Below are 142,191 nucleotides of genomic sequence, written 5' to 3' on the forward strand. Positions count from 1 at the left end.
CTGTGGTTTGAATAGCATGTTCAGCATCGTAGATTCACTAGTAGAAAAAGGGTCATCTGTCCCGGTTGGTAAGGGCATTTTGTCCCGGTTGTTGAACCGGGACTAAAGGGTCGTTACTAATGCCCTAGCCCTTTAGTCCCGGTTCTTACACGAACCGGGACAGATGGGCCTCCACGTGGCCGCTGCGGCCAGCCCAGGCAGGAGGGCCTTTGGTCCCGGTTGGTGACACCAACCGGGACCAAAAGGCATCCACGCGTCAGCATTTCAGTGGCTGGGGTTTTTGTTTTTTTGAAAGGGGGGAGGGTTTAGGGGGTAATTTAGGGTGTGTAAGCTAGCTAACAAAGAGAACTGTCCTCTCTTATTTCCGTGCTTGATTTATCAACGCTACTACTATGCCTAAACATGGCTTAGATTAAAGTGAAGGCAACCTGTGGTGCATGTCGAAAGTAATATTAATCCTAACTTGATCAAGTTTGGATTAGTACTACTTTCGACATGCACCACATGCTTGTTGCCTTCACTTCATTCCAATCCATGTTCATTTCACCCACTGATATATAATAACTCTTCATGCCCGCATCATGCATCATCATAATAACAAGTCCTACTAATCATCATCATACAACTTCTACTCGTTATTAATAACAAGTCATACGATCATCATCCTCATAGTCATCGAACCAACCCTACTTAATTGTTCTTAGCACATGATCATCAGTATTAGGTAGGACCTAAATACCCTCTTTAAGGTAAAATAGCATAAAACAATATAGACCCCGACTCTCCATTATGGAGAATGGAGATCATCCTGTCTCCAATTTTTGCGCTTCGCTTCCTTTTGCTTCCAAGAACCTCCTTGCGACTGTCCATACATTTTTTCCATTCTTTGATTTTCATGTCTCCACTTCTTTTAGAAATCCGGTATGGACAGTTGAGATTCGTAGGATGACCTGGTTGTATGTTCAAAACATCAAGGCTACCATTCTGATACATCAAATGAGGCACACAATCCTCTGGGATTATCTGTTGAAAAACATAGTAATAACTTCATAGTTAGCAATGATGTACTAGTTTTAGAAGTATGCAAAAGATGCACGGATGTCGTAATAGTAAGAAATCTTACCAGGGTATCTCCATAGTAGTTACCGTAGTTCAACACGTGCACTAGTGGCACGTATTGACCATAATGTGGAGGAGTTTTACAATAGATATTGTAATTCTCAAGATCAGTACAAAATCCGACCAGATGAGTTTTCTCCTTATAAGTTAACTCAGAGCCATCGGTGTAGTAGGTTCTGTCTACCATGTTCCGCACATTGTTTGAACAATCAAAATAAGCTGTCAATGAAAATAAGCTGTCAACTATTTTGAAATGAACAATATAAATTAGCTAATAACTATGTTTGAGAAACTCACATAGCGGTAGAATTGGAGGCGTATCAACAAGGACCCAAATGTCCATATTGTCTTGCTCGATGTCAGGATCACCAAGATCCATGGTGACAAGCATACCCTCATCAAAACCATACATCTTGCAAAATGCTTCCCAATTTTTGCAACCAAAATGGGTTACGCTCTCAGAATTATACAGATTTACTTCAAAATCTATATCATGATGGGTCCTTAGGTGAATTTTCTTTGTTTCCATACTTTCATGGTCTTCAAAACCCATCCTCTCCAAGACGTAGCGTCTTGCATGGCATGGGATAAGCTAGTCGAATTGTAAAAGATGAAAAGTACACGTTGAAATAGTTGAAGTCGTGCTTAATTACGAAAAAATAACACTTGTCGTCGTTGCGTACCGTTTCAACATCGAAGGTCTCCTCCAGCTTAATACTGAAGCGCCGATCTTCGTCCAGGTGAGGCCTGTCGCACAGACCTCGGTCGTCGTGGCACCAGTCGCACTCCCCCGGGAGACTTTCGTCGTCCGAGTACGACATTTCCTATGTTCATAATTCAAATATTAAACGTCTACAATTAAATATATGTACTAAAAACCTAAGTTAGATCATTATTATTCATCACGGGTTGACTATCGGTTTGTCGAGTCTTTTCTTGAAAACTCTCAGCTCACGTGGTGTATACATTCGACCGTTGGTGATGGTCGCTCCTCCTTTCATCCCCGAGTGCATTACACCAAAATGTCTAGCACACGGGAATGAAGGAGAAGCGACCCCCACGACAACAGTCGGGATTCTTCGTCCTCTCATATATATATGGTGGAACTCTCCCTCACTGATTCCTCTCAGACATTTGCGACCGTCGGTGATGGTAGCTCCTTCCTTTCGTTCCCGAGTGCATTACACCAAATTGTCTAGCACACGGGAACGAAGGAGAAGCTACCCCCACGACAACAGTCGGGATTCTTCGTCCTCTCATATATGGTGGAGACTCAATAGACTTAAAGTCAACCCGAAATATCGTTTAATTATCTTTCTAAAACCGGTTCGTGGCTGGTCTCACCTCGAGGTCGGAGGGGGTCGGTGACGGGGACGACGGCGGGGATGATGGAGGGGGGCTCCTAGATTTCTGCGAAAACAAAAACCCTATAAGCTATCAACTAATCATATGCATACGCCTTGCATAGTGCTCTCCAATTTTAGCATTCAAAGTAGGAGTAGTTTTCCAATTTGAGCATTCAATAAGCAAAATCAAATCACAAAATAAAGTAGTATTCAAATTAGGATGCATTCAATTATAAGCAAAACTACATCATCTCCATGCGTCCGTACATCGTCGAATATTATCACTAATACACCTCGAATACTATCATACATATAGCATCGCTAGTACAGCTAGAACCGTAGCGCCCGACGGGTATCGGCGCGGGCGGTGGATACCCAAAGAGAAGGAACCATCACAGGATCATAGCTCCAGTGAGATCCCTGAAGAACCTGCCAGGTATTGTCGAACCTGCACTCCAACGCAACCATGTAGCGACGGACGTGCTCGTCCTCCTCGCTGACACGGTGACGTACCACCTCCGCGGTGTCCGGAAGCCTCGGCACCATCACTGGCCCACGCGACCGCCACCAAACAAGGATCGGGTCAATGACGGGCTGGCTCCTCACCAACCTACGCCCCCCGGAAGGTAGCACCTCCCAAAACAAGCACGGCGGAGCCCAGTCCCGGACATGGCCCCTCTGATCAAGCCGGCCTCCTCCGCCGAGTCGACGACGAGGATGCGGGATTGGCATCGTCGACGTCGATGCGGGAATAATTGCTTTAACTAAAAAAATAAACTAGTTCTATTAATTTTCTTGCTAAAAATAAACTACTTCTATAGTAAAATAAACTAGTTTTATTAAATCAACTAGTTCAAGTACTAAGCACTTACTATAAATAGAATAAAGTAGTACTTACTAAAAATAAACTAGTTTAACTAGTTCTATTATTTTTCTAACTAATTCTATTAAACAATTTCTCTTCTTATTCTATGAACAAAATTACAACAGAAAAAAAATCATAAAAAATTCTATGAACAAAATTACAACAGAAAAAAATTATAAAAATTCTATGAAGAAAATTGACATATTCTTTGCATATATATGAACACACAAACATTTGCATATTCAACAATAATATCACAAAAAATTCTATGAACAGAAAAAATTCTAACTTTTGAATATTCATTTATGAACAAATTACAACAACTCAATTAACTACACATTTAAACTACACATCTAAATTAGGAAAATTCATATGAGCTCAGTAAGGGGGCAGCGATCGATGCGGAGGCAGGGCACGGGGGCGACGGTGAGGGGCGCGGCCACGGGCGATGAGGGGGCAGGGGGCGGCGACGGCGACGGTGAGGGGCGCGGCGACGGGCGACGAGGAGGCAGGGGGCGGAGGTGAGGGGCGCGGCGACGGGCGACGAGGAGGCAGGGGGGCGCGGGGCGGCGACGGCGTCTGGGCGGCGCGGGACGGCGTCGGAGGCAGGGGCTATGACGGCGACGGCGAGGCGCAGAGGGGCAGCCTGGCGGCGTCGTCGGGGCGGGGAAGACGAACTGAATGAAAAATTTCATAAGTGCTAGTTATATAGACGAAGCATTGGTCCCGGTTCGTGACAGCAACCGGGACGAATGCGACCTTCAGTCCCGGTTGGTGCCACCAACCGGGACCAAAGGCCTCTTTTCAGCAGGACAAAGGGCGGGAGGCGGCGGCCTTTGGTCCCGGTTGGTGTCAGCAACCGAGACTAAAGGGGGAGGGCATTGGTACCAGTTAGTGCCACGAACCGGTACCAATGCACACCTTTAGTCTCGGTTGGTGCCACCAATCGGGACCAAAGGCCTTGTGCTGCTGCGCCCGCGTCGAAAGGTTAGTCCCATCTCGCTAGTTGAGAGGGGCGCGCAGTGGTTTATAAGCCCCACTCCCGCACCCCTCTCGAGCTCCTCTCCATTGCAGGCTTACGGTCCTAATTGTCACTGCTATGCCTGATGGGCTTACTGGGCCTTCTGCGGGCCTGAATCCTGGCCCATCGATGGGTTTCTAGTCGTATTCAGGCCGTGGTGGCCCAGTAGGTGGCATATTTTTTATTTTTTGCCTGTTTTTTTGTTTTCGTTTTTGCTTTATTTATTTTGTTTTGTTTCTACTTACAACAAAAAACTTATTTATTTTATTTAATTTTGTTTCTAATTACTTATTTATTTTACTTTATGATAATTCTTTTTGCTATTAAAGTTTCTAACAAAAAAAAGTTCTTTATGAAAATTCTTTTTGCTTTTAATGATTTTGAACAGAAAATACTTCGATAATTTTAGTTGCATCAATTTTATATAATTTTAGTTTCAATAATACTAGAGGTTTCTTATAATGTTTTGAACATAAAATACTTTGTTAATTTTAGTTTCATAAATTTTATTAAAGTTTATTTTATTTTGTTTCTACTTATATATTTTAATAAAGTTTATATTATTTTGTTTCTAATTACTTATTTATTTTATTTCTTATTTTTCATGCACCATTTTTCATGCATTTACTGATTATTTTGAGCTATATGACCCTAAAATTGAAAAACATTTCAAATGAATTCTGAAAAGGTTGAAAGTTGGCATGGTATCATCATTTCATCCACATAGCATGTGCAAGAAAGTTGAGAGGGTTACGGCAAAAACTGGATGCACTTCGTGTACAAAACGGACAATCTCTTTCAAAGTATCAGGATTTCATTTGTTATTTTTCATGCATTTACTAATTATTTTGAGCTATAAGACCCTAAAATTGAAAAGCATTTCAAATGAACCTGAAATTGAAAAACCCTACGAATGAACTCTGAAAAGGTTGAAAGTTGGCATGGTATCATCATTTCACCCACATAGCATGTGCTAAAAAGTTGAGAGGGTCCCGGCAAAAGCTGGATGCACTTCATGAACAAAATGGACAATCTCTTTCGAAGTATCAGGTTTTCGGAGGAAAAATCATCTGTTACAAAGGGATTTCATTTTCTTGAACTTATTTGAACTCCAGACTATTTGTGTGTTCAAAATGCACCATTCAAAGCCACATCATCAATTTTCAACCCTTTCTAACTTCATTTGTTATTTTTCATGCAGTGACGGATTGTTTTGAGCTAAATGACCCTGAAATTGAAAAGCCCTACAAATGAGCTCTGAAAAAGTTGAAAGTTGGCATGGTATCATCATTTCACCCACATAGCATGTGCTAAAAAGTTGAGAGGGTTACGGCAAAAGCTGGATGCACTTCGTGAACAAAATGGACAATCTCTTTCAAAGTATCAGGGTTTCGGACGAAAACTCATCTGTTACAAAGGGATTTCATTTTCTTGAACTTATTTGAACTCCAGACTTTTTGTGTGTTCAAAATGAACCATTCAAAGCAGAGACTGATTTTGAATGGTGCATATTCAACACACAAAAAGTCTGTAAAGATCGCCAACCCCAACACAAAAAATGAGCATAGATGCGCCTATAGAGAGAATTCAACCTAAATTCATAATAAATTTCTATGAATTTCAAAGAAATTTACTCTGAATTTAGGTCAAATTCCCTGTATAAGGGCATCTATTTTCACTTTGAGAGGAGCTCAACAAGGCAGAGAGGGACGGGCTTATAAACCGGTGTGAGCGCCCTTCGGTTGGCGAGGTGGGACTGAACTCTGACCGCAACGAGGACCAACCCTTTAGTCCCGGTTTGTGGCACAAACCGGGACTAATGGTCATGGGCCAGGGGCGAGGCGCATTGGTCTCGGTTCGTGCGTGGAACCGGGACCAAAAGGTCCAGACGAACCGGGACCAATGGCCCACGTGGCCCGGCCACCCCCCTGGGCTCACGAACCGGGACAGTTGCCTCCTTTGGTCCCGGTTCATGAGCGAACCGGGATTAATGGTATTACGAGGGCCGACCAATCTCTTTTCTACTAGTGATTGAATGTGATCATGATCCACCCATGCTCTTTTTTTTTGTTGCCCTGAGATTAATGGCAGAATTGTAGGGCCGAAGGAAGTAACTTACTGCAGGATACCAGACTAGGGAAGGATAAGTGTTACAATATTTGAAAAAGAAATATAAGCTATGCAATCTTTTCTATCCAAACGAAATTCTTCATGTTTCGGTCTACAAATCATTGACGCCTTCATCGCATGGTAGAAGTTTGGTCGATGGTGATATGACTTCTCGCTGCATTTGCCCAGTAATTCTTATGGTTTATATGAGCCAGAGGATTCATCCTTCTTTGTTGGGATAGAGTGAGTTTGAACCTTAGCTACTCATTCTCTGCTGGACTTCCAAGTTAGTTCAAAGTGTTTTATACAACTTCAGTTAACGCAGATTAAAAACGTAGTGCACACAGTCTAGGCTAGGGGTGCCACCAATTTAGAATAGGAACTAGTTCATATCTACTAGTGGTTTTTAGCATAGCAACAACTAAAACATCAGCAGCAGCTGAAGCAAAAGATTACAGACCAAATACTCTTTTTTGTCTACTAGTACAGTGGTTCTTACATCGTGCAGTCTTTTTTGTCTCCACGGTCCACTAGTTCATTCTAACAATGTTTCCGCAGAAGTACAAATATAACTCCAACTTTTGCAAGCTAATAAATACACTTGCCGGGTGTCCTGCTCACTATTTGCCGTCTGTAGTACCTTTGGGATGCTTGGCAAAGGAGTAGCGTGGCATAGATAGCTCTTGGCAAAGACCCTAGTAGCCGAGTTCCTGATGGAAGAAACTCGGCAAACACAAAAACACTCGGCGTATAATATTTTTTCCAGAAAAATACTCAACACGATTTCTCCTAGACTTCAATCCTATGGAGTTTCAACTGGGTTTAAAATTAAATATACGAGCATAGGATATACGCATAGATGCATGCACGTAGAGATAGAGTTTCTAAGTTCAAAACTACGAGAGCTGCTTCTACGCTAGTCTTTGAGCTCAACAACTCGAGTTTTTCCTTAAGAATTCTCCACCAGATAAGATAATAAACGTATATATATTCACCTAATAAAAATAATAATAAACGTATATACCCCCGCAGAGGCAGCCGTCGCCGCCAGCAGGACCTTCAAGTCAAGCAGAAACAAACCCCGTGTACGTGTTCCTTCGTCTATCTAGGTCTTGGCGGCGGCGACATGAAACGACTCCAAGTCCAACCCAGTGAGGAGGGCGCCGTGATGCCCCGCCGCCGTAGCCCGCGCCTCCATCCACAAACATACGCCGGTCCTCAGATCCACGCCAGCGAGGAGGGAGCACCAATGGTCCGGCGACGCCGCACCTCGTCGGAGGCGCCTGCCTCCCTGCTGGATAACGAAGATATACTCTGGGAGATCCTCCTCCGTCTCCCTGCTGCCCGCATCCGCAGTCTGCAAGAGGTGGAGACGCCTCGTAACCGACCTTCAGTTCCTCGGCCACTTCCGCGCCCACCACCGGACGCCGCCCCTCCTCGGCGCCTTCGTGTGCCGCCGCCGCGGCATGGCCACCGAGTTCGCCCCTATTCTAGGTCCTCCTGACCGCATCCCTCCTGAGCACTTTGACATCGGAAGCTGCAGCAAGTGGCCTGCTGATCGCCATGTGCTTGATTGCCGCCACGGCCGTGTCCTCGTGAAAGACGACCTGAAGCATGAGGTTGACTGGTACAAAAAAGGCCTTTAGTCCCGGCTGTGCAACCGGGACTAAATATGCGCGACTAAAGACCCCCTTTAGTCGCGCCTCTTACGAACCGCGACTAAAGGCTTTAGTCCCGGTTCTCGTGGCTAACCAGGACTAAAGGCCTCCTCCGCAGGTTTAAACCTGGTTTTTTTGCGAATTTTTTTTATTTTTTTTATTTTCAAATTTCTGAATTATTTTAACCTCTAATCTCTAATCACCACCCCTCATCACTGCTCAATTTATCCTCTAATCTCTAATCACCCCTCATCATTCCAAATCATCTAACTTCCCGGACGGTCACCCATCCTCTCACTACTCCAGCCTGAGCACGCTTAACTTCCGGGTTCTATTCTCCCTCGTTTCCAAGTCTGCACTTGTTGTTTTCCTGACAACAGTAGGATGTCAATTCTATTAACCCTCAGGAATTTAGCTTGAGCATGAAGTGACACATTTCACTGTTTGATTTTGAAACTATTGTTTTAAAAAACAATAATTATTTAGTAACACTAATATTTCTGGAATAATTAGTTTGACCACTGTTTGACCACAGTTTGACCAGATTTGACCAAAATTTAAAAAAAACTGAAATAATTATTTAGTAACACTAATATTCTAGAATAATTAGTTTGACCATTGTTTGACCACAGTTTGAATTTTTTTAAATTTTTTTGCCTCTCCAGATCTTAAAAGCCCCGTATCTTTTTTCGGTTAGGTTCCCCCTTTAAATTCGGATGTAACTTTTCGAGTAGATGATTTTTCCCAACAACTAGACCACATATCACATTTTAACAACTAGACCACATTTCCCGAGTTCGTATGCAAAAGTTATGCCCATTTTAAGAAATTCCAGAGAGATTTTGCAAATAAAGTCGAAATTCATATTTGTTAATTTTCCCAACAACTAGACCACATATCACATGAGAAACTTATTTTATTTTATTTTTTTGACATTTCCATCATTTTCTTTTGGTTTTTCTAAAACTGAAAAGGCGGTCCAAGGGGGGGGGGGGAGTTTGATGGGCCCTTTAGTACCGGTTGGTCTGGCCAACCGCGACTATCCTTTAGTCCCGGTTGGTCTGGCCAACCGCGACTAAAGGACTAACCTTTAGTCCCGGTTGGTCTGGCCAACCGCGACTAAAGGCCTTCGGGCCAGCCTGAGGACCTTTAGTCCCGGTTGGCCAGGCCAACCGGGACTAAAGCCCCTCCCGTCCGCCAGCTGTCGACCGAGCGCGCTGGGCCCAGATAGTTGGTCGCGGGTCTCCTCCCGAACCGCGACTAAAGACCCCTTTGGTCGCGGTTCGATTATTTTGGGGACTAATGGGGGCGTATGGAAGCCTCTTTTTCTACTAGTGGTTGTTGTGTGTGACCCCGTCACAGGCGAGCAGTGCCGCGTGTCCATTCCGCCGGAGTTCAAGAATACTCGTGCCCACATCCACGGGGCGGTGCTCTGTGCAGCCACCGACCATGACCACGTGCATGGCAGCTGCCACTCTACCTCCTTCAAGGTGGCCTTGTTGTCCATCTACAGGCAGGATAGGCGGCCAGTCGCCTGTGTTTACTCCTCAGAGACTGACACGTGGGGAAATCTCATCACAGTAGCGGAACCATGTGAGCCTCATGGTTTTCTTATTCATGTGGCTCTTATTGGTAATGTCCTTTACTGGAGCATACTTGAGTTTGATTTTGATAGGCAGAATCTAGCTATGATCAAGGGGCCTAGTGGTATAAATAAACTCCACAGATTTCATATCATCATCAAGACAGAGGATGGGGGTGTTGATCTTGCCGTATTATCTGCACCGAGAATTCGCATATGGCAAAGGAAGGTCAATTGTGAGGGTGTTAGCACATGGTTGTTGCAGAAGACCATTGGCATGAATAAAATTCTTAGGATCTCTCCTCGCATTAAGAGAAATATGGGACGGCTGCTGGGGTATGATGAGGATACTGACGAAATATGTTTGTATATATATGTTTGTATATATATGTCAGTGTCTATATGGTCCAACTTAAGTCAATGCAATACAGGAAACTGTATAAAACCAATTATTATACAAACTATTATCCTTTCAAGAGTTTCTATGTGCCAGGTGATCTTTCATCCCTACTCCTTATTGTACATATAGGAGTATAATCTGGATTATGTTTTCATTCTTAACTGTTCAATAACAATTTAAACTCAGTTACTACTTGCCCCTTTGCTAGATAGACAAACTTATAGCAACATCGTTTAGTATATCTTATCATTCAGTATGGTTGTGTTCACTCTTCTTACATATCAAATCAAATGTCAACTGAGTAACTAAGTTGGCGTGGTAGTAGCCTTTCCTACTATCTTCAAGTTCCGAAAAAACTCGGTTGGCATGTTTGGAATCTCAAAGCCATTTGTATTGTTTTATCTAGTATTTTTTCTGTATGTGTTTTCCAGGTTCTAATCTTAGCATCTTATCGACAATTTTGGTGGAATCAATACTTCCTGAATAATAATGTTTTTTTTCACTTGTTCATATGCCCCCACCAAATTTTCACCAGTACAATTCTGGCCCACAAAGCTAATGAATCTTTTGTCTATGGGTCTTCATTTATTTTTGATCTGGTTATAATCTTAGCTCCATGTCAACAACTTCCATTTACTCCCCCCCCCCCCCCGGTTGACTACTATATTGGTGGCGCACAAAACTAAATTGAACTTCTTGTCTGTCATGACCCACTTATTTTAAACTAAATACCTAATCTTATTGTTCTAAATAAAATTTATTAGTTCTGCCTTGTTTTACTTCGCCTGCTTGACTTTCCAAGGAATGAATTAACATGAGGAAATTCTTGGCATGTAATCTTTTGTTTTACTTTTTATCAGTTCAGTTATTCATTATGAGATAAACTATAAGCAAATATACTGCTTTCATGAGCATTCCTTACATTGTACAACATGTATGTTTTTGTTAATCAATTGCTAGTATCAAGACTGAGGTAAACATCTATTGAAGTTTAGTGATAGAAATGAGTTATTTTGTTCAAGTGATATTTCTTTGTTCAACTAGCTAACCGACTTAGTGTTGCCTTATCATTTTCGCTTGTCCTCTAAGCAGCACTCTTGTGAATTGACATTTTACACTTGTTGATGTAGCCCCTGCTGCTGGATGTGGTGGACTGAAGGGCTGCCCTGTTCGTTAGGAACTTGGGATGGTTGGACTTTCTAACGTCGTGAAATGCTTCAGTAGGTAAGAATAGCATCTAGATTTGTCAGTGGTAAATATCCGGCAGCCAACATGGGTAGTGTGAACTGAAAACTACTGTCAATTCAGCTACATGGTTCACTCTTGTGAGTAAGCTGATTTCTGTGAGTAAGAACACCAGTTGAAATGATGGTGATGCCAAGGCAAATGGCTTTCCATTTATTAATCTTGAATGTTATCCAGATGATCCAAATTTTGAATATGGTGCTGGTGTTTATTTTATTAGCATGTTTGGCTGTTTCAATATCAATGAGCTGAAACTAAGATATTATATTGTTTTACCACTATATGACATCGGTCATGGCATTCAACTCCCCCACAATCCACAAATTAAAGTGTCAAATATTTTGTTGTCACTGGTATTGCTAGGAGATATAGACAGCCATATGATATTCATGGGCTAATGATGATTTGGTACAAATAGTTAATGATGATTTTGTGCTCACTAGGTAAAGGAATGGTGTGTTCTGTGCTAATGGAGTTTTCCGCATTACACCTGTGGGGATCGACAATGTTTATATGTTATCTTTAAAACTTAATGAGTGTGTTCTTTAATCTAGCCAGGTTTCATTCGTTTGAATACCCCTAGTATTGTCTCAAGTTGGATTTCCTTGTCTCTTGCTTTTTGTACGTGCCGGTGCTTGGCTGCTCTTTTCTTAAGTTATGACAGTTTCAGCTCCATGGATGACCAAAACATGTGTGTTTGAGTGTCCTTCTCGGCTGTGGTTTCATATGCATGTTATTGTGGTCGATCTAGTGTGATCATGATCATGCATGCTATCTATATATGGTGTTGTTGTTGTTTCCTTGAGATGAAATATAGCAGGAAACTAATAGGAGAAGGGCTTCCAACCTAACGAAGAACTGGCAGCGGCTGGGCAGGAAGTTGAAATGGTAGTTTTTTTTGTCAAACACTCCAATTTTAACCCCACAATGTAAATCCAATCGAACCAACTATACCATGTCATTTGTTTTCTCCCCTTACAAACAAGCTATGAAGACTACATGGTCTCAACAAAGAGCCACAGTTCTCTTTATATCTGAATCGATAAGAAAATTAGTCCTATTTATCCTCTCCTTCTCTTCTAAGGTACTGATCTTCCTTTTCTTAATGTTTGATGATGGTTTAAAATATTAACTCTCAAGCATAGCCATATAAAAAATAAATGGGATATGATGAAATTGGACTTCAAATAATACTCAGGGAAGCTGAAATTTCCTGGATTAAGCAATTCCAAAATATTGTTACATTAGAAACTTAGGTACACTAAGTCGACCACATTGTTGCGACGCTAGAACCTCTGTGAGAACTGCATCAGCTGTTCCTTCACCAGGAGAAAAAGTAAGACCGTTGATCTTTAGTAACATTCTAGGCACTACTAACATACATAGCTTTCAACTTACTGATTTTCATAACTAGAAAATGGACTACCAATATATAGCTGGTGAAAGCAAAACGCTCGTTCCAGATTCTATACATTCAACCTGCAGTAGAAGTTATGGTTGATGTTTATAACAATAAAATGGAGTGTCAATGTATTGCTTTCAACTTATTGATTCTAAAACAGCCAAACAAAAGAGAAGTCTAAGCATGGCCAGATACGAAACATCCACACCATATTCAACATGTGGATATCATTTACAATCCAAAAGGAGACCTCTTATCACAGCATTACAATCATTCAGTTGTTATATGTGGTAATCACACGCATGAACAAGTATTGCTGAACTGACAATAGTTTATGGGTGCACACAGTGTCACTACATATGTTGGCGGCCCAAATTTCAGTTAGATACTCAAACGGCACAAATCTCTTCAAATGTCATATTTACTTGTTATACCATTTCAGCTCATTAGCAAATCAGACCAAACAGTCATCCCAATGCATCGTGCAACACTTCAGCTCCATCACATCCACCAGCAATGGCGCCTAGAAGCATAAGAAGTCAATAATCAATAACAGTGCTGAGGAAAACACAAACGGATAAGATAAGGCAACACTAATTCGATACCTAGTTGAGGTAACACATATACCTTGAGGAAAATAAGTCACTCCTAGGATTGATTTTTTAATGGATGTTTCATAATCCCATCTTGGTAATAGCAATTGGTAAAAAATAACTCATTTCTTATAGAAGGCAATGAATATTAGGAAATGAGTACACTTAATGTTTTTTAGAATGAAGAATTCAGGTGATAAGAACTAAAATTTTCTCATGCAAATTCATCCCTTGACATGTCAAGTAGACAAAACTAAAACATGCCGAAACTAAGAAGTTATAAGAACAAGAGTAATCGTAAGTTTTTGACTTCAAAATAAATAGATACCAAGTGACAAAAATAGTATTATTCAGAAAGAATTGGTTAAACAAAATGGAGTTGAGATCAATAACCAGATCAAAACAAACTAAAATAACTTATAAACGAATTTAACTAGCATTGAGTTTTAAAACATGTCTACTGAGTTACTCATTTGACATTTTATTTGGTATCTTGAAGAGTGAATACAACTATATTGAATAGTAACATATATTAAACAATATACTGATATTTGTCTACCTAGCAAAGGGACAAGCGGTAACTAATTTTACATATATTAAACATTTAAGAATCAAAGCGGAAGTATTCAACCAATCATGTCCTAAAGATTAACCAGAATATACTCATATTATATAATAATGATGAAGGATAAACAATTACCTGGCACACCAAAGCTCTTGAAAGGATGATAATTTGTAAGATAACCGCATTCGTAAAGTTTCTTGTATTGCATTGACTTAAGTTGAACCATATAAACACTACCATGCATATACAAATATATTGCATCGGTATCCTCATCGTACCCTCGCAGCCATTGCCTATTTCTCTTCAGAAGAGGGGAGATCCCAAGAATGATATGCATGTCAACAGTCTTCCATGGCAACCATGTGGCAACACCGTGATGATTAGCCTTCCTCTGCCATATTTGCATGCGAGCTTTAGATAATACGGCGAGACCAACATCACCATAGCCTAACTTGATGATCTGATGGCTGCAACAGGGTTCATTAAAACCGGGAGGGCCCTTGATTACAGCTAGGGTCTGTCTAGCCAAATCAAAGGCAAGTATGTAATTCATCATGTACACCCAGTAAAGGACATTATCAATAAGGGTCACAGAAATATGGGCATAAAAATCGTCAAATGGTTCCGTTGCAGAGATTAGATTGCCCCATGTGCCACTCTCCGAGCAGTAAACACATGCAATGGGTGGAATATCGTGCATGTATGTGGACATCAAGACTACCTTGAAGGGGCTGGAGTCGCAGCTGCCGTGCACGTGGTCATGGGCGACCGTGGCGCATAGCACTGCCCCATTGATCAAGGCATGAGGTCTCTTGAAGTCTACGGGAATGGATAGGTGATGCTGCTCGCTTGTGCTGGGGTCACACACGATGACCTTTTTCCTTGGGTAGTCATGGACGAGGACGCGGCCGTAGCGGCAATCGAGCACGAAGTTATCGAGGTTGCTGCTGCTGGGTCCAAGGTCGAAGCGCTTGGGAGGGATACGGTCGGGACGGTCTAAGATGGACGATCTGAACACGATCTTCCCGTGGCGGCGCAGAAAGAAGCCAAGGACGGGCGGCCCCTCCTCCCGGTGGTGGGCTCGGAAGCGGCGGAGGAACTGGGCATCCGTGGTGAGGCATCGCCACCCCTGGCAGATGGCAGAGGCGCGGGGGAGCGAGGACGGCAGAGGTGGGAGGCGCAGGAGGACCTCGCCGAGCAGCTTGTCGTTGTCTAGCGGGGAGGCCGGCGAGCTTCCGCGGTGGCAGGGGATCATGGCGGCGGGATGTGGATTGGCGATGGAAGAAGAGGACGGCTTGGATGACTGGGAATTGAGTTTCTAGATCGGACTATTTATTATCTCTGCGTCGTACGCTAGCTCAGCAAGGAAACAAACCTGGATTTCGTGGTAGACTCGTAGTCAAACTTCTTTAAGCATTGCTATATACACGTACAAGATTTTCTGGTCGTTTTCAATACTATTTACATTGATCCGATGAACTCAGTTGAGATGTAGATGTTCATACACTCATCTTTAAAAGAAGAGTTCGCTATCACGTTTAGTTTTCACATTTTTTCAAGAGTACGTGAATGTGTACCATATTTCCATAAAAGATATAGAACAAATATAGAAAAACTGCTACTCGCGGTGAACATCAAGCGCAATATAAACTCCACACCAAAGCTAATTCTAAGACTACCCACCCGAGACATTAAAACCACAACTGGAAAGGGTCAACTCTAAACTGAACATCAAGGGGCATCCCTAAACATGGCAGCCTCTTGATTTAGGATGAAACTCTCCCTTGTTTTCCAAATAGTCCATGCTCCAAGAATAATATTCTTTTTCAGCTTTCCTGAATGTAGCTCTGCAATCACACATTCTTCTTTTCCTTACTAAAAAATTGCAGGTATTTTTGACAATCAATACCATGATATATTTATAGTAGTGAAGTGTACATGGTCGAGATACAAGAGCAGACAACAGCGGATACAAAATAAAGTCTAAAAAGAACGAGCAAATCTTCGTGATCTTCAAACTCTTTCTTCTTCCATGACACAATCTTGGACTTTTCTGATGGCAGCCGTAGGAAAATAACAAACGTATCAAACCACAGACCTGTAAATACCAACAAGGATTCTCCTATAGTTTTAGTTTGAGCCGCAATGCCAAGGCTGCGATGCACGCACGCAGCCAGTAAAGTAATCAACCAAGATCCATAGGAGTACCAACACCGTTATTTCAGGACATAAAACCGAACAACCATGTCAACGTCGCTGGGAGCCAATAGTACGAATCACCATTGTCGAGGACATAGCAGCCGGGAACGATATCATGGGGACAATCCTCCTCGCATCAACCATCAGGAAAAAACAAAACCGATCCGACGAAGCAAAATTCGAAGGACCATTCCTAGACAAGTTTAATCTTCCAACACCACCATTGACGTTGGGAAGGAGATCACGTCCTCGAACAAAGGGATGAAGATTACTTATTGTAGACGATGCCATCTCCAAAGAAGAAGATGACTACCCAAACCCCAAACTAATCTAATGGAAACACTATTATTATTCGACACTCCACTCATAGATCGGGTTCCCCACCCCTCCCGACACTGGCGAGGCCGGCCGGAGGACGGGGGACCGATCTATTGTGGAGGCCGAGGTGGTTGGTGGCGGCTAGGTCTTTCCCTAGGTGTCAATTGTGTCACTAAGTTGCAACCAGAAGCAAACCTTATGGAATACTTTATAATAGGAAAAAACTCGTCCTCCCAGAGCCATTTGTTGGCCCATGAGCCTCACGAACAAAGCACCAAAGTGCCTGCGCTGCTACGCAAGAGAACAAAATGTGCGTTTCCATTTCCGGGACATGGCACAAAGGGCAAAGGCCATTGCCCGGACCATGGCGTTTCAACACCTCGGTCCCCGAAGGCAGACGGTCACGGAGGAGCTGCCATACAAAAATCTTAATCTTCAAGGGCAACTGTGCCTTCCACAATGGGGATAGCCACTGTAGAACCGGCATACGACATAATGCCTGATAGGCCGAACTAATGGAGAATTCACCCGAAGGAGAAAGGCTCCAAGAAACAGTGTCAGGGTCCTGGGATAGAGGAAGAGGGACTACTTCCCTCAGGTCTGTCCATTCTCATACCTCATCTGGTCCGAATGAGCGGCGGAACGCAATGTTCCATTCCTTCTCCAAAGCAGCCGAAGATACAAGAATGGCCGGGTCATCACAAATCGCAAAGAGCCTTGGGAACCGCAAGCGGAGAGGCTCGCCCTGAAGCCATGGGTCCAACCAAAATTGGGTCCCAGACCCATTGCCAACCGAGAAACGCAAATCCAGCCTAATCTCTTCCTTGATGGCCAGAATAGATTTCCAGAACTGGGACCCAACCGAGTGTGAGCAAGCCATGAGGGGTTAGCCCTGCAAGTACTTGGACTCAACCAGCTGCAGCCACAGCCCCCCATCTCCCCGCAATATCCGCCAAACCCAACGCAGCATAAGCACAACGTTCATCCGGCAAGATACAGGGATGCCCAACCCACCTCTGTCCTTCGGCAAGCAAATGTCAGCCCACTTCACCATATGGTACTTGGGCCGACCATCCCCTGCCTGCCAGAAGAACCTAGCCACACTAGTAGGAAACAGGGCTTTGGTCACAGGGCAGTATTCACATTAGTCCCGGTTCAGTCACGAACCGGGACTAATGTGAGCATTGGTCCCGGTTCGTGTGGCTACAGCATTAGTCCCGGTTCACCTGGGCCCTTTAGTCCCGGTTGGTGCCACGAACCGGGACTAAAGGGTGCGATGCCCATTAGTACCGGTTGGTGGCACCAACCGGTACTAATGGGCTTTGAGGCATTAGTACCGGTTCATGGCACGAACCGGTACTAAAGGTCCCCTTTTCAAACTCTACCCCCCCCCCCCCCGGGTGGACCGCCTTTTCAGTTTTAGAAAAAACAAAAGAAAATGATGGAAATGTCAAAAAAATAAAATAAAATAAGTTTCCCATGTGATATGTGGTCTAGTTGTTGGGAAAATTTACAAATATGAATTTCGACTTTATTTGCAAAATCTCTCAGGAATTTGTAAAATGGGCATAACTTTTGCATACGAACTCGGATTAAAAAGCTTTTATATGAAAAATCATCTACTCGAAAAGTTACATCCGAATTTAACCGGGGGAACCCCGTTAAACATTTTCAAAATCCTCAAAAACCTAACAGAAAAAAAGTTACGGGGCTTTTAAGATCTAGAGTGGAAAAAAATCGACAAAATTTCAAACTTACTAGTGGCACACCATTTGCTAGGTGCGCCACTAGTAACAGAAAAAAATATAGTTTCAAATTTTTTTTTTGGAAAAAATGTGGTCAAATCTGGTCAAACTGTGGTCAAACTAATTATTCTAGAATATTAGTGTTACTAAATAATTATTTCAGTTTTTTTGAATTTTGGTCAAATCTGGTCAAACTGTGGTCAAACTAATTATTCAAGAAATATTAGTGTTACTAAATAATTATTGTTTTTTAAAACAATAGTTTCAAACTCAAACAGTGAAATGTGTCACTTCATGCTCAAGCTAAATTCCTGAGGGTTAATAGGATTGACAACTTACTATTGTCAGGAAAACAACAAGTGCAGACTTGGAAACGAGGGAGAACAGAACCCGGAAGTTAAGCGTGCTCAGGCTGGAATAGTGAGAGGATGGGTGACCGTTCGGGAAGTTAGATGATGAGGGGTGATTAGAGATTAGAGGATAAATTGAGGGGTGGTGATTAGAGATTAGAGGTTAAAATAATTCAGAAATTTGAAAATCAAAAAAAATTTGCAAAGAATTTTTTTTAAAAAAATACTAAAGGGCCTTACCAACCGGGCCAAAAGCCCCTTTTTCTACTAGTGCCAGCTCCTTGTCAAAGGAGCTATGCACACCTTCGGGTAAGATGTACATCCCCATCATATACATGGGGATCAGGCTGGCAAGGTTAGAGCTAATGAGGACAGTTTTGGTACCTTTAGAAGTGAACCTGCCACACCAGGGCTCCACACGGGACGCTACTCGTCCCACAAGGGGATCATACCCACTCACCAAAATCCTGGACTCAGCCAGGGGCATCCCCAAGTAAGATATGGGGAATGACGCCAACCTATAGTTGAGGATATCCGCGATCCGAAGTTGCCCAGCCTCCGAATAGCCAAGGACCACCACCTCGCTCTTATCAAAGTTAATCTTAAGTCCAGACATTTCCTCAAAGCAGAGCAAAAGAAACTTAAGATTAACAATGTCCGAGTCCGAGCCTTCCACCAAAATCATGGTGTCATCCGCATACTGCAAGTGAGTAACCCTCCCCCCCCCCCATCCGGGATGAGGTGACTAACTACACTCTTAAGGTGGCCGGCCAACTTGGCCTTATCTAAGATGCCCACAAGGGCATCAACTGCGAGGTTGAAAAGCAAGGGGGAGACAGGGTCCCCATGCTTTACCCCTCTGGAAGCCTGGAAAAAGGGTCCCACCTCGCCATTGATGTTGATCGCCGTGTTCCCAGATCTAACCAGTTGCATGATCTAGGAACACCACCTCTCGTCAAATCCTCGACGCTCCATCACCAACCTCAAAAAGGACCAGTCCAGACGGTCATACGCCTTCTGGAAGTCCAATTTGACGAAGACTCCCGTAAGCCCCTTCGACGCCACCTCGTGGACGATCTCGTGAAGGGCAAGAATCCCGTCATGGATCCACTGGCCCTTCAGGAACGCGGATTGAAGGGGGTGAGCAATCCTTTCCCCCACCGGGGATAAGCGAGTTGTGCAAACCTTCGCAAAGATTCGCTCCAACACGTTGATCACCGTGATGGGGCGGATGTGCCGAATGTCCGTCGCCCCAACTACTCTGGGGATCAGAGACATGACACCATAGTTAATCCTAGCCATGTCCAGGGTTCCAATATAGAACTCATGAAACATGGGCATAATGAACGGGCGTAAGATCTCATAGAATTTCTGGAAAAAGACTACCGGGAGGCCATCCGGCCGCGGGGCCAAGCAAGCTTTCATAGACGCAATCGCTCGACCCACCTCCTCAGGGGAGAATGGGAGAGTAAGTTCCGCATTCTCCGCATCGGAGATCTGGTCAGCAAGCGGCCAGAAGTCAGCGCAGAGAGAGATGCCTCTGCGCTACTCAGTCGAGAACAACTCTTTATAAAAGGAGTAAATATGCATGGAGATGTCCTCTGGGCTTTCCAGAAGAACATCTCCATCCCAGAGGAAAGGGATGGCACACTTCCACCTGCGGCCATTAGCAATCACCTGAAAGTAGGCAGTGTTCGCATCCCCCTTAAGAAGCCAGTTCTGGCCCCCTCGACGCTGCCAGAACAGCTCCTCGCTCTTGTAAATGTCCATGAGCGAGGCCTCGAGGGCGTATCTCCTAAGCCAGTCGTCAGGAGACAAGCCCTGCCCGTCAGCAAGGTCATCCAACACCTTAATTTGATCCAGCAGGGCCCCTTTAGGGGCCCGGAGGTCAGCACCAAGGTTCGCCCCCCAGCCCTTCATGGCCTGACGAGACAATTTAGCACAGTGATGTCAGACATCCACAACACAAAACACACGAGGTGGGGACATGACCGCCTCTAGCCAGCGGTCGTGAACCACAGAGAAACCCGGTTGCTCCAGCCAGAATGTCTCAAAGCAGAAGCGACAGGTCCTAGGGGGGCCTCATCCCCCGACGAGAAAAGCAGGGGGTATGATCAGAGCCAGAGTGACCGCCTTGAGGGAGCACAATGGGAACATCACCTCCCACTGAGCCGACACAAAGATCCGATCTAACACACTCCGGATGGGGTCCGCCTGCTTATTCATCAACGTAAACTTAGCCCCTACGCGGGCTATCTCACGGAGCGCAAGGTCCGCAATGCAGTCGTTAAATAGACGCATGCGGACCCGATCAACATTTGGGGAGCTTTTATCAGAAGCCCACCTAATGAGGTTGAAGTCCCTGCCACCACCACCGGAGTGGTGCACCTCTCCACCTTATTTTTAAGCTCGGCGAGGAAGTCGGCAGAGCGAGCATGATCAAGAAGAATTCCCCTAGACGAAAATCACCTCCCAACTGAAGTGGACTCGTCGGTCAGTGATGGACATGCTCAGGAAGAATTCCCCTCGGTCCATATCCTCAACCGAGAAAGCATCCTCCTAGACTCCAAGCAAAATGCCCCCAGATTGCCCCGTAGCAGGCAACCACTGCCAGGCAAACTGATGACGGGAAAGCCCTTGGAGCTCATGCATACTAAAGTCCTAGCGAATCGTCTCCTGCAATCCCACAATGTCAATCTCCTCCTGACGCAAATACTCGATGAGCTGACGCCTCCGGCCAGTGAGGCCGAAGCCCCTAATGTTCCAACATAGGAGCTTCATTTAATAACCTCAGCGGAGATCCTAGGCCCCGCAAGCAGGGCCGAGCTAGCCCACACGTCAATCGCGGGTCGGGGGGATGCCTTCACCGGACGGCCCCGCCGCCCCCGCGTGGGGGGGGGGGGCAGCGGTGGACTCCGGTCCGAGGGAAGCAGACCTGGAGGTAGACCCACACACCTCTAGTCGGTGTTCAACAAACACCGGGCCAAAATACACAGAATCTCACGTGTGCCTGCGTAATCGACCATCGCCGCATTCCTCTCGTCCCTCGCGGCTGGAACCCTAACCGCCGCATGAGAGGCCAATCTTCCAGCACCGTCCTCCGGCGGCTCCCCTCCGCCAGCGACCTCGGTCGTCGGTGGTGAGGGGGGTGGCCGGATTCGTGCGCGTGGATCATTTTTACTCCCTCGTAGTCTAGGATTTTAGGATGTTCATCGTCTTGGCTTCGGCGACGATGATTACAATGCTAAATAAAGATTCTTCAAAGCCTTCCCTGACGGGCCATCGGTCCTATGGTTGGGGATGGATTTGGAAACCAATCTATTCAAGCAAGTATGGCATGGCGGCGGCCACATCCTCGTGGTGGACCTGTGTCCTCAGGCTCCGCCGTTGCGACGACGTTTCCTCCACTGTCGGCGCGAAGCTTGGGCGGTAGTTCAGGAGCGGATGCCGATTGTGGTCTGCATGGATGACATTTGGAAGACGGAACGTGCGCTAGGTTCGTGGTTCGTGGATGGCAGGTATAGTTTCCTCCTTCGGTCTCTTAGTCGCGGCAGGGTGCCAGATCTAGAGTTCAATGGTGTGTCCGGGGTGTTGCCCCTGTCTGATTCATTCAACGACAAGGCCTTCACTTTTGGTGAGCTAACTTGTAGGTCCACAAAGCTGCATATCAGTGATGGAGCTGCGTCACGCTTGGGTGAGGATGTGATCCGTCATTCTTTTCTTTGTCGCTGCTGTCGTGGTGCCGGAGGCATGTGACAGGCATTGGTGTTAAGCTCAGAGGTGTTCTTCTATCTTTTCAGTGCTGTCATGTCGGTCCTTACGTGACTTGTACTTTGATCTTTATTATATGAATGTGTTCACACCTACTCGCATGGATGCTTTCCTTTTCTAATCAACAGAGGGACAAATACTTTTCTTTTTTGGGTGTTGGCTCTAGATTACTAATGAGGCAACGACCACTATCTAGATGCGTCCAATAAACTCAACAGATATCGGATCAGCATCAAGATAGAGGATGAGGATCTATGCCGAAGTTGACATATGGCAAGAGAATGTCAATTCTGAGGGTGTGACAACATGGTTGTCGCAGAAGACCATTGCCATGAATAAAATTCTTAGGATCTCTATCAGACTAAGAGAAATAGGGGACGATTGCTGGGGTATGATGAGGATACTGACGAAATACTTTTACATATATAGGGCAGTGTCTATATGGTCCAACTTAAGACAATGCAATATAGGAAACTTTATAAAACCAATTGCGATACAAACTATCATCCTTTCAAGAGTTTCTATGTGCCAGGTGATTGTTCATTCACAATCCTTATTTGATAGGTGTATAATTTGGTTGATGTAGTGGACATGATTACTTGAATAGGTCCATTCTTAATATTAAATGTTCGATAACAACTCGAACCTAGTTACCACTTTTCCCTTTGCGGGAAAGACAAACTTATACCAGCATTGTTTAGTACTCCCTCTCTTCCTTTATATAAGGTGTATTTGGTTTCAATTAAAATTTCAAATTCTGGTGCATAGCTTCATTGAGCATAGATTGAAGAAGATCAGCTGCAAGCACAAAAAGCAAAGGAGAAACAGGGTCCCCTTGCCTGACTCCTTGTCTGCAGTGCAAAATTTTCCCAGGCACTCCATTGAGCATAACAGATGAGGTACCTCAGGATAGCAACATTGTGATCCAATTAATCCATCTACTTCCAAAACCTCTGGCTTTCAGAATAGCAAGTATGGCTTTATGATTAAGCAGATCAAAGTTCTCAACGCGATTGTTGACGTACCAGCTCAATCTGCGCCTGAACGTAACTGGGCTGGCCCACCAGACGCAAAGCGTGTTTTTCTTTTTCATAATGCAACACTTAAAAATACCAAAAAATGTGATACTCACGTTGCGACCTAGCGCTCCTGAATTACTCCTGCTATCCACCCTAACTAATGACTGTTGGTTACAAATGAGAAGGGCAAAAATATTTAACCATACAAGCAGCGTTGGGTTTTGAAAACATTCTTTACATTTTTCAGAATATTTTATTCGAAAATTATCAATAATTTCAAAATCATAATAATCTAACGCAAAAAACAATTTTCAAAATCCAATTTTTTTGGCTAAAAAATTTGAACAATTTTTGGAATTACGAACATGTTTGTAAAACACAAAGAAATTTTGAAAACATGAACCATTATCGAAATCCGCAAACCATTTTAAAGCGCAATTGTTTTGAGAAAATGAACAAATTTTCGAATCATGAACAGTTTTTGCAATCTGAAAAAAATATGAAAGTGCGAACCATTTTTTCAAAACACGAACTTTTGTGAAACATAAATATTTTGCGTAACGGTTTGATGTGCACTCCACGTATGGTGGGCCGGCCCAGTCTAGTCCGGCTGCAATCAGCAGGCTTGATGTGCCCTGTTTGGAAACAAGATCAACGTTTAATATAGGGAAAAGTCTTCAAAACAACCGGCTGATTTTACGCGCGAGTCAGCCCCGTGGTGCGCCGTCCGACGGAGCATCATGCATAGCGTCGACGATGTTTGTGAGCCATATTTTGTGAGTAGCGACCACATGGTTGTGCAATCGAGCGGCTTGCCATACTGCAAGGGGTGGGCATCCCTGCTGCAAGCCATGACGCGCGATGTTGTTTCGACCGACCACCTGCTGCAACAAAGCTCACCGTCGCTGCTGCAATCTGGGGAAGGGTCGCACTACAAGGGCTAAGCCGTTCTTGCAGTGCAAAACTTGCCAAATTGTCAACAGGTGTGCATGTACATTCCAGGAGGTATAGCAACAGACTAATGTAGTATTGGTAAAGATAAACCTAGTTCTAATAAATGAACAATCTGTCTGTCCTGAATAATACAAGAATTATTGAGTTCAAATGGAAAGTTGAATTGCTGACAAGTGTCCATATAACTGGAGTATTACGTAGGAACTGTGAAGCAACTAAGACCTTGTACAATGGGAGATGCTTAGGGGAGGTGCTTAGAGAAATAAACCAGGCTTTCCTCAAGCACCGGTGCCTATTTGTAAAGGAGAGACGCTTAACTAAGCATCTCTCCTGTAGAAATAGGCACCGGTGCTTCAGAAAAACTCGGTTTATTTTTCTAAGCACCTCCCTAAGCATCTCCCATTGTACAAGGCCTAAAGGAGCTTAGAGGCCAATGAAGGAACTTCCTGCCTTTCCAAACTTAGTGGACTATTGGTAGTAGAAATTGCACTTGTTGATACTAAACGTTCGGTGTTTATTAGTCTCTCGAAATCCCATTTTTCTTTCGTGCGGTGCATTTAGCTGCTTTCTTCTCACCGGCATTGTTTTTAGGCATCCTATTAGTTGCAACTCCAATAACTAGAAACAGATTGGCGATGAAGGGAGAAACTGGGCAAAACAATCAAATTGAGTCATTCACCTGTTGTAGATCGAGAACCAATTATTTCGTGTGGTTAGCTTGCATTGCTGACACTGAATAATGTATGGGCTGCAATAGGACTTTTCTGTGCTTTGTTATGATTGCGACAGTCAGGATTGGAGTCTGGAGATTTAACATTGGAAGTCAGTTTGGAATAAGTGTTGGCGCCGCCTCCTTGTAGCGCCGCTTCTTCTTCCTCCCTCGAGCTGCCTCACACAACTCTCCTGAAGTTTCTCTCTATCTTCTTCTCCCAAGAACACAAGAACACACAAACACACACATGAAACTCTACACACACACGCAACCGTGGAGAAGACCAGCTGGTGCTTTGCCAAGAGGCTCTCCTCCTTGGTGGAACAAGAAACTACGTTGTGTATTTCTTAGCCCTCACGGCCTCTAATCATTCTTACTAAATCAAAGGTATTTATACACGGCCAGGAGCCAACGGCCTGGTCCACAACCTATGCACACGCACCCACTACCGTTAGCACTCGTCCATCATCTCCTAGAATCACTCCAGGTCCAGATGGCTCGTCCACTAACTTTGACCGTGCACCATGCACTAAATAATCCTATCTATATGCAACCTCCACGAGCTAATGACGTGCATGTCCTAATCATGACCGAATCACTCGGCAACATGCCAACAACCTCACGCATGCATGGCTGCTTCAAACCCATCTGAATGACTCACCGGTTCACCCGGTTCAACCTGTTCGTATAGCTCGTCACGCTCCAACCTCCGCCGCACCTTGCCGCATCACACGGCCACGCTGCCTCGCGCAGTATTGCAGCCTCACGCTGCAATCCGCGTCTCGCCATCATCGCCGTATCACATGACGTCTTGGCATCTCGCCTTCTCCGTACGCCTCTGCTAAAGCTTCACCGGACTAGCTACTCTCTAACCTATCTAACATGCATAACGAAAGCAAGCTAAATATGCAGATACATGAATCAAGATTAAACCTAACAATAAGATGTTGGAAGGAAGATAACCGCACAGGGCTTTTTTTCTTTTCGAAAAGGGGTGCTTTATTACTTAAAAGATTTAAGTATTACACTCGGCCTCTGCATTGCTAAGATGCACACACCCAAATAAGGTCTTCTCACACAAATGAAAAATAAAAAAGGCAAAATACAAAAACATGAAGTCGGAGGGGGGCCAATCCTAAGATCATGCTGCCACCCATGTTGGGTAAAAGTATCCCTCGCCGTAGCCTCCAATCGTGTACACACCTCCGTAAACAGGTCTCGATTCTTCATGCGTTGTAGAGAGGACCATAAACGAAGAGTCCCGGTACATTTGTAGATAACCTGCATCAGGGAAGTACTTTTATCGCTAAAAACCTTATCATTTCTACATAGCCAAAGCGATCAAATAACGGCAAGCGATCCCACCCTGAGAAAAGTTATAAACCTGTGATCAATCCCATGTAACCAGTTGCCAAATACATTAGCAACACTACAAGGAGAATACAAGCCAGAAGCTATTTGGATGACTGACCATATAGAACGAGCTAATTTGCATTGGAAGAATAAAGGTTTTATTGTCTCATCATGGTGACAAAAGACACATTGCGGACTTCCATGCCAATTCCTCTTAATAAGGTTAAGTTTAATAAAAATGACTCCGCAACGAAGATACCATGCAAATATTTTATTCTTAAGAGGTATCTTCATCTTCCAGATCTTCTTATTATTATCAACTCGCACATCAGACTGGATTAACGCTCTATACATAGAATCCACTGAGAATTTTCCATTCCCATGAAGGTTCCATCGAAATACATCAGACCCATGTGACAGGTGCACCGTGGACAACCGCCGGAGTAGGATGTTCCACGCTTGGAGTCTGGGTCCAATTAAATCTCTTCTGAACGTCACATTTGGCGGAAATGATTCCATTAATGTGGCGATAGTATCACCCTTGTGGCGCACAATGTTGTATAGAGCCGGATATTGTTCCCGGAGTGTGGCATTTCCTAGCCATCTGTCCTCCCAGAATCTAATTTCCGAGCCGTCCTCAATCGAGAAGGATCCATAGCAGAAGAAATATTTCTTCGTAGCCATTAGACCCGCCCAAAAGTGGGAATCCCTAGGCTTCCAGTATACTTGGCATATCGCCTTGGAGACCACATATTTCCTCCTTAGGAGGGTTTGCCATATGCCTTCTTCCGTCGGAAATTTAAACAAACATTTGCCGAGGAGGACCCTATTCTTAACCTCAAGGTCATGAATACCCATTCCGCCTTGGTCTTTGGGACGGCAAACCACACTTCATTTGGCCAGTCGATATTTCTTTCTCTCGCTATCTCCTTGCCAAAAGAATCTTGATCGGAAATAATCCAATCTATGTAAAACTCCTTTCGGCAACTGGAAGTAGGAAATCATATTTAGTACCAAATTACTAAGTACTGAATTTATGAGGACCAATCTTCCACCCAGAGACAACAGTTTACCTTTCCAACTACTAAGTCTTTTTTGCAGTCTCTCCTCGATGTGTTTCCATTCAGCATTTGTGAGTCTCCGATAATGTATTGGTATCCCCAAATATGTGATCGGAAACTGGCCCTACCCGCATCCAAACAGTTCAGTGTATAGGTGGGCCTCATCTTGAGCCTCGCCAAAGCAAAACAATTCACTTTTATGAAAATTGATCTTAAGACCCGAGAGTTGCTCGAACGCTGATAGAATTAGTTTCGGATTTCTCGCTTTCTCGAGGTCATGATCCATGAATAGAATTGTATCATCGGCATATTGAAGTATAGAGAGACCACCATCAACTAGATAATTTACTATCCCTTCGATTTGGCCATCAACCTTGGCACGCTCAATCATGATCGCAAGCATATCCGCCACTATATTGAATAGCATGGGCGATACCGAGTCACCTTGTCGCAAACCCTTCTTCGTTTGGAAATAGTGTCCAATGTCATCATTGACCTTAATGGCAACACTACCTCTAGAAACGAAGCTATAAATCATAGCGCGCCACTCTACAGAATATCCTTTCATTCTGAGAGTCTGTTGAAGAAAGGGCCACTTGACTTTGTCATAAGCCTTGTCAAAGTCTATTTTGAGAACCACCCCATTCAACCTTTTTCGGTGTAATTCATGGACTGTTTCATGAAGGATAACAACACCATCAAGGATGTGTCTGCCTTGCATAAAAGTTGTCTGTGAAGGACGAACCACATGTTGAGCAACCGAATTTAGCCTAATAGTCGCAACCTTCGTGAATATTTTAATACTAACATGAAGGAGGCAAATAGGTCTATATTGTTATATCCTTTCAGCCTCATTAACCTTAGGTAATAAAATAATCTCACCGAAGTTTAAGTGAAACAATTCTTGTTGACCAGCGTGTAAGTCGTTAAACAAAAGTAGGAGATCCGGTTTGATGAGTTCCCAAAAGTGCTGATAGAACTCAGCGGGAAAACCATCCGGACCCGGGGCTTTGTTGTGCTCCATTAGAAAAACCGCCTTTCTAACTTCCTCCTCAGAGTATGGGGTTGTTAGAAGGTTGTTTTCCTCATCAGAGACCTGGGAGATGTCATTTGTTCGGAACTCATCCATCGAGAAGTTTCCTTCCTCTGGGGCTCTGAACAAATTTTTGTAATAATTAGTGATATAAGATTTAAGTTGCTCATGCCCCTCAATCGTGCCCTCATCCTGTTGTAGGGAATGAATAAGTTTCTTCCGGTGTCTACCATTGGTGACTCCATGGAAATATATAGTATTCGCATCACCTTTCAAGATAAACTGAGAGTTAGAATGTTGATACCATTTGAGTTCCTCTTCGCGCAGCATGCTAGCTATCTGTGCATTCGAATGACTCTTGATCTCGAGTTCATGGTCAGGTAGAGGTCTAACCTCGGCCAAAGCTTCTAATTCATCAATGATAGATGAAAGGCGAAGCTTCTCCTTTCTGAGGATACCCACCGTATGCCTAGCCCAACCACCAAGGAATTTACGTAATGCACGCATTTTGTTATTCCATTTGTGAATTGGGGTATGCCCGGCCACCGGTTTCTCTCGCAGATCTAGTCTGTCGATGACAGCGTTGAAAAGGAAAGACCAATGATCATCAAACCTGCCACGGTTTTTCTCATTTGGAAATCGAAGCAAATTGAAATCACCACCATATGAGTCTGCTCAAGTCCTGGACGTCTTCACTGACCAAAATGTCTTATTCACCATGGTTCTGTGGTTCCTGTGCAACGGAGAAGGATGCCCAGAGCCTCGTCATCTTGGGTTGTCTGGCCAATATGTAAAGAACTTAATCTAATCGGCTTAATATCTCTGGAGTACTGAAGCAGCAACATGACTCCACAACTGACTCCGGACATCGACATGCACTGAATTAGCGACATTGACTTCACCATTGACTCCAGTTGGCAGTTCATGGGCCAGTGAGAGTAGTAAAAGACCAGTTCATGGCCAGGGACAAAGAAAGACTATCATGCCTTGAACTACGTACGGGGCGCCAATGTCTCATTCACGGTAACCTGACTTAATTAGCTTGTGATCTACGTGCAGCCACAGCCCTCGTTGTCTCGGTTCCCTGGCCAACATGGAAATAATGTAATCCACCCATCTCGAGCACTTGTAGAGGCAGCAACTTGTATATAGGTCTTGATCTAGACCTGTAGAACCGAGATAACTTTGGAACAAAAACTTGGCTGGCAATCAGCGGCAGCTGCGTGGAAGGCTGGGAGACGCCTTGACTGGACTATTATGCCACATGGAATGGAACTGGTGTGACTAGACTGGCGTGCTATATATGTCGACTCTGCTTATTCTACTCTGCGTATTGGTGGTAATCTCACAATCTAAAATATCAATGCTCTTATAGATAACGTGGTATTTTTGCTTCTCTCAAAATAGAACCATCATTTCGATCGTTTGCTTTGCAGGAAGAATGGTAATTGGAAGTTGGTGTGGAAGGCAATAATTGTGTTTTGCTTTTTTTGTCAGGTCACTGTACCGGAGACAAGTCTATGCATGGCCCCATTAAGGAGGATCGTCACTGGACAGTAGGACTCGTTCAAACTGAAATCGGCATGTATTGGAACTAGTGGTGAAGACTACACCATTGACTCCGGTTGGCAGTTCATGGCCGATGATATATATAAGCCGGCCCTTACCCACAAAACTGAAGGGACAAAGAAGAAACTCCATTTGAGTGTCCAGCAAAGCACCATGCCAACAACTCTGGTCTGGTTGTGCCTCCTCTTGATCGTCTCTTTCCATGATGGCGTTGCTTTTTTTTTTGAAAAGGAGGACTCCCCGACCTCTGCATCAAAACGATGCATACGGCCATAATTATTGATAAACAAATAAGTTCAACAATCATGATGGCGTTGCTGGGGTCGGGGAGTTCATATGCAATGGATTTTCGGGCAGCGACCTCCTCCTAGACGGTGCGGCTTCGGTCATACATGGCGGCGTCCTTACTCTAACGACGAGCAGCTCCAACATCCAGGGTCACGGCTTCCATCCCAAAGCTGTTACCCTGGCCATCTTCTCGACCACTTTCGTGTTCGCCATCACGCCGGCCTGACCATTCTGGTCGTTCCAGCGATGGGATGGCATTCGTTATCTCTGTCACCTCATACTTGTACAATACATTCCCAGGGCCATACTTGGGCCTCGCCAATCCATACTGTTGACTGTAACTTCTCTAGTCTAGCACTCATGCACGTACTCGTGCATGCCCACGTTGTAGCTCCACCTCGCGCACCTCGCGTCTCTTGTAACTGCGCTCGGCGCCCCCTGTAACCTGGCTATATTAGCCTCAGTAATACACTCGAGAGCACCGAAGGTGCCTTCTCTCATTCCTCCCTCTGTCTACATGGTATCAGACGCCCAGTCTAACCAGCGTCGCTAACTGCCTTCCGCTGCCCCATCGCCGGCGCCATGGTTGCTCCATCGCCGCCGCCTTCCCCTCCACCTCCACCTCCACCCAACCGTGGTCTCCAGGGCGCCTTTGCCGCCGCCGCCGCTGCCACACCGAGCCGTGATGCTCTCCTCACCCCCTCAGCCCTTGCAGCGGCTTCGCGCAACGGCACCATCATCCCCGGCGCCGGCGCCCCCGACTTGCACCTTGCGCCACCGCCCTCCCACCTAGCTGCCATCTACATCAACCAGCATGTCCCCATCGTCCTTTCCCTGCAGCCACCCAACTTCTCCCAGTGGCGCACCCTGTTTGAGGTCACTTTCCAGAAGAGCGGCGCCGTCGCCCACATCAATGGGGCGCCGCGACCCGCCGATTCCCTCTGGCTGCAGGACGACGCCCACATTGTCGGTGCCGTGGCGTCCGCATGCCCCTGGCGCGGGTGTGCTCGGGCCTCGCCCTGGTGGACACGCACCGTTCGCTGGTGTGGCCTCGCACTACTCCGCCCCGCCACCGGCTCCGTACGGCGCGCTCCCAGCACACTGGACCCCCGGCGTCGTCCCAACCCACCCTCTCTACGGCGCGCCTCCGGCAGGGGCATCCTCGTCCTCCGCCCCGGCTGGCTGGGACCAGTCCGCGCTGGTGCACGCCCTCAACAACATGCACGTCCAGCAGCCGCAGCCGCCGCAGCCCAGCGGGGACTGGTACCTGAACACAGGAGCATCCTCGCACATGGCCTTGTCGTCAGGTTTGCTCACCTCCTCCAGCCCTTGTCATTCTTCTCGTATAGTTGTTGGCGATGGATCATCGTTCGCGGTTACGCACTCTGGCACTGCCCACATTCCCACGTCCACTGCTCCTCTTACATTGCGCCATGTTCTAGTCTCTCCCAACCTCATCAAAAACCTTGTCTCTGTCAAGAAACTAGCTCGTGACAATCCCGTTAATGTTGAATTTGACGATGTGGGTTTCTTTGTCAAGGATCGAAGGACGAAGCGGGTGATCCTCCGGTGTAAATCTGACGATGAAATCTACCCAGTCACGCAGCCCGATCGCCACCTCGCCCTCGCCGCCACTGTCGCCACGCCGGACCTGTGGCATCAGCGACTGGGTCACCCCGGCCACGACGTCCTTCACTGCACCGTGCCTGCTCGTCCATCTCCCCGGCTCGCCGTCGAAAATCTTCCATGCATGTCAGTTAGGCAAGAGCGTTAGGCTCCCGTTTTCTTCTTCAGAACATGTGTCGTATTTTCCCTTTCAGTTAGTGCATTGTGATGTTTGGACCTCACCCGTGCCTAGTGTATCTGGCAAGCAGTACTATCTTGTTCTTCTCGATGATTATAGTCATTTTGTGTGGACGTATCCCCTTCATCGCAAATCAGAAGTTTTTCCACTCATACGCTCGTTTGCCCGTTTCACTCGCCGTCAGTTCAACCTGAACCTGCTCGCACTCCAGTGCGACAACGGACGAGAGTTCGACAACCATGTCGCTCGAGCCTTCCTCTCCGACGAGGGCATCTCTCTCCGTTTGTCTTGCCCATACACGTCGCCACAAAACGGGCGAGCTGAACGAGTGCTTCGCACCCTGAACGACACCGTTCGCTCGCTTCTCACACACGCATCCATGCCGTTCACGTATTGGGCCGAAGCTCTTAACACGGCAACATTCCTCCTCAACCGTCGCTCATGTCGTGCTCGCCATGATCACACTCCCTTCTTCCTCCTCCACGGCACTCACCCTGACTACGCGTCACTGCACGTGTTTGGCTGCCTCTGCTATCCCAACATCACAGCCACTACCACGCACAAACTTGCTCCGCGCTCTGCAGCTTGTGTCCTCCTCGGCTACTCCTCCGAGCACAAGGGATACCGCTGTCTCGATCGCACAAACAACCGTGTTCTCGTCTCACGCCATGTCGTCTTCGACGAGACCCACTTCCCCTTCTCCCACGCTACCACTGCACCCACACCCACTGACGAAGAAACTGATCAACTACCCGCACCACTCGTCCCTCCCTGGCCTCGCTCCCAGAGATCCCGCCCACAACCTCCCTCCCCCCAACCACTGTCACGGTCGCACACCCGCCCAGCTCCCCACCCGCCTCCATGACACACCAAACACCCAGCTCTCCGGCAGCTACTGTCTCTCCCACGACCACTGCGTCGCCGGATTCTGAGCCTGCCGTGGACTCCAGCCCTGACAGCGCTCTAGCAGCTCCCTCCAGCGCACCATCGCCTGCTCGCCCCTCTCACGTGCCCACGCACTCCATGATCACCCGAGGGCGCGCCGGCAAGTTTCCTTCCCAACCCCAAATATGCTGAAACACACACTGCTTCTGCCGTCTCCACCATCTCACCCGTGCCCAAGTCCGTGTCCGCCGCGCTTCGTGATGTCCATTGGCTAACCGCTATGCAGGATGAATACACCGCGCTCATGACGAACAGGACCTGGACGCTCGTGCCACGGCCCCGAGGTGCCAACATTGTCACGGGAAAGTGGTTGTTCAGGCACAAACTCAAAGCAGATGGGAGCCTCGATTGCTACAAGGCGAGATGGGTCGTGCGCGGGTTCTCACAACGACCTGGTGTGGACTTTGATGAAACATTCTCGCCCGTGGTTAAAGCAACCACCATCTGTGCCGTCCTCACCGTCGCCGCCGCGCGCGACTGGCCCGTGCACCAAATGGACGTGAACAACGCGTTCTTGCATGGCCAGCTTGCCGAGCGCGTGTACTGCCAGCAGCCGGCGGAGTTCGTCGACAAGCTTCACCCTGACCATGTCTGCCTCCTCGACAAGTCACTTCCATTTGGTGCATGTTCGCTGAGTTCCCGATGAAGGATCTCGGCCCGCTCCACTACTTCCTCGGCATCAGTGTGACGCGGAGCCGCGACGGCTTCTTCCTCTCACAACAGAAGTATGCTGACGAGCTGTTGGATCGCGCCAACATGGCTGCTTGCAAGCCCGTGTCAACGCCAGTGGACACACACTCAAAGATGTCACTCAAAGCTGTCCGCCGCCGCGGGCGCGCCCGTCCGCGACGCCTCGGAGTACCGGAGCCTGGTGGGCGCGCTCCAGTACATCACCCTCACACGCCCTGATCTCGCCTACGCGGTCCAGCAAGCCTGCCTCTTCATGCACGATCCGCGCGAGCAGCACCTCTCCCTCGTCAAACAGATCCTGTGTTACCTGCACGGCACGTCGACACACGGGCTCCACCTGCACCGATCTGCTTCGCTTGACCTGGTGGCCTACTCCGACGCCGACTGGGCCGGGTGCCCAGATACGCGCCGCTCGACGTCTGGTTACGCCATCTTCCTCGGCAACTCGCTTGTCTCCTGGTCGTCGAAGCGCCAGCCGACCGTCTCCCGCTCCAGTGCAGAGGCGGAGTACCGCGCCGTCGCAAACGCCGTCGCCGAATGCTGCTGGCTGCGTCAGCTCCTCGGTGAACTGCGCGTGCCCCTGCCGTCGGCCACGGTGACCTACTACGACAACATCTCCTCTGTGTACATGGCTGCCAACCCGGTGCATCACCGCCGCACCAAACACATCGAGCTCGACATCCATTTCGTCCGCGAGAAGGTTGCTGTGGGCCAACTGCGCGTTCTCCATGTCCCGACCGCGCAGCAGTTCGCCGACGTCATGACGAAGGGCCTCCCGACCCCCGCGTTCCAGGAATTCCGGTCCAGCCTGTGCATCCGGCCACCTGATGCTCAGACTGCGGCGGGGTGTTGACTGTAACTTCAGTCTAGCACTCATGCACGTACTCGTGCATGCCCACGTTGTAGCTCCACCTCGCGCACCTCGCGCCTCTTGTAGCTGCGCTCGGCGCCCCCCTTAACCTGGCTATATTAGCCTCAGTAATACACTCGAGAGCACCGAAGGTGCATTCTCTCATTCCTCCCCCTGTCTACATACGAGTACAAACCTACAAACCGTTTCCTCGCCGTAGAGCTCGACTGCGTCAAAGACTTTGAGCTCAAAGATATAGAAGGTAACCATCTCGGTATTGATCTCAATCTGCCAGCTCTTCAACCGCGGGCTACTACATCAATGACACGGACGCTTATGCTGAGCCAAGCTTCAAGGCGTGGAGGCTTTCTAGTGGTGCTCAAGCTTGGGTTGTTGTGCTCGCACCCTTTACCTGTGGCGAGGCCCTTCATACGCCTTGTTATGCGGTACCTCGATGGAGAGTTACCCTTGCCCGAGTTCTCTCCTGAATATCTCAACATTACAGATGTCGATGAGGTTCTTGATGAAGTGCCTCCGTCAGTGGCAAACACCATTACAGGTCTGTCTGGAGGTAGATGATAGAACATGCATCCAGGAGGGTTTATCTATTGTTGTTTAATTAAAGGCTGGGGTGGTGTTAGGTTTAGAAGAACCTCATGGGGAGAAAATGAGAAATGATAGATATGTATGTGTTTGTGTGTGTGGCTACTGGCTACTGAACAAATCTGGGTACTTCACAATAAAAAATACCTTTCTGAAATTCTCTCAGGTTACTCTCTCACAAGTCTCTTTCTCAGGACTGGGAAGTATCCTCCAAAAGGATAGCCTTGGGAAGAGTTTGTGGCTGCCAGTGTCACAGGATAGGAACGGCAGCTACCTCCTGTCCTGTACACCTTCCAACTACTACTTTGCAGGTCTGTTCCTTCCATTCATCCATTGTTCTTGTAGCTCCAGACAGAGCACACAGCTTGGCAAGCTCAAAAAGTCTTAAATCTTTGGATTGAAAATGCACCAATATCCTCAAACGGCCACTGAGAAAACAAATCATTTGCCCCGCCAACTGCCAACATTGTTAGTTACCTGTAGTGGTGAAAAGGAGCAAAAGAATCCCATATATGTAGCATTTTACAGTTTTTTTTCTTGTGATGATTCAAGATATAGGTCCGAGCCGTATTTTCCGCTTCCGAGGAAATCGAGCAATATTGTCAGCTGAGGTGTTTTTTTCTATCTCATTAGTGCTGGACAAGCTAACCTAACCAGTTCTTGTCTCTGAAAATTATTGTCAGCGTATGTCTGCAAGACGCTCTGCAGTTCCATAATCCAGATAATAATATGCAGTCTCTGGCCTTGCAAAGCTCTGCACAAGCATGCATGAGGAACAACGGGAGAGATGGCAGCACGTTGGTGTTACAAATTTAATCCCTGGCTTGGACCATACGACCATTAATAATACTATGAGTCTTTCAAATATATTGCCATGTCAACACATCAAAACATGGCAGTTTGAACCTGATTGATACCAGTTCAGTTCAGACTTCAGAGAGAGAGCAAGCCGCGCCACTTCCCTCAAAAAGAAAACAAAAAAGATATCCCTCCCCTTCCTTCCCCGCCCCATCACACTTCTTGGCGGCGCTCCGGCGGTGGCTTCTGGTCTTGCCCGTGCGCTTATTGTGGCAGGCCGCCACTCTGCCCTAGCTGCGCATCTCTTCCCGTCAGCCGCTGCCGCTGCTGTCTACCTCCTCCGCCACCCCGCCGCATCAGGAAAGGTGAACCTTCTTCCTATCTGTACTGGATGTTCGCTATGGTTCACCACAGATTTAGGAATCATCTGCGCCTAGTACAGATTTGGGAATCCTGCTGTCAATCGATCACTTGTGCAACGATTCAGCACCCAGCGACGGCTGAGGACTAATTCAGATAATCGACTGCACCGTGAAGTCATAGTCATCGTGCACCTCTTCAGTCTTGACTAGTGCTATTACTTTTCAGATTGTCGTCAAATCTGATGTCCGGTAACAGGTAGAGTTAGTTGATCTCAAAATAGACATGCATTACACACATTCTAATCATAGTTTTAAATAGCCGGCTGTAGCTCTGCTATAGCCTTTTCAGCAGGATACTGCTAAATGATCGTCTTTACAAATAGCCCGCTATAGCTGATTTGAAGGCCCGTCACTACTTTTCATAGCCCGCAATTTAAAGCATTGATTCTAATGCACAAATTCAGCCCAGCCGCTGTAGAACAACAAGGTTTGCAATGTCGAACTATTTTTCAGGTAAAGTTGGGCCTCATATTATAATAATTCGAGAAGATACAACAGACATGTCAGTTGCTTTACATAAGAAATTCTCATGTCCTGCTCATAATCTAATTGGCTTCTATGTCAGGATTGTCTCATTTCACCTTGGGCCTAATATATGTGAGGCCAGAGGTGGAACTGAGGAGATCCACTGGAGATTGACGAACAGCTTGCCGAGGGAATTCAGCTAATCCACTGCACCGTTGAGTCACATGAGTGGTATGCAGCAACTTCCGACTAGTTCTATTAATAGTCAAATTCTCGTGAAATTGATGCCATATAGCCTGGTAAATAGGGGGATTCTCATGGTCATAGTAGTAGAGATCGATGAGCAGCATACCCTGATTGACTTCCATCTACAAACTTTGAGACATGGCCAACTATCCAAACGTATGATGATGCAATACACTTTACTAGTATCAAAATGCTAACTGATTCAAAAATCAAATGCCTTATACGATACACATTACTAAGCATATATAGCAGAACCTATTATGAAAGGAAAACACATTGGAAATTGGGAGAAATTTAAAGCACTTGTAATTTTTCCACTTCCAAATACCATTCATTATGTCAATTTCTCTGTTTTGTTGGATCCTGGGAGCATTTTGGAACATGCTGTTTGTTAGAATAAATCCGAGGCACTCCGTCAATCATCCGAGGATCAAGCAATCACACGAGCACGACACCGAGATTTGTTAACGATGTTCACCGATATGGCTACATCCCCGGGGCCTGACTATGGGCGCTCCTCTCCGTGACACCGCTACAATACCGCACCCGGTCGCCCTGGACACCGGCACATGCCGCCGGCTTCCCCTGCGTTCCGGTGCTATTATGTTGGCATAGGTTACATCGTGTGTCTACCCCCGCTATATATGAGAGGTCTAGGATACAAGTGTCCTAATTGGACACGACTCCATATCCTATCTAAACACAATACAACTACAAGCCCAACTGTAACCTACCTTGTACACAATATTCGACACAACTCCAACACTGTTAATTTCAACTACAATGACTAGAAAAATACCTGCATTAATTGATCTGAAAACAGACTTGCATTACATGAAAAAATTGAACATTCTAATGACTAAATTCAGTCCAGCTGCTGTAGAACAAGAAGGTTTGCAATATTGAAATACTTTGCGGGTAAAATTAACTCAAGACAAGGGGCTTCAGATTATAATAATTTAAGGAGATACAACAGACTTGTCATTTGCTTTACATAAGAACATCGCATGTCCTGCTTGTAATCTAATTGTCTATCTTGTCAAGATTTTCTCATTTCACCTGGGACCTGATACATGTGAAGCTAGAGGTGGAACCGATGAGACCACATTTCCAGCAGCGCCGAAATACACTTGATTTGTTGCAACAAAGTTATGATCAATGTTGCTCTCTGCATTCATGGCACCCTCCAAGACCTTGACTACCTCGGACATTTTAGGCCTTCTTTTGCAATCAATCTGCAAACACCACATTGCGAGCTTCATCATCTCAATTACATCCTGCTTATGTGCTAGCATATCGTTACTCTTATTGTCAATCAATTCTACCAACCGATTATTCTTCACCTTTTCCTCCAATTGGGTGATGAGATGGATGCTCTCTTCGGATCTAGAATTGTCGAGGTTCTTTCTTCCGCTGATGACTTCCATGACCACAACACCAAAGCTATAGACATCGGCCTTTTCCGTGATCTGTGATGTCAACCATTCGGGAGCTAAATATCCAGGTGTGCCCCTCATTCTGGTAAACACTTGACTCATATCCCTGTCAATGAGCTTGCATAGTCCAAAATCAGAAAGTTTAGCATTGAAGTTATCATCTAAGAGGATGTTTTGTGGTTTGACATCCAAATGGGCAATCTTTTTCATGCACTCCTCATGAAGATAAGCAAGACCCTTTGCTATGTGAGTGATAATCTTGTACCGCGTGCTCCAATTCAGGGGGGGTGAATCATTGTCATGTCGATGATAGATCCATCTATCCAAGGATCCTTTTGGCATGTACTCATATACCAAGAGCCTATGCGATTTCTCTGCACAGAAACCAATTAATCTCACCAGATTAATATGATGAATGCTGCCAATTGTCTGAACCTCTGCAGAAAATTCCCTTTTGCCCTGACCCGCTCGATCTAAACGTTTTACTGCAATCCTTTCATCAGCTATCTGTCCCTTGAAAACAGATCCAAATCCTCCTTCCCCGAGCTTGTTTGCGAATTGCTCGGTTGCTGCTTTTAACTGTTGAAATGTGAACCTCATTGGTGTTGCTTGTAGCTCCCCAAACTCTTCCTCCTCCATCTCATGATGTCGTTGTGTTCTTCGTTTACGTATAAAGTAAGTGATGAGGAACAAGATGGAAAGAAAAGTGAAGCCGCCTACAGGAGCTAAAATTGCAACAACTCTTCTTATAGAAGAGGATTTCACTTTCATGCTTGTTGGGCCAATAGTTGCAGGCAGAGCACTTGGGGCCGTAGGTGTTACATTGGCTGTTGGTGCAGGCACAATACTTTGGGTCGTAGGTGTTACCTTGGGCGGGGGTGGAGGCATGGGACTTTCAGCTGTAGGAGATATTGTTTGGTTGATCGTAGCACACAAGTGCACCTTCCCGTCCTGACCGACCGTCACACAAGTGGGCATCTTCCCGCCCTGATCGAGCTTCTCACGAGCTCCAACCGGAATAGCGGCTGGCCATATGATGGCAATGGGGAGGAGGAGAGGCAGGAGGCGGAGAGCCGAAGAGGTACTCACCACTGCCATTTGTGTTATGATTTCTCATTGCGCCCGTCAACTTGAACCAGTATCTCAGTTGCAAACTTGTGATAGGGCTCCTGTGGCTGTGACAGACTGACAGCTAACGGATTGGAAGAGTGGTAGGGGATAGCAGACCAGACAGCCTAGAGTGGTAGGAGATTGCAGACAGGGACATGACCTGTCTGCTGAATCATTCAAGGGTCAGCATAAAACAGACTAACATTCTTGTCGACTTGTTTGCTTGTTTGTCCCTTTCGAATTATATCTGTACGTCTTCAAGAGAAAAAAAAAGGAATAGCATCTGTATAGTGCGTTGTTTGATGATTTTGGTTGTAAGAAATCGGCAAACACGGCAGAAAAATGCGATCAAATCTTGTATAGGTTTTATCATATAGAACATGATTTTTGGCAAAATATCATCTTGGGAGAGTGGACATTTTTTTCCTTGTGTATGTCAGAGCCTTTTTTCTTTCCTGCTTGTTAATGTATCTCAACTCTTTAGTTACGGAATGAGGCAAACTCTTCTGTGTCCATTTTGAAAAGAAAAAATAAAATACTTCTAGACTTCTAATATAATTAGACCATATAACATAGTGGTAGACTGAGTATTTAATCCCAGATTGCACATCTTTGTTTTCAGTTTCTTTGTTCTGGACATCTGTTCCGTTATGATTATAATGGAATCCGGCTCCTAATTTGTTCATTACACCGATCTGTCGTATGCTTTGTTGCAACACTTTAGATCCAGAATCTTGAGTTAGCAGCAGTGATGTACAGTGAATAACGCTTTGCAAGAAGTACCTTTGGGTTGGCAGCATGCTGAGTGCGGAAGCCTGGAAGCAGCTCGAGGCCTTGTTGATTGGGCTAGCTATCATATGCCGTCAACCATATGGAGCCATGTCACACTCACCATAACTCCTTGATTGCGTCCAGATGAGGGTGGCAAAACCTTGTGATCCTTGTGACACATTTTGTCGCGCCGAATCTGAGATTGTCACGAGTGTCAGGCCGCACTAGCAGTATCCTCGTTGCTGCTGTTTCATAGAGTGGAAATCACTCTGGATCACAAGATCACGCTGGGAGGAAGCTGCGCGGCACCTGCTCGAGTAGGGATGACCCCGGGTTTGGGTACAGGTGGAGCCACCCCATACCCTTACCCGTCGCCCCAAACCTTACCCATCACCCATACCCATACCCGTCGACGGGTACAATATTTCCTCATACCCATAACATGTCAGGGTAAACGGGTACCCACAGGTACTAAGGATGTGTAAAATTACCCAGGTTTGCAGCACATCAATTTGAGCCAAAATGACTTGCTTGTTATCCGTTATTTATATGTTCAGCAGATTTTTTGTGAAGCTCGGTATATTTAAAAAAAATCAAAAAGCATATTCCGAAGTTTCAAAAAAAAATGAAAACAAATCCATGGAAACAAATATGTGTTCTGCACGAACATGTGGAATTTCATTTTTAAATGTTGTGATTTGTAGGTTGTACAAAAAAATCTGTCGCAAAACCAAAAATAAAGGGCCTGTTTTAAAATATGAATTTGTCTTTTTTCTGCACGCCACGTGTGAAAGTATAATGCTGTGAAATTTTGCACATCCTTAGTATACATGTGTATGTGTATTCACAAACAAAATCAAAAAAAATCACACACAAAAACTGAATTTAAATTTTTCGGCATGGAAAAAAGGGTATGTACTCCACTCACCTCTTCATTTCATTTTTTTTCTCTAAGTACTTCTGGAGAACAACAACTCGACCTTGTGAAGTCATATTCATCCAAAGACTTGTTCCGAAACACAACTTGCCTACTTGCAGCTGCAGCTAGTCCCTTTGCTGTAGAGTATAGACTAGAGTACTGAAAGTGCGTTATATCGACTAGAGAGGGGTGAATAGGCGATTTTTACAAATTCGTCACTGAAGAATTACTACTTGAGGATTTAACTAAGTGACGAAATACAAGCAGCGGAAAAGGTACTCAGGTGCATGCATAACAAGATAGTAGCATAGTCATCATGATGAAATAAAACATATACAGAGTATAGGTAGCGTGTAATCAGGATAAGCATGCAGAAGACAAGATGATAGAAGAAATAGGATTGAGGAAATTGAGAAACTCTTTAGTCAAAGTCTTCAAACAGTAATGATCAATTTCATCAACACATAAACGAGGAAATGAAAGGATGAGAAAATAGAATCAGTAGCTCGGTGAAGACAGTGATTTAGTAGACCAGTTCCAACTGATGTGACAGTTGTACGTCTGGTTGGAGTGGTTTGGTATTTAAATCAAAGGACACACAGTCCCAGGACACACAACCCTTATTCTATTCTCCTTGAGCTAAGGTCACACAAATCTCACCCAATCACTCGTGGTAAGTCTTCAAGATGACTTCCAAACCTTCACAGACTTGGTCACTCGGCGATCCACAATTCCTCTTCGGTGTTCTAGACCTTGACGCCTAACCGTTTGGAAGATGCACAGTCTTCAAAGGTAACAAACGTCGGCTTCACAAAGGAACAATCTCTTCAGTGATGCCCAATCACTTTGGGTTTTAGGTGTTGGGATGTTGGGTTTTTTCTCACTAATCATTTTCTCTTAAAGTCCTCGGAGGATGGGATGCTCTAAATGACAAGTGTTAGTTTCTCTCGGAGCAGCCAACCAGCTAGTGGTTGAGGGGGATGGCTATTTATAGCCAGGGAACAGCCCGACATGATAAGACGTAAATGCCCCTGATAATATGACCGTTATGTGGATAAGATATTTGGGATAGCTGGCGCAAAGAACATCAACTGCCGGAAGTTCGAACCATGAAATTCCTCTGGGCTATCATGTTCCTCACTATAGGCAATTCGTACTGGCGAATTCCTAATTCCTCAGTCAGAACAAATTCCTCAGAGACCAGAAGAACTACGTCTTTGTCACAGAAGAAATTGACTGAACTGCAAGAGATTTCCAAAGGCTTCACTCGAAGGATTAGGTATGTGTAGGCTTTGAGATGAGCATCACTTGAATTTTTTTTCCTTAGTATTATCTCGACCCCTTTAACAGTACGGTGTTTCCTATGACCAAAAAGAAGGAAATGAAACTACCAAAACAAAAGTCTTCACGCCTCATAGTCCTCACATCAATATCTTCAAGGTCACACCAATTTCCTCATTTTCAAAGTCTTCAAATGAAGACATTCAGGGGACGACAGTCATTGGATATATCAAACTCCTCAGAGACTTATAAGGCCTGTGTACACTCATAAACACATTAGTCCCTTAACATATAAATCTTCAATACACTAAAATCACTAAGGGGCACTAGATGCACTTACAAGTATTCTTTCGTGCTAATTACTTTTTTTGTGGACGGCATAAATTGAAATCACATCATTGTTTTGACAGCTCACAAACTGTTGGAGCTATGTCAAATATTGTGTATAAGGTAGGTTACAATTGGGTATTTTGTAATGGCTATTGCTACTTGCTAAAACTGTGGTGGTGTTCTCAGTTACCTATTTGTAAGCGTTCCTGGCTTGTCATTACTGTGATGGTTCTTTTAATTTCAATTTTCATGTTTTTATGACACAACTTTATGTGGCTGAAACGGAGGTTGCCGCTGCGTGTAGTGGTTATATTTGCTGCTTGATTGAGAGTGACTGGAACTGGACTGTTTTATGTGTTAAAAGTGATCATGCATGTCTCCCCTCTCTTTATTAGTAAAGGAGAAAGTCCATATTTACTACAAATAGTTTATAATATCAGCAGCAGTTGAAGCAAAAGATTACTGTCTGAGTACTCTGCATTTCTGAGACAGTGATATTACGTGATATCAACTGCTATATTCATGCTGACAAAGTTTTCACAGAAAGTGCAAGTATCGTACATTCACCTATTTAATAATATATGCCTTTATTCATGATTACACTTTAGCAATTAAGCATGGTTATAGCATTTGGAGTTCTCCACCCTCTAACTGCTGGCCATTACATGTTTCCGCACAAAAGTTAACACTTCACAGGAGTTGGGAAGCAGCATGGCGGATTGTTTTATACTTGGTACAGGTACAACTGGTGACTACAGCTTCCAGTGAGTTAAGTGCATCATCTCACACATTACTGTATCACAGATGAATAATTTTGCTTGCCCTCCTCTGAATTACTGTCAGCTGGGATGACAGATCACAGATAGTAGGAATCATCTACATGGGCATGCCCCTGCTCGCAGAAGAATGGCCAAGATGGTCGGCCCCATCTTCCAGCATCTCTATCACCTCGCTCATGTCTACACTAAATTATGTAAGTTCTCACTCTGGAACCCTAATTCTTAAAACTGTGGTGGTGTTCTCAGTTTCCTATGTGTAGGATGTTAAGCGCTCCGGGCTTGTCGTTTCTGTGATGGTTCGTTTTTGTTAAGTTTGTTTCCATGTTTTCAAGACCCAACTTAATGTGGCTGAAGCTGAGGTTGCTGCTGTGCCTGTGTGTAGTGGTTCATACGCACCGTCATTTACGCAGATATTTGCTGCTTGATTGAAAGTGACTGGAACTGGACTGTTTTATATGTGTTAAAAGTGGGTATTTCTGACGTGGTACCCAGCCCGTCGCACTTGGCCTTTGAAATCGCTAGTTTTCGCAGGAAAACTGAGCACACACATATGATTGGTTTGCAGCTTATGCGGTCCCCCCTCATCGATTGTTGCCGCAGAAATCCCTAAGGTATGCGTGAGCTCATTTTCCATCCATTCGAAGAACACCACTTGATGAAGAGGTTAGGAGAAGTAACATATATTCGTTGTTTTCTAATACACTAGAGGTTGGGGCGGGCCCATGGTGCACACAGGTTTAATCTTATTAAAGAAGGACATGCCACCCTTTTCTGTATTGGTGATAGCGACTCTCAGGTTTCTAATCCGAGAGAGTGGCTAGGACACGAACATGGTTTTGATCGCAGTCCAGGTCGCCGCGGCAGTCTCCTTGCGCATCGCCTATAGTGTAGAGGGGGTTGGGTGCCTAGCCCGTTGTCTTGTCCCGTTTGTGACTTCCACCGTCTTCGACAACGGGCGTCCGTGCCTTCGAGCAAGCCTTTTAGCAGGCCCCCATGCAGTTGTGACATGATCTAGTCTTTCCACATGAGGTGATTTCATATGGCCAGTTTCTCTGAGGGCGGCGTGCCTAGGGCAGCCCTGACGGCAGTAGGCATGGTGGCCATGGGTGGAGATCGGGGTACAAATTGCTAGATGGAAGAGGAAGAACCTCCTATGCTTCCATACCATGTAGGATTTTAGGAAGCGTTTGACGCCCCGCAGGATGCCGCGTACATTGTATTTATATGGCGGTGCTTATCCCGTAACAACATACACACAAGGAAAATTAGAGATTACATGGAATACTGTTAAGGTTTTATCTCAACCAAACAGTGTACAATGATAGGATCTAAAAGGTTCTAGTCTATTCCTATGGCATATCTTAAGAGCCGCATCATAGCTTTTTGACATCTTGAATTCGATTACATGGTTTCCCCCCCCCCCCCCCCCCCCCCCTTTATTTTGATATATAGCAGAGTGAAGCCAGCAATGTTGATCAGTGATCAATGACTGGCTTCATTCTGTGCGGCTGCTATCGATTTATGGTAGGCCACTTGTATCTTCTTCAGCTTCACAACCACATCGCTCATTGTCATCCTTTGGTTAGGAGAGTCGCTAGTGCATGCCAAACCCAACTCAAATATCGGCACAAGAAAGCCTTCCATGCTGCGGCTAAAAGACCCTTGTAGTAGCTGATCATCCATAACACAGACAAGTTCTGCCGGAAACGCCTCAGCAACCCACTGCCTCAGGCTTATATCTCCGACAAAAAATGCATCTGTGGGTCTCTTTCTAGTGAAGACTTCAAAGAGCATGATTCCAAAGCTGAATACATCACTTTTTCGTGAAGCTTTTCCCTGAGCCCCATACTCTGAAATTAAGGCATGCCTGATTAACCTAATTACTCAATGGTTCAATCAGAAGTAGATTGAGCAAGAAAATTGCTAGATAGTAATAGTACCTGGTGCCATGTACCCAACAGTTCCAGGCATGCTCGCAGTGATCGTAGAGCTGTTATCACCTAGTAACAACCTTGCAATGCCAAAGTCTGCCACATGTGCTGTCATGTCCTCATCGAACAACACATTGCTAGGCTTCAAGTCACAGTGCAAGACCACCTCGTAGTGTTCATGGTGAAGATACTCCATTGCCAATGACACATCGAGCATGATGCCTAGTCTCTAACTGAATCCCAATTCGGTTGTACCTTGAGAGTTGTGTAGCAGCATTTCTAAGCTGCCATTGGGCATGTATTGAAGCACCAATGCCCTAAATTCCAAGTTGGAGCAGGTATTGAGTATCCTCATTAGATTGCGGTGTCGTGCCATCCGTAGTACACCACACTCTGTATCAAAGCTTCTCATCGCTTGTTCTAGCTGCATGTCTAGAACTTTGATTGCAACAATCAAACCATTGCTTAGCTGGCCCTTGAAAACTTTTCCAAAACTTCCAGACCCTAGCAGGTTGCTCTCACTAAAATTATCAGTTGCTCGAACAAGCTCATGGTACGAGACCAAGTGATGGGTGGGCATGTCAACCATACCGGGAGAAGCTGACATCCCTTGTCGCTTCTTAATCTTCTTTCTGACTGTTACATATATGCAGAAAGCTACAAGTCCAATTGTTATGATGATAGTAGGGATCAAAATCTTCAGCATGAGGCCATTATTAGCTCTTTTAGAGTTACTTGGGCACATTGGAAATCCTAAACGTGAAGCACCACAAAGCCCTAAATTCCCTGCCAAGGATTGCTGACTAATATTTAAGAAGACACCACCTTCTGGTACTTGACCTTGTAGCTTGTTGAAAGACAGGTTCAAACTGGCCAAGATGGTGAAATTGACTAGGTACTTTGATATTGTACCAGAGAGACTGTTATGTGATAGGTCCAAAGTTTGCAAGCTGGTTAGCTTGCCGAAAGATTCTGGAAGTGAATCATCAAATGAATTGTGTGACAGGTTCAAGTAGGCAATAGTTTGGAGTTGTCCAATCGAATATGGGATGCTACCAACCAAGAGGTTGGCAGAGAGGTCCATGCTGTCAATTTGCTTCAAATTGCCCATATCAACTGGTAATGTGCCAGTCAAAAAGTTTTGAGAAACATCTAGCAGAATGAGACTATTAAGATGAAATAAACTCGACGGGATAATTGACGATAACTGGTTGGCAGACAATGCCAGGTATTCTAATTTGGTCAGGTTACCAATCCCCTCCGGTGTTAAACCAGACAATGTATTGTTGGAAAGGAACAAATTTCCTATATTCTTGAGCATTGCAATCTGAGGTGGGATGGACCCAAACAAGTGATTTCCGTCGAGGTCAAGCCACTGGAGATTCTCCATCATCATGATGGATTCTGGAATCTTGCTATCTAACCGATTATCTGAAAAATCTAGCAATTCAAGACCCGTGCGGTTGGAAATCGTAGCTGGAAGTTCACCAACAAAATTGTTCTCAGACGCACTGAAAATCTGCAGCTGTCTCGACAGGTTCCCCACATAGTTAGGAATGCCCTCGGTGAAATTATTTGAAGAGATGTGAATAAACCGGAGCTTTCTAAAATTAGAAAAACTGGATAAGAAGCTAAGATTCCCCTCTAGGCGGTTCTTTCAAATATCACTATGAAGCATAGATTCGGTACTACCAATTGTTGCTGGTACCGATCCAAGGAACATATTTTCGTCCAGGAGAAGGAATGCTAATTCAGACAGGTTACCAAGAGAAGCAGCAATGGGCCCGACTAGTTGATTGTCTGAGACATCCAATACAGTGAGTTGGTCCAACTATCCAAATTCTTCCGGAATGGCTCCTGACAGTTCACAGCCTGGCAGGGCTAGTAAACCTAGCTGAGTGAGGTTGCTAAGTGCAACAGGAATTGCACCAACAAGGTGATTCCTACCCAATGAAAGGAAACTGAGATGAGAAAGCTTGCCCGGCCACGTCGGCACAACACCCTCGAAGGAATTCAGGTTGAAGGAGATAGTTTGGAGGTACCGACAAGAGGATAGCCCCAACGGAATCTCACCGGTGAATCTATTGTTGTTCAGGCTAATCTTTTGCAATGCCGGTAGACTAAAACTTTTATTGTTTGGGATCGGGCCAGTTAAGTTGTAGTTGAATCCAAGCCAGATTTCAGTTAATCTAGAATTATTGAATATGGATGGAGGTACTGGGCCGCTGAAATGATTCACTTGAAGGTCAAGGTACTCAAGCATTGGTAAGGAGCCAATACAAGATGGTATATGTCCCGATAGGCTGTTGTTGCCGAAGCTCAGGCGAGTTATCAGAGGGGTATTATTAAATAGATAGGTTGGTATTGAGCCGCTCAGGTAATTCCCGAAGATATTGAAGTAGACAAGACTCTGCAGGTTCTGTAGTTCTGCCGGGATTGAACCAGATACATGGCTATAATACAAGGCAAGAACACGAAGCCTTGTGAGGTTTCCTATGGTGGTTGGGATGCTACCTGATAGGTCATTGAATCCGAGATATATGTATTTAAGACGACGAAGCCGTCCTAAATCATCGGGGATGGAGCCCGTGAGATTTGTATTATTGAGATTGAGAATAGAGAGGAAAGAGAGATTACCAAGGTGTGGAGTGATTGATCCATAGAGGGGAGTGCCCGGCAGTTCCAAAGCAGTGACGCGCTGCCGGCGCCGACTGCATGCAACACCAAACCAGTGGCAGAAATTCGTGCCGGTGGTCCAGTTGCTGGCAAGGATGCCGAGAGGGTCTGAGAGCTGTCCTTTGAAAGCCAGCAGGGCGGCAAGATCAGTATCGCTGCCATTGCTCTTGCTTGGACCAGGAGAAGAAGATGTGGGTACAGTGGACAGCAGAGTGATCAAGAAGAGAATGGGTATGGATATGGATGGAAATCCAAGTGAGGCCATGTATGGGGCAGAGATGCAAGTGCATGCTTTGGCTTTGAGCTGATATCTTATCGATCGATCGATCTTTATATGGTGGGAAGGATAGTTTTTTGATAGGCTCCAGCTTCCAAGTGGTGCTTTTGGCATGACCTTCACCTTTTTTTCGAGAAGGGGAGTACCCTGACCTCTGCATTATAGGATGCACACAGCCATTTTATTAAACGCGAATCAAGTTCAAGTCACCGAGTACCAGTAATACAAATAAAAAGGAAACGCGGCCACAAGTGGCGCTTTCGGCATCAAAGACCTTAATTATTGTGTAATATTTTTGTGGATTAGTGGAGGTATCCGAAGCGGTGCTTGTGAGATTTTTTGATACGCTCCAGCTTCCAAGTGTTTGATAGTGACATGTATTAGCAATACCAAATTCAAAAGCATGTAGAGTAGAAATTATAAACCCACAGATTGTAGCACGCTGGTTCTACATCTACAGGCCGTATATTATGCATGCTTACATCATAAGCCCTCCTGTCTTTGTCCATTTGCAACCACTAGTTTGTGTTGCTTTCAGTTTCAACTTTCAAAGGCATACTTTCAGCATTTAGATACGAGCAGCACTGGAACCATAGACCGGATCTTCATCCTTCATACTGATGATGTGATGTGCATTTACCGTGTCATGGTATGTTTACTGCTGCTGACGAGGAAGGATTGGACTGCAATCTCACACGGCGCACGAGATGTCACACTCAAATGTGGAATTCTTCCACGAGAACTGAGCCAACCAGTGCAGCAGCTGTCATGTACTACTACAGCATGACCCTGACTGCTACCTGCCGACGAAGAATAGGGGCGTCGCCTTCATCATCGTCGGTGACCACTTATTAATAGTTAAAAGGATTAGCAAACGTCTCAATTTTATTATGCAGAATTACCTCATTGCTTAAAATGACGAACTGTAGCAAATGCAAAATTACCTCATCTTCCCAACTTGTACCTGAAACTTCTACCAGATTTAAATAAATGTGTTTCGGCAAAAACAGATATATTAAAATATGAGTTCATAAGAAAATAGCAGTTAGCTTCAGGAATTTGTAGGTTTTTCATGAAATCCATGGCAAGAGTTTCATACAACGGAAACTGGAGTTCCTAGCACAAAAGGTTTGAGCAAATCAGAAAACACAGATCAACGGCAGCAGCAGCAGCAGCTGAAGCGATTGTTTCATACTTCGTTTCTTAAAGAGTAGTCGGTACTTGTCTTGCATTTCTAAACCTTCATGGTGAAATGGCAAGAATAGTACCATGGAGCTTTCTAGCTAGACCATACAACACGGCGGAAGCTTCAGTGGTTCCTGCCCAGGCACGCAACTACCATGATGAGAACAACTTCAACCTGGTTGTACTTGTCATCCAAACGAAAATATCGACTAATCGCGTGACTAGTCCATGAGTCGGTGTCCTGGGGATTTGGCTGGACTCGTAAGCCGTAATCCTCAAATAACATACAGAACCTCAAAGACACCACAAGATATTGCATTCAATGTTGATTTTTCTACACGGTGATTTAGGCTGCAGCAGCTATCACGGTGATTGGGAGTTTGGAACACAATATCACACGGCGGGATGTTGCATTCAGAGGCAGAATTCTTCCACGATAACCGAGCCAACCAGTGCAGCAGCTGTCAGCGTACTACTGCAGCACGGCCCTGGCTGCCACCTGACGACAAAGAATGGGGCGTCGCCTTCGTTGGTGACTACTTAATCAAAGTTAAAAGGAAGGATTAGCAAAATAATCATTCCTTAGAAAGGATGAACTGCAGCAAATGCATAAACATAGGTTCTCCATCTTCTCAACTTGTAGATGAAGATTCTACCAAATTTAAACAAATGAAATATTAAAACATACGTTGGTGTTGCCCCCGCGGCTGCCCGGTGGCAAACCCTAGCTACCGGCGGCCGCCCCCACCTCCCTTACCGGCTCCCCCCGCCACCCCCCCGCGCCGCAGCCGCGTGGAGCCGCCGGGCAAAGTCCCACCGGCGTAGGCGGCGGCGGGGCTCTGGTTCCCCTCTCCGTGGTGCGCTGCTGGCGCGGGATGACGGCTCGGGCAGGGGTGGCGGGCTGGCGCAGGGCCCTCCGGCATGGCGGTGAGCGGACGACGACGGCGGGCGGCTTCAATGTGTTGTGTCGGCCTTCTTCTCGCTCGTGGCGTGACGGCTGCGTGGGCGGATTCATCGGATGGTCGTGTGCGCGTGGATCCCTGCTAGGTCCGACCGGATCTGGCTCCGGGCTGGCCATGCGCGACGCGGGTGGTGGCTGGCGGCCTTGCTGGGTCGCTGGAAGCAGGGGCACGGGCTGGAGGTCGTGATCTGGCCTGGCGGCCGGCGGGTGGTGGTGGTGCACATTGGGTGGACAGCGAAGCGGCTGCTCCGGGCCATTGCCAGCTGCTCTAGGCCCATTTCATCCAGGGGTGCGGGTCTTGGCCGACATGGGCTGCGGGCGGCTACCCCTGCCTCGGCTCGGCTAGCGGGGGTGGCGCCGCACCAGTGGTGGTTCTGGCGGGCGTGCTGGCCAGGTTCTCGCCGGCTCCAGCAGCTAGACTTTGACGGGCAGAGCATGCCACATCAGCCCCTGACAGTGAGTCCCAGCGGTCAGATACACCATCAATACGCGTTTATACGCAGTTTAGACCGTTTTGCAACACTTAGGCCCTGAGTTGGTACTGAACTGCAAAACTTTTGAGTAGTGGTATCAATTCGTGAGTAGGTGCTGAAGTGTGGTACCAACATGCAATTAACTCGGGTCTTAGCCGACATGGGCTGCGGGCAGCTACCCCTGCCTCGGCTCGGCTAGTGGGGGTGGCGGCGCAACAGTGGTGGTTCTGGCGGGCGTGCTGGCTGGGTTCTCGTCGGCTCCGACAGCTGGACTTTGACGGGCGGCGTGGTGGACAGTTTCGGTGACTCTCAAGGTTGGTGGTGGTGGTCGATTGCCGCCTTGCCGGTGGACAGGTGGCTTTGGTGGCCTCTTGTGGATCTGTAACGGCTGCCATGGTGGGACGACACATGGGTTGTTCAGTGGGAATGTAGACTGGAGGGATGGGAGGCGCCCACGTAGTCGGGCCACCTGTCACTGGTACAGGGGTGTGCCGGTCATGGATGCGTCCGCTCCCGCTCCTTCCCGTTTCCTTGACCGAGTGCACGCAGTGGCCGTTCCGGCGAAGTTCGAGGCAGGGCGTGGGCTGCTGTTTTGTCTCTAGGGCGGCCGTTTTGGACCAAAGCCGATGCCTTCTCGGTCTTGGGGCTGTCTGGATGGAGGGCGGCGGCCCTTGTGGCGGGAGTCGCGGCGTTCGTGGGCGGAACGTGCATCACAGTTGCGGGCGGGCAGCCATGGCCATGCGGGTGGCATGGATGTTTGTGTTCGGCGTAGTATGGGTATGCCAGAAGGGTGTGAGCGCCGGGGTACATAACCGGTCTGGTTTCACTGGCCGTCGGTGGCAGTGTCCGCGGACGCCGTTCCCCTTCTTGAAGGTTCCGTCGCGGTTGCTCCCACTTCTCTCGGTCTGCTCCAGGTGAAAACTTGATCTTCATGATCGGACAGTGGCGACACAATGGAGCTGAAATGTTAGCATGACTACCTGGTTTCCTGTGCTAATGTGCTGAAACATTTGCACTGGTAAGAAGATTTTCTGATTGTATTTTTTGAGATTTTGACCTTTTGATTTTCTCTCCAGAAAATATGTGGTGGCCAATATAGATGCTAAGTAATTTGGTTGTTTCATATTCTATAAGTTGAAAGCCGTGTATTTCTAGCCAATTTTATTAGCATAATCACCATTCTCATCATTCAACTCCCCCACCCAACAAATATGTGTCAAAAGGCTTTTGGTGTCAGTGGTGTTCTGGGATGTGGAGCTAGTACTATGATATAGCTCTTTTTTTAGGGGATACTTGCTCTTTTTTATTTTGCTGATCTCATCATGAGTTTGTACTGTCTTTTTTTTCGCTTGCTAGTTTATACTGTCTTGTTCATACACTATGTTACATAGGTGCTATTATAAGATTTCATATTTGTCTGTATTGAGTTACTAGAAGATTAACACTTTTGTTTTCTCCAGGTGAAGAATGGCTGCTGCAGTTGTTAGTTGTCACCGAGTCTGTCGTGTCGCATCAATGGGTCGGTGGTGTTTATATATATGTTATCTGCAAAAACTTATGGTGTCTTAATCGAGTCAAGTATGTAATGTACTAAGATGCTTTTGAATACGTAATCTGGGGATTTTCGGCCTATACTAGTATTATTTTAAGTTGGGTTTCGTCATGTCTTACTTTTTTCTACATGTTGTGTGCTTGGCAGCTCATCTCTTGAGCCTAGACTTTTATGTTTGTCTGTACTATTCAGCCGTTGTTTGAGAAGAATTGGCATGGCTGTGCTAACGGAATGCCAGGAAGTTGCTCTAGATCTGTTTATATGCTAGATCAAATCAGATCTGCACCCATTCGACCAAAACGAACCCTTGTAAGCATGGTTTGGGTCTTGGTCTAGAAGTTATTTCGACGTTTAGACATCTGAAATAATTGCTGTAGAAATTTGGTTGAGAGATACGGGACTTTATTTGCCCTGGGAGCGAGGTTGCTGCTGCTGTCCAGTTATTTTGTAGTGGTACTTATGAGCCAGAGGACTGTTGTTCTGGCAACGGCAGCTGAAGATGCGGGTCTGGATGGCAGCGAGTCTACAGTCGCACTCGAAATTGGATTCTTAACTGTAATTCTCTGCTGAGCTTCCAAGACGTCTTGAGCGTGTTTTATAAGACTGAATTTTCTTGTCCCCTGAGACTGACTGGTAGTTACTGCTGTCCACTGAATTCCTCGAGAGCTATGACTGAAATTGATCTCAGCTGGATTGATCTCTGACTCTGACTGAAATTCCAAGTTGCTGCATCGCTTATATGACTGAACTTGATGGAGTTTTTTTTCTCCCCTTTTTGAACTTACCCTGAGACTGAGGCTGCTACTGATGTCCACTGATTTTTTAATGGAAGGACTCGTCATTTTCGCAGCAGTTTACTTGATGGTAATGATACCGGGCCTGGAATTTCCGCAGCAAGTCTACAGTCACATCCATCATTCTCTGCTGAAGATGCAGGACACACACGGCAGCAAGTCTACAGTCGTACTCCTAATCGCAAGAACACATACGGCAGGAGGTCGCATTCTTAGCTTGCAGTTTTTTGCTGGACTTCCAAGTCGTTTGAATGTTATTTATATGGCTGAAAATAACACAGATTATATCAGAATGATGTGGCAATTTGTTCTCGGTGTACAAGTCATTTGACGTTTACATGTCTGAAATTATTGCTGTAGAAATTTAAATGACAGAGACAGGACTTTCCTTGCTTTTGAGAGTGAGGTGTCCTGGGGGCGAGGTTGCTGCTGCTGTCCAGGTATTTGTACTTTTGTAGTGGTTCATATGAGCCAGAGGACTCGTCCTTCTCGCAGGGGCTGTTTACTGCTGAAGATGCGGGACTGGAACGGCAGCGAGTCTACAATCGCACTCGAAATTGCAGGAACACACACGGCAGGAGGTAGCATTCCTGGCTTGTATTTTTCTGCTGAACTTTGATGTTATTTGAATATTTTTTATACGGCTGAAATTACCGGCGATTAAATCGGAATGCGTGTGATAGCAAGAAACCCAAAATAAATTCATTCAACCATGTATTCGTGCTAACAATGTTTTAACAGAAACCCCAAATAACACTTCAGCTTCCACGAGCTATTATTCATATACTATTAATAATAAGTGTCTTCCAGAAAGATGATTACAGTCAACCAGTTAAGCAGTCGGAGTTCTACATCCTCTTTAACTGCTACTCCTAGATTTTATTACATGTTTCCACGTACAAGATCACTTGACCCGGGAAACATAAGAATCTGAGATCTCATCCTCCTCCGGGATCTCGGTCAGCTCGGATAACAAAGGGTAAGAGTCCGGAACAGCAGTGTGCTCATCATCACAGAAGAATGGCCTGGAAGGCATCTGCAGGCCATCGAGGCCACCTTCCAGCATCTCTATGACCTCGCTCATTGTCGGCCTGTCATGCGACTTCATCTGGATGCACCATAATCCAACAATGCATAGCTTTCTCTCCAACTCATGCATGTCGTCAACAGGAGTTATCTCACACACTTCTTGTGCAGTTAGTCTGTCATACACCCATGATGGGTAGTACGCTTGGCTCGAGTTTGCTGCGTTCGGGTCAGCATTCCTTCTTCCTCCAGCCATCTCCAGCAGCAGCATGCCAAAGCTGTAAACGTCAGACTTGCTCGATATGACACCAAAGCTCCGAGACATCATCTCAGGAGCTATGTACCCAACAGTTCCCCGTAGGGCTCTCGATGGCACAAAACTCTTGTCCCTTGGATACAGTTTGGCAAGACCAAAATCAGCAACTTTTGGGACAAAATTGCTATCAAGAAGGATGTTGTGTGGCTTGATGTCAAAGTGTAGAATCTGCATCTCACACCCCTGATGTAGGTAGTTGATCCCTCGGGCAATGCCCAAAGCGATCTCGATGAGCTTGTCCCAGGAGAAACTCTTCTCAGCTGAGAAGATATACTTGTCAAGAGAACCTCGAGGCATGTACTCGTATACGAGAGCCCTCCTCATCTCTTCGGAGCAGAATCCCAAAAGATGAACCACATTGACATGGTGGATCCTGCCAATGGTAGAGACCTCACTGATGAAATCCTCTCCGTTGCAGTTGGAGTTACCTTCTAGCATCTTGACCGCGACATGAACATTGCCTGGCAGTAGCACGCCCTTGAACACAGAGCCATAGCCTCCTTGACCCAATTTATCTCTGAAATGGCTTGTGATTGCGGTGATGTCGGTGTAGGCGTACCTCGTCGGGCCAAGAATTTGTTGCATACGGAGGAACTTCTCGACTACATCAATTGATATCCTTGTTTTCCAGTACTTGTAGACCAGGAAAATCAACACAGACAGAGGCGCCAATATGAACCTGCATAGGACTGCCCAAATAAGGCAGCAGAAATGTATACATCATATTGATGGTGCAAAATTACGGATTACGCAATATAAATTACATCGTGGTACAATAAGAACCTATCAAAGAACAGCTTACACAACAGGCTAAAAAGGAAAACGGATGATTATTGTTGTTAGAAAATTTTCACTTACCAATAAGTAACTTGATGATATTAATAGCAGGTACAATGGTTTGCAATCTCAAAAACATCTTTGGCTGGCAGTGGTAACCCTCATCGCGGTAATAATTTACGCAGTTGAAGAAATGTATCTCACTCCAGAAATAGGCATGAGCCCACTTCAGGATGCTTGCATCAGATATTTGCTCCTTGAAGTATCTGCAAGGCACACCGTTACACAAAAAGGAAATTAAGAAGGGGACACACTTCTTAGATAAGAGTAAACTGCCCTTCCTTCCACCACCTAGTTTAAGCGGCTGGTATAGCCACCGATATTTTAGAAGATGCACATGTGTGATGATGCGTGCGGGTTGTGTTTGTTGCCTAAAATGGAAAATGAGGATGTTTGGTTTTCTGTGCACATAGTACCATGTAATTCAACCAGCTTTGCACTTTGGACTAGCTTTTCTATTCAACATATGTGCTCTGACAACTGGCCCCCGCAGATGTTCTTTTTTAGACAAGAGATGCTATGGGCTCTTAAATAGAAATAGAAAGAGTTTAAGTAGCCATGTCGGATATGATTGTGTCCTTCTAATTAACTATTGTCCAACTAAATTAGCAAATAGCAATCTTAGTTTAGCGTGATTGTACCCATTTGAAGCTCTGGTGGCTTAACAGGTCACGTTAATTCTTCTTGTTAAAAAAAATGAGGAAGTGACCCAAATTCAGGAAGAAATGGAATGAGAGGGTGACATGGCTACACTCCAGAGCACAAACTCACCTGGTTGAATTGTTCAGGCATATATTAATGGCTTCAGAGCAAGTACGCTTCCCGTTCACATTGATGGGAAACTGAACAGAAAACCCATTCTTTATAAATCCCATGATATCTGCATAACTTGCATTCTCTACTACTTGTTGGCTGTCAGAAGAATATCGGTAGTCACCAAAGGGGACCATGGCCAAGTAGCCGCAAGAAGATCGAAGATCTCCAAACACACAATCGTCGGGAGACACCCATACATAAACATGTGAATTGCTCCCGCTCAGGCATGTAACAGCCTTGTACATGCTGTTATTAGTTATTGCTCGCGAACAATTGGTGAAGCATGCCCAGATGGCTCGAGTTGCCAAATCAAGATAGTAATCTGAATCAATGAAGCCGTATGTGTAAGGACCTTGGTTCCACCGAGGAAGAGAGCAGCAGCTGTTGGCATTAAAATTGGCGTCCACAACCCAGAAGGATGAATCAGTATAGTTGATGCCAGTAACATAGTATGTTCCAGTGTTGATGTAAATTGTAGCCTTGCTACTGCTACAAACCAGCTCATATCCTTGAGCACCACACCCAGGTGGGTCGCCTGGACGTCGGAAAGGATACCGTACGTCTCGGAGATGCCCGCATGAAAAACTTGGGCACTTGTCTCCTCCCTGGACATCTTCCAAAAGAACTACGAGCACAGAGAAAACAGTCAGGGCTTGCAGGGAAATAGAACAATGATACACACCAGGCTTCGCCATGAAAGTTTTGCAGATGCTTGAGTACTCCCACAAGAGAATTGATATCCTAGTTCTGGAGAAGATTACTTGATTATATAAGGAAGGCCCAGCATGATTGGGATACTACTGACTTTGGAATGGAAAAAAAAATCGCTATCTGACTGTACAAAGAACATAGCTGGAGCTGGAACAAAACATTGACTGAGCTGCCAATTTATATTGGACTTACCGTAATATTCTGCTCCATTTACTTGGTAAGGGTTCATATTTTCCAGAGGTGACAATGACAGCATGCTAGAGTTTCCATGCAGTGCCCTTGACGCACGGCAGAAGTGCTTGTAGTCAAAAGAAATTCCTCTGCAGGCACATATATAGCTATCAATACAGTATGAATCTGATCAAGAGGGTGGCAATCACAGTACTAGAACTTCCACGCATGAAACTGATGGAAGTATTCGAGTTTCCACATGGTTCTAGAATCCTTGACTACAACTACTGTGCAGTCACTCTCGAAGCACTAGAACACGGCATGAGGTTGCATTCACAGCAGGAATTCAACCATGATAATTAAGGCGCATGACTATATATATATAAATATATATATATAAGAGGCACAACTCTGGTTGCTACCTGTGAAGCTAATTAAGCAATCTAGAGCTACTATTTTATACTTGCAGTAGCTTGCTTGCCTTCATCTCCATTCCTCTTCCTCTACATTCCGGTTAGAGATACACCAAGATGAGTAAATTCCTTGTTGCAGCTGTCCTGCTATCTCTCGCCAACCATGGAGCTGACATGGCCACAGCGTGGGATGATAAAGATTTCTTCAGATACTGTCCACCGTACAGTTGCAGCAAACATGGCCCAGAGATCAGGTTTCCTCTCCGACTTAAATCCAACAATACATCATCATCATGCGGCGGACCATGCATGGGGATGGAGTTAGCATGCTCTGGCCAGGACACCATCCTTGTTCACCCAGTCCTTGGCCCATGTAAGGTCACTGCCATAGATTACAGTAGGAGTGCCATGAATATCACCCAGCTTTTATACTCCTCATCTCCCTGTCCGCTCAAGGAGCTCTTCTCCAGAAGCATACCGATTGATGCCTATGAAGAGAACCAGGGCCCATGTCCGGTCACATTTTATGAGTACAATACAACCCTAGTATGCTGTCCGAGAGAGTTCACGCCAACAAGCAGTATTTATGCTGCCGAAGGGATTGCTGGGCCAGTCTCCTGCCTTAGTAATGCAACTCACTTTTTGTATTTGGTGGACGCATCTGAGCCCATTTCCATTTTTCCACCGGATTGCAAGGTGTGCTCGGATGCCGCTGTCCCCATACCATATCTCTTCAAGTCAGGTGGCCTCAGCTTTGCTGAGATAACGCTGGACTGGTATGTAACGGGCCAAGGCATCTGGTGCCCAGACTGTGAACGCCAAGGGAGACACTGTGCATTCAGCTCGCAAAGGAATCAAACATTCTGCATGCCTCATGCTCATGGTATTGCTTCTAACTAGCCGAAAGTACCATATAGTTGTACCTAGCCCGTTTATTTTGTTATAATGTCTTAAATTTTATATTATTTTGACAGTTTCTAGTGCGTCTGAATTCTTCAAAGATTTGATATCTGGTGTTTTGGTTCTTTTCTTTGCTTCGTAGCCTTGCAAGCATAGCTTGTTAGCTTTTATTTGTTGCCTTTCGGTTTTGAGTTTTCTTTCTGGGTTTGGTATGTATCCATTTTGCACAATCCTTAATATGAATTCACATGCATTTCATGCTTGGCTGAGAAAAAGGAAAATAAATCATTTGAGTCGCTAGTTTGAGAATTCACATTGAGGCGCCCAAATATCATAAAAGAGACCCTATATAAATAATTAAGCTGAAAGATATTATGTTTTATTCTTCTATCATACTCCCTCCGTTTCTTTATATAAGGTGTATTTGTTTTCTGATAAAATTCCACTATGTAAGTTTTATTTCTTCTAATTTCTCATAATTCCCTTGTTAGCCCTCCAGAAAAAATGGAAAATATATCTCTTCTGATTGTCTGTATCTCTCCTTGTAACAAAATAAGAAAAGTATCACTCTGTCGATTGCATGCATCTCTTACTTTCCTGGATTAATTGATTTACTTATCACTAATCAACAAATTTCCCAAGGGTAATTTAGTCCTAGCATGTCTATAATTCCGTGCCTTGGTCATCGTGCTGAAAATAATACACCTTACATAACGGAATGGAAGGAGTATCAGGCACGGTCCTTACAAAATTCTGAACTCCAATTGTTGTTCAAGTCCATTGCTACAGGATGAACACAACAAATCACCATCCAAAGTTAAACCTGCAACATCTTATTCAATGAACACAATATCAGCAAGAACCCCGGGTTCTAGATTTCGGCATCATAGACAAAATGAATAATCAAATACTCCCTCTGTTCACTTTTGTAAGACCTTGTAGGCCATTCAGACATCACCTAAAAGGGTTCAATATAAGCAGTCTGAAATGTTTTATAAAAGTGAACAGAGGGAGTACTATAAACCACATAAACACACATACAGGAACAAAATAGTTTCTGCACACTTCTTTTTTGTTCAATAAGCTATTATCCATATCTCATTATACTTTTTTGTATTTGCAGGTTCGCGTATCAAAGTTATCGCAGGTACAGTTGAAACCCATGTCTTTCTGCACTTCACTTGAAGAAGAAAAATAAAAATAAATAAATATTTCCATTATGCATAAAATTCTTCTAATTGGTCATTGGACTCTTATGTTATCTTATACCCATGATAATCACTATGTCAATATGCTTATTACCTATTTATTTGTTTATTCAGCTACATCATCGGTGGCCGCTTTTGTTGTTCTTTTGTTGACGGTGGCCACTGCACTTTATCTTTCACTGAAGACAAGATATAACGTAGAGATACATTTGAAGGTCGAAATGTTTCTCAAGACATATGGCACATCAAAACCCACGAGGTACACTTTCTCAGAAGTTAAAAAGATGGCTAGGCGGTTTAAGGAGAAAGTTGGGCAAGGAGGTTTTGGAACTGTATACAAAGGTGAGCTACCAAATGGAGTGCCAGTGGCAGTCAAATTGCTAGAAAACTCTACAGGAGAAGGAGGGGAATTCATTAATGAAGTCGCAACCATCGGGAGAATCCACCATGCAAACAGTGTCCAGCTCCTCGGCTTTTGCTCAGAAGGAACTAGGCGCGCTCTTATTTATGAATTCATGCCTAATGACTCATTAGAGAAGTACATATTCTCGACTGATTCTAATATTTATCGGCAACTCCTAGTACCCGAAAAAATGCTAAATGTTTCTCTAGGAATTGCCCGAGGAATGGAATACCTGCATCAAGGGTGCAACCAGCGCATTCTCCACTTTGACATCAAACCTCACAACATCCTGCTGGATTACAACTTCAATCCAAAGATCTCAGACTTTGGCCTAGCAAAGTTGTGTGCAAGGGACCAGAGCATTGTTACCTTGACAGCGGCGAGAGGCACAATGGGCTATATTGCACCTGAGCTATATTCAAGGAACTTTGGGGGAATATCCTACAAGTCAGATGTATACAGTTTTGGCATGCTGGTGTTAGAAATGGTTAGCAGAAGGAGGAACTCAGACCCAAGTGTCGGGAGCCAGAATGATGTCTACCTTCCAGAGTGGATCTATGAGAAAGTAACCACTGGGCAAGACTTGATTCTTACTTTGGATATGGCACATGAAGAGAAAGAAAAGGTCAGACAGCTTGCCATTGTGGGACTATGGTGTATCCAGTGGAACCCAAAGAATCGGCCCTCGATGACAAAGGTGGTAAACATGTTAACCGGGAGGTTCCAGAATCTACAGATGCCCCCAAAACCATTCATCTCAACTGAAAATCATCCTGTTGTGTAAATCATGGAGAGCATGCTACCACATAACTTAGTAAACACTGAGGCGTGTAATATATTTGATGTTTCCACTACATTAGTGCCTGATGTATGAATACGGATCCATCGCCATGTAATACTATTACTAGCTATTTGTAATCAGAATCACATCAAACTTTATTTGGATTGTAAAAAAACAGTTAAAAATACAATAATCTATTGATTACCTTGTTCTGATATTCCGACGATTTATACCCAGTTCAGCATTTCCCTCAGTGCATTCATCCTCATAGAAGTCCTCGAGAAACATGATGAGGCCATCTGATTGTCACTCCGATAATGGTGAGAATGTCAGAGGATCCAGGCCACCTGATGTATGAATAAATCTCAGCAATCCATGCCACCTGATGTATGAATAATAATCAGTCGTCACCGCGTCATAGTCAATGAAAAAAATAGCGCGCTACAGAAAATAGCGTGGCCCCTGAAAATATGCTATTAGCGTGCTATAGCGTGCTATTAGCGAGGCATTGTACATTGATTTATTTAGCGAGACAATTTTCTATATGCTATAGCGTGCTATTAGCGGCGATATAGCGCGCTATTTTTTTCAGTGGTCATAGTACAGAATCACATAGCTTTATTTGCATTTTGACAGATAAAATGCAACAACCTTATCCTGCTGTTCCACGCTTGAGTATTTTCTCAGGGCATTCCTCCTCAGTAAGCAGGCCATTTTAATCGCAGACCTGGATTGGGGAGGCATGCTCAGATTGAACAGTTCTTAAAACACAACAACCCGTTGCTTACCTTATTATTCTTCTGTTCCACACATGAGTATTTTCTAGTACAGTGCATTCCTCCTCGGTAATGTGTGAGCTAATCATGGACTAGTAGTTATTACGCTGAAAATCTCACAGGTTCATCCTACAGGCGGGTTAATCATGACATCTTAATCCCAGGACAGGAGTAACACTTTTCCATGTGTGTGGGATTGTGGGTACATTTCGTACTAAGATTTGGCAACAAAAATGAAAGGAAATCGAACGGAGGTGAGGAGGCGGCGGCGGATCTCGAAGGCAGCGAGATTCCTCGGGAGGCCGCCATCGCCGGAGAAAGGGCGCTCCGGTGGGGCATGGCTGGCAATGGGGGATACGTGGAGCCCTCAACTGGAAGCGCGATTCGGCGGCCTACTCCGATAGCCGGCGGCGGCGGCGGAGCAGAGCACCGCACCGCCGGGGGACGTGGTTTTTTTGTTTTTTGACAGGTGCCGGGGGACGTGGTGGGTTGGAGAAGAGGCGTATCAGGGAGGGAGGGATGCTGACTCCATCTGCGAAAACGGCCCAGCCCACTAAGCTGAAAATGTGCAATGTATATAAGGAAATTAGACATCAAAACAATATAGTTAATAAATGTTAGTCACATTTAAAAAAATGTGCAACGTGTACGAAACAAATATTTCAGCTATATACAAAATGTGTTCATGTATTTGAAAAACGTTATACACGTATAAATGAAATGTTCATGTCTTATATGAAAAGAGAATTGTAATAGGGGAGCCGTGGAACTTCTGGACTGGAAGCGTGATGTGGCGGCCTACTGGGATCTGTGAACTGTATGCCCACTACAGGATGACCGCCGGCGAAGCAGAGCACCGCACCGCCCGGGGCCATGGTAGGTAGGAAGAAGAGGCGCATCGGGCTCCTCCTCCTCCATCTGCAACAAAAGACCCAGCCCGCTATGTAGGGTCCAGCCCATCAAAACCACGCCACAGCCTGCTGTGTTTTTCTTTCCCGCTATTCCTCACATCCTGTTTTTTTTTCTGTATATACAGCTCGGAAGTGATACTACTTTTACCAAAAAAACATACGTATATCTTGCTCTTTATTAGTATACATGATTTTATGGATTTATTTGAAAAATGCAAGTGTATATTTTAGAATTTTAGAAATAAAGATCTAGCAAATTAGCTGATTAACAATTAGCATAGTAATTTAAAAACAAAATTAACAAATGATAAATAGAAAGACTTTTGTATTTTTTAGGAGTGTTACAACACTCCATAAAATAGTATACATCATTATTTTTCAACGATTCACATTTCTATTTTGTGAGCATGAGAATGATACAATTTCACTTAAATCTCACGTAATGTCTTCGTAAACACCAACTGGTCGGTGGTAAAGGACGACCTTAGTGTACTCAATCTCTTTTGACTTGTGAAAAACACCAACAAATTTACATTGAAGGCACATTTGAGTTGGTACAAACATAGGAATCCAGACTCCGCTTGATTTGATCTTTAGTTTCGACCTTCAGCAGTCGGGAAAAAGAAGAAGGGCCCACCTATTCCATTCTGAGAGACCACAAAGTTTCGAATCCTTTGAGTCCGGATTATGAAGACCCGATTGGATTTGTCAAGAACGAGCTAACAACTACAACGGACATACATGAAATGCTTTCATCTGAAGCTCTGAAGGTACATAAATAAGCATTCAAGAGAAGCTTTGGTGCACGATGGGGATTTGCATGGAAGTATCAAGAACTGGATTATGCCTTCTATCTCGTGAAAATCTAACTATTAACCCATGTGACAAGCCCATGGAGGATTTGGAGAACTACACGACAATAAGTGCAATTCCATGCCACCTCGGTTCTAAATCATTATGACAACATGTTGTTTTTCTTCTATGAGAAACCAGACAGGATGGGAAAGATTTCACTAGTATGATATGATCTCGTTAGCAGCAGAATTGCTCCTACCTCGTGTTGCAGCCAGTGCAGCGAGAAACACAAATACGTTTTTTTAAGAACCTCATCACAAGGGCATGGGGTTCCTGCAGTTTATTTAGAAAGAAAGAGATGGTCCAGTTTATAAGGAAAACCGGGCCCAAAAACTAAACATTCCTTGTTAATTACGGAAAAACAAGTGAAAACCCAAAAAGAGGAGCGAAAAAGCAACAATGTTTTTATTTGGCATGGCATTTGTAGTCGACGAATAATTTTAGTTGTTGCAAGCTGGGGCCACTATAAAATAAATGTCCAAAATGCAACAACTCATAGATGGATACTCGGGGGTGGTGTTCATGTTGAACAGTGATTTTGTATGTTGCTTACAATTTTCTTGAATCTCTACCATTTTCTAAGCCTTTTGATGTATATCAAACTATTCCATCTCCACCTTACTCGCGCGTTACCGCGCCCATCCCAAAATTATAATATATAGGCTGGCTTTAACATCTATTTGAATACAAAGTCATTTTGGAATGTAAACATTGCACCAATAGGGCCTCTTTGCATTAACTTGGTTTCATTAATTTCCTGCTCACTCTATTTATTCATAGACAATTACAAAGCACATATTGACAATAGTACCCAAAAACAAGAAATTAAAATGCAAGTCTCATAGCAGTGCGTCTGACCTAAAACACAATAAGATCCTGCAAGTGCACAACCATAGTTATTCCATCATTTTCAGAAGAATTTCAGACATAAAACAACAATGACAAGTGTATATATGAATTGGCCTTATAATTTCTTGTATATTTATCTACATGTGTACCATCACTTCGAAAGGGACCAACAAAAGATGCACCCAGGTTAAGCATCTTTACTCAATAAAAATATATGAAAGAGAAGACTCCATTGATGGATTTACTCTTACCAGCAGAAAATTCCAAAAAAGCATATGTTTTAACTAAACATAAGAAAATGATTGTGTCAAGCATCTATTCTTATCAGGACAACGACTTTCCATTCCAATTTTGTATCGGTGAAATTATCCCTTTCTGGTAGTGTATATACTCAACTGGAATACGACCCAAGGGAAGAAACAGAAGCATGGGACTCACAAGGGAAAAACAAACAACGAATGGAGCAAGATTCCATCTCGGCAGACTGCAAAACCAGGGCACGAACCAGTCGCTTACGCATACACGATTCCTCACCAATCGAAGCAAAGGGTTCGCGAGGTGTGTTTACCTACGGAAGCTGAGATTTGTGGGGACGCATGAGAGTTCCTTCAGAATAGGAAGAATCGATCCATGCATCAACAATTTCTTCTCCGTGGACGGATTGTACACCTGCACAACTTCCTAGGCCAATCTACTATGCCGAACAGAAGGGTCGAAGCCGTCGAACCGCAAGGGACGAAGCTGACAACACACGTCAAGGAGAACCGCCGAACAGCGAGTAATGAAGTCGAGGGCGCGTGCCGCAGCCTCGGGGAGAACGCACGCAGTGTGGTTGAGAAATCTTGAGAGGATGCCTTTTTTTCTTTGATATCTCTTGAGAGGATGCCTTTTTTTAGTAACTCTTGAGAGGATGCCTTTTTTTTGAGACAATCTTGAGAGGATGCCTAGGTATGCACGGAACGGGCCTGTTGTTTACCCTCGTTTTCCTGGGCCTAATCTATTTCTCTCGACCTCTCAGCCCAACTAATGACAGAAAGCCTAGGTCAGCTAGCGGAGCAGCAGCCCGTTTACGGTGACCAGGTCACGCTGGGTGATCGAACGAAAAATGGGCAGGCGCGAGGGACGAAACGAACGCCAGATCTGAACCGTCTATTAGGCTGATCCGACGGCGGAGGATGTCAAATCGCTGTGGGAGGGCGTGGGTAGCCCAGTTTTACTGTTTAGTAATAACATTGAATTAAAACTGCACATGGGTAGAATTTCAGTGTGTCAGTAGTGTGTGCAACTTAATGTGATTGATATTTATGAAGCTTTAACACAACTGAGAATTCTCAAGATTGGAAAGTTCTCCAAAAGCAGGAAAACATGTGAGAAAGGTCTATATCATAACTATGAGTATACAGAATTTTTTGAGAGGCTAGGAAATGACATATATGTCCACACATCATCCTATTAATGCCTATTTATGCATTATTTTCTATTTATTTCAAAACCTTATGATTTTGAGTCAACTAAACAATACATACGTGATTGAGAAGGACGAAAGCACTTTACTGAATATCACTACCTTTGATGGCGGACACCAATGCCATCTTCATATTAGAAGTGCATGTAAATGTGTCCATCCTACATCGGAGTGGTATATAAAGGAGCTCTCATAAGAACACTTTGATGTAGTAGAGGCAGGGATAACACAATAGAAAACACTTTGTACCAGGTTGGCAGCCAACTGGGGCCATGCATGCATATATACCACTGGGCTTGGGAAGAATCGAGAATTCAGTTACCACTCTCCCTTCTTGCGAGCCTCATACTCTGTGTAATCTTGTGAATAGGTGGTGCCACCAAACTCATGTTAAAATTTGACTAACGCATATTGTGCCCAGCGTGGATCAAAGGAGTATGTTACGCTGCAGTGCATACATCACGTCGCGGTATCCAAGCAATTGCCCTTCATTTCATGTTCAAAATGAATGGACTAGAGGTCCCAAAAACGCTACTCCCTCTATTCCTAAATTTAGTGCGCATAGGAAATTTCAAAAGTCAAACTCCCCCTACTTTGACTACATTTATAGAGGACAAATATCCACATTTATAATATTAAGTAAACATCATTAGATACATCATTAAGCATATATTTATGTTATATTTATATGGTATCATTTTTGTTGATACTTTTCTCACTAAAATTGGTCAAACTAAACAATGTTTGACTTCTAAGAAATTTTATGCGCACTACATTTAAGAATAGAGGGAGTACCACTAAGTAGGCAGCCCACTAAGTACGAATGAAGGGCCCAGCCCATCAAAACCACACCACAGCACGCCCCACTAGGCCCACCAGAGACATGCTGTGTTTTTCTTTTTCGCTGTTGGCTATTACAGACCGTCACACCTTTTTTTTATTACTGTATATACAGCTCCGAAGTAACACTATACTTGCACCCCAAAAAAACTTGCTCTTTACTAGTATACATGACTTTTTATGGATTTATTTGAAACACGTAAGTGTATATTTTACAATTTTAGAAATAAGGATCCAGCCAATTAGTTGATTAACAGTTAACATAGTAATTTTAAAAAATTAACAAATGATAAATAGAAGAACTTTTGTGTTACTTTAGGAGTGTTACAACACCCCATAAACTAGTAGCACATCATTTTTTCAGTGATTCACATTTGTATTTTGTCAGCATGCCAATGATACAATTTCACCTCAATCTCACGTAATGTCTACACTCCTGGTAAATAAACACCAGCTTGTAAGTGGTAAAGGATTACTCTAGTGTATTCGATCTCTTCCTACTTGTGACAGCGAACGACAATTTGATATTGAAGGCACATGCATGTATGCTTTCATCTGAAGCTTTGAAGGTACATAAATAAGCATTCAAGAGAAGATTTGGTGCACTACTTTTAGGTAGAGATGATGAGGATTTGCATGGAAGTATTGAGAACCGGATTATGCCTTCTATCTCGTGAAAGTCTAACTATTAACCTGTGTGACAAGCCCATGCAGGATTTGGAAAACTACGCGACGATTAGTGCAATTCCATGTCCTCTCAATTCGGAATCATTATGGCAGCATGTTGTTTTTCTTTGGTAAGAAACGAGACGTGAAGGGGAAGGCTACACTAGTATGCTATGATCTCATTAGCAATAGAGTTGCGCCTACCTCATGTTGCAGCTAGTGCTGCGAGAAACACAAAAGATGTTACTATTCGGCATGGACGTTGTAGTCGACGAATATAACCACAAACTTGGCTATATTCTGTTGTCCATTATTAGTTTTTAATCTTGGCATTAATCTTAATTCCATATTGAATCCACACTTTCTAAGTGTTTTGTTCATTTGGTTATGACCCCTTCTGCTGGGCACGGTTACTTTGTACATTTGTAGCACATAAAAGAAATTGAATTTCTTATCTTGGGATCTATTTATTTAAAGGAGAATTCCCAATATCACTTTTATTGCTAGAGTTTGTTGTTTTGGCATAATTTTTCTAGTTGACTCGATGAAGAATGAGTTTACATGAGAAAACATTTAGTCATTGTCATTTTTTCTTCTTACCAGCGAAATTCTCAATTATGAGGCAGCTAAGTATACTGCTTCTATGAATATTCCTTGCATTGTATTACATAAGCGGTTCGATTTATCTATTTCTAGTATCAAGTGACTTATAAGTGAGTTATTTTGGGTAATCTACAAAAGCTCATCTACTCCTGATGAACAGTAAACTCCAAAAAATAGTAAACAATCGAAAAATCTGCATATTTCTGACATCCAAGATGCTCTAGATGCTAGGAGCGTGCAAATTTTCGTTGTGATATGACTTTCGAGGGGATGTAGACGAAAGAAAAATCAGGTCACCAAGGTGCTTTTTTTCAAAGTTTCTTTGAGAGTTGAATTTTGCTTTTCCCCCCTCAAATTACGTTTGCTAGATCATCTTTCTAACCACGGTTTTTAAGGCGGCAAGGCATCTAAAGGCGATCAATCCCTGCCTTACCGCCTAATGGACGCTTAAGCGCCTAAGGTGGACAAAATGCCAATACGCTACCAAAGCACCTTGCCGCTTAAGCGATGCCTAAGCATCACCTTACGAACGCATTAAAAACCATGTTTCTAACTATCTCATGTTGCCTTCTTTTATTTATGTGCCTTTATTGTGGAACTGTTGTTAACTGCATGACCTCTCATGATTCTAGGTAGAACCATTACTGTTGGATGCAATGGAGCTGAAATGTTAGCATGATTATCTGGTTTGATGTGCTAATGTGCTGAGACATTTGAACTAGTAAGAAGATTTTCTGATTGTAGTTTGTGAGATTTTGACTCTTCAGAAAATATCTGGTGGCCAATGTGGGTTGCATGCACCCTCAAACTACGGTCATAAAAATGGTGGTCATGCTAAGTAATTAGGTTGTTTCATATTCTATAAGTTGAAAGCAATGTATTTTTAGCCAATTTTACTAGTATAATCACCATTCTCATCATTAAACTCCCCCACCCAACAAATTTGTGTCAAAAAGGCTTTTGTTGTCAGTGGTGTTCTATGGGGGTGGAGCTAGTGAATATGATATAACTCTTCGTTTTATGAGGGGATATGATGTAGCTCTTCTTTTATTTTGCTGAGCTCATCATGAGTTTGTACTATCTTTTTTTGTAATTTCTTGTTCATAGACGGTTACATATCGAAAATCCATTTCTGCACCCGAGCTCATTTGCACCCACGCTGATGAACAAAATAAAAAAAATACTAGAAAAATTCAAACAATGCCAAATTTTTTTCTCATGGTAGAAACTTTGATGCGTGAGGTCCGCCCCAATTTTCAAGTCATTTGGATAAATGAGCAACCCTCGGCAAAAAAGACAAATTCGAGGTTTGTAAAACAGTATACTGTTCATATACTGTTTTGACCCGATTTGTCTTTTTTGCTGAGAGCGCCTTAGATGTCCAAATATGATAAAATTTGGAGCGAACCTCACGCAACAAATTGTCTACTATGAGAAAAAAAATTGGAATTTTTTGAATTTTTCTAGTATTTTTTGTGAATTGTTTTCTGGCCGGGTGCAGATGAGCCTGGGCACCGAATCGCTGCACTCGTTACATATGTGCTATTATAAGATTTTATTTACCTTTATCTGTAATGTATGGCTGCTATTGAGTTACTAGAAGATTAACACTTTTTTTCTCCAGGTGAAGAAATGGCTGCTGCAGTTGTTAGTTGTCACTGAGTCTGTCGCGTCGCATCAATGTGGTCGATGATGTTTATATGTTATCTACAAAAAACTTATCGTGTCTTATTCGAGTCAAGTATGTAATGTACTAAGGTGCTTTCGAATACCTAATCTAGGGAATTTCGGCTGATACTAGTATTATTTTAAGTTGGGTTTCATCATGTCACTAGTTTCTACATGCTGGAGTGTGGATTTGTCGTACCCCAGTACCAGTGTACCCTCTATCTCATCCGTCCAGTTTGCGTCAAGATTCGTGCTATTCTTACATAATTTTTTCTCTTTTTTATCTCTTCCAAACAAGAGAACATTTGACCCTGAAACTTTGCAGGTCAACTATACACAAGTGTCGCTCATTGTATAATATTTTTTTGATGAAATATAAACATAGTAGTACTTGTGTGATGTTGATCTACAAAGCTTCGAGTTCAAATGTTCTTTTATTTGGGAGACAAAAGAGAAGTTTGCTTGCACGAACTTTGAAGCAAAACTGGATGGTGAGATAGAGGGTACGCTGCTACGGGGGAGGTGTGTGTGCCGCGGGGGGGGGGGGGGGGGTGTTATAACCAGAAGTTTACCATCCTGTGAATTCGATCTGGAGGAACGACATGCATGGTGGCGCGGGGCTCGAGCGGTCGCCGGCCGCCAGGGACCGGAGCATGGTGGTGGGGAAGGGGATGTGGCGTGAACAATGGGCCGGGCCCATTTGCATATACGGCCGTTGAGCTGTTTTCCCCAGTGATCTGGGTTGGGTTTAGTGGTGGGCTTGTTTTTGACTGCTCGCGCTAAAATTCTTGGGCCGCCATACCGTGTTCGTGCCCCATCGGTCATCGAAGAAATTACATCCCTACCGCACAATTTTTCTTACATCACTCAACAAAAAGAAAAAAAAACATCCCCTCAAAAAAACCAAAGAAATTGCATCCTCTCAAAAAACAAACCCAAAGAAATTACACATTGGGCCCTGACGACGATGTCATCGAAGAAATCCTTAAATTCTATTGTTATTCTCTTTTTTTTGATGAAAAGGGGTTTCCCCCACCCCCATTTTATTAAAACGAGGCAACATCAACAATCCTTATATCTTATTGTTACTCTTTGCACAGAGGCAATTTGTGTGGTCATCACTGCACCGACTCAATGGTTTGTTTCCGGTGTACATGTCGTTTCAGCGTTTATTACATGGCTGAAATGAAGAAGATAATGCAGCTGAGACTGAGGAGGTTGCTGCTGTCCACTTACTTTGTAGTGGTTGATACGAGTGAAAGGGCTCGTCTCATCTTCAATTCCTTACAGCCATTTTTACTGGTGATGATATGAGTCTGGATCGGTGTGAGTCTTTAGTCACGCTCGTAATCGCAACAACACGACGACGACAGAGAGAGTAGCATTCACGCTTGGAAACTCTGACCGTGCACACGCCTATCATCGGTAGCCAGTGCGCATCTCTTCTCCTCTTCAAGCAGCTGTGATTTGAAAGGGCTAGTCTAACTGTGTTTACCACTGTTCCAAAAGAAAGAAGGAAGAAAAACTGTGCTATACCACCACCAGAGAATACAAAACAAAATAGTACAATCGGCAGCGCAACAGTTTGCATTATCCATTTTACAGACTTTGCTTGTGATCTGCTTTATTTATTTATTTACTTATTTTGAGAATCGTTATGGACTGTCTTCCACTAGAACTCTACAAGCACCCGATAAAACGCTAATTAACTGTGTTGTCTTTTCACAGCAGGTGCATGCAAATATCACTCCACATCCCACAAGCTATCGCTCGGTTAATAATATGTTCACATTGAAATAATACATATGTCTTCCAAGAACATCAACTATTACAGTACATTTTAGCACCTTACTTTCATGGATATTACAGTTGGAAGTAATTTCCCTCCATCCTCTCTATTTTTTAAACTGCTAGTATTACATTACATTACATGCTCCCACATAAAAGTTCACAGCAAGAGTCGGAATATTTTATACAACCATAACTTGAACCTTTTGCAAGCAAAGTGCTTCAACTTAATCATACATTACATCACACAATGATATTTTCACTCATATCCTCCTCCGATATTTCAGTCAACTCGGACGACAAATGATAAGTATCCTCAGTATGGGTGTGTCCTTCATCGCAGAACAATGGCCTCGAAGGCATCTCCAAGCCCTCGACACAGCCTTCCAGCATCTCTATAACCTCGCCCATCGTGGGTCGATCTTGAGACCTCATCTGAATGCACCATAGTCCGACAATACACAGCTTCCTCTCCAGCTCATGCATGTCAACGACATGAACAGATATCTCACCCCATTCTTGCTGAGTTAGCCTATCATACACCCATGATGGGTAGTATGCCTGGCTCGAGTGCGCTGCATTCGGATCAACATTCCTTCTTCCTCCGGCCATCTCCAACAGCAGCATCCCAAAACTGTAAACATCCGACTTGCTCGATATGACGCCAAAGCTCCGAGATATCATCTCAGGAGCTATGTACCCGATTGTTCCACGCAGGGCTCTTGATGGCACGAAACTGTTGTCCCTTGGGTACAGTTTGGCAAGACCAAAATCAGCAAGTTTGGGGACAAAATTGCTGTCGAGAAGGATGTTGTGTGGCTTGATGTCAAAGTGCAGAATCTGCATGTCACAACCCTGATGCAGGTAATGGATACCCCTGGCAATGCCTAAAGCAATCTCCATGAGCTTGTCCCAACAGAAACTCTTCTTGGCTGAGAAGATGTATTTGTCCAAAGAACCTCGAGGCATGTACTCGTAGACGAGTGCTTGTCTCATTTCTTCCGGGCAGAACCCCATGAGACGCACAACATTGACGTGGTGGATCCTGCCAATGGTGGCAACTTCACTGATGAAATCTTCTCCATTGCAATTGGAGTTACCCTCCAGCATCTTGACCGCGACATGGACGTTGCCTGGTGATAGCACACCCTTGAACACCGAGCCGTAGCCTCCCTGACCCAGCTTATCTCTGAAATGGTTTGTGATTGCGGTGATGTCAGTGTAGGCATACCTTGTTGGACCCAACATTTGCTGCATTAGAAGGAACTTCTCTACTGCATCGATTGTTATCCTTGTTTTCCAATATTTGTGAGCAAGGAAGATCAATACAGCTATGGGTGCCAACATGAATCTGCATAGTACTGCATAACAGGTTCATTCATTTTAATAACAATAGTAATGAAGCTCAATACGATAGCTTGGATCATCAAGAAGAATATAAAATTCTGACATACCAGCAATGCACTTCACGAGCCAGATGGCAAGAGCTATTATATATGTGCCTAAGGACCAAGCAATGTTGTCATGCAATGGAACAACAGAAACCACACAATTCCAGAATCTGAGTTCAATGGAAAAAAATAACAAAGCCCAGTCCTCAATAGTATTTGTTTCATCACGTTCGCTGCAAGACCATGGCACATCACCATGGTACAAAAAGGAAATTTAAGAAAGACGCAAGTGTATAGGAATCAAACAGAAAAAGGTACTATAGCAAACTCACCGTACCAACTTCATTAGGCACTCAGTGATGCCCCCAGTGGGAAATCGAACAGCGAATCCGGTCCTCATGAGTTCAATGGTCTCTGCATAACTTGCATTCGCTGCCCGACTACCTAAAGGAGTCATTGCCAGATATCCACAAGAAGGCTCGAGGCTCCCGACAGCACCAGAGTCCATGCCAGTTAACACATAGACAAACGAATAGCTGGTGCTCATGCAAGTGACAGGCATGTACCTACCATTGTTCCTTACTTCCTGAGAACATCTAACAAAGCTTGCGAAACTGTATGCACGAGGTGCTAATTCAACTTCAGGGTGTGAAACATCTGGACCATATTTGTGTTCATTAAAAGGCCGATTCCAGCTAGGAAGAGGGCACTGGTCAAGTAAGTCCAAGATAGCATCAACAACCAAGAAGTAAGAAAAAGTAGTGTTGATGCGAGACACATGGTATGTTGCATTGTTGATGTGAATTGTAGCCTTGGTATCACTGCAAAACCGCACCAGGATGGATCACCTGCCTGACGAAATGGCGACGATACCTCCCTAAGAGGGCCACATGAAAAAGGAGGACAATCATGCCAATGAAGTCGCCCTTGAACATAATTTGGAACAAGAACTGCAAGCACAAATAAGGCAGTTGAGGCTTTCAAGGCAGTGAGATGGTGGAACACAGTAGCTCTCACCATGGCAGACTGGTTCAAAGAATCGCACATGCATGTAGATGATACAATAGCTGGTTAAGAAGATCAGTTGCCTGATGACTGACTGGTTCTATATGGTCGTGATGGCAAAAGAAGAAAAGTTCCAGTTGGTCTACTGGATGTGACATTCCATTCCACATCCAATTGTGTCCAGTAGTCATGCCCATGTACCAGTCGTGGTGAAAAGGAAGCCATATATTATTGCTCTTTGTTTGTAGTGAAGCCATTGGAGGACGAATCTCTGACTAATCTACATTGACAGCAAGCCAGCACTGAATAGTAGCGCTTCTTCATTTTTCTGATACGCAGCACGTCGGAAGTTTCATTGGCAATTGGAATCCCTCCTTATCCACACAGCTATCATGCAAGCAAACCGTACATTCTCGCTTAATTTAACTACATGTGCTCCTTGTTACACTCACAGGCTTCTCTACAATACATCCCAACAGTATGCCAGGACTTCTCTTGACAGTGCTGCTCATCTCTCTTCTCGCCAAAGAAACATATGTTGCCACATCACTGGATGATGAAAACTTCTTCAAGAGTTGTTCACCAAGTCGGTGCAGCAAACATGGACCAGAGGTCCGTTTCCCATTCAGGCTTGCAACCCAACCTCCGCCTTGTGGTGCACCAGGTATGCAACTATCATGCTCTGGACAGGACACAATCCTGTACCACCAAGTTCTTGGCTCCTGCAAAGTGACTGCAATATTTTACAAGGATCTAGTCATAAACATCAGTCCGCCTGTAGACTCATCACTTGACTGCCCGCTTCAGAGACTCATCTCAGCAAATCTATCAACCGGTGCGTACAAACCTCAAAAGTTGGATGTTGCCAGCTTAGTAGGTTGTTCAAGAGATCCTATACCAATAGATCTATATGGTATAGTGGGCCCAGTCACTTGTCTCATTAACAAGGCCATCAAGTTCTGGTATTTGGTGAACCCCGATGCCTACATGTCTGTTCTACCTTTGGACTGCATGGTTGTTTCTAAGGACATCACAATACCATATACTAGTCAGATTGATTACTCAGACTTTTTCATAATACCAAAGAAGGTCGAACACACTGCAACCTTTGAGTATAGGGCAAGCAAAAGCATCAGCCTTGGTGAGACAGCATTTTCTTGGTACTCTAGTAACATTACTAGTGTTTGCCAACAGTGTGAAAAAAAAGGACAACGATGTGGATTTAACTCACAAAGGGATCAAGCTTTCTGCAAGAGTCATGGTATTTTTCCTTTCCCTAGTCGAAATCATGTATCATTATGGTGTCTCAATTCCTTTCTAATGACATTTCACAAAAAAATTTATCCATCTATGGTATGTTCCAAATTTTCCTAATACCCAGTAAGATTTGTACCAATAGCAAAACTTTTCACATATGTTCACATCCATGGACGTACCCTCAAAAACATTTTGTCTAGAGATGGCAGTGTGAAATTATTATGGTTAACTCTTTTGCAAATTTCTCACAAAAAAGGAACAAGCCATGGCAGCCCACCGTGCAGATCATTTCTTTCAGAACAGAAACCAAACTTTGCTTGGACACAAGGTCTTCTTTTTGCCTAGATTAGCAAGGCTTGATATGGACTTTGGTTATTAGTAACTCCCTTGTTATTTCCTTTTTTTTGCTTCTGCACAAAGTAAGCATTCAGAATATGATTTTAGTCCATGAAATTGGCACTGTATGGATGTGAGGTGCACTGATAACCATCAACAAATCTAACATCGGTAACATTTGAATATTGACACTTGCATACTGTCAGATATAATGTAAATGGTCTTCAGGACATAATTCGATTGTGTTGGATTAAATTTCCGATGACTTAAGAGAATTTGAACCAAGTTGCTTCAAAAATATTATTGGCTTGGGCTTCTTGGATATATAGGTACACTGGATTGGCATAGATCATTAGTATTTTTAGAGTCAAATGGAGCTAAACACCGGCTTCTCTTAGTTTGGAACTTTAGACTAGTGTAGAGTAGCTTGAACGTAGTCACCATTAAAATGGTGCTAATGCAGTAATCCTGATTCTTGGCAATAAAAAAGTTTACCCATCACAAGCTACCAATAATAACAAAATTATTTAGACCATTCACACAACAAAATTATACAGCGCTAACAAAGTTGAATCTCAAACAGATTCTTATAAACCTGTGTTGGTTGCAAAGATGTCCATGTGCACCTCTGTTATGATCTTCATGACTGTTGGATTAAACATTTTGTTCTCTCTAGCACCTGATTTCCCACAGAACGCAAACTTGTCATGATACTCAAAATGTTACCATTCACGGCGTATAATGGTCTTTATTCATGTTAAGTTGACGTAAATTTATGAAGCCAATCAATAAGTTATCTTTTTTATTACTACTCACAGAATGAACATAAAAAAATTATATATTTTTTAAATCACTAACCTATATGGTTCTTTAATACATATACACACTCATATGAACTTCTATTAACTTAAATCATGTTCGACATTTCAAATATCTAACTGGAGTAATAGATAAAGATATTGGATACTAACCAATAAGCACGTAGCTGCAGTATTCAAACGTTCGTAGCAGTTTTATCACAAAAGGCATGAGAAAATGAGTAAAAGATGAAATATATCGATCAATATAAGCCCTATGTATGAGGCCCAATATACATGAAGGATGAAGCTAACAGGAAGCTACACAACATATATGCCCCTCCTATACCCACATATCAAATCTCATGAAAAAAAATCAGCAATAAGTGGTTTCTATCAAAATTTTAGAAGTACCTTTCTTATGTTTTGTCAACATTAAATCATGGGAAGAACTCAATCTGTCACTCTTACATGCAGGTATGCAGGTGATCCAAATTGCAGGTAATGCTGCAACTCTTCTCTGTTTCCATTATAAATGTACTCCCTCCGTCCGGAAATACTTGTCATCAAAATGGATAAAAGGGGGTGTATCTAGCCGTATTTTAGTTCTAGATACATCTCTTTTTATCCATTTTGATGACAAGTATTTCGGGCGGAGGGAGTACTTAACTTTTCACTCATATGAGAAATAGCCACTACTCGAGGAGTCGTTGAACCTGTATGATGTGGGTTTAACTGAGCTGCATCAATTTCATGTTCTCTCATTGCAATGAGATACAATATATCCCTCGGAAAAAGAGAAGGGGTGGGGCTGGGGCTGGGAAAGATTTAATCATGTACTCATAGCTAACTCTCTAAATGCAGCTGGCTAATTTCCATTCTTTTTAATCAGCAGCATCATCTGTAGCTGCATTTGTAGCTCTTTCATTGATGTTAGCCACGACGATCTACCTCTCACTGAAGTCAAGGTATAATGAAGAGATAAATAGGAAGGTCGAAATATTTCTCAAGGCATATGGGACATCAAAACCTACAAGGTACACTTTCCCTGAAGTTAAGAAGATAGCAAGACGGTTCAAGGATAAAGTCGGCCAGGGCGGATTTGGAAGTGTATACAGAGGTGAGCTACCAAACAGAGTTCCTGTGGCAGTCAAGATGCTAGAGAGCTCTACAGGAGAGGGGGAGGAATTCATCAATGAAGTTGCAACCATTGGACTAATCCACCATGCAAATATCGTCCGTCTTTTGGGCTTTTGCTCCGAAGGAATGAGACGGGCTCTTATTTACGAATTCATGCCTAACGAGTCACTGGAGAAATACATATTCCCACATGTTTCCAATATTTCTCGACAACTCCTATCACCAAAAAAAATGCTAGATATTGCTTTAGGCATTGCCCGAGGGATGGAATATCTGCACCAAGGCTGCAACCAGCGCATCCTCCACTTTGACATCAAGCCACATAACATCCTGCTGGACTACAACTTCAACCCAAAGATCTCAGACTTTGGCCTTGCAAAGCTGTGTGCAAGGACCAGAGCATCATTACCTTAACTGCAGCAAGAGGCACCATGGGATACATCGCACCAGAGCTATACTCTCGGAACTTTGGAGGGGTTTCGTACAAGTCAGACGTGTACAGTTTCGGCATGCTTGTGTTGGAAATGGTCAGTGGAAGGAGGAACTCAGATCCAAGTGTTGAGAACCAGGACGAGGTATATCTCCCGGAGTGGATCTACGAGAGAGTAATCAGTGGGCATGAATGTGAGCTCACTTCAGAAATAACAGCAGAAGACAAAGAAAAGATGAGGCAGCTGACTATTGTGGCCCTGTGGTGTATCCAGTGGAACCCGAAGAACCGGCCTTCAATGACAAAGGTGGTAAACATGTTAACCGGGAGGCTGCAGAACCTGCAGATTCCCCCCAAGCCCTTTGTCTCATCTACAAATAGTCATGTGCCACGAAACGCGACGAGCACATGAACGTGCATTCTATGCTTTTGTGTGTATCACTACAGGTTTGAGGGAACTCAAGTCGCGTCTGCATTGTAAGCTGTAACGCCTTGCACTAGTATGTCTAAATGTCCGACTACATACTGAACTGCATCAGAATTTGCAGTGCTATGAATATTACTGCATCTGCATCTTATATTCATATCATACTGTAATAGTATTAAGTAGAAACACATGACACTGGATTTTGCAACAGGTGAATAATGAGAACTTGTCAGATTAAGTTATCCTCTGCTGTCGTTGATGTGATTTCATCCCCTTTCTACCATAAGCTGTAACGCTTTGCATTAGTATGCCTAAATATTCTGCTCCCTCCATCCCAAAACTCTTGTCTTAGATTTGTCTAGATACGGATCGTATTTAGACAAATCTAAGACAAGAATTTTGGGATGGAGGGAGTAGAAAAAAGAGGGGATTCTGCAAGCGGGCAATGAACCATGCCGCTGCCCGAAAGCAGGCTCTACAATACAAACTCACAATTTCTGTTCTGAAAGGAGAAGGGAAGCAAAGGGATTACCAGAGCTTCCGTCGGTGTACCTCGGCAGAGCAGCGGACCTGTGAGACGCGAGGGAGACGAGGAACTCGCCCAACCGGCGGAGAATGGGAGCGGTAGCTGCGCGAGCGCGACTGGCCCCCCGCAGGAGCGTGCGAAAGCACGCCGGAGCAAGCGCTCGCCGGCCGCCACCCGTGGAAGGTGTCTTTCCTTTTGGATAAGCCATGGTTGGGCTTTTGGGTCGGGCTCCCCTGCAAAAATGATTGGCAAACCAGATTATGAAATGGGCCATGGGAACAATACAAATTGATCAGAGCTCCGGCGTCGAATAGTTAGGCAATAGAAAAAAAAAGACAATAGAGCATACTTTTGGAGGCTGAGCTCCATGGAGGCCCCCAAATTCAAAATTCAAAATTCATGCAAATTCATATTTTTACATTTCGAAAAATTATGAAAAAAAATAAAGATATACATGAAGGCATGATGCACAAGTGTGTAAATTTTCAGGACAAAATACGTTCCAATGAGGGTTGTGCAAAAAGAAAAAAAATGAAATCCGAGGCCTTCTAACACATGACACTATTCGTCCTCTCAAACCATGAGTTTGTATTTCTTGTACAGGTCGCATTTCAACATATTTCATCCTGAAATTTTACAAACATACACCTTGGCCACGAGACCTGTGAGACGCGAGGAACATGAGGAACTCGCCCAGCCGGTGGAGAATGGGAGCGGCAGCTGCACGAGCGCGAGTGCGACTGGCCTCCCGCAGGCGGGCATGGATTACGGCGGTGCGAAAGCACGCTGGAGCAAGCGCTCGCCGGCCGCCGGCCGCCGGCTAGGGGAACCCGTGGAAGGTGTCTTTCCCTTTCGATAAGCACGGTTGGGCTTTTGGGTCGGGCTCCAGCCAGATTATGAAATGGGCCATGAGAACAATACAAATTGATCAGAGGTCCTGCGTCGAATAGTTAGGCAATCTATAGAAAAAAAAAGGCAATAGAGCCTACTTTTGGACAAATTGCTTTTGAAGGCCGAGCTCCATGGAGTCCCCAAAATTCAAAATTCAAAAATCATGAAAATTCATATTTTTACATTTGAAAATTCTGAAAAAATTAAAGATATACATGAAGGCATGATGCACAAGTGTGTAAATTTTCAGGGCAAAATAAGTTCAAATGACGGCTGTGCAAAAAACTAATTTAAATCTGGGGCCTTTTAACACGTGATATTATTCATCCTCTAAGACCACAAGTTTGTATTTTTTATACAAGTCGCATTTCAACGTATTTCATCTTGAAATTTTACACATATACACCTCACATCCTTGTTTACTTGTAAAAGAAAAGATTTTTAAACCAAGATTTTCAAATTTTGAATTTTCAAAAATTCGTCCTCCATGGAGCCAAGATCCAAAATGCCACACTCGTACTTTTCCTAAAAAAAGGCAATAGAGCATAGAGCACCTCCAGACCCGCCCCATAAAACGGACAGAGTATTTGTACTTAGACTGGTTCGGACGTGTCCCTAATACGGACATAGTGTTTGTACTTAGATTGGTCTGGACGTGTCCATGGACAGAGATATAATAGTCGACCATCCAACACCGTGCCTAACGTGTCCGCTTGCATTTCAAGCGTGAATTGAACAAGTCGGACGAATTTTATTTAAACCAGACCAAATTCATGAAAAGTTTGACATACTTCATTAAAAAAATCGCACATGGCAAGTGTTATCCTATTCTAAATCTTCAACGGACACAGTCACATCTGTGTTCCACATCCTACTCTTTGTCGGACGGCCGTCTTCCATGTCCTACTCTTTTGGGGAGTCAACCGTGTGGCAGTGGACGTCCCTGGCCGAGGTGAGGTCCATGATAGAGTGGACAGACCGGCCTTGTGGTTGCTATAGCCCGGCCCAAAGGACGTGGATGTGGCCATGTTCTTCGTGCTCCCGTATGTGATTGCCCACGTCGCCTCCACCTCCACATGCTCGAACATGTATGGCGTCCTGTCCGCCTCCATGACGCATAGGCACCACAGCTCACAGTGGATCTCACGGGCGCTACGACAGGTGCACACTGCTCATCCACTAAGGCCGGGTTCTTCGTGACCATGGCCGCGATGGCATCCTCGTTCGCCTGCTCACTCATGATACGTCCCTCTGCGAGCTGGTGCTGCTCGAGGAGACACAGGTTCTTGCCGCATCTCCTCTTGCAACATCCAGGACACGGAGAACGACGGCTCAGGCGCCGCGAGCTGCTCCGACTAGTTCTCCACCATGGCGGCCTCGAAAAGCACCTGCGCCATGGTGAAGCCAGAAACTGGCGCGGACACGAGCTCGTCCTTGTCCTTCGAGCTCACCTCCAATGAGTTAGGAGGCAGTCCGACCTCTATGTGTCGCCTAGGGGAACCCATTGTAGATTATGTGTGGAAGGTGTATTTTTCCTTTAGATAAGCCATGGTTGGGATTTTGGGTCGGGCTCCTTGCAAAAATGATTGAAAACGCAGATTATGAAATGGGCCATGTGAACTATCAAAATGCCTCTGCAAATAACAAGACAGTGCACTCGTCTGGTTTCCACGGCTGGAAGACGGGTCGAGACTAGCTGCTAGGTCTCCAAGGACAGCGAAAACTATTTGGCGCATAGGTCGCCAGATAACGATCGCATGTCCTCAAATAGAGTTTTTTTCATCAAATTTGAAAAATAGTCATCAATTTTTTTAAACTATTCATCATATTAAAAAATGTTCACATAATTCAAAAACTATTCTTGAACTCAAAATGTGTTCATCAAATTCAAAAAATGCTCATTGAATTTAAATTTTGTTCATCAAGTATAGAAAATGTTCAGCGTAATTCAAAGTGGACATATACACATTCCCTTTGGATGGCAAAAGCGGTCCGGACACTATGGTTCGGACGTATAGTGGAGGTTTGAGGATCCGTTTTGGAGATGCTCTAAGTTCGGTTCCTTTGGTAGTTGCATTTGCTACTGCCCAACATTCATTCCTATCATATAGCATAACTATACATATTGCCCGAAACCAAGCGCGTGCTCACACAGTCACCCACACTTACCAAATTGCGTTTTATGCAAAAGCTTGAAAACCCATTTCTCTGTCAGATGGTGAAAATCATGTGGGATCGGAAAATGATCACACAATAATGATGAGGTGCATTGCCTGACAATGTACATATACATAGATAAAACCATACACATGTATGTGTTGACTCCTCTGAAATTGAAACTGAAATCGCAGGGAGGCCAGAAGGCAGATGGTAAGAATCCTCTACGTGGATGTTTTTTTAGGCAACTCTACGTGGATGTGGATGTGCCCATCATCACTCAAGGAACTGGAAATCATCATAAAAATTTTATTTTTTATTTTTTGAGTTCATTTTTTGGCGTGGTGGCAACAAGAATGGGGGCCCAATACCACTTTACACCAAAGCCAGAAATCCTGAAGCCAACCCTTGCTGCTCCTCATCAGTGCGCCCCGTCTTCCTCTGCCCGACTAAAAAAGCTAGCTACGTCTTGCCGGCGGCAGCGGCGAGATGAACGCGGCCGAGGATGCCCATTTTGAGTTCATTTTTTAAAACTATTCATCATATTCAAAAACGTTCAGAGAATTCAAAAAAATATTCTTGAACTCAAAATGTGTTCATCAAATTCAAAAAATGCTCATTGAATTTAAATTTTGCTCATCAAATACAAAAAATGTTCATTGAAATTCAAAGTGGATATATAGAATTTCTCGTTGGATGGCAAAAGTGGTCCGGACATTGTGGTCCGAACGTATAGTGGAGGTTTGAGGTCCGTTTTGGGGATGCCCTAATTTCGGTTCCTTTGGCAGCTGCATTCAATCCGATATAGTACAACTATACATATTGCCTGAGAAATGTTAGTCAAGGAAACTAGAAATCATCATCATCATCAGTGGGCTTTCTTTGGCGTGGGGGCCCAACACCACTTTACTCTTCTAGTCGGTCGGTCGGGCCCAACCAACGCCAACTAGGTACGACGGAGTGAAGCCAGAAATCCTGAAGCCGACCACTGCACTGCTGCTATCACTCCGCGGCGTCTTCCTCTGCCTCACTAAAAAAGCTAGGTCTTGCCGCCGCCGCCCGCCGGCGAGATGACCGCGGCCGAGGATGCCCGCCGCTGTAGCACGCGCACGCGCCTCCATCCACATGCCACGCGAGTGAGGCGGGCCAATCAGTGGCCCGCCGCCGCAGCACGTGGCTCCATCCCATCCCCAGATCCACGCCAGTCACGACGGCGACGGAGTGGCCCGCCGCCGCAGCCCGCGCCTACATCCCCAGGTCTACGCGAGTGACGAGGGTGAAGGAGTGGCTCGCCGGTGTGGCGCACGCCTTCGTGCCCGGGTCCACGCGAGTGAGGAGGCATCCGGAGCGACCTGCCGCAGTCGTCGCCGCCGGCGCGGCAGCAGCTCGTCGGCGGCGCTGGCCTCGCCGCTCGAAGACGACGATCTCCTATGGGAGATCCTCCTCCGTCTCCCGCCGCAGCCCTCCTCTCTTCCATGCGCATCCGCCGTCTGCAAGCGGTGGCGATCCGCCGTTACCGACCCCAGGTTCCACCGCCGCTTCTGTGCACACCACCGGAAGCCGCCCCTCCTCGGTTTCTTCGAGCACAGCGCAGATGGAGGTGGTATCATGTTCAAACCCGTCCTCGACCCTCCCGACTGTGTCCCTCCTCAGCGCTTCGACATGCGACTCCACGACATTGACAGTAGCCGTGGCATGGGGGTCCAACTGCCCGGGTGCCGCCACGGTCGCCTCCTCATCATGTCCTCACGGCGGGAAGAGCTTATTGTAATTGCTCCCATAACCGGCGAGAAGCTCCATCTGACCGTTCCGTCGAAGTTCAAGGGGGACTGCTACCTCGATGGGGCGGTGCTCTGCGCTGCTACTGACCATGACCACGTGCACGGAAGCTGCCACTTGAGCCCATTCAAGGTGGTCTTGCTCTCCTTGAGCATCAGAGGTCCACAGCCCGCCTTCGCACATGTTTACTCCTCAGAGACCGGTGTATGGAGCGACCTCATCTCAACACCGACTCCACCTAAGTTTTGTCATACTAATAGTCCTGGTTCACTTATTGGTAATGCACTTTACTGGCTGTGCAGAGGTGCAGATTACATACTTAAGTTTGATTTTGACGGGCGGAGCCTAGCTGTGATCAGAGCGCCTCCCATTACAAATGATGTCTGCTACCGCAATGGCAGCCATCAGATCATTCAGGCTGTGGATGGCGCTGTTGGTCTCGCCATATTGTCTCATAATAGCCATACCATTCAAATGTGGCAAAAGGAGGTCAATTCCCAGAGTGTTAACAAATGGTTTTTGTGGCAGACCATTGAAATGCATAACATTCATGGGTTACCTGCTCAGATTGAAGGGCAGAAGGCAAGGTTAATATTTATACTGGGATATGCTGAGGATACTGATGGAATACTTTTATACATGGACGGCGGTGTCTATATGGTTCAACTAAAGTTGATGCAACCTAGAAAACTTTGTGAAAAGCCCCCAAATAATCACTATCATTCTTTCGAGAGTTTCTATATGCCAGGTGATTGTTCGGTCTTATTCCTCATACACTAGGAGTAACCTAATCTTGTTATGTTTCGTACATGGATGCTCAAATAGCTTTGCTAGATTAATGAACTTATAGATAGCCATATTGTTTCATTTAATACAGCCGTATTTTGTGTTATCATCCAATATACTCAATCCGTCCCACAATATAAGACGTTTTTGCAAGCTATGTTAGGTTGAAAAACGTCGTATATTATGGGACTGAGGGAGTAGTTGCCTTCATCCTTGTGAGGTAACAAGTCAAATATCAAATGAAATTAGTCATAATGTAAACTCAAATGTCAAATGGTTAACTCATTTTCCATGTTTGGAACCTCAGCAAGCTATAAGTGTTTATGAGTTTTGGCATTTTTTTTATCTTCTTCACATGAGGAGGGATACGTTTACATGACATAAATTCTAGACTCTTCCTTGCTTTCTTATAAGCTAAATTCTTTTTTTGGAGAGAGCTAAATTCTTCATTTGAGGTCGCTATGTATACATTATACTGCTTTCAAGAATATTCACTGCAAAAAGCAACATATATAGTTTTGTTTATCTGTTACAAGAAGTCAGCTATAAAATATAAATGTAAAAGTGAGTTGTTTTTCTTATATTTTTCAATTCATCTATGTACAGACTCACTGTTGTCTTTTCATGCTTATACTTCTACGCACATCCATTGATCGTGGTTATGTTGGAGCTGAAATGTTGTGTGGTAGGCGATACATAGGATGACTTTCGGCCTTGATGTGCTAATGTGCTGAAACGGTTCACCAGGTAAGAATATCTTCTGAATATACTTTTGTGGAATTTGAATTGTTTGATTTTCTCTTTGGAAGAAATATCTGTCGGCCACTGTGGGTAGCATGCACCCTTAAACTACTGTCCATTCAGCTATAGCGATTCACGCTTGCTAATAACACAGACAAGCAATTAAAATGGTGGTGTTGCCAAGTAAAAAAGTGACTCCTTTTCAACAATAAATGATATCCAGACGATTCAAATGTTGTATGCCGAGTTTTCTCTTGGCTTAGTTGTTCCAGAATCTAATAAATCTAAAGCAATATATTAGTAGCCCAGCTTGTTATTACAAACACCAGTCACATTATTCAACTCTGTCACCCAACAAATTCATGTGAAAAGCCTGAAGGGTTTATTTTGTTGTCATTGGTATTCCTAGGCGATATAGCCAGTAATGTGATACATCTCTTCTTTTTTTTGAGCGGATATGATATAGGTCTTCTTTATGTTGCTGAGCTGATCTTGAATTTGTACACATCTTGTTCATACACTATTATATAGGTACTACTATTAGACTGTATATTCATCTGTATCGGGTTACTAACAGATTAACAAATTTATTTTCTCCAGCTGAAGAAACAGTAGCTGCAATTGCTTGTTGTCACCGAGTTTGTCACATCGCATCAATGTGGTGGTGGCAGTGTTATAATATTATCTAAAAAAACTTATCGTGCCTTAGTCTAGCAAGGTTCTATGTAGCAAGATGCTTTTGAATAGCTAATCCAGGGACTGGTCGCGCTTCTCTTGACCCAGGAGAGTTTCAGGCCCAAAGTATCACATATACTTGGTGCTTTTGTGTAACGGTGAGAGTTTCTGAGCCGGTTTAAATGAATGATTCTGTAGGAACTAGAACCCTGAAACTGAGGTTGTTGCTGCTGTCTAGTATTTTGTAATGGCTGTTGCTACTTGCTAAAACTGTGGTGGTGTTCTCAGTTCCCTATTTGTAAGCGTTCCTGGCTTGTCATTACTGTGATGGTTCTTTTAATTTCAATTTTCATGTTTTTATGACACAACTTTATGTGGCTGAAACGGAGGTTGCCGCTGCGTGTAGTGGTTATATTTGCTGCTTGATTGAGAGTGACTGGAACTGGACTGTTTTATGTGTTAAAAGTGATCATGCATGTCTCCCCTCTCTTTATTAGTAAAGGAGAAAGTCCATATTCACTACAAATAGTTTAAGCATGAAAGAAAACAAATAATATCAGCAGCAGTTGAAGCAAAAGATTACTGTCTGAGTACTCTGCATTTCTGAGACAGTGATATTACGTGATATCAACTGCTATATTCATGCTGACAAAGTTTTCACAGAAAGTGCAAGTATCGTACATTCACCTATTTAATAATATATGCCTTTATTCATGATTACACTTTAGCAATTAAGCATGGCTATGGCATTTGGAGTTCTCCACCCTCTAACTGCTGGCCATTACATGTTTCCGCACAAAAGTTAACACTTCACAGGAGTTGGGAAGCAGCATGGCGGATTGTTTTATACTTGGTACAGGTACAACTGGTAACTACAGGTTCCAGTGAGTTAAGTGCATCATCTCACACATTACTGTATCACAGATCAATAATTTTGCTCGCCCTCCTCTGAATTACTGTCAGCTGGGATGACAGATCACAGATAGTAGGAATCATCTGCATCGGCATGCCCCTGCTTGCAGAAGAATAACCTAGATGGTATATGCACACCATCAGCCCCATCTTCCAGTATCTCTATCACCTGGCTCATGTCTACACTAAATTATGTAAGTTCTCACTCTGGAACCCCAATTCTTAAAACTGTCGTGGTGTTCTCAGTTTCCTATGTGTATGACGTTTTTGTTATGTTTGTCCTTTCTGTGATGGTTCATTTTTGTTAAGTTTGTGCCAACTGCATGCAACGCCGACTGCATGCAACGCCAAACCAGTGGCAGAAATTCGTGCCGGTGGTCCAGTTGCTGGCAAGGATGCCGAGAGGGTCTGAGAGCTGTCCTTTGAAAGCCAGCAGGGCGGCAAGATCAGTATCGCTGCCATTGCTCTTGCTTGGACCAGGAGAAGAAGATGTGGGTACAGTGGACAGCAGAGTGATCAAGAAGAGAATGGGTATGGATATGGATGGAAATCCAAGTGAGGCCATGTATGGGGCAGAGATGCAAGTGCATGCTTTGGCTTTGAGCTGATATCTTATCGATCGATCGATCTTTATATGGTGGGAAGGATAGTTTTTTGATAGGCTCCAGCTTCCAAGTGGTGCTTTTGGCATGACCTTCACCTTTTTTTCGAGAAGGGGAGTACCCTGACCTCTGCATTATAGGATGCACACAGTCATTTTATTAAACGCGAATCAAGTTCAAGTCACCGAGTACCAGTAATACAAATAAAAAGGAAACGCGGCCACAAGTGGCGCTTTCGGCATCAAAGACCTTAATTATTGTGTAATATTTTTGTGGATTAGTGGAGATATCCGAAGCGGTGCTTGTGAGATTTTTTGATACGCTCCAGCTTCCAAGTGTTTGATAGTGACATGTATTAGCAAAACCAAATTCAAAAGCATGTAGAGTAGAAATTATAAACCCACAGATTGTAGCACGCTGGTATTATGCATGCTTACATCATAAGCCCTCCTGTCTTTGTCCATTTGCAACCACTAGTTTGTGTTGCTTCCAGTTTCAACTTTCAAAGACATACTTTCAGCATTTAGATACGAGCAGCACTGGAACCATAGACCGGATCTTCATCCTTCATACTGATGATGTGATGTGCATTTACCGTGTCATGGTATGTTTACTGCTGCTGACGAGGAAGGATTGGACTGCAATCTCACACGGCGCACGAGATGTCACACTCAAATGTGGAATTCTTCCACGAGAACTGAGCCAACCAGTGCAGCAGCTGTCATGTACTACTACAGCATGACCCTGACTGCTACCTGCCGACGAAGAATAGGGGCGTCGCCTTCATCATCGTCGGTGACCACTTATTAATAGTTAAAAGGATTAGCAAACGTCTCAATTTTATTATGCAGAATTACCTCATTGCTTAAAATGACGAACTGTAGCAAATGCAAAATTACCTCATCTTCCCAACTTGTACCTGAAACTTCTACCAGATTTAAATAAATGTGTTTCGGCAAAAACAGATATATTAAAATATGAGTTCATAAGAAAATAGCAGTTAGCTTCAGGAATTTGTAGGTTTTTCATGAAATCCATGGCAAGAGTTTCATACAACGGAAACTGGAGTTCCTAGCACAAAAGGTTTGAGCAAATCAGAAAACACAGATCAACGGCAGCAGCAGCAGCAGCTGAAGCGATTGTTTCATACTTCGTTTCTTAAAGAGTAGTCGGTACTTGTCTTGCATTTCTAAACCTTCATGGTGAAATGGCAAGAATAGTACCATGGAGCTTTCTAGCTAGACCATACAACACGGCGGAAGCTTCAGTGGTTCCTGCCCAGGCACGCAACTACCATGATGAGAACAACTTCAACCTGGTTGTACTTGTCATCCAAACGAAAATATCGACTAATCGCGTGACTAGTCCATGAGTCGGTGTCCTGGGGATTTGGCTGGACTCGTAAGCCGTAATCCTCAAATAACATACAGAACCTCAAAGACACCACAAGATATTGCATTCAATGTTGATTTTTCTACACGGTGATTTAGGCTGCAGCAGCTATCACGGTGATTGGGAGTTTGGAACACAATATCACACGGCGGGATGTTGCATTCAGAGGCAGAATTCTTCCACGATAACCGAGCCAACCAGTGCAGCAGCTGTCAGCGTACTACTGCAGCACGGCCTTGGCTGCCACCTGACGACAAAGAATGGGGCGTCGCCTTCGTTGGTGACTACTTAATCAAAGTTAAAAGGAAGGATTAGCAAAATAATCATTCCTTAGAAAGGATGAACTGCAGCAAATGCATAAACATAGGTTCTCCATCTTCTCAACTTGTAGATGAAGATTCTACCAAATTTAAACAAATGAAATATTAAAACATACGTTGGTGTTGCCCCCGGGGCTGCCCGGTGGCAAACCCTAGCTACCGGCGGCCGCCCCCACCTCCCTTACCGGCTCCCCCCGCCACCCCCCCCCCCCCCCGCGCGCGCCGCAGCCGCGTGGAGCCGCCGGGCAAAGCCCCACCGGCGTAGGCGGGCGGCGGGGCTCTGGTTCCCCTCTCCGTGGCGCGCTGCTGGCGCGGGATGACGTCGGGCAGGGGTGGCGGGCTGGCGCAGGGCCCTCCGGCATGGCGGTGAGCGGACGACGACGGCAGGCGGCTTCAATGTGTTGTGTCAGCCTTCTTCTCGCTCGTGGCGTGGCGGCTGCGTGGGCGGATTCATCGGGTGGTCGTGTGCGCGTGGATCCCTGCTAGGTCCGACCGGATCTGGCTCCGGGCTGGCCATGCGCGACGCGGGTGGTGGCTGGCGGCCTTGCTGGGTCGCTGGAAGCAGGGGCACGGGCTGGAGGTCGTGATCTGGCCTGGCGGCCGGCGGGTGGTGGTGGTGCACATTGGGTGGACAGCGAAGCGGCTGCTCCAGGGCGTTGACAGCTGCTCTAGGCCCATTTCATCCAGGGGTGCAGGTCTTGGCTGACATGGGCTGCGGGCGGCTACCCCTGCCTCGGCTCGGCTAGTGGGGGTGGCGCCGCAGCAGTGGTGGTTCTGGCGGGTGTGCTGGCCAGGTTCTCGCCGGCTCCGGCAGCTAGACTTTGACGGGCAGAGCATGCCACATCAGCCCCTGACAGCGGGTCCCAGCGGTCAGATACACCATCAATACGTAAACGCAGTTTAGACCGTTTTGCAACACTTAGGCCCTGAGTTGGTACTGAACTGCAAAACTTTTGAGTAGTGGTATCAATTCGTGAGTAGGTGCTGAAGTGTGGTACCAACATGCAATTAACTCGGGTCTTAGCCGATATGGGCTGCGGGCATTGGCTGCGGGCAGCTACCCCTACCTCGGCTCGGCTAGTGGGGGTGGCGGCGCAACAGTGGTGGTTTTGGCGGGCGTGCTGGCTGGGTTCTCGTCGGCTCCGGCAGCTGGACTTTGACGGGCGGCGTGGTCGACAGTTTTGGTGACTCTCAAGGTTGGTGGTGGTGGTCGATTGTCGCCTTGCCGGTGGACAGGTGGCTTTGGTGGCCTCTTGTGGATCTGTAACGGCTGCCATGGTGGGACGACACAGGGGTTGTTCAGTGGGAATGTAGACTGGAGGGATGGGAGGTGCCCACGCAGTCGGGCCACCCGTCACTGGTACAGGGGTGTGCCGGTCATGGATGCGTCCGCTCCCCCTCCTTCCCGTTTCCTTGACCGAGTGCACGCAGTCGCCGTTCCGGTGAAGTTCGAGGCAGGGCGTGGGCTGCTGTTTTGTCTCTAGGGCGGCCGTTTTGGACCAAAGCCGATGCCTTCTCGGTCTTGGGGCTGTCTGGATGGAGGGCGGCGGCCCTTGTGGCGGGAGTCGCGGCGTTCGTGGGCGGAACGTGCATCACAGTTGCGGGCGGGCAGCCATGGCCATGCGGGTGGCATGGATGTTTGTGTTCGGCGTAGTATGGGTATGCCAGAAGGGTGTGAGCGCCGGGGTACATAACCGGTCTGGTTTCACTGGCCGTCGGTGGCAGTGTCCGCGGACGCCGTTCCCCTTCTTGAAGGTTCCGTCGCGGTTGCTCCCACTTTTCTCGGTCTGCTCCAGGTGAAAACTTGATCTTCATGATCGGACAGTGGCGACACAATGGAGCTGAAATGTTAGCATGACTACCTGGTTTGCTGTGCTAATGTGCACTGGTAAGAAGATTTTCTGATTGTATTTTTTGAGATTTTGACCTTTTGATTTTCTCTCCAGAAAATATGTGGTGGCCAATATAGATGCTAAGTAATTTGGTTGTTTCATATTCTATAAGTTGAAAGCCGTGTATTTCTAGCCAATTTTATTAGCATAATCACCATTCTCATCATTCAACTCCCCCACCCAACAAATATGTGTCAAAAGGCTTTTGGTGTCAGTGGTGTTCTGGGATGTGGAGCTAGTACTATGATATAGCTCTTTTTTTAGGGGATACTTGCTCTTTTTTATTTTGCTGATCTCATCATGAGTTTGTACTGTCTTTTTTTTCGCTTGCTAGTTTATACTGTCTTGTTCATACACTATGTTACATAGGTGCTATTATAAGATTTCATATTTGTCTGTATTGAGTTACTAGAAGATTAACACTTTTGTTTTCTCCAGGTGAAGAATGGCTGCTGCAGTTGTTAGTTGTCACCGAGTCTGTCGTGTCGCATCAATGGGTCGGTGGTGTTTATATATATGTTATCTGCAAAAACTTATGGTGTCTTAATCGAGTCAAGTATGTAATGTACTAAGATGCTTTTGAATACGTAATCTGGGGATTTTCGGCCTATACTAGTATTATTTTAAGTTGGGTTTCGTCATGTCTTACTTTTTTCTACATGTTGTGTGCTTGGCAGCTCATCTCTTGAGCCTAGACTTTTATGTTTGTCTGTACTATTCAGCCGTTGTTTGAGAAGAATTGGCATGGCTGTGCTAACGGAATGCCAGGAAGTTGCTCTAGATCTGTTTATATGCTAGATCAAATCAGATCTGCACCCATTCGACCAAAACGAACCCTTGTAAGCATGGTTTGGGTCTTGGTCTAGAAGTTATTTCGACGTTTAGACATCTGAAATAATTGCTGTAGAAATTTGGTTGAGAGATACGGGACTTTATTTGCCCTGGGAGCGAGGTTGCTGCTGCTGTCCAGTTATTTTGTAGTGGTACTTATGAGCCAGAGGACTGTTGTTCTGGCAACGGCAGCTGAAGATGCGGGTCTGGATGGCAGCGAGTCTACAGTCGCACTCGAAATTGGATTCTTAACTGTAATTCTCTGCTGAGCTTCCAAGACGTCTTGAGCGTGTTTTATAAGACTGAATTTTCTTGTCCCCTGAGACTGACTGGTAGTTACTGCTGTCCACTGAATTCCTCGAGAGCTATGACTGAAATTGATCTCAGCTGGATTGATCTCTGACTCTGACTGAAATTCCAAGTTGCTGCATCGCTTATATGACTGAACTTGATGGATTTTATTTTTTATTTTTTTTCCTTTATGAATTTACCCTGAGACTGAGGCTGCTACTGATGTCCACTGATTTTGTCATGGAAGGACTCGTCATTTTTGCAGCAAGTCCACAATCACATTCATGATTCTCCGCTGAAGATGCGGGACACATACGGCAGCTGAGTCTGCAGCTGTACTGGTACTCAGAAGAACACATACGGCAGGAGGTCACATTCTTAACGCAGATTAAATTGGAATGCCGTGGCAATTTGTTCTCGGCCTACAAGTCGTTTCGATGTTTACATGTCTGAAGTTATTGCTGTAGAAATTTGGATGATAGAGGCGGGACTTTCCTTGCCCTGAGAGTGCGGTGCCCTGGGAGTGAGGTTGCTGCTGCTGTCCAGTTATTTGTAGTGGTTCATATGAGCTAGAGGACTCGTCGTCCTCACAGCGGCTGTTTACTGCTGAAGACGCGGGACTGGACGACAGCTGAGTCTACAATCGCACTCGGAATTGGAGCGATATGCACGGCAGGAGGTTGCATTCTTGGCCTGTAGAATAGTTTTCTGCTGAACTTTGAGGTCATTCTAATGTTTTTTATATGGCTGAAATTACCGCCGATTAAATCGGAATGTGTGTGACAGCAGGAAATCCAACTTAATTTTCTTACCCTGAGACTGAGGCTGCTGCTGCTGACCACTACTTTGGTCCATATATATACGAGACACTGGACTGCAGGTCTACACTCACATGAACACTGACCAAAATTCCGGAGATAAGGTAGAGAGCTATCCATGTACCGTGCCTCTGACTGAAATTTCACAGCTCAATTTCTTACCCTGAGGCTGAGGTTGCTACTGCTGTCCACTGATTTCTAGTGGTCCAAAGGACTCCTCATTTTGGCAGCAATTTGCTTGATTATCAAGTCTACAATCACATTCATGGTTACAAGAACTCGGTCAGCAGAAATATAAAAATTGAGCACGGCATGAGGTTGCATTCGCAGTCAATATGACGAGTCCATCCGCAATCGTCTTCAACGCTCCATAGTCCATACATTGAGAAGAGTACGTTTGCTACAGGAGGAAGGTAACATGCATACACTGAGCCAGCCAGGTGCCCAAGCTTTTAATCAGTCACAAGGGTTCATACAGGACAGGCTGGGCTGCCGTTTACAAAGAATGCAAAATTAGTTCATACAAAAGTTTTGACTTACAAAAGACTGGGGCAGCAACAAACTGTAACACCAGCAGCAGCTCTAGTTGATACAAAAGCGCAAATAACACTTCAGCTTTCACAAGCTGTTATTTCATATATATTCGAATAATACATGTCTTCCAGAAAGATGATTACATCAACCAATTAAGCAGTTGGAGTTCTACATCCTCTCTTTACAACTGCTAGATTATTTTTGTTACATGTTTCCACATAAAAGTTCACAATACCTGAGAAACATAAGAATCTGAGATCTCATCCTCCTCCGAGATCTCGGTCAGCTCGGATAACAAAGGGTAAGAATCCGGGACAGCAGTGTGCTCATCATCACAGAAGAATGGCCTGGAAGGCATCTGCAGACCATCGAAGCCACCTTCCAGCATCTCTATGACCTCGCTCATCGTCGGCCTATCATGCGACTTCATCTGGATGCACCATAGTCCAACGATGCACAGCTTTCTCTCCAACTCATGCATGTCAGCAACCAGAGATATCGCATCCGCCTCTTGTGCAGTTAGTCTGTCATACACCCATGACGGGTAGTATGCTTGGCTCGAGTTCGCCGCATTTGGATCAGCATTCCTTCTTCCTCCGGCCATCTCTAGCAGCAGCATCCCAAAGCTATAAACATCCGACTTGCTCGATATGACGCCGAAGCTCCGAGATATCATCTCAGGAGCTATGTACCCAATTGTTCCCCTTAGGGCTCTCGATGGCACAAAGCTGTTATCCCTTGGGTATAGTTTGGCGAGACCAAAATCAGCAACTTTGGGGACAAAATTGTTGTCAAGAAGGATGTTGTGTGGCTTGATGTCAAAGTGCAGAATCTGCATGTCACAACCCTGATGAAGGTAGTCGATCCCCCTTGCAATGCCCAAAGCTATATCGGCTAGCTTGTCCCAGGAGAAACTCTTCTTGGCTGAGAAGATGTACTTGTCCAGAGAACCTTGAGGCATGTACTCATAAACTAGTGCTCTCCTCATTTCCTCTGAGCAGAATCCCATGAGGCGCACCACATTAACATGATGGATCCTACCGATGGTGGAGACTTCATTGATGAAATCTTCTCCATTGCAGTTAGGATTGCCCTCTAGCATCTTGACAGCGACATGAACATTGCCTGGCAATAACACACCCTTGAACACAGAGCCGTAGCCTCCCTGGCCCAGCTTATCTCTGAAATGACTTGTAATTGCTGTGATGTCGGTGTAGGCATACCTCATTGGACCTAGCATTTGTTGCATTCGGAGGAACTTCTCGACAGCATCGATCGTGATCCTCGTTTTCCAATACATGTGGGCGAGGAAGATCAACACAGCCAGTGGTGCCAACACAAACCTGCATAGCACTGCATAAACAGGTTTTATAGGTTTGGTGGGTGGGTACACACATGCGTAGATGTGATGATGAAGTAACTGCAATTATGAGCAGAACATTCGGAACTACCAGCAATGCAGTTGACAAACGAGAAGACGGATTGTATGCTTGATGAGGTAGAATCACCAAATCCAGTTGCATACACTAAGCAGTACCAGAAGGGTCCATCGAACAAAATTGCCAGAACACAATTCATGACGCCTTCACTACACACTTGCGAGAATTCACTGCAATACCATCCAACGAGACATAAAAGGACTGAAATAGGGGCCCACGGTTTTGGGACAAGACAGGTATGTATATACACGTATACATGCAATAAACAGAACCACTCTATACAGATATCAAAATCCCGAACTCACCGAAACTGGAGTATTAGGCATTCTTTGATGTTTATGCTCCTCACCTGAAAAGGATATCTGAAAGGGAATTGAACGGCAAATCCGATCCTCATGGATTTCACAACATCTACATAACTTGCATTTTCTAGCGGCTCGCAGTCCCAACAAAATGGACTGTGACAAGGCCAAGGAGTCATGGCCAAGTACCCACAAGAAGGCTCGAGATACTCCATAGAACAAGATCCATAACCAGTTAACACGTAAACATAAGTATCATTGCTGCTAAGGCAAGCAACAGGCATGTACATACCATTGTCCTTTACTTCCCGAGAGCATTTAAGAAAGCAAGTCTGTCTACGTGAAAGGGGGTCCAATTCGACTTCCATGTCGTCATTGACTACCTCGACGGAATAGGGAGGCCGATTCCACCGAGGTAGAGGGCAGCTGCTGTACAAATCCATGTCGGCATCGACTACCCAGAAGTAAGAACCACTGTCGTTGATGGCAGAGACATGGTATGTCACGTTGTCGATGTGAATTGTAGCCTTCGTATCACTGCACACCAGCTCATAAGATGGATAGCCGCACCCAGGTGGATCACTTGCCTGACGAAATGGAGACGATATGTTTCTGAAAGGGCCGCACGAGAAAGAAGGACAATAAGGCTGATGATGCTGCCCTTCTGACTGATCTGGTGCAAGAACTGCAAGCACAAACAAGAAAGTTAAGGCCTTGAGAGCAGTGGGCATCGCCATGGCAGACACACAGACGCACAGATGAATGGCTGAATAAGTGAGTGGCTGCCAAAGTAAAAAAAATAGAACTCCAAAGGATGGTAATTACATGCCAACTAGTACCTCTACATGACCGTGATGTTTCTGGCTAGGACACTTGGCTACTAGCCGCTAACTAAAGTTGGGTGCATACCATCTACTGGCTCATCTAAGTGATGGTGATGTTCTTGACCGGTGACCTCTTGGTTAACAGAAGAGTCCAATTGTGTTACCATAGCATCCTGTACTGGTCCAATCATGTCCAAGTCATGGAACATGGAATTCGGTGCCTTGAGAAAATGACAAATAACAGGGACCAAAAAACGGAAAATAAGAAAATATCATTCATTTGAGATATTGAGTTTACCGGTTAGCAAGGCATGTTTTGCAGAGAGGAAAAGCTAAGTCTGATCGAATCCTCATTTGTATCTAGTTCTAGTTGAAAAACTTCCCAAAGCCCCTCCTATATGAAACTAATTCCCCGGAATATCTTCACACCACGTGCAGATTATGTCCCCTGGTTTCCATTGATATCTCCCCTGGTTTCCATTGCCTGCAGATTATCTTCAAACCATGTTTTCCATTGCCTGCAGATTATACAACTTATAATAGACATCATTTAAGCCGCATCCGACTGAAAGAATACTAAAATAAACTAATAAGTGGAAGCTTTTTCTTTACAGGACTAACTGAAAGCATTTCCATAACGCCAGTTCAAATATGTCTGATGTTGTGACTGGACTTCAATTTTGCTGTTATCACAACAACTCAACAAGTCTTATCACAATTCAAACCTCTGCGAATGGTTTTCTTTTAGAAAAGGAGGATCACCGCCAGCATCTACATCAAAGCTAGTGATGCGTGCAGCAAAGTATCCGAAAAGTCTGCGGTCTAGTGCAAGCTCGCTCAAAGCTAAAAAAGTAATTAAAAAAGGGAAAAGTTGCCACAACCAGCGAAAATAGGACGGATGACTAAACACCTAGTCTATTACTGGACCGCCATCCAAATCGGTTGTAGATATCCCGAGCTACCATCTCCCATCGTGTCAACCCAGTAACCAAAGGCTCCTTCGCAGGAGTGAGTAACGACCACATACGGATCCAAATAGTGACCCTGTAGATAACCTGCAAACAATTTATACAAGTTTGTCTGTTAAAAAACATATTTTTTCTGCAGTTTCTTTTTTTTAAGGACGATAGACCCCCGGGCTCTGCATTTGGACGATGCATGCGGCCATTTTATTAATTATTCACAGAGGCCGTACAAATAATACATCGGTCAGCCTGAAGCCACCATCTAGGCAACACCTATTGCTACTCTTATCCCATTGATGAAGGTATGCCGAATATCCGGGCCTAATACCAAACGGACATCGCATCAAACCCTAACATCTAAATTCGGATGCCCAGCCGAGCCACACACCGGGACTGGGTCCCATACCGGACCGACGCACTCTCAGAGGCAGCTGCCGCCATCTTCCACCGGTCCATCTCCAGAGCCGAAACTGACCCATCGACCTTGCCTGGCCTGCCGTCGACGCCACCACGGCGCCAGACAACTCCACCATCCTGCACGTATCCGTCCACATGCACTCGTCGCCGAACCTCCACGGCACCATATGCCACCGGGATCCGCCGTCGGTCTTGCGATGGATGAGACATCTCTCTTTCGCTTGTCCTGTCCAACAAGCACTTGCTCCAAAACGATGCCCTTAGGAGGGACAATGGCATCAAAGGTACCATCATCGTCCGATCCGGTAGATTCAGATCTAGGGTTTCCCCTGGAGCATCACGAGTGGGGTGCCATGACCTGCAACAACGATGCCTCGAGAAGGGAACGACGTCATAAGACGCCACCATCGTCTGCCATGACCAAAGTCGCATCCCCCAACCTTGCAGCTGGCTGGAACCGAACGGAGCCTCGCCGTGGAGACGAGGGCTGCCGTCGGCACGCCGGCAGGGAGCCTCCAGCCGCCCCTCAGCAGTCCTCCTCGCGCCACCGGCCGGCCAAGGCCGTACCGAGAGGTATCTGGACAGGACGTCAGATCCGCAGCAATTGGAGCCTCCCATGCGCCCGCGGCCACCACACCGCCGGCGATGTAGGTTCCCATCACCGCCACACAGTAGGGGCGTCGCCCTGACTGCCGCCCCTGGCCTCCCCGAGTGAGACTCCGCCTCCGCCTCACGGGATCTGCCGCGGCGACCACCCGCCCTGGATCTGTAGGGCCCGCCACCACCGCGGCCCTTGCCGGCGGCAGCGACAGCTGGGGATGGAGGAGCGGGGAGGGCTGGCGGCGTGGGATCTGGGGCCCCTGGCGTCGCCCAAGGGGAGGGCTTTTTTGTTATATCACCGAGTGAGACGCCTGGGGGTTCCTCCTGCAGTTTCATATAGCCCAAAGTAATGTGCATACTCCTATCCGAATATGTCTTGAAGTATTTGGCTCTACTCCATTTAGCCACGTCCCAAACTGGAGCAGGGGCAAAGCTCCCATGTAAGCATTGGGGTCAATTGACCCTAATGAAATTAGGTAATTCTTCATTAGCTTAGTACTAATTACTGCCCATTTATAGAAGATGACCCCACTGTCATAGACATGACCCCATCAAACTTTTTTTCTAGCTTCGCCCTTGATTTGGAGGAGTGATATTAAAGGCTGTATGAATTGAACGCCATAATAGTTTGGCCAGCGGACAATCGAGAAAGAGGTGTTTAATAGCTTCATCTTGGCCAGCGGACAACCTCTGCGAATGGTGCTTTACCATGTCAAGCTCATGCGTTTATTGCAAGTTTCATCTAGTTAGATGTGTACAATTCTGTCAAAGGCTAGTTATTTAGGATTGAAGAAAAATGAGGACGTCCAGCTGGTGAAATCAAAAGAATAGACTAAACATTTAGGACTGAAGAAAAATGAGGACGTCCAGCTGGTGAAATCAAAAGAATAGACTAAACATTTATTTTCAGAGACCATGGAATTTTCATAGCCACAGAACAAGGCAAACGTCTCATTGGAGGTTAAAGCAGACAAGGAAGCAAGTTAGCAACTTTTTATACTCCCTGACTTCCATCTTTACTCCAGTATATTTCAAGGACTTGCCTCTTGTCACTCTGCTGCTAATCTATCTTCTCACCTATGAATCCTAAGTAGACACAGCATCGGTAGAACAAGATTTTGTAAGAACTTGTTCATCTCGCCGCTGCAGCAAACATGGACCTGAACACCATAGGAGTGTTAGAGATAATCACGATTAGGCATCTGAGTCCGGCACGGACTCGTAGCCAAGGCCGAGTCGGCTGTGTATAGGTAGATAGGTAGTGTTATATATACCTGTACGTGGTTCCCCCTGTAAGGATCAGATCAAAGTAATACAAAACATAGGTGCGACACGCACCTATTAGCCATCAACTTGCGGCCTCGTATTGCCTCTTTACGATCCAGCGGCGACTTTGCATGTACGTGTACGTGCTTGTACAGCCGGCCGATAGCTAGCTTGATCTAGCTAGCTTCCAACGTGCGTGCGTCTCCTTGGCGAAACCACACGGCCGTCTAGTGCAACTAGCGGCTGCTGCGTACGTACGTGCACCGGCGGAAAGTACTCGTCCGGAGCGACGTCCGACACGTTCCTGTTGCCATCAATCCAGCGTCCAGTATTCTCGCGTGCGTGCGTTGTGTCGGCGGCGTGTACGTAGGTCCATGCATGTACTAGTTACTAGCTAGCTACGTACGGGAGAATCGATCCAGCTGTGTGTGTGCCTGTTTATTGCATACGTGTGTATCTCCAGGAAGAAGACAGCTTGTGCGTACGTGTGAGCGACGGCCGAAAGCACAGGTCGCCGAATCGCGTTGTACAAAGTACGCCGGAAAGTACTCGGCGTACGGGACTGTGCCAACAAGGAGAATGTCAGTCAAGGTCGATAGCTGCACCCTACGAACCAACTGCCAGACCTGGAAATGGGATACTGCCATAAGCCTAGGGATTCAAGCCCAAGCCCCCATCCCGCCCTGATGTCCGCGCTCCAGCGGTACTCGGCCAAGGCACCCCGGACGGTTTGCTGCTTCCTAGTGCGACGCAAGGCATGTTTTTCTACTTTTTTTAACTAACTTCCCAAAATTTGTTTAATATCTTTAGCACTAAGTGTACATTATATGCGCAGATGCGTTTGATATTTCTCCTGGTTTCTATTTTCTGCAAATTATAAGTTAGAATGGATAGCATTTCAACTGTGCACGGATGATAGAATACTAAAATAGACAAATATGTAGAAGGCTTTTTCTTTACAGGAGTAACAGAAAGCATTTCCGTAGTATGTGGCTAATTCCAACGATGACCACACTACAAGCTCACAAAAAAAATCAGCAAGCCTTATCGTAAAGTGAAACTCAGCACTCGGTGCTTTACCATGCCCAGTTCATGAGAATTACTACAATGAGTCTGATCTTTTTTTGATATATGCCTATTGTATATTAACTGGTTTTCACTTCAATTAGCATTTTGATGGTAAATGGTTTTCACTTGATAGCAAGGGAATGGTAACTGCATACCAGCTATAGACTCTGCATGTCCGTGACGTGGTAAGATCTCTTGACAGACTCGTGGGTGCTCTATCAAAGTTATCGTTTCTGATCTTCGTTACATGGAAGTATGGAACATCTTAATCATCACAGCACGCCCTTGACAACCATCCATGTCCGGCAGTTTTTTTGTGGCTCCAGTAACAGCGAGACTTAGTATTCGCCACTCCCAGTACCCTGTACTCTTCTCCTCTCCTCCTCTTGTTTTTTGTTGCTTGACTCGAATATCCAGTCAACTCTTTCTTTTTCAAAGCCAACATGTATCAATACAAGTTCGTCATGGAGATAATGCAATGGAAAACGACCTATCAGGAATTAAATGGTTAATGTAATGGATGGAAGGGAAGTTTGGAATTCTCTTGGAGTACTAGAGGATATATGTGTGGTGAAATGGCATGAATGGTCTAAACAGTAATAGAGCCATGGAACAATATGAGCCATACAACACGTATGGCACAGGTTTTTGTGGCAGCTGGAATTCCTGCCCAGGCACATAACTTTCAAGACAAGCGCCGCCCCACTCCTCACCAGAGGTTAAAGCAAACAGCCATTTTTAATACTCCTGGCTTTCTCTTCTTCCATCTTCATATGCAATACATCCCATGGATTTGCTTAAATTTCTTGTGACGCCGCTGCTGCTATCTCTTCTAACCTATCAAACCTATGTGGGCGCAGCATCGGATGATGAAGATTTCTCCAAACAATGTTCATCTCAGAGGTGCAGCAAACATAGACCTGAGATCCGGTTCCCGTTCCGGCTGTCAACTCAACCACCATCATGTGGCGCACCTGGCATGCAGTTATCATGCTCCGGGGGTGACATAATCCTGGATCACCCTGTTCTTGGCTCCTGCAAAGTGACCGAGATCTATTACAGACACCGTGTCATCAACGTCACCCCGCTTGTGGAACCAGCGGCACAGTGCCCACTTCAGAAGCTCATCTCAACAAATTTAGCAACTGATGTGTACGAACTACCTCCATCACCAACGACCCTGGTACGTTGTTCAAGCGAATTCATACCTGCAGATCCATACAGTGTAGCTGGCCCAGCTGCTTGTCTCAGTAACAACGCAACCCAGTTCTGGTATTTGGCGGCGTCAGCTTATGCATACATATATGATCTACCACGGGACTGTGAGGCCGTTTCTAGAGGCATTCCAATACCCTACAACTATGATATAGATGGCCCAGACAAAGGAAACAAGTTTGTCTTCAACAAAAAAGCGAGTACAGTCATCAATTTTGGTGAAACAACATTCACTTGGCACCTCAGTAACCTTACCGATGTCTGCCAACAGTGTGAACATGAAGGTCGACACTGTGGATTCAGTTCACGCAGCCGTCAAGCATTCTGCCAGCCCCGTGGTATTCTTTCTTTTGCTTGGCGTTTCAATTTATTTCGGAACAAAAAATCAATCTCTTATATTCCGGGTTAACTGTTTTAAATCTTTCAACAGGATTTTCACCTATAGCTCAATTATTTTACAAACAAAATTGTAATGCAAATCATAGAAATTGTTAACTTGTTCAAGCACATATAGTCTCTAGGTTCACACCATGAAAGTTCCCCCCAAAAAACATTCATTTAGAGATGCAAGTGGCAATGCATCCACCTGATGCAGAGGCCGGGGAATTCCCCCTTTTCAAAAAAAAAAAGTGGCAAATTATATGGGGAAACTTATGACGGTTGACTAATTTGTAAAATTCTCATAAAACAGTAAGAGATAAACCTTAATTGACCATTTTTCAGATTGCTTTAGTCTTTTAGTACTGAAGATGAATAAACAATTGTAGAGCTATCACATAACAAGGGGATGCACTAATCAATATAACACCCTATGTCTGAGGTCCAATGTACATGAAGCCAACTGGAGGCCAACACATATATATGTCCTTCTTATGTCAACAGGAATCAGAAATTAGTTGTTCCAAACATACACTGTCTACATTAAGTCATGGCAAAACTAATGATATTCTTCCTACATGCAGGCACACATGTCATCCCAATTGCAGGTAATGATGCAACTATTATTTGTTTCAAAGTATAAATGAAATTCTTATCTGAATGCAGCTCACTAGTTTCATTTATTTTTAATCAGCAGCATCATCTGTAGCTGCATTTATAGCTCTTTCATTGGTGGTAGCCGCAACGCTCTACCTCTCCTTAAAGTCAAGGTATAATGAAGAGATAAATAAGAAGGTCGAAATGTTTCTCAAGGCATATGGCACATCGAAACCCACAAGGTACACTTTCCCCGAAGTTAGGAAGATAGCAAGACGGTTCAAGGATAAACTCGGCCAGGGTGGATTTGGAAGTGTATACAAAGGCGAGCTACAAAATGGAGTTCCTGTGGCAGTCAAGATGCTAGAGAGCTCTACAGGAGAGGGGGAGGAATTCATCAATGAAGTTGCAACCATTGGACTGATCCACCATGCAAATATCGTCCGTCTTTTGGGCTTTTGCTCCGAAGGAATGAGACGGGCTCTTATTTACGAATTCATGCCTAACGAGTCACTGGAGAAATACATATTCCCACATGTTTCCAATATTTCTCGACAACTCCTATCACCAAAAAAAATGCTAGATATTGCTTTAGGCATTGCCCGAGGGATGGAATACCTGCACCAAGGCTGCAACCAGCGCATCCTCCACTTTGACATCAAGCCACATAACATCCTGCTGGACTACAACTTCAACCCAAAGATCTCAGACTTTGGCCTTGCAAAGCTGTGTGCAAGGGACCAGAGCATCATTACCTTAACTGCAGCAAGAGGCACCATGGGATACATCGCACCAGAGCTATACTCTCGGAACTTTGGAGGGGTTTCGTACAAGTCAGATGTGTACAGTTTCGGCATGCTTGTGTTGGAAATGGTCAGTGGAAAGAGGAACTCAGATCCAAGTGTTGAGAACCATGACGAGGTATATCTCCCGGAGTGGATCTACGAGAGAGTAATCAGTGGGCATGAATGTGAGCTCACTTCAGAAATAACAGCAGAAGACAAAGAAAAGATGAGGCAGCTGACTATTGTGGCCCTGTGGTGTATCCAGTGGAACCCGAAGAACCGGCCTTCAATGACAAAGGTGGTAAACATGTTAACCGGGAGGCTGCAGAATCTACAGATCCCACCTAAGCCGTTCATCTCATCTGGAAATCATCCTATGCCCTAAAGCACGGAGAACATGCTGCCATGATTTGGTACATATTGCAGACATGCACTTAGTCCATGTGCTGCACAGCAATGCATAGCACTATATAGCATGCAGTATATTTCCACCTATTCACTGTATTAGCAGCACCTGATTGTATGAAAAATCGTCCGTCCCGATGCAATTAATATTACTACTAGGTATATGCAAGAACATTTGAGAACCACATCGAACTTTATTTGGAAACTGTAACAGTTCAAAATAGAGTGATCTGTTGGTTACCTTGGTCTGTTGTTTCAGAGATTTATCTCCATTTCAGTATTTCCTGCAGTGGATTGCTCCTCACAGAAGCCCTCAAGAAGCATGATTACTCCTGCAGCGCATTGCTCCTCACAGAACTGCTGAGGAAACATGATTACGCCCTTTGATTGCCATTTCTGAAGATACTGAAATGTACATTGCCCTGTTCCTTAAAATCCCAGCAATCCATATCCATAGCACTAGAATGGAGTATGTTTCGACCTCCCCCCTCTACTAGCACCTGCCAACTGATGCATGAATGTCGGAATAGTACTAGTAGCTATTTGCAGCATACCGGAATCAAATGGAGCTGTATTTTTTGCATTTTGACAGTTCAACATTCAAATGGAGCTTTATTCTGTGGTTCAACGCTTCAGTATTTCCCCCTTTCCCTCATACATACTCCATTTTGTAGTGTAGTACGAGTAGAGTAGTAGCCATTTCCTTGTCGGGATCACAATGCAGAGATACTGTAAGCTCTTTCTAACACGGAGATGCGCAGATCCCCTGCTTACTCTAGAAAAAAAAAGAGTATCCTGTAACTAAGCATGCCACTGGACCAGTTACTACCAAAACCGAAGGGGATTACTCACCATGGCATAGCAGAGAGCTTCCACCGGAGTCCCTCACCAGAGCAGATGATTGGGGGCGCTTAGCTGAGACGCGAGGGAGGCGGGGTACTTTTTTTTTTTTTTTTTTGAGGGAGGAGGCGGGGTACGCAGCCACCAGGGGTATAAACGGGCCCCGTTGCAAAAATTGTGGATAAGCCAGAGTTGGGCTTATGGCTCGGGCTCCCCTGCAAGAAATCAGATTTTCAGATGGGCCGGAGTCTGGATTGCTGGGCTGGGTCAGCGTTCAAACTCCCCGGGCCGAGCGGCACCCAGGTCGTGCTCTTGCATCGAAATCACTAATTAAGAAGTACTCGTTGCAAAGAACACTCCATCTTCCCAGGTCACGACAAGTGGCGCACATGCAGCGCGCCACTTGTCGCATCCTGGGAGTTTTCCCTTGTTTCGTAGATTTGTTTATCCAAAACGTTTTATCTCTTAAACCGTGTGTCCAAATCTCAAACCGTTTTCACCATTGGATTCCTCGCGTCGAGATCTTCAAAACTAGATCCCATGTTGATAGGTTTTGATGAAAAAAAATTTCAAGAAAAAACCAAACGAAGAAACCAAACCGGGAGCACGGTTTTTTCCCTTTCCGAAAGAGGCACGTCCGTGCCTCTCACGAAATCACAACCGTGCCTCTCGTGGAAGCAAAACCGTGACTCTCGTGGAAAGAAAAAAACAGAAAACGCGTTTTTTTCCCTTTCCGAAAGAGGCACGCCCGTGACCCTCGCGAAAGCACAACCGTGCCTCTGGCAAAAGCAAAACCGTGACTCTCGCGAAAGAAAAAAAAACAGAAAACGCGTATTTTTCCCTTTCCGAGAGGCACGGCCGTGACTCTCGCAAAAGCACAACCGTGCCTCTCGCGAAAGCAAAACCGTGACTCTCGCGAAAGAAAAAAAAAACAGAAAACGCGTTTTTTTTCCTTTCCGAGAGGCACGGCCGTGACTCTCACGAAAGCACAACCGTGCCTCTCGCGAAAGCAAAACCGTGACTCTCGCGAAAGAAAAAAAAACAGAAAACGCGTTTTTTTTCGTTTCCGAGAGGCACGGCCGTGACTCTCGCTAAAGCACAACCGTGCTTCTCGCGAAAAAAAGTGACTTTTCACGAAAGAAAAAAAAAGTAAATGCGTTTTTCCGCGCAAAATTTTTTTTTTTTCAATTTTTTTTGGGTCGAAACGCTAAGGAAGACCGGGGAAAAACCAAAACGTCGAAAAAACCCAGGAAAAAAACCGTTTAAAAAGCCGAAAACGCGTGTGGAAAAATAAATAAAAAACAAAATCTGGAGGGAGCGTCCCGAGCGCGACACGTGACGAATGGCTGAGAGCGCGCCAAGTGGCGCTGATCGCTGCGAGGCTCCCGAAGGAGCGCTCGTTAACTAGTTGCTCCCCTTTTGCATTGCATCGCCGCTCGTGATTCTCAAAAAAAAAAACATCGCCGCTCATCGCAGAAGTTGTACGGTCGGTTGTGAAACGGCGGAGAGAACACAGAGAGCTCCTATTCATTAACTTGTCTTTTTGTTATTGTACTCTATGTTTTAGGAAATTTAATAACAAAGAAAATACATTTTTGCAAAAAATATATTTCTATGAATAAGTAAAAATATATTTTTTAAAACCAAAAAATGGCCGGGTGTCTTGATATGATGTCCATATATGTAATAAAATGTGCATCTCATATTGGAGCCTATGCCAATGGTGTGTGTGAAGGCCTAATGATGGGCAACCCTGCTTTGCAAGTATATGAAGAAGTTGTAGAATAAGACATGCTCGTAATTTTCCTATATTATACTTCAATTTTAGAATATAAGCCTATACTTTGAAGTTCATACGAATTCAATATCTGCTGACAATTAACCGATTAGATTAGGATATCGGATCACCGAGAAGATATGTGATGGACAGCTTGAGAAGTCTCCAGTTTCTAGTTAACATTTTCTTGAGGAAAGAAGACATTTGCCGAACTTATGTTTCCATGGGGCTAGAAAATTTATCATGGTAGAGTGCACCATAAATTTGGTAGATTTCATAGAAAACTATTTTCAAGTGTGGCCTGCACACAAAACGGTGATCCAAAATAGAAAATGGTGGTAGCACTATTGACTATTTTCAAGTGTGGCCTGCACAAGGACAAAATCACTTTACTCAACATATCAACTATGATGACGGCCACCAATGCGGATCTTCGTATTTAAGGCGCAGGTAAATACGTCCATCCTAATCCAAAATGGCATATAAATGAGCTATCATGCACTAGCACTTTGATGCAGTATAGGCAGAGAAAATACAACGGGGAGCATTGTGTGTCAGGTTGGCTACCAAGTACCAACTGGGGGCATACATGTATTCAGTATTCCATTGGGCTTGGGAAGGATCGAGAATTCAGTTACCACGTGCTCTTGTGATGTAGCTAGTCGTAGTTGGTATAATCTTGTGAATCGACGCCGCCAACAACCTCATGTTAAAAACTGAGTACAGTATCACATATGTGTGCCCAGTTACATACTGGGGCCATAACGCATCTCAAACACATACGGTGCCCAGTTACATACTGGGCCCATAACGCATCTCAAACACATACGGTGCCCAGTTACATACTGGGCCCATAACGCATCTCAAACACATACGGTGTTGCCAAAATCACGCTGTGCTGTTCAATTAAGAAGAAGGCTTATCGACTACCCTTCATGTGGAGTTAGTTTTAGTTGTGTAGTGTTACCGTCGTTATAGGGTAGGATCTATTAAGAAACCGTATAACGGAGCCACCTACAGCCATCCACAACAATTTGGCACTCTCAGCCATACGATCACACTGTGGACGTCTCAGATCTGCCGGTCGTCCCACCGAGCCGACCTTGTGACCATTTTCACGCGTTGTTTCGCGAGTCCCGCCCGGCCACACATAAATGGGTTGCTGCTCCGAAAACCAATTTAGTTGTCATATGGTTCACTGGGCCTTGTTTTGGTGACGTGTGATCTCATAACGCATCTCAAACACATACGGTGTTGCCAAAATCACGCTGTGCTGTTCAATTAAGAAGAAGGCTTATCGACTACCCTTCATGTGGAGTTAGTTTTAGTTGTGTAGTGTTACCGTCGTTATAGGGTAGGATCTATTAAGAAACTGTATAACGGAGCCACCTACAGCCATCCACAGCAATTTGGCACTCTCAGCCATACGATCACACTGTGGACGTCTCAGATCTGCCGGTCGTCCCACCGAGCCGACCTTGTGACCATTTTCACGCGTTGTTTCGCGAGTCCCGCCCGGCCACACATAAATGGGTTGCTGCTCCGAAAACCAATTTAGTTGTCATATGGTTCACTGGGCCTTGTTTTGGTGACGTGTGATCTCGATGGCCTGTTCTTAGTTTTTTTTGTGGGTGCTATTCTTAGTTAGCCTAGCGGCCCAATAAGGCTTCGTTGATCTGCAGCAGACGATTGATCTGGATTTAGATGAGAACACCTTTTTTTAGAAAAGGAGATGAGAACACCTAGGTTATGTCTCGCCTCGCTTCCCCTCATCTGTATTGCCATGTCCCTATTATTCGTGATTTGGTGTTGTAGCATGTTCATGATTAGTTGAAAACATGTGATGAGACCGCATTCATCTGTTGGTACCATTACGGTGTGCTATGACAATCTAGATAATGTTAGCTCTCTTAAGCATATTCGGATCGCAAGTACATTATTATTATTACTTCTAAGGTTGAGAATTATCATTCAGGTATAGATACATGTGTCATGGTATGTATCACAACGGCATAATTTTAGGCCGAATACCAATTCTGGATTTCCCCAGTTACCCATTCATCACTTGTTAATCAAACCTACAAATAACCTCGGTTGTTGTATTTTTGTGGCAATAATCCAGGAAGTAAGTAATAAACATGTACTTTCTGTGAAATATTGCTTTGGCTTACATCGTAAAGTTTAAGTCTGCAAGTGATAATAGTTCTAATAAAAAAATAATAGTACCTACTACCTCTGTTTTTAAATATAAGATGTCTTGACATTTTAAATTGAACTATCAAAACATTTTACATTTAAGAACAGAGGGTGTATTAAGTGACATACTTCTCAGCTATTATAATTTATTCCAGGTTTTACCATTTGTCATTATTTGTTCTATGCTAGGTCAACAGACCGACATTAACACAACTGCTAAATTGTTGTAGCATGCCGAGGGGGGTAATTTTAGTTGTGGGACTTGTCAAACAACATATTGATATGTACGTGACAAGGAGGCTGCCGCACCATATCTTAGGTAGTTGGTAGGTTGTTAGGTAGAGTTTATCTTCTCATTGTAATCTTATCTCTATCTAGCTTTCTCTCCAAGATGTAATCATATCTCAACTGTATGCGCTATGAGGGAGGTGTGCCCCTGCCTATAAACACGTACGGCGTCCCCTCGAGTAGAGGTACGACGCTTTCCGCCATAGCACATGGTAATCAGAGCCCTTCTCTTCCACAATGTCTAAACCCTAAAACTCCATCCAGTGCAACCATGTCGTCCTCCTCCGGTACCTCCCAGGCTGGTCCCAACGGCCAAGTCACGGAGAGGCTCTCCCGCACCAACTACGTCCTCTGGCGCACGCAGATCACGCCGTAGCTGAGGGGCGCGGGTGTCTTCAGCTACGTCGACGACACTACACTGGAGCCGGCCAGGATCCTCCCCACCAAGGACAAAGATGGGAAGGAATCAACTGAGCTGAACCCTCTCTACTCCATCTGGGTGTGAGAGGACCAGCAGGTGCTCGGGTACCTGCTGAACAACCTCACCAAGGAGGTGCTCGTGCAGGTGACCGCGATCACCACGGCGCGCGAGCTCTGGACGGCGCTGTTGGTGATGTTCTCCTCGCAGTCGCTTAGTCGCGTCAACAACATCAGAACCTCTCTGGTGAATGCCCAGAAGGGCAACAAGACCGTCGCCACCTACTTCGCCGAGATGCGCGGCTTCGCCGATGAGCTGGCCGCCGCCAGGAAGCCTCTCCAGGATGATGAACTTATCTCCTACATCCTGCAAGGCCTCGACATGGACTACCAGCCACTCGTCTCCGCCCTCGATGCCCGCATCACCCCGGTATCCATCGATGAGCTTTTTCAATGCTTAGCAACTTTGATCAGAGGGTGGTGCAGTACCAGGGATCGGGCGGCTTCAAGTCGTCGGCTAACGCCGTGACGTGCGGGCGCGACGGCTACTCACATCATCGTGGCCCTCCTCGCTACAAGGGCAAGCAGGGGAGTAGCAGCAGCAACGGCGGGTCCAACTCCCGCAACGGACGACCCAACTCCGCCAACACCAGGGGCCGCCACGGCGGGTCTTCCAGATCGCGCCCGGACGCGGTGCGTTGCCAGATCTGCGGCAAGCCGGGTCACACGGCGAGGGACTGCTGGTACCAGTTCGATGAGGATGAGGCCTCTTCTGAAGATGAAGAAAAGGTTGCTGCTGCTGCTGCTGCTGACGGCTCATACGGCGTCGATACCAATTGATATCTTGATAGCGGCGCAACGAACCATCTCACCGGCGAACTAGAGAAGGTGACACTCAAGGAGAAATATCATGGCAAGGACCAGATCCACACCGCAAGTGGTGCAGGTATGAGGATACGTCACATTGGTCATTCAGTTTTTCGTACCCCACGTCAAAAATTTCATCTTAGGAAAATTTTGCATGTCCCTAGCACTGACAAAAATCTTCTACCAGTCCATCGAGTCACCCTTGATAATCATGTTTATATTGAATTCCATCCCTTCTTCTTTTTGATCAAGGATCGGGTCACGAGGAAAACTCCCTATCGAGGTAGATGTGTTCGAGGCCTTTACACGTTGATTCCGGAGCTTCGAAGATACAATAAACAAGCTTGTGGTGCTATCAAGCTTTCAGCCACACGTTGGCACGACCGTTTAGGGCGTGCTTCATTTTCCTTAGTTGATCGTTTACTTAAAAAAAATAAGCTCCCGTTTGTTGGTGAGCGCAATATTGAAACCATTTGTGATTCTTGTCAGAGAGCAAAAAGTCATCAACTTCCTTACCCTGTTTCCACTTTCTTCTCAACCGTTGCAATTAATTTTTCTGATGTGTGGGGCCCTGCCCCAAGCTCCGTTGGTAGACACACATACTACGTAAGCTTCATTGATGACTATAGCAAGTTTTCTTGGCTCTACCTTCTAAAAAAGAGGTTAGGATTTCCCATCATGTGTCATGCCCTCACGCTCACCAACAAAATGGGTCTGCGGAACATAAGCATAGACACATCATTAAGGTTGGCCTTGCTCTCTTGGCCGGAGCTTCTATGCCCTTAAAATTTTGGGACGAAGCATTCCTCACTGCGGTACACATCATAAACATGCTTCCTAGTCGGGTCATCAATAATGAAACTCCCATAGAAAGGCTTCTCCACACAAAACCAAATTATAAATCTCTTCGTGTTTTTGGATTCGCTTGCTGGCCGAATCTCCGCCCTATAACAACCGCAAGCTTATGTTTCGCTCCAAACAGTGTGTGTTTCTTGGGTATAGCGCTCAGCATAAAGGTTTAAAATTCCTTGACATCTCTACTGGTCGTGTCTACATCTCCAGAGATGTCGTTTTTTATGAGATAAAATTCCCTTTCGCTGATCTACACCCTAATGCCGGCGCCTTACTTCGCAAAGAGATCCTTCTTCTTCCACCTCACCTCTCCGGTCATGATCAAGGGGGACATGATAACTGTGATGATCATTTGTTGACTAATCCTCCTAACCACATGCATGAGCCTTGTGATGACACAGGAGATCATAGCGGTGAAAACAGCGAAGAAAACTGTGAAAACAATGAAGAAAACGGTGCAACAGTCTGCCCATATCATATGTGTCACGGTGGAGGGAGCAAATCCTCCTCGGGATCCGGCATGTCAGCAGCGGCAGGTGGATCAGCCTCGGGATCCGGTGCACCAGCAGCGGTAGGAGGATCTGCCTCGGGATCCGGCGCGTCAGCAGCGACAGCGCCCGGTGCTGCGTCAGGCGCGCCAGTAGCTCCCGTCTCCGCGTCGGCCACGCGACCAGTTGTGGTTGGCAGCGGTGGCTCCACCAGCCCGCGCGAATCTGCAACTGCCACGTGCCAGGTTGCCGCTTGAGGAGGCCCTTGGTGATGAGAAGTGGAGAAAGGCAATGCATGAGGAATATGTGGCACTACAGAAAAACAAAACATGTCATTTGGTTCCTCCAAGACAAGGTAAAAATCTTATTGACTGCAAGTGGGTCTTTAGGATCAAAAGGAAGTCTGATGGAACAGTTGATCGTTATAAGGCAAGGCTAGTTGCTAAAGGCTTTAAACAATGGTATGGCATAGACTACGAGGACACCTTTAGTCCAGTTGTAAAAGCTGCCACCATCCGTCTTGTTTTGTCTATTGCTGTTTCCAGGGGATGGAGTCTTCGACAATTAGACGCACATAACGCGTTTCTTCATGGTGTTCTGGAAGAGGAGGTCTACATGAAACAACCTCCTGGGTTTGAAAACAAACATGCACCCTCTCATGTATGCAAGCTTGATAAAGCATTGTATGGATTGAAACAGGCTCCTAGGGCATGGTATTCTTGTCTCACTAAAAAGATGTAGATGCTTGGCTTTGTCCTTCAAAGTATGACACCTCACTGTTTATTTACAATAAGTCCAACACATCAATATTTGTTCTTATATATGTTGATGATATCATTGTCACAAGTTCATCTGATGAGGAAATAACAGGACTGTTGAAGGACTTAAGCACTGAGTTTTCCCTAAAGGACCTTGGAGATTTGCACTATTTCCTAGGGATTGAAGTAAAGAAGCACAAGGATGGACTTCATCTCTCCCAGGAAAAATATGCAAATGATTTGGTAAGAAAAGTTGGGCTGCAAGGTTGCAAACCTACCACTACTGCTTTGTCTAGTACGGAAAAATTGTCTCTCACAGAAGGAACACCTTTGAGTTCAGAAGACAGTACAAGGTACAGAAGTCTTATGGGTGCACTTTAATATTTGACACTCACACGACCTGATATTTCTTTTGCTGTCAACAAAGTGTGTCAATTCCTTCATGCGCCAACCACAGTTCATTTGACTGCCGCAAAACGTATAGTCAGATATGTGAAAGATACTATGAGCATTGGTCTTAATTTTAGCAAGTCATCTTCCACTCTTGTTAGTGCCTTCTCTGACTCAGATTAGGCAAGATGTTTGGATGATAGACGCTCTACTGGTGGCTTTGCAGTATTTCTTGGACCTAATATGATTTCTTGGTGTGCCAGAAAGCAAGCTACTGTTTCCAGGTCCAGTACTGAGGCAGAGTACAAGGCATTGGCCAATGCTACGGCAGAAATTATATGGGTTCAATCCATTCTTAAGGAGCTTGGTGTGAAAACTACTCAAGCTCCATGTCTGTGGTGTGATAATTTGGGTGCAACTTATCTCTCAGCAAATCCAGTCTTTCATGCAAGAACACAACATATTGAGATAGACTTTCATTTTGTCAGAGAGAGAGTTGCTAATAAACTCCTAGACATTCGGTTCATACATTCCAAGGACCAGATTATATTGCAGATGGGTTTACAAAAGCCTTGCCCATACGAAGCTTTGAGAAATTCAAATATAATCTCAACTTGATGAAATTGTGATTAAGGGAGGGTGTCAAACAACATATTGATATGTACGTGACAAGGAGGCTGCCGCACCATATCTTACGTAGTTGGTAGGTTGTTAGCTAGAGTTTATCTTCTCATTGTAATCTTATCTCTATCTAGCTTCCTCTCCAAGATGTAATCGTATCTCAACTGTATGCGCTATTAGGGAGGTGCGCCCCTGCCTATAAATAAGTACGACGTCCCCTCGAGTAGAGGTACGACTCTTTCCGCCATCGCACAGGACTGAACATGATAACAACATAAAGATCATTTCCATGAAATCCATGGCGGTTCCCATTGCACTCCCATGAGGTGTGAATGCTCCTCTGTTTTTCTCAGTTGATCAACTCTATTTCCTCTGTTTCCAGTGTTTGTAACTTCCCGTTGACGTAAACGTAGACATGGGGTTTGTTGATTTTGATTTGATAACCAAAATGATTTCTAACCTTGTTCTAATATGGTATTCATAATTTGGCAACAGTTGTTATGTTACAATTGTGGACATCAGCCGTCTGATTTCTCCTTTTATGATCATATCAAAATTTGTGAGTGAGTATGCCCAAAATATTTGTATCTGTGAACAATAACTTGAAAAATACAAATATATCATATTGTAATTATTATTGTGTAAACTTTCTATCATATTTTTTATAGAATGGATGGGCGCAGCAACGCATGCTTTCAAGGTCTAGTAGTCCAACAAGGGAACAACCCAGATTTACAGACATGTACGTAACAAAGAATCGTTGGTGCTTAGGCAAGCAACAGGCATGTACGTACCAGTGCCCTTTACTTCCTGAGAGCATTTTACAAAGCAAGCCCGAGTATCTACAAGGGGGTCCAATTCGACTTCCATGTTGTCGTGTGGGTATGGAGGATTCCACCGAGGTAGAGGGCAGCTGTTGTGTAAATCCAAGTCGGCATCAACAACCCAGAAGGAAAAATTGCTGTAGTTGATACCAGACACATAGTAAGTTGCACCGCTGATGCATATCGTAGCCTTGGTATCACTGCAAACCAGCTCGTAAGATCGATAGCCGCACCCAGGTGGATCACTTGCCCGACGAAATGGAGACGATATGTTTCCAAGAAGACCGCACGAGAAAGAAGGACAATCAGGCTGATGGTGCCGCCCTTCCACCTGATTTCCAGCAAGAACTGCAAGCACATACAAGACAGTTAAGGCCCTGAGAGCAGCAGGCATCGCCCTGGCAGACTGGTTCACAGAAGCACAGACGTGCAAATGAATGGCCAGATAAGGGAGTGACTGTCAAAGTTAAAAATAAAACTCCAAAGGAGAGCCATTGAATGCCAACTAGTGCCTCTACATGACTGTGATGTTGCTGGCTGGGAGACTTAGATATTTGCTGCCAATTAAAGATGGGTGATTAACTGATTACATACCGGCTACTGGCCCATCTATGTGATGTGATGTTCTTCACTCCGGACCACTTGATTAACGGAAGAGTCGTGTACTACAATGTCATCCTTTAGTGGTCCAAGCCTATCCTAGTCACAGTAACATGGAATTTAGTGCCTTATATGACAATGACAAATAACAAGGACGAAAAAATTGGCAGCTAAGAAAATATCATTCATTTGAGATATTGAGTATTACTCAGTTAGCAATTCTGTCAATGACTAATGCCGATCTAATTCCTTATTTTAGTTGAACTAATTGCCTAAACCCCTCCTATATAAAAACTACCACTACTGCTTTGTCTAGTACAACCCGTCATGAGGTAGTACAAACTGTGTCTTTTATATTGTTTGATACTAGTACAACCCGTCATGAGATAGTGAGTCGTTCATACAAAGCCATGTGTGATTTTTATATTGTTTGATACTAGTAGTACAAACCATAAAGAGCAGAGAATGGTGGAAGAAGAAAAATATAGGTCAATCATTCAAAAAACGGAGTCATGAGGTAGTAAGAGCATTTACAGCCAGACTTGGCAAATCCAGCCTCTTAAAAGCCTGCAGATGCGCTCGACGCGTCTGCGGACACTAACCGGTCACACCTTGAAATTTTCCTTCTCACAGTCGGACATCTCAATTAGCATATACCTCAAATCCATACGAAGTCATGCAATGTACGTAAACAATGCAACACACATCGTCCGGCTACTACTTCAGAACATGCCATCGGACTACCAAAATTTGGCATGTTCTACCTACATACTAGCTATGAAGAAGATCATCCACAACTGCCCTTGCCCTTATCGACACCCTTGTCGTCCTTCTCGAGGAAGTAGCGGTAAAAAACGTAATATGGATCAAGCCGGATCTGCTCACCGCCATAGTTGTCCGACCCGTCGTTGTCTTCCTTCTCCTCTTGGGGGGGGGGGGGGGGGGGGTCCGGGCATGGCATGAACCTTCCGATTCTGCTGCCGGGCGAGGGCACGCAAGGCGGACCTAGGCCACCCTGACTTACTCCTTCCCACCTCGCCCCACCGATCCAGATAGCTCTCATACTCTGCCCCCTCCCCCCACCCCCGGCGAAGACGGGGAAGCTAAAGTGACCGCGATGATCCAGCCCCGGAGGATCTCATCGTCCGTTTCGCCAATGCAATGGATTCACACCGACAAATCTCGCCGTCGGTCGGGTGCAGTCCTGCCGGTAGTGGAGGAGGGTAATGCAGACGGCCTTTGCGTCCTCCAACCCTGCACGGGACGACACCCGAGTCGACGGATCTGGACTGGTCGGAGTCAAATCCGCTGCCCACCATGTTGAGGAAGGCCGGAACTCGCTGGACGAGAGCTTGGGGGACACAGTGGAGTTGAGTGGCTAAGCTAGGATTTGGTCTGGGAGCGAATGGGTACGGATATATGTGGGGCTGGATGGGCTAGCGTGGGCCGGGTCCGACATTGAGAACACGCCGATTGCGCCCGGGCCTCCCCATATCTGCCCTACATTTGGGCTAGTATGTGAGGTGCCGGCCAACTCGGGCGTTTAAGGCCGTTTTGAGGCGCCATCTGGGTCTTTTTTCTGACCGTACCGTTCGCCCGTCGGTTTGAGGGGAGTTTGAGGAGCCGCGTTGTAGATGCTCTAACAGTCACTTGCTCCCTCCACTCCAGGGTAGCGGCTCAGGGTGGACGGACCGAGTGAGTCGAAAACCTGTTCGTGGCTGGACAAGATGTATTTGCCACGGATGTTGCATTGTTCAACAGTTATTTACAGAAAAATGTTCTATGCTGTAGGTGAACATACACAGTTGTTCAACTTTCCCTTAATGAAGAAGTGAATGAGGTAATTAAGCGACATGAAGAAAGTTCCCTAGAATTAATATGCTTTGTCAATCGCTGTTTTGGTCACTTGTTTTTTTTCCTCGCTTAGGCATAGCTTTGGTCTTGTATGACTTTGCTTTTTGCCAGCGTGTTTTGCGTGTGTGCGTTGGTGCTAGCTGTGTACTTATTGTGTTTTGTATCCACTTGATACTTCATATTGAGTTAATAAAATACATCCTTTATAAAAAATAGCAAAATAAAAGAAAAAACAACTAGTGAGGAATTTGTACATGACCCACTAGTACAATTGAGATTATATTCAACTGGTGTGTTCTATTTATGCGGGAAAAAAATACGTAGACATGCATGCACATAGATAAGGTTTCGAGACAACAGAAGAAGAAGGTACTCGTTCCAATATTTTTCTCTCTCTTGCACACGCATTTTATTACTGGTTGGGTACTATTGGTTGATTATTTGGAAGCAAATTTTCATCTCCCTCATTAAAAAAAGAAGAATGGAGAGGGTAAGATGCCGGTGTATAGTCTGACAGGAAACTGAAAATCCAATTGTTGAGTAATTTTGTACATCGTTGTTCACTCGTTCTTTTCCTTTTCTTAGGAAAACTTCTCTCCTTTACATCAGACTAGTCAATATGCCCATGCGTTGCAACGAGAAAAAATAAATTATACGCCACTATCTAATAAGCATGCCTCAATGACCCCTCCCCTCCCTGTAGGGGAACGCAGCAGAAAACAAAATTTTTCCGACCTACGCACCAGCCCAGGACCACTATGAAGACTGCATACATGGTTTGATCTTTTTCGTTACCGACTCGTAGCGCAGCGGGAAGTAGAGTCGATGACGATCGGCGGTGCAGATCCCCGCAGCTAGGATTTACAACCTCCCAACCGTGAGGATGTATACCCTCATCTGCTCCTCAGACAGCCCTCCAGGAGGCGGTCGAACAGCCCCCCGGACGGTGTCGCGGACAGCCCTTCGGGAGGACCTTCGAAACTCAAACGGTCACTCGGACAGCCCTTCGGGAGGACCTTCGAAACTCGGACGGTCACACGGACAGCCCTTCGGGAGGCACTCACGAACTAAGACCGAAACTACGATCTCTCTACAGAGTTGCACACATACGGTGTCATCTATTCGGCAGGGCTTCGCCGTCCAGAACTAGTTCCTGCCGGAACCCAGACAGCCTTACGGCTCTACGAAACTCTTTTCGTGGGAGGGAGAGAAGAAGCCAGATAATGCATGGCATGTGTATGAGAGCAAGGGATGAGTGTGGAGGGCTGCCCCTCCACCTCTATTTATAGGAAATCCCAAGGGGGTAGGATAGTTTCACAAAAAACCCAAAATGCACATGAATGAAGTCCTTCCACAAGGACCTAGGAGTGAAACCAAGGAACAAGAGGGTCCCCAAGGGGGGATACCCCATGTGGCCGGCCACACCCCCATGAGGGGCCCAAAAAATGGCTCCTATCCATCCATGTCATCCCCAAGATCTTTTGGAGCAAAGCCCCAAAAGGTGGCTTTCCATAAAGTAACCATAAAGCTGATTTTCACTATTCACGACGACATTTTTCAGCGTCTGATCGAACGGAAAATATTTATGTGGGCTAAGAACATTTCCAGTACCCACTAAAATGATTTTCAACACGTTCCGAAACAATTCCGGTTTTAGTGATTTTCATCTGCGAAACGCATCTGAAGTGGCTCCGGCAGCTCCGGAACATTTCCGGTTTTTATCTCAGAAAATTCCAAAAAGCTTCCAGAATGATTCTGGCATCCTCCAAGAATTATCAGGCATGTGCCGAAACCAATTTGACTTAATGGTGTATCCCGAAACAACTTTTCGGTATCATCGAAACTTATCCGATGACCTCTCTCTGCGGTACGATTCCGCTGTCCGAAACTTTTCGGTGTCCGAAACTTTTTTGGTGATTTTCTCTCAGACTCCCTGTCTAGTATTCAGCAGATAGATGACCCTTAAGCGTGTGACCCTATAGGTTCGGTGAAGTATAGACATGACCCGGAACCCCTTCCGATCAATGATCAACATCGGAGCCGTGGACACCCATATTGACCCCTATACCCACACGAATAAATATTCGAGTGAACCTCCAGTTGCCGTGTGCTATTCCTGTTGCTTCGCGATATCTTACCAATACCCGAGGTGAGACATGTTGGCATTCCCGTGGATCAACAACTTGTCCACTATGCTAGTTACCTCGTTACCGGTATTGTTCTCTTTTCTCGTTATCGTGTTCCGGCATCCCCGTGATCAAATCACAAAGTGTCTGGCCAGACGATGATGGATACCGTAACACCGAGAGGGCCCAGAGATATCTCTCCATCGTCGGAGGAGCAAGTCCCAATCTTGAGCTATCAAGTTACTTGACACACTTTTCCATGAACCCGTAAGCCGCCGTAATAGCCACCCATTTACGGATGACGTTTAACAAACCCCAAGGTTCATGAAGCAAGCATGAAGAAACTCGATACTCTCATGGTCTAAGGAATCATGCAAACGTTAACCATCTCTGTGTTATGTACCAATAAACTTGTGACGAATGAATCTCATAGCATAACATCATGCCGGGTCGATTCAACACAAATGTTCTCTTAACATTATGCCCTCAAGGTTGCTGACATAGACATGCCCATGATCAGGAAAACATAACCATCATGCAACACTTGAGCTAGTCTTAGAGGCTAGACTAGGAATACATTTTACCGTTTATTATTCCACACGTGCATATGAGTCTTCCTCCGAGCCTCGTGGTTATTGCAGACTCGAGAACCATAGCAGTTATAGCATGGAACATAAACATAATTATGAACTCGGAGATAAATAATATCATTTATTATTTCCTCTAGGGCATATCTCCTACAGACTCCCACTTGCACTAGAGTCAATAATCTAGTTAATGCTAATGCACTTTACACCTGTGGCACACCGGTGTAAATATGCTTCGCTTGTGGTATAGCCTGATGTCCAACGGATCTGACGACTTCAGTTCCGTGTGTATCTTTGCATGTCCTCGCGTTTTCACGTTTTCACAAAATTCATATTTTGTGTGGACTTGGCTTTGTATGTATGTGAATCACAGGTCGAACCTGGATTCCTCAGACTGAGTTATGGAGCAACTACCTGCAGTAGTGTCCCATTGTCAAAAGCCATCTTGGAACTATACTAAGTGCATGAATGAACTATATGATTCAACATCTTCTTTGTCGCTTCTAAAGCGTCAACATACTTAGCCCTTGTTATAGAATTCACCACAGTAACTAGTTTGAACAAATTCCAACTAACTGTGCCACCACATTGTGTGTTACACAAAACCCTTAACTTAAATCGAAAATCGCACGGTGAAAAGATGAAGACTATCGATGTAACATTTTACAACGAACTCTTCATGATCTCCGCTTGCAAGAAAACATATCATCAGTACTTACTCTAGTACTCAATGACATCTTTCACTGTTGTCCCACGATCAGTACTTTGATCACTTTAGTATCCATACTCGCAACACCTTGGGAGTATCGGACATATCTGGTTGTTTTACATACCATGGAATACATGATTAATCCAAACACAAAAGTGTGTGGAATCTGCATCATGTATTTTACTCATCAGTGTTTTGGGACACCGAGTCTTGCAAAAACTCCTTCCATGTGACTTTGGCAAGAATCACTCCTTGGCGTTTTAAATGCTAAAAGGTTTTAGCATCTTGTCAATATGTATTCATTGCTTAGCCCCATTAGGTAAATCTATCTCCATAGATCATCATGCCTAATATTGAGGCTATTTAGCCTAAGCACTTCATCGAAAAACTATTTTCAAATGAAGTCCTAATTCGTGTCAAGAAATTTATTTCCAATTACCAATGTGCCAAGCACATAAGGTTTTTAGAAATATTATTACGCTCCCACTTACTTTCTTGAATTACAAGCATCTTCGTTACCCTTTGATGAAGTCAAAACCCCTTTGACCATTTCATCAAAACACGAAGATTCCAACTCCATTTTGCTCTCTTCTGTCCATTGCTGGAACTCTGAAGTTTGCATACCTACTAGCATCCTCTGGATCGACAAATTACTTTGGACTGTATCATATACAAGTCCTAGCTTTCATTTCCATCAGATGGAAATCCTTTTATCATCCATGTTTCATATCTCATGATTGAAATATGTATTAATTGCTAGTTCAACCCGAACCGATTTTAAGCATCGCTACGATGAAAACAACCTCATCGTAGTCAATTCTTGAACTTGTTATTTCAACAAGTCGACCTTTATGGATAAAACATTTTTATCCATATCAGTTTTAAGTTCCATAAATATTCGTTAGACTCTAAGTCTTCCGAAAGGTGTATCAAGGTTTTAATCTTGAATCACTTATATGGAAACTAACTTGGGTTGTATTGGCATTTTAGCCAATTCCGGAGTCAGGGCCCATCAACGCTTCCTTGTGTATCGTAGGTATAATGTTGTCTAACAACAATATCTCGTTTGCGCACCTGAGAGGTTTGCACGAGCCTTGCCTACGTGGTCCAGCTGCAAGTTCGACCGAAGTTCATACATTTTATTGTAGAGACTTCCGTATCAGTCGCAGTAGGAAACTCTGGAATTACTTCCAAGGTCTCTTTCCTTTGATCTGATGACTTAGATACTGTTTATCTCGTCGAGTTGCACTATTCTCCCACTCACCTTTTTGAAAGAACCATTCTCTTTAAAAGCACACCGTTTCGCGGCAAAACTATTTGCCTCGGTATAGTGAGGGAGGAATACCCAACATTTTGGTATAACCTACAAAGTAGCACTTGTCTGATTTGGAATAGGTTTGTAACCTTTTACACAAGCCCCATATTCCAAATGTTAAGAAAAGATATAACATGGTTGGGCGTACCATACCATGGCTTCATTTCAACAGACCCGATGTAGCTCTTTTCAGTGTAAAAGCCGCAGTCTCTAAAGCATCACTTTAAAAAGGATAATGGCAAATTTATTTATGTCATCTTTGACCTTACCATGTCATAAATGGTTAGATTACATCTCCACGGACTTTTCACTTGCAGTGGTGTTCCGGGAGGTGCAAGTTATGAAACCCCTTTCACAACTCATCAGACATTCGCTAAACATGTAACTCAAATATTCCTTTGTGCAATCAAATTGCAGAAACATAATTTTCTTGTTACAATAACTTCTACTTCATTTTTGAAAACCTTTTGAATGATTTCAAAAGATCCAGACTTACGTCTCATCAAGTAAATATCCATATATCTACTTGAGTCATTTCTGAAGATAAATAAATCCACCACTAACAACACTTATCGGACTACACACATCAAATGTATGATCACTAATAAGTTTGTTGTTCGTTCCTTATGGCCTGTGAACGGTATTTTAGTCACTTCACTTTTCGGAGGAAAGTTGCAAGTGTCAGATGATTCAAAATCAAAAAGACTTCAAAATCCATCATAATGGAATTTTCCATGCGGGTTTCTCCAATGTGACCAAATGTAGTGCCACACTTGTGTGGTATTCTTTTAGTCTTGCGACATTTAGCGTCAGTGTTATGGATGTATCATATTTCCATCAATATTCATAACATACATGCCATCTTGGATGGAAGCATGGCCCTTCATGTTATTCATAATACTTAACAACAATTGTTGTTTTTATGAACAACTCTTTTGCAACAAACATTGTGCAATGGGCTAGCGTGTATGAAACTCTAAAATGAATTATGAAAGTAAACCCAGAGGTATTGTATTATTATCAATATTCATTACATACATCTCATTCATAATGAAAGTATGGCCCTTGTGTTATTCATAACATCGAACATAAAAGTTCTCTTATGAACAACCTTCTTGCAAGATACCTTATGCAATGGGATAGAGTTTGTAAAACTCTAAATGAATTATGAAAATAAATATAGACGGCAATACACCGATGGAAGGTATAGTAACATTTACTATGTTCCCTGTGTATACCTTAACCTCATTTCTAGCTAGTCTTTCAGGCCATAGTAGTTCTTACATCGAGTTGCAACAGAATGCAATCGAGCGGGCAATTTTGTGATGAACTCACAATACCCAAGAATTAGTGATTAACATGTTTAACCATAATTCGCAAGAACTATATCTTTGACCAGCCTTCTATACATCAAAAACTTGTATGACATTCATACATGAGCTGGATATTCCAGTCTTCTTTCCTTTTGCCTTTATACTTCTAACAGTTTAACTTTTAGTATTTCTCCTACTCTCAGAAGAAGCACCCAACTTAAGAGTGGTATTAGCCCCGGACTTCCTAGGTGTGTAAGTCATACTAACACCCTTTGGACACTTCCTTTCTCTTTAAGTTGTTGTTTTATTCACCTTTCATTATATGACAGGCGTTCTTCTGGATCCCTTTCCCAACAGTCAAATGCATAGTAAACACTTTTACTAATACTTGCAAACAAACATTGCTTTGTTTGTATCTGAAAATAATTTTCAGTTCCATGAATATCATATAACTATCCCAAGTTTCGAAGTTTGGGTTTCATGGAAGCAAACATATTGCACTTGACTGAAACGGAATTATAGCTTTTAGATCGAAGTACGAGAGTCACATGATCCATAGCTTTAGCGGGAGGATACGGAAAGCATGCGATAGGACAAAGTCCTTCTCGGCACTTTTGAGGACAATCCTCATATTACGTTACCAATCGTAAAGTTTTAACCAGATATTTAACAGCTATTCAATTTTAATAGGGAAGGTGGAAATGCGAGCCATTATTCTACAACTATTATGCAAGAAACACTTAGACAGTGTTCATAATTAATTGCACTGAGAATTAAACATGTTAATTCAACAGTGCGCTCCCACTCAAATCAATATCTCTCACAATTAATTTTGAGTGATACAAGATCCAGACTTCAATTCATCGCCATAGAATCATCATCTCATAACGGGAATTTTAATCGGTAGGCCAACTTGCCGATCACATCTCTATGTGACTCTTGCTCATCTTTCGATGCGTGTGTTCCGAGCTCAGGACGATCCTGCCATGAACGTCAAGACAACCAAGTGATCTTGCTGCGAGGTCTGACCTCACCCGCCTCACACTTCTCTAATCGTTCGTACCCATGCATCCATGGCGCACCCCGAAAAGATAGGTGCCGTGACGGTGCTACACTTGGGAGAACACTAACTACTTGATATTTTAAGTGAGAGATCACCCTAATAAAAGCGACTACCGCGCAATCAAGAAGGGTGCATCATAAGGGATAAACATCTCAGGCAATTCATAATAGCATGATATGGATAGCCCTTTCTGACGGAGAAGTATTTCATTTCTTCGTCTTCGGCATTCGCGTCGGTGGTCACCTTCACGAAGATTGCCACCACCTTGTCGATGCACCAGATAATATCGCTATCTCTATAGCTAACAAAATAATGCATTACAACAAGGTTGACACGCAGGTCATTAAAATGCAATCATATGGCTCCAGCCATCATGCCGAATCATGACACGCAGGTCATGTTAATCAAATTACATCATATAGTCATCTCATACATAATCGAATTAGTATGAGCACTGCTATACCACATCACATGCACACCCTGCAAAACCAAGTTAGACGCCTCTAATCGGTTTATGCAAAAATTTATTTTACGTGGCTTCTAAGGTTTTGACTTAAACCGCAGCTACCAACGTTTTATCATCAAGTATGATTATTCAAGTTGCTAGATTAACATCTCGGGGTGTATGAAACCTGAGATAATTAAATCTCGAGCCCCATACTAAACTTCGTCATACGCATGACCCCCGTGCAGATCATATCTGCAATGCCCTTTCATCTGCGAATTTCATCTTTCTTTTGACTACGGCAGAACCCAAAGAACTGATAGCACTTCCATGATCAATCAGGATCACGGATTGCCAGAACTTTGTCAAATTCCACCATGCTGTCTCGAGATTGAGCAAACGCAAATTCTAGGGAAGCAACAAGAACGTCGGGTAACAGATTTCATCTGTCACCCGCATAAATAATTTTCAGCAATAGATCTCATCTACTACCTAATTATATTATGCAATACCCATACATCTCTATGTATTCTAGATTGAAACCTGCATCTACGCATAGCACGGCTCTTGATGCCACTGTAGGGGAACGCAGCAGAAAACAAAATTTTTCCGACCTACGCACCAGCCCAGGACCACTATGGAGACTGCATACATGGTTTGATCTTTTTCGTTACCGACTCGTAGCGCAGCGGGAAGTAGAGTCGATGACGATCGGCGGTGCAGATCCCCGCAGCTAGGATTTACAACCTCCCAACGTGAGGATGTATACCCTCATCTGCTCCTCAGACAGCCCTCCAGGAGGCGGTCGAACAGCCCCCCGGACGGTGTCGCGGACAGCCCTTCGGGAGGACCTTCGAAACTCAAACGGTCACTCGGACAGCCCTTCGGGAGGACCTTCGAAACTCGGACGGTCACACGGACAGCCCTTCGGGAGGCACTCACGAACTAAGACCGAAACTACGATCTCTCTACAGAGTTGCACACATACGGTGTCATCTATTCGGCAGGGCTTCGCCGTCCAGAACTAGTTCCTGCCGGAACCCAGACAGCCTTACGGCTCTACGAAACTCTTTTCGTGGGAGGGAGAGAAGAAGCCAGATAATGCATGGCATGTGTATGAGAGCAAGGGATGAGTGTGGAGGGCTGCCCCTCCACCTCTATTTATAGGAAATCCCAAGGGGGTAGGATAGTTTCACAAAAAACCCAAAATGCACATGAATGAAGTCCTTCCACAAGGACCTAGGAGTGAAACCAAGGAACAAGAGGGTCCCCAAGGGGGGATACCCCATGTGGCCGGCCACACCCCCATGAGGGGCCCAAAAAATGGCTCCTATCCATCCATGTCATCCCCAAGATCTTTTGGAGCAAAGCCCCAAAAGGTGGCTTTCCATAAAGTAACCATAAAGCTGATTTTCACTATTCACGACGACATTTTTCAGCGTCTGATCGAACTGAAAATATTTATGTGGGCTAAGAACATTTCCAGTACCCACTAAAATGATTTTCAACGCGTTCCGAAACAATTCCGGTTTTAGTGATTTTCATCTGCGAAACGCATCTGAAGTGGCTCCGGCAGCTCCGGAACATTTCCGGTTTTTATCTCAGAAAATTCCAAAAAGCTTCCAGAATGATTCTGGCATCCTCCAAGAATTATCAGGCATGTGCCGAAACCAATTTGACTTAATGGTGTATCCCGAAACAACTTTTCGGTATCATCGAAACTTATCCGATGACCTCTCTCTGCGGTACGATTCCGCTGTCCGAAACTTTTCGGTGTCCGAAACTTTTTGGTGATTTTCTCTCAGACTCCCTGTCTAGTATTCAGCAGATAGATGACCCTTAAGCGTGTGACCCTATAGGTTCGGTGAAGTATAGACATGACCCGGAACCCCTTCCGATCAATGATCAACATCGGAGCCGTGGACACCCATATTGACCCCTATACCCACACGAATAAATATTCGAGTGAACCTCCAGTTGCCGTGTGCTATTCCTGTTGCTTCGCGATATGTTACAAATACCCGAGGTGAGACATGTTGGCATTCCCGTGGATCAACAACTTGTCCACTATGCTAGTTACCTCGTTACCGGTATTGTTCTCTTTTCTCGTTATCGTGTTCCGGCATCCCCGTGATCAAATCACAAAGTGTCTGGCCAGACGATGATGGATACCGTAACACCGAGAGGGCCCAGAGATATCTCTCCATCGTCGGAGGAGCAAATCCCAATCTTGAGCTATCAAGTTACTTGACACACTTTTCCATGAACCCGTAAGCCGCCGTAATAGCCACCCATTTACGGATGACGTTTAACAAACCCCAAAGTTCATGAAGCAAGCATGAAGAAACTCGATACTCTCATGGTCTAAGGAATCATGCAAACGTTAACCATCTCTGTGTTATGTACCAATAAACTTGTGACGAATGAATCTCATAGCATAACATCATGCCGGGTCGATTCAACACAAATGTTCTCTTAACATTATGCCCTCAAGGTTGCTGACATAGACATGCCCATGATCAGGAAAACATAACCATCATGCAACACTTGAGCTAGTCTTAGAGGCTAGACTAGGAATACATTTTACCGTTTATTATTCCACACGTGCATATGAGTCTTCCTCCGAGCCTCGTGGTTATTGCAGACTCGAGAACCATAGCAGTTATAGCATGGAACATAAACATAATTATGAACTCGGAGATAAATAATATCATTTATTATTTCCTCTAGGGCATATCTCCTACACCCCCCCCAACCCAGTCCGCGTCCTCTATTTTATCAGCACCCCATTCGTCCATCTTTCCGCCCTTACCGAAGATGGCGGTTTTGTCCACCAGGTCACAAGTGTGCAGACGTGATCCATTGAAGGTGATGAGCTTGGCCACCTCATGACACGTATCACTGAACCGCGGCAGGGCACTGGGATGTTTCAACTAATTTCTTTTTTTTTTGCGAAAAACTTCCAATCTATTCATCTTCAATCATGGCAGTACAACGAACACCAGAAATAAAAATTACATCCAGATCCGTAGACCACCTAGCGACGACTACAAGCACTGAAGCGAGCCGAAGGCGCGCCGCCGTCATCACCCCTCCATCGCCGGAGTCGGGCACAATTTGTTGTAGTAGACAGTCGGGAAGTCGTCGTGCTAAGGCCCCATAGGACCAGCGCACCAGAATAGCAACCACCGCCGATGAAGAATAACGTAGGTTGGAAGGATTCAACCCGAAGACACACTAACGTAGAGGAACAACGACGAGATCCGAGCAAATCCACCAAAGATAGATCCGCCGGAGACACACCTCCACACGCCCACCAACGATGCTAGATGCACCGCCGGAACGGGGGCTAGACGGGGAGACCTTTATTCCATCTTCAGGGAGCCGCCGCCGTCTCGCCTTCCTGAGCATGACACAGAGCCTAACAAGACAGGAAAAAACACTGAAAACGGAGCCCTCCCGCCGGCCCTTGGCAGGATCCACCGCGCCCCATGGCGCCACCGGAGACAAGGAGGACCTGCGGCGGCGCCGGCGAGAGGCAGAAACCCTAGCTTTCTTTCTTGGAGGAGGAGGAGCGACTTGGCGGCTTTGGGTCATACAGGTCGAGTATTTGATTTCAACTAATCTCTTGATTTGACCACCCTCACTGCCTTATACTTTGGTCAACTTTGAACGTGAAGGGCAGGTCCTGTTCGTGTCCGCATACCTCCTGGACCTTCCCAACCACATGCTCGCAACTAATATGTACTCCCTCGTAATGAAATATAAGAGCGTTTAGATCATTAAAGTAGTGATCTAAACGCTCTTATATTTTTTTACAGAAGGAGTATATAAGCAAAGGACACATTAGATGGCTATTAGTAGTGAATGTTAGGTAAGAGATATCATTGCCCATGCTTCCCTACACGTATATAAATACACGTATATAACGAAAGGACACATTAGATGGCTATTAGTAGTGATCTGAATTGACTACCTAAATACACGTACATAAGGCATAAAGCTACTTGGTTGTTCCCTGTCCAACTCAGATAGCCCTTGGTTTGTTCTACGGATGAAAAGAAAAGGACTCTGCTGGGCTCCTGTGGGCTGGTAAGGACTCAAAGCTGGCTGGGCTACTGTGGGTTGATAAAAAAAATTGAGAGATCGATCGAGGGGCATCGAGAGATTAATGGTTGCCTGCAATCCGTTAGATGGAAAAAGAGACGAGATCCCCTGCAGCATGGAAAGATCGATCGTTCTCTGCTACTTTTTTTTTATAAAAGAAGATAGTATAAATCCTTTTAAATCTTAACCATCAAGTCTTATGATTAACATAAAATTAACGGATATAAAAGAATGACGTATGGAGAACTATGAAAGCTTCCGTCCTTTATTATTAGATAAAGAAGAAGAATTTTTTTAGCACACCAGAAGAAGAATAAGAGGAATAAGAAGAAGAATAAGAAGGTAGAAGAGTAGTTGTTCACTGGGTCTAGCAGGACGAGAACCAACCGGGCCGGTCCTCTAGAAGCCCAACCCAATCCAGCCGCGGACAGAAAGAAACCCCAGAGAGTCTCGTGCGTTCCTCCACCCAGATAACTTTCTCTTGAAAAAACCAGATAGCTAGGTCTTGGCAAGATTCAAAAAAAAAGAGGATTGGCGGCGTCGGCATGAGCCACCTCCACCCCGACGAGGGTGGCGCCGGGATGCCCTCCCGCCTCCGCTCCCAGATCCACGCGGGCGACGAGCGATCCGGACTGGCCCACCCACGCACCACGCGCCTCCGTCCCCAGATCCACGCCAATGAGGATGGCGCCGGAGTGACCTCCCATCGCCGCGGTAAGCGCCTCCGTCCCCAGACCCGTGCCAGCAAGGACGGCGACGACATGTCCGGCCGCCGCGGCACCTCGCCGGAGCAGCCTGCCTCCCTGCCGGACAACCAAGATATGCTCTGGGAGATCCTTCTCCGCCTTCCCCAGGACCTATACTCGCTTCACCGCGCCTCCGCCGTCTGCAAGCAGTGGCGAGGCATCCTTGTCGACCCCAGGTTCCTCTGTCTGTTCCATGCGCACCACCGCAAGCCACCCCTCCTCGGCTTCTTCCATTACAGCAGCAAACAGATAGTGTTCAAGCCCGTCCTGGCCCCTCCAGACTGCATCACCCCTGGGCGCTTCTCCCTTGGGCACTACAGCAACCACATTCTGCTTGATTCACGCCACGGCCGCGTCCTCGTCAAAGGCTTGCAGCTTGGAGAGGTCGCTGTGTGTGACCCTATCACCAGCAAACATCACCGCGTGTCCATTCCGCCCGAGTTCAACGGGCGCCTCTTTAAGGCAGCAGTGCTTTGTGCTGCTAGCAACCAGGGCCATGTGCACGGCGGCTGCCACTTGTGCCCCTTCAAGGTGGTCTTGGTAATGATATACAGTGAGGGCCAACCTATTGCCTCCGTTTACTCCTCAGAGACTGCCACATGGAGTGGTCTCATCTCTACAGAGCCTCCACATGATGGGTGTTTTCTTAATGGTCGTGGCACCCTTGTTGGTAATGTTCTTTACTGGCCATTAAATATGCGAGGACACAACATACTTGAGTTTGATTTGGACACACAGAATCTTACTGTGATTAAGGGGCCTCCTGACATGCATATGATTGATTTACATAACTTTCATATTATTGAGGCAGAGGATGGCGCTGTTGGTCTTGCTAGAGTGTCTTGCCTTAAGCTTCTATTGTGGCAGAGGAAGATTGATTGTCAGGGTATTCCCATATGGTTTTTGTGGAAGACCATTTCATGGCGTAAACTTCTTAAAATCACTAAGAAAAGGCAATGGCTCAAAGTGGTAGGGTATGATGAGGATAATAATGTAATCTTATTTGATGTGCACGATGTTATCTATATGGTTCAGCCCAAGTCAATGCAAGCCAGAAAACTTGATGGAACCCGCTTTACATGTCGCTGCTATACTTTCACAAGTTTCTATCCACTAGGTGATTGCTCATACTTGGTCTTTATATCTTGCGAGTTATGAGTAACCCAATCTAGTTATCTTCTGTACATGTTACGTACCTTTCCTAGATGGACAAATTTATCAACATATTACTTTATTATATGTTATGTATTCAATTTGCTTGTCTTTTGTATTGGAAGGTACCAAATCAAATGTGAAATGATTTACTTAGTTTGCTAGTTTTTAGCACCCTAGATAGTTTCTCTATTGTTCTGTTGAATTCATACTTCCATAAATCATTTTGATTTCTCATTTGTTCATGACCCCTTCTAGAGGTGATTGTTATGTTTGTAGCACATAGAAATAATTGCATTTCTTGTCTTGGAATCCATTCATTTAAAACAGAATAGCCAAAAAACACTTTTGTTTCTGGAGTTTGTTTTGACATAATTTTGTCGGGTTGACATTACGAGGATTTGAGTTCACATGAGAAAATTTACATATCTAGTTTTTTTTCCTACATTATGAGGTAGCTAAGTATTCTGCTTGTATGATTGTTCCTTGCCTTTTACAAGAGATGTGGTTTTGTTTATCTAGTGCCAAGACTCAAGAGTGACTTATAACACATTTGTAGAAATAAGTTATATAGGTGATTATTTTGCTCAAGACATACTTTTTAGCTCATCTTTCTATCTGTCTCATGTTGCATTCTCTTGTCCATTTGTCCTTATTGTGCATTTGTTGTTAATTGTTGTAATTCTTATGCTTCTAGGCACAAGCATTGACGATGGAACTAATGGAGCTGAAATGTCAGGATGACTCTGGTTTGATGTGCTAATGTGCTGAAATGGTTCAAGGGGTAAGATCTTCTAAATATATTTTGTGAGATTTGGACTGTTTGATTTTCTCTTTGGAAGATATGTGGTGGCCAGTGTGGGTAGCATGCACCCTCAAACTACTGTCCATTTGGCTATATGGATTTCCACATGCTGATAACACAGAAACAACTAAAATGGTGGTGAGGCTAAGTAAGAAACGATTCATGTTGAATCATAAATGATAGGCAGATGATCCAAATGCCGTATGTCCAGAATTCTCCCTTGGTCAAGTTTTCCATAATCTGTATGTTCAAAGCAACATATTAGTAGCTCATTTTTCTATTACACCTTAGTCACTTCATTCAATTTCATCACCTAAACAAACCGTGTTAAAAGGCTAAAGGATTTTTTTCATATATAGCCAGTAATATGAAATATGACTCTTTTTTTAGGCGATATTGATATAGTTCTACTTATGTTGCTGAGCTGATCATGAGTCTGTACGCATGGCTTGTTCATACAATGTTACTAACAAGATTGTGCTGATATATGTTAGTTTCTGCCGGTATCTGTATCAGGCTACTAACAAGTTTGATGGTTTTGTTTTCTCCAGGTGAAGAAAGGATTGTTGCGGTTTTAGTTGTCACTATGTTCACCAGTGTTTATATTTTACCTAAAAGGAAAAATCAGCCAACTGTGCCTTAATCTTGCCAAGTCTCTAACGTAGGAAGATGCTTTTGAATACATAATCCAGGGAATTTGAGCTTACCCTATTATTATAATACTCTAGTCCGATTCCATTGTGGCTTGTTTTTGCTCCGTGCTTGTGCTTGATATAGCACTTCTCTTGAGCCATGAGAGTTTCAGCATCATGTGTCACCTAAAATTGTTTTGGTCCCGGTCTCGGATCAAGACCAACCTTCATAAGCATTTGTTTTGGTCCTGGTCTTGGTCTACAAGTCATTTCGATGTTTACCAACTGAAATTTGGATGAAAGATACGGGACTTTCTTTGCCCTGGGAGAGATTGCGGCTGCTGTTCAGTTATTTGTAATGTTGAGCCAGAGGGCATTCTGTGTTGAACTACAAGTCATTCTCGCTGCAGATGTTTACTGCTCACGATGCGCGGCTGGATGGTAGCGAGTCTACAATAGTACTCATAACTGCAAGAAACACACAGCCGAGGAGGTTGCATTCTTATCTTGTAGTTTTCTACTGAACTACAATTGCAAGATGTAGCAGCAAGAAATCGGACTTAATATTTTTACATGAGACTGGGTTTGCTAGTGCTACTCATGCTGTCCACTCCTTTGGTCCATATATAGCGTTGGCTGAAATTAAGCGCCGACTGAAGTTCCAGAGAGATGGACTGAAATTCCAACTCAATTTCTTCCCTGGGAGGCTGAGACTAAGGTTACTACAGGTCTACAGCTGCTCACTGATTTGTAACGGTCCATATGTGCCAAAGGAATCAACATTTTCGCAGTAATTTCTTATGAATAAACCGCGACGCAGGTGCGTGGCTGCGTTTGTGCTCGAGTTTGAGTCACCATTCGTTGGCGTCCGTAGCGTGGCCGTAGTTAGCTGTGTGTGCTGGCCGAGCTGTTGAGTGGAGCTGCATGCACGTAGGGTCTGTTGGCCAGGCCTGTGTCATGCGCGCGGCCAAGCAGAACAGATGTTGCGCAGCGGAAGGGTGATTAGCCTGCGTATATGTTCTCCCGGTGTGCTGTTTGGCAGGGTGGTATGTGCCCAGGTTAAAAAAATAGTGAGGCCATTTGTCGGTGTGGCGCTGTTCATTGGCGAGGCGTTTGTCACCGGAAAATTACATTGCCCACCTCTCCTACTTTCACCTCCATTCGGCAGCAAGTGATAGTGAGCTAGCCAGGGTTCGTCTAGGGTTTGTCCCAACACAACTTACTTGATGTTGACCCGGACGTTAGTCGAACCACAACAACTCATAGATGGATATTCTGGGATGGCGAGTATGTGGGACTGTGAATTTGTACTAGCACCGGAAGCGTGGCGTCACACCGTACCAGCACCAGTGCCCATTGTTCCGTCGGTTATGATTTATACAATTGTTTGTTTTGTCTCAGAGCATGTTTGCAAGTAGGGGAGGAAGGTTGATAGCTTACATTGCATGTTTGGACAGTGAATATATAGATATACAACCAATGATAACAGTGAACTTATCAATTAATCCCTCCTAGAAAAAATGTAAGTGTTTAGATCACTACAAGAGTACATTTGAATGTTTATGACACATATATGAAGTTGGGATTATAATTTTACAGAATACAATCTTGCCTGCATCTCTTTCTAAGACCACTCCTTCGTGAAGCCTGTTATTAAAGATGTGGATTTTTTCTTTTGGGAATTGTTCCCTTCACTGTGCCACCCTACGAAAGATAGAAAGCTTATATTGGATTGTGCAACATGTGGCAAAAAATAGATTGGAAAACAGTAGTAGTTGTACCACTTTTACTTCTCGAAACAGACTTTTGTCACGCTTTATTATAAATATAGCAACGATCCATACAACCAACATTCAAATTCCGAATCATAAACGACGGCTTGGCCAACAACACAATCATACCCAAAGAACATAAGGGAAATAGGAAAAACGCCACCTAGTGGCTGCCGACTTGCGGCCCTACAAAGATGATAGTCCACGTGGTAAACAAAAGTGTATCCAGCATGAGCCGAAGTCGATCGCGGTCGTGCTACCTAGAGAGCAGGTGCCAGTGCTGCAGAAAAGCAAGGAATTCGAAGGAGTCACACGCCTGCCATGGAAAGACACGCTCAATCATCATTTTATTACGTGTCGTTCATAGAGTCCACGACATCGCTGCAAAGATAATCCAGAATAAGCGGTGATAACGCCCAGGATGGGTAGCTCTGATCTGGAGGAACTCCGTGAGGTCCAGGGCCTCCCAGTCGGGCCCGAGTGCCTCGCGGACGAACATCCATAGGACCCGTGCTGCCGTACATGAGAATAGGATGTGAGTCCTTGTCTCCGGTACCGCGCACAGGAAGCACATGCCGTCACCCATGCTATGCCGCCTAAACACCTTGGTCCTTCAAGGGATGCGATCTCGTACTAGTTGCCACACAAAAAATCATAATCTTCAAGGGCAAAGGGGCCTTCCGCAGGGAGAAATCCAGGAGATGGTGGGTGAATGGCATAATGAATTCATCGAGAACTCACCCGAAGGTGAGAAATGCCAGGACACGGTGTCCGGTAGCACCGGCGGTAGGGTTGTCCGTAGTCTAGTGTACTCCTCATCCTCCGCCTGCCCAAATGTGTGACGGAACATGATATTCCACTGCCCAGATCGGAAGCGGCGGAGACGAGTAGTAGCGGGTCCGCGCAGATTGAGAATAGACTAGGAATGCTGACCCTAAGTGGCTCGTCACTCACCCAAGGATCTAGAAAAAATTGGGTCCCATCCCCATTTCCTATAGTGAAGAAGATTCCTAGACCAATGTCCTCCTTGCCTTTGGATGGATCTCCAAACCTGGGAAGCCCCGAGCGGGAACATGCCATCCCTAAGGTATTTTGTGAGAATAAGTTGTAGCCACAAGCCTCCCTTGCCTCACACGATCCGCCAAACCCATCGTAAAATGAGCGCGATGTTCATACGCCGGGAAGCCATAATACCCAGCACCCCTCCTCCCCAGTCCTTGGGCATACAGATGTCTTCCCACTTGACAATGTGGTACTTCTGGCGGCCATTGGCGGCCAGCCAGAAGAACCTAGTGACATCCTTAAGGAACAAGCTATGGACGCCCTCCGGTAGGATAGACAACCACATCATGTAGATGGGGAGGCTCGCAAGGTTAGAGCTAATAAGGATCGATTTGCTCCCGTTGGAGGTAAACAGCCCACACCACGGCTCGACCCTAAATCCAACTCGCCCCACCAGCGGGTCGAATGCACTCGTCAGAATTTTTGAGTGGGCCGCCGTCATACCCAAGTATGTGATGGGGAATGAGGCCATCATGAAGTTTAAGTTGTCTATGATCCATTGTTGTTATTTCGCAGGCAATCCTAGGACAACGACCTCACTCTTATCAAAGTGGATCTTTCGTCCCTGACATTGCCTCAAAAGAAAGGAGGAGAAACTTAAGATTCACTATATCAAGGTCAGACCCCTCTACAATAATCATGGCGTCGTCAGCATATTGTATATGGGTGACACCTCCCCCGGGGATCAAATGGCCAACTACCCCCGAGAGGTGACCTGCCATCCTAGCTTTATCTAGGATGCAAGCAAAAGCATCAACAACGAGGTTGAAGAGGAGAGGGTAGATCAGGTCCCCTTGGTTCACTCTCATAGATGACCTAAAGAATGGTCCCACCTTGCCGTTAATATTAATCGTCGTATCACCTGACTGGTCCAACTACATGATCCAAGAGCAGCATCTGTCATGAAAGCCCCGATGTTGAAGCACTAATCGCAAGAAGGACCAATCCAGGTCGTCGTAAGCCTTCTGGAAGCCCAACTTTAGGAAGACGCCCATATAGCCTCGCGTCCTCACTTCATGAGAAATATCGTGAAGGGCCAGGATCCCATCATGGATCTGCAGGCCCTTCATAAACGCCATCTGGAGGGGATGAGCCAGCCGCTCCGCCAGAGGAGCTAGTCGTGTCGCCTAGACTTTAGCAAAAATATGTTTGAGGACATTAATCACCGTGATAGGTCTAAAGTGTCTAATGCCCGTAGCCCCAACTACTTTGGGGATCAGGTGATGACACAAAAAATTTATTTGGGACATGTCAAATGTCCAAATGTAAAATTCATGGAACATCGACATGATCACCTGCTTCAGGACATTCCAGAATTTCTGGAAGAAGGCCACCGACAGCCATCTGGCTTGAGGGCTAAACTCGGCTTCATAGAGGCGATAGCCCTACCCACCTCTTCTGGCGAGAATGGGAGAAATAATTATGCATTCTCAGTGTCGGAGAGTCTATCCGTAGCCGGCCCGAAGTCCTTCGCCAAAGACACCCCACCATGGCTTCCATTGTAAAGAGCGTCTTAAAGAAGGATTAGATGTGGGACCTAATCTCATCCGGGTGTTCCAAGAGTGTGTCACTCTCCCAGAGACATGGAATAGAGCACTACCAATGTTGCCCGTTGGCAATCGGCTGGAAGTATGCGGTATTGACATCTGCTTGGAGGAGCCACTTCTGGCCCCAACGACATTTCCAACATGGTTTTTCATCCTTGAATATCTCCATTAGCGAAGATTCAAGGGAGTACGTACTGTCAAAGCCAATCATCGGCCGTATCAGCCTCCCCATAGGACCTTTTGCGGCCTTGAGGTCAGCGCCAAGGTTGGCCCCACACCCCCGCATGAACTAGCACAGCAAGATGTACACTCGGTTGCATGGTTCAACAATTATTTTAGAAAAATATTCTATTTCGTGGAGAGAATATACACAGTTGTTCAGGATCCGCTCAATGTCTGAGCTGGAAGAGAACATAAACATTTTAGAAGTAGGACAATATGTGTGTTCATGGTAGCAAGTAGACAAGTGAAGGAGCTAATTAAGTAACATGAAGAAACTTCCCTAGAGTTAACATAAGGAGTGTTTCCCATAAAAGTTTGATTCCAATTACCTATTCAGGAAAGAAATTTGATTCCAATTCAACCTAAAAAAATCGATTCCAATTCACGTAAAAAAGGTTTACTTCCAATTTAGTGCTTCCATCTATGAGATCTTCCAGGATTGATACTTTCTTTTCTTCACCAATTTATAACTCACATATGTGCTTCCATAAACTCAGTAATTTTGAAAGATGCGTCCATTATGAATGTTTACTTTGCATCCCCAATGAAGCAATAATTTGTTTCGGGTCGTCAATTTTTTTTTGCTTCCACCGAAAATTAAATTTGCATCAATGGACACCAATTAACGTTGTTTCCACTTAAACATAAAATGGTTTCCACGGTAGATGGCTACCTAGAGCAGCTGTAGACGTTTCATAGTTCTGGGGCGGATCGGTGTGGTTGCGGAGGTAGCTGTCGCGGCGAGGGAGGTTGCTCATCACGCCGCCTCCAGGAGGTCGCTCGTCGTGCTGCCATGATCCCGCGCCAGCACCGCGCCGATCGCAGGTACGACGTCGACTCGGCCCTCGGGGGCACATGGTTCCAGGACGAGCACGACATGCACCGGGAACCATTTTTTGCCGGCCGTGCTCATAGCCCTCCTCATATGCCCCAAAGTGTGTCTCGTCTGCACACCGAGGCCACCCAGAGTGGCGTGGCCGCATGCGGGTGCGTGGTCTGACCCCGATGCCCTTTCCCTCCCTGTCTCCACTGTCCCCGCATTCTTCCACCGTGACGGCCGAGGAGGAGGAGCGGTTGGTGTAGGCCGTCATGGAGGACTCCGAGCGGAAGTACAAGCACCGTCAGGAGGAGGGCTGGGAAGGGCTTTAGGAGATGCTGGAGCCATCGGACGTCGGGTACGTCTACATGCTTGAGTCAATCACGAACACCGGCATCGTAACACACCAAGTCCACTAGCATGTAGACGTACCCGACGTCCGATAGCTCCAGCATGTAGACGTACCCACATGCTAGATCTGGGCCCGTAGGGCCCCATCTGGGTCCTCGTGGCACACACAGCTTGGGGACAAATCGACGCCGGCGAGGGCGCAAGCCAAGAACATTTTGCTTTGGGTGCCTTGCTCTCTGTTTTGCGACCCCCAAGCCACGAGGACCCAGATGGGGCCCTATGGGCCCAGATCTGGGCCGGGGTCACGCCGCCGACCGCTCAGCACCACCGGACCGCCCCGTCGCCAGGTGGAGGCACTACCACTACGTGCGCCGTTGGCCGCCGCCACCAAGACGCCGGACCGCCACCGGCCGAGCACCACCGCCGCCTCCCCCCGCCCGTGAAGGAGGAGCACACGCGGGAATGGGAGGACCCGCCGCCGACACTACCCGACCAGATCCGGGGGCGACCGCCGGCGGCGGCGAGGAGGAAGGAAGGAGGGGGTTGGACGAGGGGAAAGGGGGCGCGCGCCGCCCCGGCCGCCTCCCGGGGAGACGGCGGAAGCGGCGGGACGGGGAGGAGGGGAGAGGGGGGCGGGGCGGGCCGGGGTGAGCGCGCCGAGCGGCCGGCGGCGGCGGGAAGGGGCTGGAGGGCCGCCGGCTGCGGCGGACACCCTAGCGGGAGGAGGGGTCGGATCATTACCCAGTTGCAGTGTAGTGGTCACCAAAAGGATGTCCGAGATCGTAGCCCTCAGTCCCAGGGTAAGAAAACTAAGTCAAATTTCTTACTACCACAACATTCTGATTTTACCTGCGTTAATTTCAGCCATGTAAATTTTTTGAATGACCTGGAAGTCCAGCAGAAAATTACAAGATAAGAATGCAACCTCACTTTTCTGCCGTCCAGTCCAGCATCTTCAGCAGTTAACAGCTGCTGCGAGAATAGAGTCCTCTGGCTCATAAGAACAACTACAAGGTACTGGGCAGCAGTGCCAACCTACCTCACTACCAGGGCAAGAAAATCTGGTGTGTCATGTAAACGTCGAAATAACTTGTAGTCCAAGACCGAAACTAAAAAAAAAAGACCGAAACTATGCCTACAAACGCTTGTTTTGGTCGAATGGGTCCAGATCTGTTTTAATATGCAACAGATCCAGAATTTGTAAAAAAATCTAAAGCAGCTTTCTGGCATTCAGTTAGCAGTTTTTGTCGCCCCAAACGGACATAATCCGGACAAAACGGACGTCCGTTTGGCTTCGTGCGTGTGAGTTGCCCTTAGAAATTCACCATCACTATCTTGGCGTCAGTTCCTTGGGTACGTGCAGTTGCTCTTGCTCCAAGAAGAGGATCTGTTTTGCACACATTCGAATCCAACATAAATCTGCACGTCACCCTCTGTAGAACGCTTTGCTCATTATAGTAGCAGCTCCCTGCTTTGTTGCCGTCACCCTCTGTACTACGTTGTAATTAAAGGTTGCCTATCAGGAAACAAAAAAACTAAGGAAACAGATCCTAACTTCAGGAAGGAAGCTACGAGTAGGAGTCTAGCTACCACGCTCAAGTTAGTTTCCGACTCTGCAACAAGAGATCAAATGCTAACTACTCCTAGAAAAGAAAGGACACCAGGGATCGGCCTCCAAAAGAAACTTTACCCTTGCCCCCAGCGTGGCAGCGTCTTCGATCGGGCGAGAGCGAGGGCGCCGGCATGACCCGCCACCGCCGCAGCCGCTCTGTGCTCGCCGTGCTGACAGACGACGACCTCCTATGGGAGATACTCCTACGCCTCCCGCCGCAGCCGTCCTCCCTCCCGCGTGCCTCCTTCGTTTGTAAGCGGTGGCGGCGCCTCGCCACCGATCCCAGGTTCCTCCACCAGTTCTACAAGCATCACCAGAAGCCGCCCCTCCTTGGCTTCTTCGAGTACCGTGAAGACATCGTGTTCACTCCAGTTCTGGACCATCCCGACCGTATCCCTCCCGTCCTCTTCGACCTTGTACGATATGGCGGCCACCGCAACGATGACGACAGCATGCTCCGTTTCCCCATTGAGAACAATGTGCTCGGGTGCCGCCACGGCCTCGTCCTCGTCGGGGACTATTTGTGGAGAAAATTCATTGTGTGTGACCCCATCACCAGCGAGCAGTGCCGCGTGGCCGTCCCTTTTGAGTTCCATGGTGAGTGCTTCAACGGGGCGGTGCTCTGTGTTGACCGCGATAAGGGCCACGTGCACGGCACATGCCATTCGAGCCCCTCCCCCTTTAAGGTGGTGTTGGTGTCCATGTACAGAGAATACACAGATAATTATGGACAACCCATTGCCCGTGTTTACTCCTCGGAGACTAGCACATGGAGTGGTCTCATCTCTATAGAGGCTTCACATAATAAGTGTTCTCATATTGGTCCTAGCACCCTTGTTGGTAATGTCCTTTACTGGCCTTTACATAATTGGGGAGACAACATACTTGAGTTTGATTTGGACACGCAGAACCTTACCGTGATCAACGGGCCTCCCGGTATGAAGGATTCCGGCAACTTCTAGATCATCCAGACAGAGGATGCATGGCACTGTTGGTCTCGCCGTGTTGTCTTCCCATACCCTTCAATTGTGGCAGAGGAAGGTCAATCATCGGGGCGTTGCCAACTGGTTGTCACGCAAGACGGTTGCATTGGGTAACCTACTTAACATCCCTCCTCGAACTAGGAGAAAGAGGGAATGGCTTGGATTGGTAGGGTATGATGAGGATAATGATGTAATCCTTTTAGGTATGAGCGGTGGTGTCTATATGGTTCAACTCAAGTCAATGCAAACCAAGAAACAAAATGTGACCCGTTCTCCAAATTATTGTTACCCATTCACGAGTTTCTTCCCACCAGGTTATTTGTAGATTAATGATTTTGTAATGTTAAACTGATCATCAGTTTGTACTTTGTACTTTGTACACAGGTGCTTCTGTTAGATAATATTATCTTTATCTGTATTGGGTTACTTGCAAGTTAACACTTTTGTGTTCTCAAGATGAAGAAATGGATGATGCAGTTTTTTGTTGTCATTGAGTTTGTGCGCATCAGTGTGGTTGGCAATGTTAAAAACATGTTATCTGAAGAAGCTTAGTGAATGCATATATGCCTTGGTATAGCTATGTTTCTAATGTAGCAAGACGCTTTTGAATACCCTAGTATTAATGCAAGTTGGTTTTTGTTATCTGTTGCTTATGTACGGGCTTGCGCTTGGGAGCTCATATCTCTTCGGCCATGACAATTTCAGCCCCAAGTATCGCCAAAAGGTGTGTCTATTCTGAGTGTGCTTCTCAGCTTTTGTTTGAAAAGCATGCCATCTCTGTCAGATGTAATGTGGTCATCTTCCAGCCGTGCTCCGTTTTGTTTTTTCATTTGCCCTGAGATGAATAGCAGGAAATTAATGGGATAACTGCTGCACAGTACCAGACGAGGGAGAGAAAAAAATGTTATTTGGTCTGAACTAACTGTATTCCAGGGAGTTGCTCTGGATTTTCTAAAAAGCAGCAAATGTTGGATCGGAAAAATTCCACATGTTTATTGTTGCTGAGGAAGAGAACTGTGGCCTGCATAAGTTTTCCCTTGTGTGGTTTTGCTTTTGGTATTTACTCGACTGAAACAATAATGCTGCAGAAATCTGGTCGCCAGCAACAGGACTTTTTTGCCCTGGGAGTGAGGTTGCTGCTGCTGTCCTGTTATTTGTAGTGGTTCATATATGACCCAGAGTACTTGTCGTTCTCACGGCAACTAAGATATTTCGTGCTGATGATATGGGAATGGACCCGGCAGGTGGCCCCGCCACTGATTACGGATCGGATTTTGCCAATGATTGAGGATCAGATCCCGGGGAGCGAGGAGCGGGATTTGGAGCTGGGACAAGTGGCGGCCTTTCAAGGGGGCAGGGTGATTGAGGCTGATCGGCACGTTGGTTTGGACATGCAAAATCAGATTCAGGCACGCACGACAGGGATGACACCCCAGGAGGCGGTGGCTTACGGCAAGCTCAAGTGGTTCTGTAACGCATTAGTGGGCAAGTTGGCTCCCCCGCTTCTCATGGAGGTGCAGTCGTCGCTCAGGCCAGATGCTGAACCTTTCACCCCTCTTCGTACAACCAGGGGATCCAGGAGGGCTCCAGCAAGTAAATTGTGCAAGGCGACCCAGGCGGAGAACGTGCTCATGCGGGTGCTTGGCATCGTTCCGGAGGATTTGGATGGCAATGAGGATAACATTGCCGAGTTGGCTGAGATCTTTGATTCGCCATTAAAGGAGCAGCACATCCGGGTCATCGCTGCTTTGTTCGGGAAGGAGATGCCACCGGTGAGAGACATGGCCGCTGGATCTTCGGTAGTTTTGGGAGCGGCATGAGTTCTGTTGGGTGGTGCCTAATGGGTATCGATGGATTGGAACCCTAAGGTACTTTGTTGGAACGTGCGGGGGCTGAATAATCCGGCCAAAAGGAACGCGGTGAGGGAGTTTGTGGGAGAGGCAAAGGTTAACATAGTAGGTCTTCAAGAGACGAAGCTTGATGTAATTGACTCATATATAGCTATGCAAAGTTTGGGGCCATCTTTTGATGGCTTCGCTTACGTGCCGGCGGTGGAGACCCGAGGGGGTATTCTTTTGGGGTGGGACTCGACGGTGTTGAGCATTGATAACATTGCCGTGGACTCTCACGCGCTCACGGGGAGGGTTCACTCCAAGGATGGCTTCGATCGGTGGGTGACGGTGGTCTACGGCCCCCAAGGTGACGAGGCGAAGATGTAGTTTCTTGTTGAACTGCACAATAGACGGGCGATGTGTCCGGGGCCATGGATGTTGCTTGGCAATTT

General features: G+C 45.1%; 11 protein-coding genes and 1 pseudogene across 15 annotated transcripts; 5 read left to right on the forward strand and 7 right to left on the reverse strand.

The window, feature by feature from the left end:
- Positions 1 to 38,049: 38,049 nt before the first annotated feature.
- Positions 38,050 to 39,634, reverse strand: LOC123076004 (G-type lectin S-receptor-like serine/threonine-protein kinase SD2-5). The gene is made up of 2 exons (XM_044498477.1): positions 38,444 to 39,634; positions 38,050 to 38,335 (listed from the first exon to the last, which is right to left on the reverse strand). The coding sequence occupies exons 1-2, from the start codon at positions 39,632 to 39,634 to the stop codon at positions 38,156 to 38,158; spliced, it is 1,371 nt and encodes a 456-aa protein (XP_044354412.1). The 3' UTR covers positions 38,050 to 38,155.
- A 5,574-nt stretch (positions 39,635 to 45,208) lies between these two features.
- LOC123076781 (probable LRR receptor-like serine/threonine-protein kinase At3g47570) lies at positions 45,209 to 45,953 on the reverse strand. Its single transcript, XM_044498907.1, has 2 exons — positions 45,667 to 45,953; positions 45,209 to 45,576 (listed from the first exon to the last, which is right to left on the reverse strand). The coding sequence occupies exons 1-2, from the start codon at positions 45,872 to 45,874 to the stop codon at positions 45,209 to 45,211; spliced, it is 576 nt and encodes a 191-aa protein (XP_044354842.1). The 5' UTR covers positions 45,875 to 45,953.
- On the reverse strand, positions 45,887 to 47,053 carry LOC123076779 (receptor kinase-like protein Xa21). The gene has a single exon (XM_044498905.1). It carries the CDS (start codon positions 47,051 to 47,053, stop codon positions 45,887 to 45,889), a length of 1,167 nt encoding a protein of 388 aa, XP_044354840.1.
- Positions 47,054 to 47,472: 419 nt separating this feature from the next.
- On the reverse strand, positions 47,473 to 48,634 carry LOC123076780 (probable LRR receptor-like serine/threonine-protein kinase At3g47570). Its single transcript, XM_044498906.1, has one exon. It carries the CDS (start codon positions 48,596 to 48,598, stop codon positions 47,489 to 47,491), a length of 1,110 nt encoding a protein of 369 aa, XP_044354841.1. The 5' UTR covers positions 48,599 to 48,634; the 3' UTR covers positions 47,473 to 47,488.
- Positions 48,635 to 54,331: 5,697 nt separating this feature from the next.
- Positions 54,332 to 57,421, reverse strand: LOC123076777 (rust resistance kinase Lr10-like). Its single transcript, XM_044498903.1, has 3 exons — positions 56,526 to 57,421; positions 55,776 to 55,960; positions 54,332 to 55,606 (listed from the first exon to the last, which is right to left on the reverse strand). Exons 1-3 carry the CDS (start codon positions 57,263 to 57,265, stop codon positions 54,480 to 54,482), a joined length of 2,052 nt encoding a protein of 683 aa, XP_044354838.1. The 5' UTR covers positions 57,266 to 57,421; the 3' UTR covers positions 54,332 to 54,479.
- A 460-nt stretch (positions 57,422 to 57,881) lies between these two features.
- On the forward strand, positions 57,882 to 61,160 carry LOC123076778 (rust resistance kinase Lr10-like). Its single transcript, XM_044498904.1, has 3 exons — positions 57,882 to 58,748; positions 59,889 to 59,912; positions 60,088 to 61,160. The coding sequence occupies exons 1-3, from the start codon at positions 57,983 to 57,985 to the stop codon at positions 61,158 to 61,160; spliced, it is 1,863 nt and encodes a 620-aa protein (XP_044354839.1). The 5' UTR covers positions 57,882 to 57,982.
- A 10,509-nt stretch (positions 61,161 to 71,669) lies between these two features.
- LOC123076782 (rust resistance kinase Lr10-like) lies at positions 71,670 to 74,432 on the reverse strand. The gene is made up of 4 exons (XM_044498908.1): positions 73,818 to 74,432; positions 73,302 to 73,678; positions 73,033 to 73,202; positions 71,670 to 72,939 (listed from the first exon to the last, which is right to left on the reverse strand). The coding sequence occupies exons 1-4, from the start codon at positions 73,902 to 73,904 to the stop codon at positions 71,822 to 71,824; spliced, it is 1,752 nt and encodes a 583-aa protein (XP_044354843.1). The 5' UTR covers positions 73,905 to 74,432; the 3' UTR covers positions 71,670 to 71,821.
- On the forward strand, positions 74,401 to 78,542 carry LOC123076783 (rust resistance kinase Lr10-like; annotated as a pseudogene).
- Positions 78,543 to 82,929: 4,387 nt separating this feature from the next.
- Positions 82,930 to 87,746, forward strand: LOC123076784 (uncharacterized). Of its 3 annotated transcripts, XR_006436264.1 has the most exons (5): positions 82,930 to 83,918; positions 84,017 to 84,462; positions 85,107 to 85,247; positions 85,842 to 87,022; positions 87,138 to 87,746. XR_006436264.1 is itself a non-coding variant. In XM_044498910.1 (4 exons), the coding sequence occupies exons 1-2, from the start codon at positions 83,544 to 83,546 to the stop codon at positions 85,151 to 85,153; spliced, it is 966 nt and encodes a 321-aa protein (XP_044354845.1). In that variant the 5' UTR covers positions 82,930 to 83,543; the 3' UTR covers positions 85,154 to 85,247; positions 86,719 to 87,022; positions 87,138 to 87,746. The 3 variants fall into 3 exon arrangements, 2 of the variants coding, with proteins under 2 accessions (XP_044354845.1, XP_044354844.1); XM_044498910.1 differs by having other exon boundaries at positions 82,930 to 84,462; positions 86,719 to 87,022; XM_044498909.1 differs by having other exon boundaries at positions 82,930 to 84,462; positions 87,138 to 87,671.
- Positions 87,747 to 93,525: 5,779 nt separating this feature from the next.
- On the reverse strand, positions 93,526 to 96,026 carry LOC123076785 (rust resistance kinase Lr10-like). Its single transcript, XM_044498911.1, has 3 exons — positions 95,253 to 96,026; positions 94,960 to 95,117; positions 93,526 to 94,861 (listed from the first exon to the last, which is right to left on the reverse strand). Exons 1-3 carry the CDS (start codon positions 95,984 to 95,986, stop codon positions 93,735 to 93,737), a joined length of 2,019 nt encoding a protein of 672 aa, XP_044354846.1. The 5' UTR covers positions 95,987 to 96,026; the 3' UTR covers positions 93,526 to 93,734.
- Positions 96,027 to 99,368: 3,342 nt separating this feature from the next.
- LOC123076787 (rust resistance kinase Lr10-like) lies at positions 99,369 to 104,020 on the forward strand. 3 transcript variants are annotated; one of them, XM_044498914.1, is made up of 4 exons: positions 99,369 to 101,107; positions 101,250 to 101,942; positions 102,567 to 102,590; positions 102,677 to 104,020. In XM_044498914.1, the coding sequence occupies exons 2-4, from the start codon at positions 101,369 to 101,371 to the stop codon at positions 103,747 to 103,749; spliced, it is 1,671 nt and encodes a 556-aa protein (XP_044354849.1). In that variant the 5' UTR covers positions 99,369 to 101,107; positions 101,250 to 101,368; the 3' UTR covers positions 103,750 to 104,020. The 3 variants fall into 3 exon arrangements, with proteins under 3 accessions (XP_044354849.1, XP_044354847.1, XP_044354848.1); XM_044498912.1 differs by having other exon boundaries at positions 99,369 to 101,942; XM_044498913.1 differs by having other exon boundaries at positions 99,369 to 101,942; positions 102,680 to 104,020.
- A 24,675-nt stretch (positions 104,021 to 128,695) lies between these two features.
- On the forward strand, positions 128,696 to 131,647 carry LOC123073628 (uncharacterized). The gene is made up of 3 exons (XM_044496696.1): positions 128,696 to 130,069; positions 130,802 to 130,888; positions 131,461 to 131,647. The coding sequence occupies exons 1-2, from the start codon at positions 128,752 to 128,754 to the stop codon at positions 130,846 to 130,848; spliced, it is 1,365 nt and encodes a 454-aa protein (XP_044352631.1). The 5' UTR covers positions 128,696 to 128,751; the 3' UTR covers positions 130,849 to 130,888; positions 131,461 to 131,647.
- Positions 131,648 to 142,191: the final 10,544 nt, after the last annotated feature.

This window comes from Triticum aestivum, chromosome 3D, assembly GCF_018294505.1.
Source record: "Triticum aestivum cultivar Chinese Spring chromosome 3D, IWGSC CS RefSeq v2.1, whole genome shotgun sequence".
Lineage (NCBI taxonomy): Eukaryota > Viridiplantae > Streptophyta > Magnoliopsida > Poales > Poaceae > Triticum > Triticum aestivum.

What these genes read in the sequence shown, in the direction of transcription:
- LOC123076004 (XM_044498477.1), bottom strand. Translation starts at nt 39,634, where the DNA reads ATGGCAGTGGTGAGTACCTCTTCGGCTCTCCGCCTCCTGCCTCTCCTC. An exon ending in TCACCCAATTGGAGGAAAAG is followed by an intron (nt 38,336 to 38,443) that starts GTGAAGAATAAT and finishes TGGTGTTTGCAG; the next exon opens with ATTGATTGCAAAAGAAGGCC.
- LOC123076781 (XM_044498907.1), bottom strand. Translation starts at nt 45,874, where the DNA reads ATGCTCGATGTGTCATTGGCAATGGAGTATCTTCACCATGAACACTAC. An exon ending in TGTTGGGTACATGGCACCAG is followed by an intron (nt 45,577 to 45,666) that starts GTACTATTACTA and finishes CCTTAATTTCAG; the next exon opens with AGTATGGGGCTCAGGGAAAA.
- LOC123076779 (XM_044498905.1), bottom strand. Translation starts at nt 47,053, where the DNA reads ATGATGATGGAGAATCTCCAGTGGCTTGACCTCGACGGAAATCACTTG.
- LOC123076780 (XM_044498906.1), bottom strand. Translation starts at nt 48,598, where the DNA reads ATGGCCTCACTTGGATTTCCATCCATATCCATACCCATTCTCTTCTTG.
- LOC123076777 (XM_044498903.1), bottom strand. Translation starts at nt 57,265, where the DNA reads ATGGCGAAGCCTGGTGTGTATCATTGTTCTATTTCCCTGCAAGCCCTG. An exon ending in TGCCTGAACAATTCAACCAG is followed by an intron (nt 55,961 to 56,525) that starts GTGAGTTTGTGC and finishes TGTGCCTTGCAG; the next exon opens with ATACTTCAAGGAGCAAATAT. An exon ending in TATCATCAAGTTACTTATTG is followed by an intron (nt 55,607 to 55,775) that starts GTAAGTGAAAAT and finishes TTATTTGGGCAG; the next exon opens with TCCTATGCAGGTTCATATTG.
- LOC123076778 (XM_044498904.1), top strand. Translation starts at nt 57,983, where the DNA reads ATGAGTAAATTCCTTGTTGCAGCTGTCCTGCTATCTCTCGCCAACCAT. An exon ending in CTGCATGCCTCATGCTCATG is followed by an intron (nt 58,749 to 59,888) that starts GTATTGCTTCTA and finishes TTGTATTTGCAG; the next exon opens with GTTCGCGTATCAAAGTTATC. An exon ending in GCGTATCAAAGTTATCGCAG is followed by an intron (nt 59,913 to 60,087) that starts GTACAGTTGAAA and finishes TTGTTTATTCAG; the next exon opens with CTACATCATCGGTGGCCGCT.
- LOC123076782 (XM_044498908.1), bottom strand. Translation starts at nt 73,904, where the DNA reads ATGTTCAAGGGCGACTTCATTGGCATGATTGTCCTCCTTTTTCATGTG. An exon ending in GTCGCCATTTCGTCAGGCAG is followed by an intron (nt 73,679 to 73,817) that starts GTGATCCATCCT and finishes TTACTTGACCAG; the next exon opens with TGCCCTCTTCCTAGCTGGAA. An exon ending in GCTCGTGAAGTGCATTGCTG is followed by an intron (nt 72,940 to 73,032) that starts GTATGTCAGAAT and finishes CCTGTTATGCAG; the next exon opens with TACTATGCAGATTCATGTTG.
- LOC123076784 (XM_044498910.1), top strand. Translation starts at nt 83,544, where the DNA reads ATGTTCAAACCCGTCCTCGACCCTCCCGACTGTGTCCCTCCTCAGCGC. An exon ending in CGAGAGTTTCTATATGCCAG is followed by an intron (nt 84,463 to 85,106) that starts GTGATTGTTCGG and finishes ATCTATGTACAG; the next exon opens with ACTCACTGTTGTCTTTTCAT.
- LOC123076785 (XM_044498911.1), bottom strand. Translation starts at nt 95,986, where the DNA reads ATGGCGATGCCCACTGCTCTCAAGGCCTTAACTTTCTTGTTTGTGCTT. An exon ending in TGCCTAATACTCCAGTTTCG is followed by an intron (nt 95,118 to 95,252) that starts GTGAGTTCGGGA and finishes ATGGTATTGCAG; the next exon opens with TGAATTCTCGCAAGTGTGTA. An exon ending in GTTTGTCAACTGCATTGCTG is followed by an intron (nt 94,862 to 94,959) that starts GTAGTTCCGAAT and finishes CTGTTTATGCAG; the next exon opens with TGCTATGCAGGTTTGTGTTG.
- LOC123076787 (XM_044498912.1), top strand. Translation starts at nt 101,177, where the DNA reads ATGGATTTGCTTAAATTTCTTGTGACGCCGCTGCTGCTATCTCTTCTA. An exon ending in AGCATTCTGCCAGCCCCGTG is followed by an intron (nt 101,943 to 102,566) that starts GTATTCTTTCTT and finishes TCCTACATGCAG; the next exon opens with GCACACATGTCATCCCAATT. An exon ending in ACATGTCATCCCAATTGCAG is followed by an intron (nt 102,591 to 102,676) that starts GTAATGATGCAA and finishes ATTTTTAATCAG; the next exon opens with CAGCATCATCTGTAGCTGCA.
- LOC123073628 (XM_044496696.1), top strand. Translation starts at nt 128,752, where the DNA reads ATGAGCCACCTCCACCCCGACGAGGGTGGCGCCGGGATGCCCTCCCGC. An exon ending in CACAAGTTTCTATCCACTAG is followed by an intron (nt 130,070 to 130,801) that starts GTGATTGCTCAT and finishes TTATGCTTCTAG; the next exon opens with GCACAAGCATTGACGATGGA.